We start from the raw sequence: 144,179 nt of genomic DNA on the forward strand, positions 1-144,179 counted from the left end.
ATTTAGGAACTTCTTACATGCAGTTAAATGTACATTTTCAATCTTATAAAATTTATTAATGCCCCACACTTCGGCACCATACAAAAGAATTGGCTGAATTTGGGTATCAAATATTTTGAAAAATACAGAATAGTCAACATTATCCAGTTTATGTAGTACTTCTGGTGTGTGGTGTGTACTTCTAGCAGTGCCCGTGTGCCCCGAGATGATAAATCTAATGTACATGTATTGAATTTACAAGAAGATGAAAAAAGGAATACCTAGATATCGATAGAGTCAACTGTTAAAACACGTTCACCTTTATAAAACCATTTCTCATTTCTGGCTAACGGTCCACCTCTCCTAAAAACAACAATCTGGGTTTTCTCTAGATTGACAGTCAACCCCCACGTGTCAGCATATGATTCTAGAATTTTTAATTGTCTTTGTAACCTCGATATAGCGTCAGAAACTAGAACAGCATCATCGGCAAACGGTAATAACAGGATTTCTAGCATATCTGGAAATAACTGCACACCACATTTTCCGTGTTGTGTGATTTCTAATGACAATTCATTGATGAAAAACGAGAAGAGGAGAGGACTTAGAATACATCCCTGCCTTAATCCTATTGGGCAATCAAAATAATCTGATAAAATATTATTACTTTTTACACAGACTTTAGCCGAATTATAAATAGTTTTCAGTGCTCTAAGCATCTTTCCATTTAAACCAGTTGCATAAAGACATTGCCATAGTTTTTTACGGTCGATAGAGTCAAAGGCCTTTCGGAAATCGACAAAGGCGACATATACCTTGTTTTTTTTCTTCAGTATGGTTTTCTGAATGATAGCATATAATGTGAAAATGTGATCTGCTGCTGAATATCCGTTTCTAAAACCAGCCTGAGTTTCTGTCAATTTGTCTCTTAGGGTAGCCCAATTTGTCAATCTTGCATTAAGTATGCATGTGTAAATTTTACTCAAAGTGCAGAGTATAGATATCAGTCAGGATTGTCTCTATTACCCTTTTTATGTAGTGGGATGATAATTGCCTTGACCACTGGTCAGGAAATAAAGCATCATTGAACAACTTGTTAAATAATTTGCCCAAGAACGGGATAATAACGGCTTCTGAACATTTTAACATTTCAATTATGATATGATTACTGCCTGGGGATTTACCATTCTTTAAGTGCTGGATTGCATCATGAATTTCTTTATTAGTTATGGGTGCTTCAAGAATGTCTAAATCAAGATCTTCAAGTAGATTGTCATCTTGGACGGATGTATCATTATTAGCGGCAAGTAGATCTATGCTTTGGAATACATTCTTAAAATGATTCAATCAGCTATCAAGTTCAATATTACAGTTTCTGTTATCACGTCTGGAAATATTCTTTACTCTTTATATTTGTTTCTCATCTTGAAGTAGGCACGTTTATTTTCACATGATTTGTGACGTCTAAATCATCTCAAATGCTGTCGTGCTTCTCGCTTAGCTTTTTTACATTTCAGAGTATAAAATCCTGTATTATCGCCAACTGACCCACTTTTAAGGGATTCTTTCATACATTGAGATGCGGAATGAACTGCTTTCACAAACATATCTAAACTGTTGTTAAGGTTACCGTCAACTTCATCCACCATATCTTGAAGTGAGGGACATGAGTTACTAAGGGAAATTAAAAATTCCGATGCCTTGTTATCATTCCACTTGAAAGTAAAACTGCCTTCGGCATGTGGCATAGGCTTAAAAGATATATCATTCGCAAGTTTACGAGCAGAAGCTGTTACTGAGTCGACACAGAGAATCACGGGCATATGTTTAGATTCAACTCTAGAATCGACTATAACATCATGTTGGATATAGAATAAATCAGCAGTACCAATAAAGTAGTCAACTTCAACCTTGTTGGGATATATAAGTAAATTCTCCTGTATTGTCACTTAGCGTTCTGCCGTTAAAGATATACAAATTATGAGAAAAGCAAAAGTCAATCAGTTTACGACCAAAGGTGTTTACAGAACTGTCGCATGAATGTCTTTAATTTACAGGCACTGAGGGTTCCTCCGGGAATGCAGCTTCGTCTAGACCGTGGAGGTCGAGTGTGTCTGGTGGGTTGTTATGGACACCTACACGAGCGTTCAAATCTCCGCAACTGATGACGTCACATCCATGGTCTGAATGGTCTGTCAGCCACTGGTCAATATCATCGACAGCGGTTGTGCCGTCGGCTGCAACATAAAACGTTGAGCCGATAGGAGGTGCATATGTTGCAAATACAAGGACACCTTTATTGTTGCCAACTGTACTTTTATCTAGTTTGATACAGACAACATTGTCAATATCTAGAGAAATGTGTTGGCATTTACTAGCTAGAGTGCTTTTCAACAAAACGACCACTCCGCCAGATAATCTTCCAGCCTTTGCTATTCTATGAGCTTTGGATATGTACAAGTCGTAAGCAGAGAACTGGGTTATTGCTGTTAAATTATCGAGAAATGTTTCCACTAGGCAGATAAACTCAAAGTTATGTATATAAGCAATAAAATCGGGGTTGTCGACCTTTGACAGAAAACCCTCTATATTCCGTGTTAGGAATTTAAAACTGTAGCTGGAACGTAGTACACCTGATATATGCTGTAGATCTTCAATCTGGGCCGGAGTTCTGTCACTTACTTCTTGATGTGCCTGGTCGAACTGATGTTGTTAGCCATGATATAGATGTAAGTGATGCTCTGCCTGTAAAACAACACCCATATCGGATGAATCCAGTGAAGCGTGAAATTCTGCGGAAAGAGGTGCAATACATGCTGGACATTGACATCACTGAACCCAGTGACAGTCCGTGGAGTTCACCATGTGTTCTTGTGCCGTAGAGTGGATGTGGTTGGCGCTGCTGTGCTGACATGAAAGCTGTCAATGCACTCTCACGAACTGATTGGTATTCTATTCCGAGAATGGACGATTGCATTGATCGCATTGGTCAAGCTAGGTATATAAGTAAATGTAATAGGACGGGTCTGGCCATCAATGGACTTTGCGTTGTGTGTTTTTATAAAAAGGTGTTTCATGGAAACTTTGATGGCCAAGCTCGTACTACCACCCCAGGTTCTTTCCACTTTTTGTTGCGGGGTGAATGACAACTGAACTCAATATAGTTTTAACAAAGATTATTTATTATAATAACATAGTGTAAATAATTGCACCTATAAGAACCTTAAAGCTTTATGAAAACATAACACAGAGGCAAGTCAGAAGCATTTCCCACAACTAATACCAACCTGACTAAGTTCTGCAAAAATTACAATGTCTCACAGATAACATTCACGAGTCAGGTCTGGTGCCCGCTCGATTCAAAAGTAATATGCATCAACAACCCGCAACGTCTACATGCCACTTACTTAGAAGTAACCAACTAACTGCTATAACTCAGTGTGAGACAACAACTCACGACTGCTACAAACTGTAGCACGACTGATGCGAACTCAGCTAGGTTCTGCAGTAAACATCTAACAGCTACAAGTCAACGTGGGACAACAACTCACGACTTCTACAAACTGTGTCACAACTGATGCTAACTCAACTAGATTCTGCAGTAAACTTACAATGCACCATGTTAAAAAAGAATAAAGGTGCTTAAAATCCTCCCGCAAAAACCCAACTAAATCAGACTCTACATACGACTTTTACTTTCCTACTTGCTCTAACCTCTACTATTTTACAACTAAAACGGAGTACATGGAGTCACTAAGCTGTCATAAATGAATCCATTCACTCTGTTGGCACTACATTATCTCTAACAATTACAACTTTATTGTTAATCAAACATATTAAGAGGGGGTGGGAAAAGGGTTTCGTTCTGATGCAGAACGTACGGAGTGGGGAGCTCTCACCTCCAACCAGTTACTGGTCGTCACGGACTCATTAGTGACAGGCGCTCCAGCGCTTATATACCCGGTCCGAGCGACTACCCGGATGAAGAAAGTTTGGCTATCAGTGATTGGCTTGGATAACTAAAACATGTGGCATTTAGCCACAACAGACGGACTGACTGACTGAACTAGGAAAACATTCGAAGCACTCAACAACGCTACCAGAATACACGCGAGCTGCAACTCTCATCAGTGCCTGTAAGCATTGACGAGTTACAGAAGCCATAAAACCCTTTTTATCGCATACGTTTTACTGAAGGACTTCTGGCAGATTCCACCCACAGACCGTGCAAGGAAAATATCGGCATTCGCTACTCCAGATGGACTGTATCAATACAAAGTGATGCCGTTTGGTCTGTTTTAGGGCATGTTGCAGGGCACGGCCAGGTACAACCAGTTCATGCTAAAGTTGAAGCAATTGTACATTTTCCAGTGCCTCAATCTAAGAGAGAAGTCATGAGATTCTTGGGTATGGCTGGCTATTACAGAAAGTTTTGTCAAAACGTCTCAGATGTTGTATCACCACTTACCAACCTTTTTGGGGAAAAGGTAAAATTTCAGTGGGATGGCAGTTGTCAGACTGCATTTGAAAAAGTCAAAGCCATACCCATGAATTCTCCAGCATTACAGGCACCAGGTTTTGAGAAAGTATTTAAGTTGCGAGTTGATGCCAGTGGTGTAGGTGCAGGTGCTGTCCTGATTCAAGAGGATGATTCAGGAACTGAACATCCAGTTTGTTATTTTTCAAAGAAATTTGGCTGACTTTGTGTGCTGGCGAGTAGGTGTCTGACTCTGAGGGTGCTGGTTCGAATTTGTACTTTACTGAGAAAGTGAAATCCCAAATATGACATATGTTGCATTTGACCACTTTCTAAATGGCATCGTGTAATCAAATTTGACGAGCACCAAAGAAATTATTCTACCACTGAGAAAGAGACATTTTGAAGTGCACCTTGGTACCACCACTTTGCCAATTGAAGTGTTTTACTAATCACAATTCCTTGACTTTTCTTCACAAAATGAAGAACAAGAACCAAAGACTTATGAGGTGGAGTTTGACCTTGCAAGGGTTCAATCTTGCGATCCAACACATTAAAGGCAAAGACAATGTTTGTGCTGATGCACTTTCCAGGGTATAAATGTATGATGACTTGATGATGCTGTATGTATGTATCTGCATTATGTCGCAGTAATTCTGCAAGAAGTTTTTCATATTACTCATATTATTATATGTCATGTTATTATATTATTATTGCTATGATTGTAACAGAAAGTTTCTACGAAACTTTTTTTCCTCAAGAGGGAGAGTGTTAGGAGAGTGTGTTTTCCGTGATTTGAGTAGTTATTAATTATTATTGCGGTACTTGTTATTGGGTTACAGTATTAAAGGTTTTACTGTTCGTTATTATGGGTCACATTTCCTACTGAAAATTATTTAAGTGGTACGCCTCTAAGGCAGTATTTTAGAGTTACCTCTCTTTTGTAAAACAAATAAGCACGAAGCGACGACATTGTTCTATATCTCTCCACGTTGGTGGCGATGGTTATGTGCTCGAAATGACTGAAGGTATATGTATGGGATGGTTGCCGTGTTGGGACAGACACAGTCACATTACGTTACACCATCATCAATCGCTGCCAACACTTCATCTCCATAGCCACCGTCAGACTGCTTACTGTGTTGCATTCTGTATGACTGTTTCTCTCTCCCGCTAAGACTTTGGTGTGTTTACTACATATCTTGTGACACATTGCCTTAGATTTTGTCTCATTTGTATTGTATTTGAAATCGATATTGTATAATTGAATTGTGACTTTGTTTAACATGCTCTCTTTACTAAATAATACAAACTTTGATTGTTTTAGACTTGTCTTTGCTCTGTTTTGCTGGTTCACAGGGGGTTTGTCTGGGAAAATTCTTAACCGTAACAGTGTGTGTGTGTGTGTGTGTGTGTGTGTGTGTGTGTGTGTGTGTGTGTGTGTGTGTGTGTGTGTGTGTGTGTGTGTGTGTGTGTGTGTGTGTGTGTGTGTGTGTGTGTGTGTGTCCACAAGATCTTCGCCGTTCCACGACTCTTCAGGTGGTTAATGAAAACTAAGTGTCGTCATAGGCGCCGCACAGCTGTAATAGATAGGTCGACATCATGAGTATGACGTTACAGTTAGTGACAACAGCAACCCTACTGTTACCCATGACTACGTTTTACGTCTCCCGCTAATATGCCGATCAAATGCCAGTAATAAACAATCAAGAGGTAAATTCAGTATTTTTACTTTTTCAGCAGGCTATTCATCGCCTTTTGACGCGTTTTCACTCATGCTAGTAACCGTTTTTGCTTCTGTGTAGTTTTATACCTAGATATACATTTCTCCCCAAATGTAATTATCATTTTTCGATTTAACCTGGGCCTGAACCAAATACTATGAGTTTTGTGTTTTATACATTTACGTTGAGTTGTCAATTAGTGCAATATTCATAAAAGGAATCAAGAGACTTTGGCAGGGCATTAGGAGTAAGTCTGGGCATCACGTGTCATGGTATCTCGCGTGTTTGTCTTTTGTCGGGTAAGTCTGACCATGTTGATTGGCCTTTATGAATCTGAAAGACTGAGTGACAACTAAAACGTGAGTGAGTGAGTTAAGATTTACTGTCACATCGGCAATATTTCAGTCACAACGTAGACGGACAGAACAATCGGGGTTTCTATTCATTCCAACGATTTCCTTTGAAAAACAACCGCTTAAATGTGATTAGAAAGGTGATGCGTTTTCAAGGTCACTATTAGCAGCAGAATTGACATGAAATAATTGTGACCTTATGACAAAAAAAGCAAACAAAAAAAGGTGGACGAAAGTCTCCTGGGACCAAAAAACCCCTTAGGACAAAACCCATAAGGACCAAACACTCAAATGAGGATCCTTGGACAAAACCCTCAAACATGTTTTAACCACTGAGTGATTGACTGAAGTGACGTGTTTTAATTGATATTATCCTCTATATATCAACCAAATCTATGAAACGACCATAATGGTACACTGTGGGCTTTAATGAGGACATATTCACACAAGAGTATATAATATCGTAGCATAACGTAAGGTTCACCGGGAAATGTTTATAGGGAAGTATCATCTAGTGAAACTACATAATGTGACACATAATATCAGAAACTGTACCTGTCAGTTTTTACTCGCCACAGTGGTGACTATGTTTCTGTTTTCCTCTGTGGCCGTTACACTATGTGGTTTTGGTATGTATCTGTCTTCGAAAACTGACATATATTTTGAATCTGTGGTAGAGTTAATTTACGTATTATTTTTCCGCATTTGCTTTTGCATCCATTGTTATCGACTTCTGATTCTATTTACCGTTTCGTATACAGCTCTTGCCTCCATGATAACTGGATACCAATACACTGTTACTCGTGTTGGTGAAGATGTTAACATGACCGTGAACCCAGACAGTGCCAGTTTTATATATTATGTATGGGTGAATGGTTCGGTATCTGTGAGACTGTTACTGGTCCAGCCCAAGTCACACCGTGTAGAGGTACTCAACAGTAGTCACACCGACTACAGGACCAGGATCAGATACACCGGGGAGGGCTCACCATCACAGACCGGACAGCTGAGGTTTACCATCTACAATGTTACTGTACAGGACGCCGGTACTTACTACTGTCAGGGAACGAATGGAGAGAATGTTACTGGATGTAGACAGGTCGTCGTTGTAGCACGTAAGTATTTAACTATAAATTCCGAATATTAACATGTCACTAGCCTATATGTTATGGGCAATAACGATGAATTCTTCAAATGTAAAAACAGTTCGTAAAATCGGGGGGAAGGGGGGGTTGGCACTCGCATTATTGTATCAATGGATTTACTCATTTGTTCACAGAAAAGCCATCCACACCTAACATCACCGGACCTGCCTCACCTGTATCAGGTGAGAATGTCACTCTCACATGCTCCTCTTCCTCCCGGAGTCTGCCCCCGGACCACCCCCGTCTGACCATGACCTACATCTGGAGGAGGGACAGCACCCTGCTAGAATCTAGTGATGAGTCTCTTACAAGTGGAGATGACCTGACAATACCCCACGTCAGCAGAGAGAACCATGGAGACAACTACAGCTGCCAGGCTGTGGAGGAGGGGCTGGAGTCTGACTGGAGTCTCGGCCATGTACTGGATGTCCCATGTGAGTAAGAACTACCTTGTTTACGGTACAGGAACCTCGCATATCTTTGCAACTACGGCTCTGAGTATAACACCGTCATAGAGCCCTCATGTCCTGAATCATTATTATAACAGTACTTTGGTGGTTCGGATCGGAATTAACGACAACATAGCCAAAATCTGTGATGAAAGTTTTCAGCTTCAAAGGTTTAACGAAACACTTCAAATACTTCAAACACGAATACTTCAAAATTATGTCACATCACTGTTGTTAATCTGGATGTGAGCTCAGATCAGCACAATACATAATATAGATTGAATGAATCTGTTGCTACGACAACGAATGCAGGCCAAAACAAGAATATTTAAAATATTAGGGAAATAAGGAACACAAGAGACTCACTACCAACCACGCATGGCAAAATTCAAGACATTTAGAGTATATTTAGAGTATCTTCTACTATTCTGTATTCTATATTGTACGCAAATGTTTACACAAGACAGAGCTTTCTCTCATTAACTTTTCATTTACCTTCTGAAGTACCATAATCATCTGTTAAAAACCTCCCCAGACACGACCACAATACGACCTGAAACAAGCCGTGAAGCGTCACTGAATATGTGACGCCAGTGTCACCTATCGGAACAATTGCGTCGTGACATTTGTATGTAACTTGGCGGCGCTCAACTGGCACTGACACGATACATTTCAACGTTCAGATTATTACTCATGGTTCAACTATAGCTTTAAAATCGTAACTATGTGTCGTCACAGTACATCACCGTGTTTATTCCAAATGACTGTCATGGCATAAAATGGGTTGACTGTGATGATCAAGGTCGCGACTGATTAATGATTATTGATTGTGCAAACTGTGCATAACATCAGTATTGCACTATTTGGTGTTCCTTAATTAGTGTAACTGACGCCAAATGACGAGGGAAGTATCTTAGATGTGTTTTCCCCTCACCATCGCACATCAATTATTCCAGATGGACCTGTCCAGATACTGTTTGAAGGCACAAGGGACAAGCTGGAGGTAGAAGAGGGGAAACCTCTAACAGTTCTGCTGACTGTAACCCTGCCTGCACTGTAACCTGGTGGGACACATCCACACAGATGGTGATTACAGGACACAGGGAGGCTGTGTTGTCTATGCCAGCTGTAGATGTGTCTGTGTCTGGACAGTACACGTGTCACGTCAACAACAGCCATGGGAGTGCATCACGGAACCTGACACCGGAGGTCCTCTGTAAGGCCTGCACAGATTCCGCAAACATACATTCGTTACAGATTATTGTAACATTTAAAATTATATTTGCATAGGACCCGCATTGACTGTTTAAGTGTTTACTCACTTCAAATTTCTCAAAACACACAGAGATTTTGCACAGGTATCTACCAAAATGTGGATCAGGAGGTCAATCTTGACTATTAATCTGATGATATGACATCAAGTCAGTGTGATTCGTCACTCTCAGATTCCCCAAAAGCAAAAAAATCAGATCTGAACCGAGGAGAACAAAACCATTATATATTTACTCTATTACATACATCATTTATATAATTCAACAAACAAACCAGTTCCAATAAATCCTGACATTTGCGACTCTTGCTTCCATTTGAACACATTTCAATGTGATCTTATGGAATATGTTGTATGTATATTGAATCAAAGGAAAGCTGTTATGGTGAATGTTGCAGCACGTGAGTTAACTGAATCTGGTGTAGTCCCCATCGTACCTGTGACTGCCGCCTGTTCTGTCCTCATTGTGGTCATCGCTTTCGTCATCGTCGCCGTCGTTTTCCGAAGAAACAGGACCAAGAAAGGTATTGTCTTTGTGGTGATACGAGAAATTATTAATTATGCTGCTGTCGTATATCCTGTCATGCATCTCTTCAGTTTTATTACTTCAATTACAGTAGGCGCATTTGAATCCTTTCTGAATGATAATTTGCATTAGAAGTGATTACACTAGGGTATGTTTTATCTATTTCAGGAGGTAAAGTGTACAGGTGAGGACTCTCAACAGCAGATATCTGTTGCCAGTATATCATTTCAAGAACAATGAGAAGACCACAGCGTTTACATACGAGTTAAGGTGCAGGTTTAGTCCTACGAGTTCGGTGTACTCATACAGGTTAAGATATAGGGTCACTCACATATGTTACGGTACAGTTACTCCTACAAGTTAAGGTATAGAGTTTCTCCTACAAGTTAAGGTATAGAGTTTCTCCTACAAGTTAAGGTATAGAGTTTCTCCTACAAGTTAAGATACAGTTTTACTCCTACAAGTTAAGGTACACTTTTACTCCTACAAGCTAAGGTGGAGAGTTACTCCCACAAGTTAATGTACACAGTTACTGATACAAATTATTAATGGATATTTATATAGCACACATATCCATGCAACTAGTGCTTGCTCAAGGCCCTGGTATTTGTTACCCTCGACCATTGGATGTCCGTCTCAGCATCACATCGTATTATCAATCTCAACTCCCTGGGGAGTATACAACTCTTGCTGCCTCTAGGCGCACTGAGTTTATTGTACAAGCTAAGGTGCAGAGTTACTCCTACAAGTTAAGATACAGTTTTACTCCTACAAGTTAAGGTACAGTTTAACTCCTACAAGTTAAGGTTCAGAGCTACTCCTACAAGTTGAGGTACAGTTATACTCCTACAAGTTAAGGTGAAGTTTTACTCTTACAAGTTGAGGTACACTTTTACTCCTACCAGTTAAGGTACAGTTTTACTCCTACAAGATAAGGTACAGAGTTACTCCAACAAAATACGTTTCAGTGTTTGTCTCATAAGTTAAGGTACTGAAAAGAAAGAAAAGGATACAGGATTAGCATTGTCGTTTGTACTTTCGAGGTGAGCATTATGACTTCAAGATAATCACAGAAGTGGTTGGTGCCAGGTAGGCTCAAGTAGGTAATATCTAATATCAGCATTTGCAGCTAACTAATTAAAGGTTTATTTTTTCGAAGTTTAACTTTGCAGTCTGATGTATGCCGTGGCATGATATGAATTGCTTACTCCTTCACCTCATGCATGTCTTTTAGGGCTGGAGACCGCAGTATGGCTGACAACGAAGCACAATTTCAACAAGATCCAAGTGGTAAGTGTTTGAAATCTTGCAAAAGCGTGTCGGCACATTCGATCAGCAGACTTATTCGTATACCGTGCGGACTGTATGAATGCACTGCACATCATTCACTGTTCGGAGGGGCGTGGGATAGTCCAGAGATTTTTCGTCAGGCCGAGGAAAGTGAGTTTAGTTATACGTCGTTTGTAGCGATTCCAACAATATCTGGACTACACCAGAAATGGATTTCACAAATTGTACTCAAGTGAGGGATCAAATCCGCATTTTCGCCGAAAGGGGCGAACGCAGTTACCACAAACTAGTAGCTACCCCACTGTCCCGTTATGCCGAAGACACGGGTTCGGTGTGCTGAGCGCAACATGTCGCAACAAACAAACGAATAACTGAAAGTAGTGATTATTATCTGGATAAGATATGTCTAGTAATAGTGACACAGTCAGTGGTCACATAAAACGTGATATATGTAATTTAAGTATTTTATCGGGAGAACGCCATTGTACATCAGGTCGCACAAGAAGTAGCAGGGGAAGGCGGGATTTTTATTAAACTTAATGGGTTATGCACATAGATTTCATGTGGAACTTTTCTTCGTCATTACTCAAGGTCAGTTTATTGAACATGTGTGCAGCAACACCCCACAGGTAATAGAACTCCCGACCCCCACTCCCACCCAAGTGCCACACGACACTCCAACCTCTACTTCCACCCAACCGCCACACGCCGTCCGAAACCCCACCCGCAACCCCCACCCCTATCCAACCGCCACGCGCCAACGCAACCCCAACCCAATCATCACACACCCCTCCCCTTCCCAACCCCTACCCCTACCTAACCGCTACACGCCACGTACTTGTATTTGTATCAAATTCCTTGTACTTGATGTCTGTTTCTAATCAACTTGACCATTTGGAAATCATTCATGGAATATTGTTATCTTCCGGCTTGCCCGGAAGACAGGACCTGTAATCAAGGAAGATGAATGATGTTCCAATATTAGAAACAAGATAAACCCCATGATATATAAAGTGACCTTGAACTACATGTTGGGAAAAACACGCGTTCGCAAACAAGCAAGGTGTTCAGACGAAGCAGCTGAAAATCCGCTATAGTTAATCAGCCACACATGACCAGAGTAATACCAATGCCCTTGTGCTGCATTTCATGTGTCAAGGAGAGGTAGGGTGGCCCATGGCCAGTGGCTAAGCGTTCTCTCGTCAAGTCAGGGTTCCATTCCCTTCTTCGGTATGCGAAGTCCATTTCTGGTGTCCCCCACCGTGACATTGCTGAAAGAATGCTAAAAGCGGCGTAAATCCAAATTTGTTTATTCATTCATCTACGTCACACACATTATTGGTAGCATGCCGTTTACTGCAGAGTAAAGAGTCACTGGAATAACTGTAGGTCGGCCAAATGTTCCACAGGCCGAGAAAAGCACCATGCGCTGTCGCATATTTTCTGACAAGCCACTCCTTGTGATAAATATTAAGCAAAATTTCATATACATGCACACACAAATGCTTCACTGACGTACAATGTAATACTGATTACACAGTTGTTGATTGCAGGGTGCAATGGATGACAAGCAGTGTTTAGGATTGGGTGACAAGCAGTGTTTAGGATTGGGTGATTGAATGATAAGCTGTTACGTAATAGATACGTATTTCAAGTAGATCTTTAAGAATCTACAAACACAAGTAATCTACCCCGTGAAAATCTAGATTTGACATGCTCTTCACAAAATATTAACGGTTAGACTGTCTGCTTCATTTATGCCTGGCATCATGTCCCAGTTGCTGAAGTCAATGCTCATGATGTTAAACACGAGGTTGTCTGGTCGAGGCTCGATGTTACAACCCGCTGTCATAGCTGGAATATTGCTGAGTGCGGTACAAACGCCTATAGAACCATTGATATTATTTCTCCTGGTAATACTTAGTTTAATAGTTTCTGACTATATACTTCTACCTACAGACCTGTATGCCAAGGTGAACAAAAGGAGAAGGCGCAGGAGAGAAGGTATAGCCCACCTTTCTATCCTTGTGGTCAGTGAGTATCACCTTAGGTGAGGATCGGTGGGGTAGCCTAGGGGATAAAGCGTTCGCTCGTTACGCTGAAGATCCGGATTCGATTCTCCATACGGGTTTAATGAAGACCATTTCCGGTGTCCCCGCCGTGATGTTGATGGAATATTGCTGAAAGCGGCGTAAAGCTAAGGTGATCTATACATGACGTCATGTACACCCCATGACGTCATCTGAGCCCCTAACTATTTACCTCAGCGGTGTGTCCGTTTGTCTTTTCTGTTACAATGTGTGGATGGTGGTGCCGTCTAGAGCACTGATATTCACCGTGTTTAATGGCTTTCCTTTGTCATGAAAGAAACTATGGTCATGGGTGCGAATCCCCAAATATGGTTCTTTCTTTGTCAGCATCAGACCATAGGTGTTTAACACAAGCTGTAGTCGTGTCACTGACGGATGTACAAAAAAGCACTTCAACGAAGGTTTCCACGAAACTCGCACACACACTCGCTGTTTTAGACACCTACTCATCAGGTGTCTTTGTTGTAAGAGATTACTGTAAGTTTGACGTCCTACAGAAATTTCACAGCCATCCTATAGAAGCCTTTTGGGTCCAATTTTCATTAATTTCCAAATGTACATGTTGAATTATTAAGTTACAAACTTGAAAATTCAAGTAAATAAGTTGAAAAAAGCGAAACCCCTAATGGCCCACCAAGGCTTCAGTACCAATCTCACACAATTGTTCTATAGTTCATTTACTTTGTTCTCTTTTCCGCAGTCTCTGATGTTTATGCCACGGTACAGAAGGCTCAATGCAAACACTTCATGAACAGGGCTTATGCCGGCGCAGGGCCATCGGTAAGTGGGTACTGGAACTGTTTTCCTACAATACAAAACTGACAGGAAGATAATTTATTACCATTCAGTCAGTGTGTCGTAAAGACATGGATAAGAAAAGGGCAACGTAAGGTGATGAGTGAGTGAGTGAGTTTGGTTTTACGCCGCTTTCAGCAATATTCCTGCAACATCACCACGGGGGAACTCCAGAAATAGACTTCGTACATTGTACTAATGTGGGTAATCGAACCGGGGCCTTCGGCGTGAGGAGCGAACGTTTTAACCACTAGGCCACCCCACCGCCCCGTGAGATAATGAATGCAATTGCGACGATCGATGCTCATTATGTACACCATTGATTTTTTCGTTCATTCATTGACGTCAACTGACCCGTGAAGGTCGCGGGGTAGAATAGGCCTTCAGCAACCCATGCTTGCCATAAAAGGTGACTGTGCTTGGCGTAAGAGGCGACTAACGGGATCTCGTGGCCAGGCTTGCTGACTTGGTTGACACATGTCATCGGTTCCCAACTGCGCAGATCCATGCCCATGTTGTTGATCACTGGATTGTCTGGTTCAGACAGGAATATTGCTGAGTACGGCGTAAAACTAAACTCACTCACTCACCCATTGACGTCAACTGCTGAGTGTTGCGTAAAGCACAGCTAACATATCATAAAACATATGTCAACAAAAATATATGTCATCACTTAGTTCACCAGTGGCTGTAGGTTAAACAGAAGAACAAAAAAAAAAAAAAAAAAAAAAAAAAAAAAACAACTCGCAGCTACCAGGTCGAGGCCACAGACAATGTTCTAAAACAATGTTTTCCTTTCATTAAGAACAGGCTTACGTATCACTAGCAGAAGGACAGTATTTTCTCACTACTTCTATCAATAATTTCAATGACAATGTTATAACATTATGTTCATATTCATATTACGCAATGCAAAAACTTACAAAACTTACCAATTCCTTCAGTTCCTCATGAGGCATATATGGGCATTAACATTACAAGTCTTTTCAAAGAGCCTGAACAATATATTTAGTATATGGGATGTGTGAAGCACAGGCAAAGTGTAGCGCAAAATGGGTTGCGCAGCAGAACGAAACTGACCAGTCTTCGTATATGCGAGCGAAGCGAGCAAAGGTTGGCAACAAACGTCCCTCGCTTCGGTCCGAAAAATATTTTTCATGTCAAAATAAAATATCGCCACCATCAAATGTAGACACACATTTACTCACAGGGTTGTGCTCTCAGATTTCCAACCTCATACTTAACAATTACTCACGTGAAATATATTTTAATCAACGTTTTAAGCGCCGCTGGTGCTCTCACAGAGCGTTCTTCGCCTCCATTACCCCTGCCAGCTTCCGGTTCAGCGGAATGAAGGAACAGGTTAGGTAACTCTGAAAGCACTTGTCGAGTCGCATGTCCTCCGCAAAGTTCGCAGATGACAGTCGTCGTGCAGATTAATCATGAATGAGGAGCAAAGGAACTGCATTGCTGTTGCTGAGGCAGGCCACAATCTCCTTATAACAGGACAATGCGGGACAGGAAAGACATTTACTTTGAGGTATGGATGTTTTGTTTTTAAATTTCAAGTCATCAAGTGGATTTGTCGTGAGGTGTCACGGTTTTCGTTTACAGTGAAAACGATCTTTTGCTTTGTAACAGAACTATTTTGTATTGATAAGAATTGATCAAGAAATGAAAAGAATAGCTTTTCGTCAAATCGGTGCTTAGATCACATGGAACAGTTTTTCGTAACAAGAAAAGGAATAAGTTTAATTTTACTTCATATTACGTACCAGCTGACGGCATCTGTCCCAGCGTATGGCCACATTTTACTGTGTTTGTATTTCCCGCAAAAATAACTACTTGCGCAATTACCTCCCTTGCATTCATCCACTCGCTACGTCAGGAGTGAGCCTTTTTAGAATAACTGTTACTAAAATTCTAACAATAACCACAGCATATGAGATAAATAATCTGGAACAATTTAATGAGAAATTTGGGCAATATGATGTGTCCTCTTAATTTCTGCTTATTCTTGTTCCTTCATTCCGCTGAACCGGAAGCTGACAGGGGTAATGGAGGCGAAGAACGCTCTGTGAGAGCACCAGTGGCGCTTAAAACGTTGATTAAAATATATTTCACGTGAGTAATTGTTACGTATGAGGTTGGAAATCTGAGAGCACAACCCTGTGAGTAAATGTGTGTCTATATTTGATGGTGGCGATATTTTATTTTGACATGAAAAATATTTTTCGGACTGAAGCGAGGGACGTTTGTTGCCAACCTTTACTCGCTTCGCTCGCATATACGAAGACTGGTCAGTTTCGTTCTGCTGCGCAAACTATTTTGCGCTACACTTTGCCTGTGTATGAAGATATCGTGTGTTCGGTACATTATCATGTTGTGATCATACATATGTTTGCTGTCTCCAGTCGGAAAATGCAGTTCTAATCGACTATGCAGGACCAGTCGCTGCCGAATACAACTGTGGCGAAATGGTAGGTTTATTGTACATATCCTGTCACGTTCCGGGAAGAGACGTCCGTGATTGGCTGACACGATGCCGAAACGACTCTAAGTTGCAACGACCTCAAAGAGAACGCATTTTCTGCAGTAGTGAACTGCTTGGTTCAGTAAATGTACCAGGTGCAGATTTGGGTTCAGTCACGGAATAAATTCCCTTTATAGAAAATTTAGACATTTGTAAGTGCAGTTGTGTTAAAATTTCAGAATGATGACGGTCTGACCTACGCCGACCTTGCCCTTGAATTGCCTACTCTGATCGACGGCAAACCCATCATACACAGAAGGGAGGAGCCGGTGGTATATGAACAGATTGACTTCGCCCTCACCCCCGGGCCACAGCTTCCGGACAAGATATGGGAGTTGGAAGAGCAGGAGGAGAAGGAGGACAGACGACAGTGCCTCTGGGACTGAAGATGAATAAACCTTGAGAATCTACAGCTGCAGGACAAGACCATGGATCTGGAAGAGATGGATTAAGGAGGCAGTGCTTCTCGGAGTGAAGAATAAAGAACTTTGAGAATCTCCAGCCGGACAAGACCTTTCGAAATTGAAGAGCTGGACGAGGGAGGCTGTGCTTCTGGGAGTGAAGATGGAAGACACTTGCGAATCTTCAGCTGCCAGACAAGACCTGGGAGGCTGAATAGGGAGTAGAGGAGAATCTCAAGGTTACATTGCGAAACATAACTAGCATTTGATGGAATCATTTAGATAAGCAAATATACTTTCAAAGCTGAATAAGAGCATTGGTATAACGAGAGAGAGAGAGAGAGAGAGAGAGAGAGAGAATGTGTGTGTGTGTGTGGATGCGTGCGTGCGTCCGTGCGTCCGTGTGTGTGGAACTATTGGCTTCTGTATAATGATCCTCGGTAGTAAAGAAACTGAATCCAGTGGTCCCTTTGTGAATTGGGTACATTACAAGTATTCACAACTGAGGAACATTACATGTATATATTCCCAAACTGGCGTATTTTTAAGGGGATACCCCGTCGAGAGTGTATCTGCCTGTTTTCAGTTAAACTGGTATTTTTATCGACAAGGTTGTGCACTGGCCGTAGGGAGAGAAATAATAGCTTATAATTCGCCTCCAAAGGCGACCAGTTTACTTGAGCATTATCATGACATTATTGTCTTCCCCCATACGTTGTAGGGAATCTACCTGTTTTATTTTGTCGAATTCCACTAAGTTGTGAAAGTATTTTGTCAAACGGTTGTTTCTTTTTTGGAATTCATATAACGTTTAGCATGTTATTGTTCATATACTATAAGCATCTAGTCTTTATAGAGACTTGGCAGGTTGTGATTTTGAGTTCATACAACGTTTGACATCTTGCTGTTCATATAGGTTATGCATCTTGTTTTTCATTCAAGGCTAACCATCTTGCTGATCATATAGGTTATGCATCTTGTTTTTCATACAAGGCTAACCATCTTGCTGTTCATATAGGTTATGCATCTTGTTTTTCATACAAGGCTAACCATCTTGCTGTTCATACATGGCCGGCATCTTGGTATTTGAATAGGCATGACGTATTGCCTCTTTGGTCGGCATTCTAGAAGTTGAGATAAGGCATTGGGGACGGTATACGTGTCACTGATGTTATGTTGAGGTATTGGGGACGGTAAACGTGCCACTGATGTTATGGTAAGGTATGGGGGACGGTATACGTGTCACTGATGTTCATGTTGACATTGCCATGTCGTCATCTCAGTATGTATAAACAATTCAAAACTGCATGGAAGTTAGCTGTGTTCCTTTTGGGTATTGAAATATATGTAAAGGAGGGTGTTATCTGCAACTTTTTCGAAATGTCGCATTGAAGAATAACTGGTGTATTCATTCTTGGCACCGTGTCCAGAAGTAGTGAACTAACCAGCGTAAAGTCTAACACTACAGTCACACAGGCTTTGCTGTTATTAATTTATTATATTAATGTGAATTTGTTTCTCTCCCATGGAGAACTGGGCCTCCTTCCACGAAACTCTTAGTGATCGTAAGTCACTAAGGTTAAAGAAAGGGAGTTAAGGTTCACCTTAGTAAAAGTTGCTTTGTGAAAGAAGCCCCTATGGTATGCTGTAGTTGGTTTCTATACGTATTCTACTAGTCGTTAAACATGGAATGTGCCAATCCTCAAATTATGTTTATTCTGTATTTGCTATTTTGCAATACCTGTTTATGGTAAATAAAATGTTTGAGCAAATATAGTCTTCCATTTTTTGTCACACTCGGCAAAACCACCGAAAGGGTCTGTGACGCCCAGGCATTCCGGCAACAAGTTTCCCGACTACTCACTGGTAAAATAATACAAAGGGATGCATATGTGCATACTGTTAGGTTCCAGCTGTCCATGTGTGAGTGAGTTTAGTTTTACGCCGCTTTCAGCCATGTCCCAGCAATATCCCGACGGGGACCACCAAATGGGCTTCACACATTGCACCCATGTGCGGAATCGGCGTGACGGTCTTAAGAGTGACATTATAACATCTATTCTATCACCGTATGTTTTTCGTCGGAGGGGACTATAACTGGATCGTAAAGAAGGAATGTTACTTCATGCCTATCGTTGCCTCAAACAGTTGTTTGATCAAGATATCACTTTGTAGATTAACCTGATTTTACTCTATAAGACAGTCTTGTATTCACTGTTCATCATGGCGTGTTTTACTCGGATGTAGCCTGGGTGGGTTCGGTTTAACTTGAAGAAATGTGAATTATAATGTAAAGCAGCTGTAGTTTCGTGAGAACACCTCCCGCCAAGGCCTTGCTCAAAAGCACGATCTTAACAGTGAAACGATCTCATACTCGAGGTTGTCAACACACTCGTAGTCATAAGACTGCTTTGCAGGAACCAGATAATGGATTTCAGGAAGCACATGCATGTATTTTGTATGAGTGTGGTAACTAATTCATAGTCACAAACGAATCGCAGGGTTATCCTTTCCCAGACCCGTCTAGTCCGTAAGTCAATATTCTGCGTAAATTGGATGATAGCCACGGCAGCAGACCTTATTGTCATGACAACGCATCCTGTCTCACAAGAGAATCGTTTACACCATATAACCATATAACTACACATATGGCGGGTCATGATGACCTTACTGATACAAAGCTAATACCCTCATGCCGTCATTGATCTGCATGCTATTGACACGTAATGAGAACTCTACAAATCTAGTTGATCGTACCGTAATTATGCCTTTATTATACCAATAAGCCTTTTAGGGTCGTGCGTTTTTATTCTTGAAATTACAGGATACTAAGTTGAAATTGCAAGATACATATTACATATATGTTGAAATACATATGTTAAGATATTAAGTTGAAATCTCGGGATTGTTATCTAGATATTTTAATTTAATATCTTGAAATTTCAGTTTAGTATCTTGAAATTGTCAAGAAAAAACTTCGAATAACCCCATACGGCTTCCGTGTAAAAGGCCTCTACACAGCTTTGAATTTGCGGATTTTCTTCATTCGAACTTTCAGTAATATATAAAAACCTGAGTGTTCCTCTACAGTTGCCTAAATATTCAGACCTCGAGTGTTATGTGGGTCGAATTTCCTTCCTTGTATCAGACCGGACAAAGCTGCCTCATAGCGAATAACTCATCCGTGGGTGTCCCTTGTGACCTTACACATCATGCGAAACTACCCCAAACAACCCACGTCTGCTCAAAAACAAACATTTCCTTATTCCTTATTTATCAAGGCTGCTATCAATTTCTACGTTAGTTTTGGAGAAAGACCATTGTTCCGAAGTTACACATTTTCTCTGAAAGGAGGTTTGATTGACGGCTGCTTAACTGCGCACTCAATATTCCAGTTATATGGCAGCGGTCTGTAAATAATCGTATCTGATTCAGACTATCCAGTGATGAACAGCATGAGCATCGATCTAGCCAGCAGGGATACCGTGACTTATGTCAGCCTGACCATCCGATTCCGTTAGTCAACTCTTATGACAAGCATGGGTTATTGATGACTAATTCTAACTCGGATCTTCACGGGTATTTCTTAGTGAGGACTTTTTAAAGCTAACCCATGTATTCTGACTGAACTCATAAATGAGTGAATGGGTGAGTGAGTGAGTGAGTGAGATTTCAGCTTTACGACGCATTTATGGATATTCCGTCAAGCACCAGAAATGGGCTTCACACCTTGTACCCATGTGGAGAAACGAACCCGGGTCCTCGGAGAGACGCTTTAATAACTGGGTTACCCCATCACCCAGATCAACTGATGAAAGGACTGACAAGTGTTCACGTGACAAATCTGCAGTTTTGCACACTGATTGTGACATGTGCAGCTGACACATCTCTGACTCATAAAGGTTCAAATCACATGAGATCTATTCACGTCTAACTGACTAATGAGCCGGAAACATGACTGACACGGGACACATCCGTGCAAACCAGCGCATGAATGTACAAACGTACATTTCAGAAATAGCAAGTTAGGTTTTACACCGCTTTTATATTCCAGCATTATCACGTGGGGAACACAAAAAGCGGACTCCACACATTGTACAATCGAAACCAAGTCCTCAGTACCGTGACGAGCGAACGCTTTGACCACAAGGCTACCCCACTGCCCCAGCGCAGATATACAACACATGAACAGACGTATGAAACATTCGTTATAATCACGCCCTTGTTACATCTATGCATCACCCAGATCAACTCATACATTTACGAGCGTTCTAATAACTGGGTACATGAATTCGTATGCAAAGGCAAGAATAAAAAAAATGCACACTGTTCAGCATAATATGCTTTTGAATACGTCAGCTGCACAGCAGTGTCAACCATAGCAATGGTTTCCACAAAACGATTGTGTGCAGCAGCATAAATGATCAATATTGCATAGAACTCATGTGCTCACAATTCTCAGCTGTCGGGCAGGGTTAAGTTAATGCGACAACTGTAATATGTTAATTTCGCCCAAATTGTAAGTTTAGGATTGAAAGAAAACTAATCCATCTGGGTGGTTATAATTCATATCCTCGTCGTTGATCTCGTTAGCACATCCACCTGAACGTATGCATGGGTGAGAGAGAAAATTCACTTTATTACCACTTGTATCTATTGTTGTCGTGTTTCAGTATATTGGTATACTGTCTTTCAGTGCTTATATGTACAACGTTTCAGGCTCTTCATGCACTAAGTCGCCGTCAGTAGGCCTGGCTACCTTTGTCCAAGCTAACCTAAGCGCTAAAACTACCTGAGTCTATGTTAAGAGATGGGAGTTACGTCCACCTTAACGCTAAAACTACCTGAAGTCTGTGTTAAGGTATGGCTCACCTTAGCACTAAGTTCGCTTTGCAGAACGGCACCAAGGACTGAGAGTACTACTACACCAACCATCAAATACAATACAGCACATGTGGGTATGCTTGAATCAGTGTATATACAGTGAGACTCGAAGCCTGGTATAGTGATGCATCTGTTTGCTGCTGGTCTGGCTGTGCTCAGTATCGTCCTGGGATAGTTTCCAAAGGGTGACAACACGTCCGCTGTTGTAGTGATGTACACTATTTAATCACAGTGGTTGTGGCATTGATTGTAGTGTCGACTCAAGGTGAAGATGTAGATGTGAATGTTCGTGTGGTTGTGGCTGGGGATGTAGGGTCTATTCTTGGCTGCAGTTAGCAGTATGAATGTAATTGTTGGTTAAAACTGTGATCTTAGTGGCGGTTGAAGAAATGTGGGAATGTTGCAGTGTTTGAAACTGAATGCTATTAGTGACTGTAACCTTGGATGTACAAACAGTTTAAATGGACCGACTTGCACAAAGCAATCTTAGCACCACAACGATTGTAACTCAAATACGCCAACATATAGGCTTAGCGCTAAGCTTGCTTTGTGCTAGTGGACCCAGATCACTATCAGCCAACAGTCATGACGGGTCTAGCTCTTTCAGTCTACACTCATGCCCTTCCTACCTCTCCCAATCTACATCATCCCTGTCCTAGCTCTCTGTCTACACTCAACACCTTCCTACCTCTCCCAATCTACATCATCCCTGTCCTAGCTCTCTGTCTACACTCAACACCTTCCTACCTCTCCCAATCTACATCATCCCTTTCCTAGCTCTCTGTCTACACTCAACACCTTCCTACCTCTCCCAATCTACATCATCCCTTTCCTAGCTCTCTGTCTACACTCAACACCTTCCTACCTCTCCCAATCTACATCGTCCCTGTCCTAGCTCTCTGTCTACACTCAACACCTTCCTACCTCTCCCAATCTACATCATCCCTGTCCTAGCTCTCTGTCTACACTCAACACCTTCCTACCTCTCCCAATCTACATCGTCCCTGTCCTAGCTCTCTGTCTACACTCAACACCTTCCTACCTCTCCCAATCTACATCATCCCTGTCCTAGCTCTCTGTCTACACTCAACACCTTCCTACCTCTCCCAATCTACAGCATCACCTTCATAGCTCTCACAGTTTACATCACCACCTTCCTAGCTTTTCCAGGCCATATCATCACCTCTCCGAATCTATATCATCACCTTCCTACCTCTCCGAATCTATATCATCATCTTCCTACCTCTCCGAATCTATATCATCATCTTCCTACTTCTCCAGTCTACATCCTCACCATTTTAACTCTCACAGTCTACATCATCACCTTCCAAGCTCTCCCAGTCTAGATCATCACCTTCCTAGGTGAGATTTATGCAGTAACCCGTTTCAGTTCTTCATTTGAAGCATCTTTCTCATGTGAAAAGCTAATAAACACAGATGACCTGGCCTGACAGCTGTATTGTTTCCTTGTGATAAAGTGCAGTGGTTTCACATGACTTGTTCTTCTTGTTAGTCGGCGGGTGCATGACTGAGTGATTGGGTGTGTGTGTGAGTGAGTGAGTGAGTGAGTTAGTTGGGGTTCTACCAGTTTTAATAGAATTGCAGTTATACCATAGCATTTGGGCATAGTCAAGAATATTTTTTCTCAGATGTGAGATGTAAATATCTTTGGTGAAACCTACCAGCACCGGGTTAGGTCTAACAAACATGACTGTTGGAAAGCAGAGTTCAAACCTACAACTATCGACACAGCCCTTCATAGCAAATGGTAGCCTCTTAGATGACTGCACCCTCTGTGTTCTACACCCATCCTACAAATCTGAAACTTTAAATAATGACAAGTAAATGCTGGTATGATCAAGGGACACAACTCAACACAATATCATCATATCGAGGAAGGTGGAAGAAATGCACTTAATTACATTCAGTTTCTCCCAAACCAACTAATCATACAAAACATTCTAACCTTCTAGCGAGTAATACGGGTGTCATTTCGAGAGAAGACCTTTACACAGACACCACGGATAACCACTGGTTGTTGAACCACGTGATGGAGTATGTATATGTCACCATCTGCTTCTGGAATGCCAATTTATAATTACTAGTTCAACCTGTCCGAGTCATTAACTGCAGCATCAAGATATGACCACACGTCGTCTGTTCTCAGTAACATAGTTGCCTATGTCACACATGCGTTTAATTAGACAAACAACTGTGAGTTGTGTTTTAGTTGGAATTCAAGACACATAAATATGTTAGTTTAAACCACATAGCCTTGGCATTGTCCCGTTGGATCATGGTGGATATGAGTCTGTAGGAATCTGTTGTGGTGGTGTGTGAGGATCATGGTGGATATGAGTCTGTAGGAATGTGTTGTGGTGGTGTGTGAGGATCATGGTGGATATGAGTCTGTAGGAATGTGTTGTAGTGGTGTGTGAGGAGCATGGTGGATATGAGTGTGTAGGAATGTGTTGTAGAGGTGTGTGAGGAGCATGGTGGATATGAGTCTGTAGGAATGTGTTGTGGTGGTGTGTGAGGAGCATGGTGGATATGAGTCTGTAGGAATGCGTTGTGGTGGTGTGTCAGGAGCATGGTGGAGATGAGTCTGTAGGAATGCGTTGTGGTGGTGTGTGAGGAGCATGGTGGATATGAGTCTGTAGGAATGTGTTGTGGTCGTGTGTGAGGAGCATGCTGGATGTGAGTCTGTAGGAATGTGTTATGGTGGTGTGTGAGGAGCATGGCGGATATGAGTCTGTAGGAATGTGTTGTGGTCGTGTGTGAGGTGCATGGTGGATATGAGTCTGTAGGAATGCGTTGTGGTGGTGTGTCAGGAGCATGGTGGAGATGAGTCTGTAGGAATGCGTTGTGGTGGTGTGTGAGGAGCATGGTGGATATGAGTCTGTAGGAATGTGTTGTGGTCGTGTGTGAGGAGCATGCTGGATGTGAGTCTGTAGGAATGTGTTATGGTGGTGTGTGAGGAGCATGGCGGATATGAGTCTGTAGGAATGTGTTGTGGTCGTGTGTGAGGTGCATGGTGGATATGAGTCTGTAGGAATGTGTTGTGGTGGTGTGTGAGGATCATGGTGGATATGAGTCTGTAGGAATGTGTTGTGGTCGTGTGTGAGGTGCATGGTGGATATGAGTCTGTAGGAATGGGTTGTGGTGGTGTGTGAGGAACATGGTGGATATGAGTCTGTAGGAATGTGTTGTAGTGGTGTGTGAGGAGCATGGTGGATATGAGTGTGTATGAATGTGTTGCAGTGGTGTGTGAGGAGCATGGTGGATATGAGTATGTAGGATTGTGTTGTGGTGGTGTGTGAGGACCATGGTGGATATGAGTGTGTAGGAATGTGTTGTAGTGGTGTGTGAGGAGCATGGTGGATATGAGTCTGTAGGAATGGGTTGTGGTCGTGTGTGAGGTGCATGGTGGATATGAGTCTGTAGGAATGTGTTGTGGTCGTGTGTGAGGAGCATGGTGGATATGAGTCTGTAGGAATGCGTTGTGGCGGTGTGTGAGGAGCATGGTGGATATGAGTCTGTAGGAATGCGTTGTGGTGGTGTGTGAAGAGTAAGGTGGATGCGAGTCTGTAGGAATGTGTTGTGGTCGTGTGTGAGGAGCATGGTGGATATGAGTCTGTAGGAATGCGTTGTGGTGGTGTGTGAAGAGTAAGGTGGATGTGAGTCTGTAGGAATGTGTTGTAGTGGTGAGTGAGGAGCATGGCGGATATGAGTCTGTAGGAATGTGTTGTGGTCGTGTGTGAGGTGCATGGTGGATATGAGTCTGTAGGAATGTGTTGTGGTCGTGTGCGAGGAGCATGGTGGATGTGAGTCTGTAGGATTGTGTTGTGGTGGTGTGTGAGGAGCATGGTGGATATGAGTCTGTAGGATTGTGTTGTGGTGGTGTGTCAGGATCATGGTGGATATGAGTCTGTAGGAATGGGTTGTGGTCGTGTGTGAGGTGCATGGTGGACATGAGTCTGTAGGAATGTGTTGTGGTCGTGTGTGAGGTGCATGGTGGATATGAGTCTGTAGGATTGTGTTATGGTGGTGTATGAGGACCATGGTGGATATGAGTCTGTAGGATTGTGTTCTAGTGGTGTGTGAGGAGCATGGTGGATATGCGTCTGTGGGATTGTGTTGTGATCGTGTGTGAGGACCATCGTGGATATGAGTCTGTAGGATTGTGTTGTGGTGGTGTGTGAGGAGCATGGTGGATATGCGTCTGTGGGATTGTGTTGTGGTCGTGTGTGAGGAGCATGGTGGATATGAGTCTGTAGGAATGTGTTGTGGTGGTGTGTGATGAGCATGGTGGATATGAGTCTGTAGGAATGTGCTGTGGTCGTGTGTGAGGAGCATGGTGGATATGAGTGTGTAGGATTGTGTTGTGGTGGTGTGTGAGGAGCATGGTGGATATGAGTCTGTAGGAATGTGTTATGGTGGTGTGTGAGGACCATGGTGAATATGAGTGTGTAGGAATGTGATGTGGCCGTTTGTGAGGAGCATGGTGGATATGAGTCTGTAGGAATGTGTTGTACTGGTGTGTGAGGACCATGGTGGATATGAGTCTGCAGGAATGTGTTGTACTGGTGTGTGAGGAGCATGGTGGATATGAGTCTGTAGGAATGGGTTCTGGTGGTGTGTCAGGAGCATGGTAGATATGAGTCTGTAGGAATGTGTTGTGGTCGTGTGTGCGGAGCATACTGGATGTGAGTCTGTAGGAATGTGTTATGGTGGTGTGTGAGGAGCATGGCGGATGTGAGTCTGTAGGAATGTGTTGTGGTCGTGTGTGAGGTGCAGGGTGGATGTGAGTCTGTAGGAATGTGTTGTGGTGGTGTGTGAGGAGCATGGTGGATATGAGTCTGTAGGAATGGGTTGTGGTCGTGTGTGAGGTGCATGGTGGATATGAGTCTGTAGGAATGTGTTGTGGTGGTGTGTGAGGAACATGGTGGATATGAGTGTGTAGGAATGGGTTGTGGTCGTGTGTGAGGTGCATGGTGGATATGAGTCTGTAGGAATGTGTTGTGGTCGTGTGTGAGGAGCAAGGTGGATATGAGTCTGTAGGAATGTGTTATGGTGGTGTGTGAGGACCATGGTGGATATGAGTGTGTAGGAATGTGATGTGGCCGTTTGTGAGGAGCATGGTGGATATGAGTCTGTAGGAATGTGTTGTACTGGTGTGTGAGGACCATGGTGGATATGAGTCTGTAGGAATGTGTTGTACTGGTGTGTGAGGAGCATGGTGGATATGAGTCTGTAGGAATGTGTTGTGGTGGTGTGTCAGGAGCATGGTAGATATGAGTGTGTAGGAATGCGTTGTGGTGGTGTGTCAGGAGCATGGTGGAGATGAGTCTGTAGGAATGCGTTGTGGTGGTGTGTGAGGAGCATGGTGGATATGAGTCTGTAGGAATGTGTTGTGGTCGTGTGTGAGGAGCATGCTGGATGTGAGTCTGTAGGAATGTGTTATGGTGGTGTGTGAGGAGCATGGCAGATGTGAGTCTGTAGGAATGTGTTGTGGTCGTGTGTGAGGTGCATGGTGGATGTGAGTCTGTAGGAATGTGTTATGGTGGTGTGTGAGGACCATGGTGGATATGAGTGTGTAGGAATGTGATGTGGCCGTTTGTGAGGAGCATGGTGGATATGAGTCTGTGGGAATGTGTTGTACTGGTCTGTGAGGACCATGGTGGATATGAGTCTGTAGGAATGTGTTGTACTGGTGTGTGAGGAGCATGGTGGATATGAGTCTGCAGGAATGGGTTGTGGTGGTGTGTCAGGAGCATGGTAGATATGAGTCTGTAGGAATGCGTTGTGGTGGTGTGTCAGGAGCATGGTGGAGATGAGTCTGTAGGAATGCGTTGTGGTGGTGTGTGAGGAGCATGGTGGATATGAGTCTGTAGGAATGTGTTGTGGTCGTGTGTGAGGAGCATGCTGGATGTGAGTCTGTAGGAATGTGTTATGGTGGTGTGTGAGGAGCATGGCGGATGTGAGTCTGTAGGAATGTGTTGTGGTCGTGTGTGAGGTGCATGGTGGATGTGAGTCTGTAGGAATGTGTTGTGGTGGTGTGTGAGGAGCATGGTGGATATGAGTCTGTAGGAATGGGTTGTGGTCGTGTGTGAGGTGCATGGTGGATATGAGTCTGTAGGAATGTGTTGTGGTGGTGTGTGAGGAACATGGTGGATATGAGTCTGTAGGAATGGGTTGTGGTCGTGTGTGAGGTGCATGGTGGATATGAGTCTGTAGGAATGAGTTGTGGTCGTGTGTGAGGAGCATGGTGGATATGAGTCTGCAGGAATGTGTTATGGTGGTGTGTGAGGACCATGGTGGATATGAGTGTGTAGGAATGTGATGTGGCCGTTTGTGAGGAGCATGCTGGATATGAGTCTGTAGGAATGTGTTGTACTGGTGTGTGAGGACCATGGTGGATTTGAGTCTGTAGGAATGTGTTGTACTGGTGTGTGAGGAGCATGGTGGATATGAGTCTGTAGGAATGGGTTGTGGTGGTGTGTCAGGAGCATGGTGGATATGAGTCTGTAGGAATGCGTTGTGGTGGTGTGTCAGGAGCATGGTGGATATGAGTCTGTAGGAATGCGTTGTGGTGGTGTGTGAGGAGCATGGTGGATATGAGTCTGTAGGAATGTGTTGTGGTCGTGTGTGAGGAGCATGCTGGATGTGAGTCTGTAGGAATGTGTTATGGTGGTGTGTGAGGAGCATGGCGGATGTGAGTCTGTAGGAATGTGTTGTGGTCGTGTGTGAGGTGCATGGTGGATGTGAGTCTGTAGGAATGTGTTGTGGTGGTGTGTGAGGAGCATGATGGATATGAGTCTGTAGGAATGGGTTGTGGTCGTGTGTGAGGTGCATGGTGGATATGAGTCTGTAGGAATGTGTTGTGGTCGTGTATGAGGTGCATGGTGGATATGAGTCTGTAGGAATGTGTTGTGGTGGTGTGTGAGGAACATGGTGGATATGAGTCTGTAGGAATGTGTTGTAGTGGTGTGTGAGGAGCATGGTGGATATGAGTGTGTAGGACTGTGTTGTAGTGGTGTGTGAGGAGCATGGTGGATATGAGTATGTAGGATTGTGTTGTGGTGGTGTGTGAGGACCATGGTGGATATGAGTGTGTATGAATGTGTTGTAGTGGTGTGTGATGAGCATGGTGGATATGAGTCTGTAGGAATGGGTTGTGGTCGTGTGTGAGGTGCATGGTGGATATGAGTCTGTAGGAATGTGTTGTGGTCGTGTGTGAGGAGCATGGTGGATATGAGTCTGTAGGAATGCGTTGTGGTGGTGTGTGAGGAGCATGGTGGATATGAGTCTGTAGGAATGCGTTGTGGTGGTGTGTGAGGAGTAAGGTGGATGTGAGTCTGTAGGAATGTGTTGTGGTCGTGTGTGAAGAGCATGGTGGATGTGAGTCTGTAGGAATGCGTTGTGGTGGTGTGTGAAGAGTAAGGTGGATGTGAGTCTGTAAGAATGTGTTGTGGTGGTGAGTGAGGAGCATGGCGGATATGAGTCTGTAGGAATGTGTTGTGGTCGTGTGTGAGGTGTATGGTATATATGAGTCTGTAGGAATGTGTTGTGGTCGTGTGCGAGGAGCATGGTGGATATGAGTCTGTAGGATTGTGTTGTGGTGGTGTGTGAGGAGCATGGTGGACATGAGTCTGTAGGATTGTGTTGTGGTGGTGTGTCAGGAGCATGGTGGATATGAGTCTGTAGGATTGTGTTGTGGTGGTGTGTGAGGATCATGGTGGATGTGAGTCTGTAGGAATGGCTTGTGGTCGTGTGTGAGGTGCATGATGGACATGAGTCTGTAGGAATGTGTTGTGGTCGTGTGTGAGGTGCATGGTGGATATGAGTCTGTAGGATTGTGTTGTGGTGGTGTATGATTACCATGGTGGATATGAGTCTGTAGGATTGTGTTCTACTGGTGTGTGAGGAGCATGGTGGATATGCGTCTGTGGGATTGTGTTGTGATCGTGTGTGAGGACCATCGTGGATATGAGTCTGTAGGATTGTGTTGTGGTGGTGTGTGAGGAGCATGGTGGATATGCGTCTGTGGGATTGTGTTGTGGTCGTGTGTGAGGAGCATGGTGGATATGAGTCTGTAGGAATGTGTTGTGGTGGTGTGTGATGAGCATGGTGGATATGAGTCTGTAGGAATGTGTTGTGGTCGTATGTGAGGAGCATGGTGGATACGAGTCTGTAGGAATGTGTTGTACTGGTGTGTGAGGACCATGGTGGATTTGAGTCTGTAGGAATGTGTTGTACTGGTGTGTGAGGAGCATGGTGGATATGAGTCTGTAGGAATGGGTTGTGGTGGTGTGTCAGGAGCATGGTGGATATGAGTCTGTAGGAATGCGTTGTGGTGGTGTGTCAGGAGCATGGTGGATATGAGTCTGTAGGAATGCGTTGTGGTGGTGTGTGAGGAGCATGGTGGATATGAGTCTGTAGGAATGTGTTGTGGTCGTGTGTGAGGAGCATGCTGGATGTGAGTCTGTAGGAATGTGTTATGGTGGTGTGTGAGGAGCATGGCGGATGTGAGTCTGTAGGAATGTGTTGTGGTCGTGTGTGAGGTGCATGGTGGATGTGAGTCTGTAGGAATGTGTTGTGGTGGTGTGTGAGGAGCATGATGGATATGAGTCTGTAGGAATGGGTTGTGGTCGTGTGTGAGGTGCATGGTGGATATGAGTCTGTAGGAATGTGTTGTGGTCGTGTATGAGGTGCATGGTGGATATGATTCTGTAGGAATGTGTTGTGGTGGTGTGTGAGGAACATGGTGGATATGAGTCTGTAGGAATGTGTTGTAGTGGTGTGTGAGGAGCATGGTGGATATGAGTGTGTAGGACTGTGTTGTAGTGGTGTGTGAGGAGCATGGTGGATATGAGTATGTAGGATTGTGTTGTGGTGGTGTGTGAGGACCATGGTGGATATGAGTGTGTATGAATGTGTTGTAGTGGTGTGTGATGAGCATGGTGGATATGAGTCTGTAGGAATGGGTTGTGGTCGTGTGTGAGGTGCATGGTGGATATGAGTCTGTAGGAATGTGTTGTGGTCGTGTGTGAGGAGCATGGTGGATATGAGTCTGTAGGAATGCGTTGTGGTGGTGTGTGAGGAGCATGGTGGATATGAGTCTGTAGGAATGCGTTGTGGTGGTGTGTGAGGAGTAAGGTGGATGTGAGTCTGTAGGAATGTGTTGTGGTCGTGTGTGAAGAGCATGGTGGATGTGAGTCTGTAGGAATGCGTTGTGGTGGTGTGTGAAGAGTAAGGTGGATGTGAGTCTGTAAGAATGTGTTGTGGTGGTGAGTGAGGAGCATGGCGGATATGAGTCTGTAGGAATGTGTTGTGGTCGTGTGTGAGGTGTATGGTATATATGAGTCTGTAGGAATGTGTTGTGGTCGTGTGCGAGGAGCATGGTGGATATGAGTCTGTAGGATTGTGTTGTGGTGGTGTGTGAGGAGCATGGTGGACATGAGTCTGTAGGATTGTGTTGTGGTGGTGTGTCAGGAGCATGGTGGATATGAGTCTGTAGGATTGTGTTGTGGTGGTGTGTGAGGATCATGGTGGATGTGAGTCTGTAGGAATGGCTTGTGGTCGTGTGTGAGGTGCATGGTGGACATGAGTCTGTAGGAATGTGTTGTGGTCGTGTGTGAGGTGCATGGTGGATATGAGTCTGTAGGATTGTGTTGTGGTGGTGTATGATTACCATGGTGGATATGAGTCTGTAGGATTGTGTTCTACTGGTGTGTGAGGAGCATGGTGGATATGCGTCTGTGGGATTGTGTTGTGATCGTGTGTGAGGACCATCGTGAATATGAGTCTGTAGGATTGTGTTGTGGTGGTGTGTGAGGAGCATGGTGGATATGCGTCTGTGGGATTGTGTTGTGGTCGTGTGTGAGGAGCATGGTGGATATGAGTCTGTAGGAATGTGTTGTGGTGGTGTGTGATGAGCATGGTGGATATGAGTCTGTAGGAATGTGTTGTGGTCGTATGTGAGGAGCATGGTGGATACGAGTCTGTAGGAATGTGTTGTACTGGTGTGTGAGGACCATGGTGGATATGAGTCTGTAGGAATGTGTTGTACTGGTGTGTGAGGAGCATGGTGGATATGAGTCTGTAGGAATGGGTTGTGGTGGTGTGTCAGGAGCATGGTGGAAATGAGTCTGTAGGAATGCGTTGTGGTGGTGTGTGAGGTGCATGGTGGATGTGAGTCTGTAGGAATGTGTTGTGGTGGTGTGTGAGGAGCATGGTGGATATGAGTCTGTAGGAATGGGTTGTGGTCGTGTGTGAGGACCATGGCGGACATGAGTCTGTAGGAATATGTTGTAGTGGTGTGTGAGGAGCATGGTGGACATGAGTCTGTAGGAATGTGTTGTGGTGGTGTGTGAGGAGCATGGTGGATATGCGTCTGTTTGAATGTGTTGTGGTGGTGTGTCAGGAGCATGATGGATATGAGTCTGTAGGAATGTGTTGTGGTGGTGTGTGAGGACCATGATGGATATGAGTCTGTAGGAATGTGTTGTGGTCGTGTGCGAGGAGCATGGTGGATATGAGTCTGTACGAATGTGTTGTGGTGGTGTGTGAGGACCATGGTGGATATGAGTCTGTAGGAATGTGTTGTACTGGTGTGTGAGGAGCATGGTGGATATGAGTCTGTAGGAATGGGTTGTGGTGGTGTGTCAGGAGCATGGTGGAAATGAGTCTGTAGGAATGCGTTGTGGTGGTGTGTGAGGTGCATGGTGGATGTGAGTCTGTAGGAATGTGTTGTGGTGGTGTGTGAGGAGCATGGTGGATATGAGTCTGTAGGAATGGGTTGTGGTCGTGTGTGAGGACCATGGCGGACATGAGTCTGTAGGAATATGTTGTAGTGGTGTGTGAGGAGCATGGTGGACATGAGTCTGTAGGAATGTGTTGTGGTGGTGTGTGAGGAGCATGGTGGATATGCGTCTGTTTGAATGTGTTGTGGTGGTGTGTCAGGAGCATGATGGATATGAGTCTGTAGGAATGTGTTGTGGTGGTGTGTGAGGACCATGATGGATATGAGTCTGTAGGAATGTGTTGTGGTCGTGTGCGAGGAGCATGGTGGATATGAGTCTGTACGAATGTGTTGTGGTGGTGTGTGAGGACCATGGTGGACATGAATCTGTAGGACTGTGTTGTGGTGGTGTGTGAGGAGCATGGTGGACATGGGTCTGTAGGAATGCGTTGTGGTGGTGTGTGAGGAGCATGGTGGATGTGAGTCTGTAGCAATCTGTTGTGGTCGTGTGTAAGGAGCATGGTGGATGTGAGTCTGTAGGATTGTGTTGTGGTGGTGTGTGAGGTGCATGGTGGATGTGAGCCTGTAGGAATGTGTTGTGGTCGTGTGCGAGGATCATGGTGTATGTGAGTCTGTAGGATTGTGTTGTGGTGGTGTGTGAGGACCATGGTGGATGTGAGTCTGTAGGATTGTGTTGTGGTGGTGTGTGAGGAGCATGGTGGATATGAGTCTGTAGGAATGTGTTATGGTGGTGTGTGAGGATCATGGTGGATATGAGTGTGTAGGAATGTGATGTGGCCGTTTGTGAGGAGCACGGTGGATATGAGTCTGTAGGAATGTGTTGTACTGGTTTGTGAGGACCATGGTGGATATGAGTCTGTAGGAATGTGTTGTACTGGTGTGTGAGGAGCATGGTGGATATGAGTCTGTAGGAATGCGTTGTGGTGGTGTGTCAGGAGCATGGTGGATATGAGTCTGTAGGAATGCGTTGTGGTCGTGTGTGAGGAGCATGGTGAATGTGAGTCTGTAGGAATGTGTTATGGTGGTGTGTGAGGAGCATGGCGGATATGAGTCTGTAGAAATGTGTTGTGGTCGTGTGTGAGGTACATGGTGGATATGAGTCTGTAGGAATGTGTTGTGGTGGTGTGTGAGGAGCATGGTGGATATGAGTCTGTAGGAATGGAATGTGGTCGTGTGTGAGGTCCATGGTGGATATGAGTCTGTAGGAATGTGTTGTGGTGGTGTGTGAGGTGCATGGTGGATATGAGTCTGTAGGAATGGGTTGTGGTGGTGTGTGAGGTGCATGGTGGATATGAGTCTGTAGGAATGTGTTGTGGTCGTGTGTGAGGAGCATGGTGGATATGAGTCTGTAGGAATGTGTTATGGTGGTGTGTGAGGACCATGGTGGATATGAGTGTGTAGGAATGTGATGTGGCCGTTTGTGAGGAGCATGCTGGATACGAGTCTGTAGGAATGTGTTGTACTGGTGTGTGAGGACCATGGTGGATATGAGTCTGTAGGAATGTGTTGTACTGGTGTGTGAGGAGCATGGTGGATATGAGTCTGTAGGAATGGGTTGTGGTGGTGTGTCAGGAGCATGGTGGATATGAGTCTGTAGGAATGCGTTGTGGTGGTGTGTCAGGAGCATGGTGGAGATGAGTCTGTAGGAATGCGTTGTGGTGGTGTGTGAGGAGCATGGTGGATATGAGTCTGTAGGAATGTGTAGTGGTCGTGTGTGAGGAGCATGCTGGATGTGAGTCTGTAGGAATGTGTTATGGTGGTGTGTGAGGAGCATGGCGGATGTGAGTCTGTAGGAATGTGTTGTGGTGGTGTGTGAGGAGCATGATGGATATGAGTCTGTAGGAATGGGTTGTGGTCGTGTGTGAGGTGCATGGTGGATATGAGTCTGTAGGAATGTGTTGTGGTCGTGTGTGAGGTGCATGGTGGATATGAGTCTGTAGGAATGTGTTGTGGTGGTGTGTGAGGAACATGGTGGATATGAGTCTGTAGGAATGTGTTGTAGTGGTGTGTGAGGAGCATGGTGGATATGAGTGTGTAGGAATGTGTTGTAGTGGTGTGTGAGGAGCATGGTGGATATGAGTATGTAGGATTGTGTTGTGGTGGTGTGTGACGACCATGGTGGATATGAGTGTGTAGGAATGTGTTCTAGTGGTGTGTGAGGAGCATGGTGGATATGAGTCTGTAGGAATGGGTTGTGGTCGTGTGTGAGGTGCATGGTGGATATGAGTCTGTAGGAATGTGTTGTGGTCGTGTGTGAGGTGCATGGTGGATATGAGTCTGTAGGAATGTGTTGTGGTGGTGTGTGAGGAACATGGTGGATATGAGTCTGTAGGAATGTGTTGTAGTGGTGTGTGAGGAGCATGGTGGATATGAGTGTGTAGGAATGTGTTGTAGTGGTGTGTGAGGAGCATGGTGGATATGAGTATGTAGGATTGTGTTGTGGTGGTGTGTGACGACCATGGTGGATATGAGTGTGTAGGAATGTGTTCTAGTGGTGTGTGAGGAGCATGGTGGATATGAGTCTGTAGGAATGGGTTGTGGTCGTGTGTGAGGTGCATGGTGGATATGAGTCTGTAGGAATGTGTTGTGGTCGTGTGTGAGGAGCATGGTGGATATGAGTCTGTAGGAATGCGTTGTGGTGGTGTGTGAGGAGCATGGTGGATATGAGTCTGTAGGAATGCGTTGTGGTGGTGTGTGAGGAGTAAGGTGGATGTGAGTCTGTAGGAATGTGTTGTGGTCGTGTGTGAGGAGCATGGTGGATGTGAGTCTGTAGGAATGCGTTGTGGTGGTGTGTGAAGAGTAAGGTGGATGTGAATCTGAAAGAATGTGTTGTGGTGGTGAGTGAGGAGCATGGCGGATATGAGTCTGTAGGAATGTGTTGTGGTCGTGTGTGAGGTGTATGGTATATATGAGTCTGTAGGAATGTGTTGTGGTCGTGTGCGAGGAGCATGGTGGATATGAGTCTGTATAATTGTGTTGTGGTGGTGTGTGAGGAGCATGGTGGATATGAGTCTGTAGGATTGTGTTGTGGTGGTGTGTCAGGAGCATGGTGGATATGAGTCTGTAGGATTGTGTTGTGGTCGTGTGTGAGGAGCATGGTGGATGTGAGTCTGTAGGAATGGGTTGTGGTCGTGTGTGAGGTGCATGGTGGACATGAGTCTGTAGGAATGTGTTGTGGTCGTGTGTGAGGTGCATGGTGGATATGAGTCTGTAGGATTGTGTTGTGGTGGTGTATGAGGACCATGGTGGATATGAGTCTGTAGGATTGTGTTCTACTGGTGTGTCAGGAGCATGGTGGATATGAGTCTGTAGGATTGTGTTGTGGTGGTGTGTGATGAGCATGGTGGATATGAGTCTGTAGGAATGTGTTGTGGTCGTATGTGAGGAGCATGGTGGATATGAGTCTGTAGGATTGTGTTGTGGTCGTGTGTGAGGAGCATGGTGGATATGAGTCTGTAGGAATGTGTTATGGTGGTGTGTGAGGACCATGGTGGATATGAGTCTGTAGGAATGCGTTGTGGTGGTGTGTGAGGAGTAAGGTGGATGTGAGTCTGTAGGAATGTGTTGTGGTCGTGTGTGAGGAGCATGGTGGATGTGAGTCTGTAGGAATGCGTTGTGGTGGTGTGTGAAGAGTAAGGTGGATGTGAGTCTGAAAGAATGTGTTGTGGTGGTGAGTGAGGAGCATGGCGGATATGAGTCTGTAGGAATGTGTTGTGGTCGTGTGTGAGGTGTATGGTATATATGAGTCTGTAGGAATGTGTTGTGGTCGTGTGCGAGGAGCATGGTGGATATGAGTCTGTATAATTGTGTTGTGGTGGTGTGTGAGGAGCATGGTGGATATGAGTCTGTAGGATTGTGTTGTGGTGGTGTGTCAGGAGCATGGTGGATATGAGTCTGTAGGATTGTGTTGTGGTCGTGTGTGAGGAGCATGGTGGATGTGAGTCTGTAGGAATGGGTTGTGGTCGTGTGTGAGGTGCATGGTGGACATGAGTCTGTAGGAATGTGTTGTGGTCGTGTGTGAGGTGCATGGTGGATATGAGTCTGTAGGATTGTGTTGTGGTGGTGTATGAGGACCATGGTGGATATGAGTCTGTAGGATTGTGTTCTACTGGTGTGTCAGGAGCATGGTGGATATGAGTCTGTAGGATTGTGTTGTGGTGGTGTGTGATGAGCATGGTGGATATGAGTCTGTAGGAATGTGTTGTGGTCGTATGTGAGGAGCATGGTGGATATGAGTCTGTAGGATTGTGTTGTGGTCGTGTGTGAGGAGCATGGTGGATATGAGTCTGTAGGAATGTGTTATGGTGGTGTGTGAGGACCATGGTGGATATGAGTGTGTAGGAATGTGATGTGGCCGTTTGTGAGGAGCATGCTGGATACGAGTCTGTAGGAATGTGTTGTACTGGTGTGTGAGGACCATGGTGGATATGAGTCTGTAGGAATGTGTTGTACTGGTGTGTGAGGAGCATGGTGGATATGAGTCTGTAGGAATGGGTTGTGGTGGTGTGTCAGGAGCATGGTGGATATGAGTCTGTAGGAATGCGTTGTGGTGGTGTGTCAGGAGCATGGTGGAGATGAGTCTGTAGGAATGCGTTGTGGTGGTGTGTGAGGAGCATGGTGGATATGAGTCTGTAGGAATGTGTAGTGGTCGTGTGTGAGGAGCATGCTGGATGTGAGTCTGTAGGAATGTGTTATGGTGGTGTGTGAGGAGCATGGCGGATGTGAGTCTGTAGGAATGTGTTGTGGTGGTGTGTGAGGAGCATGATGGATATGAGTCTGTAGGAATGGGTTGTGGTCGTGTGTGAGGTGCATGGTGGATATGAGTCTGTAGGAATGTGTTGTGGTCGTGTGTGAGGTGCATGGTGGATATGAGTCTGTAGGAATGTGTTGTGGTGGTGTGTGAGGAACATGGTGGATATGAGTCTGTAGGAATGTGTTGTAGTGGTGTGTGAGGAGCATGGTGGATATGAGTGTGTAGGAATGTGTTGTAGTGGTGTGTGAGGAGCATGGTGAATATGAGTATGTAGGATTGTGTTGTGGTGGTGTGTGACGACCATGGTGGATATGAGTGTGTAGGAATGTGTTCTAGTGGTGTGTGAGGAGCATGGTGGATATGAGTCTGTAGGAATGGGTTGTGGTCGTGTGTGAGGTGCATGGTGGATATGAGTCTGTAGGAATGTGTTGTGGTCGTGTGTGAGGTGCATGGTGGATATGAGTCTGTAGGAATGTGTTGTGGTGGTGTGTGAGGAACATGGTGGATATGAGTCTGTAGGAATGTGTTGTAGTGGTGTGTGAGGAGCATGGTGGATATGAGTGTGTAGGAATGTGTTGTAGTGGTGTGTGAGGAGCATGGTGGATATGAGTATGTAGGATTGTGTTGTGGTGGTGTGTGACGACCATGGTGGATATGAGTGTGTAGGAATGTGTTCTAGTGGTGTGTGAGGAGCATGGTGGATATGAGTCTGTAGGAATGGGTTGTGGTCGTGTGTGAGGTGCATGGTGGATATGAGTCTGTAGGAATGTGTTGTGGTCGTGTGTGAGGAGCATGGTGGATATGAGTCTGTAGGAATGCGTTGTGGTGGTGTGTGAGGAGCATGGTGGATATGAGTCTGTAGGAATGCGTTGTGGTGGTGTGTGAGGAGTAAGGTGGATGTGAGTCTGTAGGAATGTGTTGTGGTCGTGTGTGAGGAGCATGGTGGATGTGAGTCTGTAGGAATACGTTGTGGTGGTGTGTGAAGAGTAAGGTGGATGTGAGTCTGAAAGAATGTGTTGTGGTGGTGAGTGAGGAGCATGGCGGATATGAGTCTGTAGGAATGTGTTGTGGTCGTGTGTGAGGTGTATGGTATATATGAGTCTGTAGGAATGTGTTGTGGTCGTGTGCGAGGAGCATGGTGGATATGAGTCTGTATAATTGTGTTGTGGTGGTGTGTGAGGAGCATGGTGGATATGAGTCTGTAGGATTGTGTTGTGGTGGTGTGTCAGGAGCATGGTGGATATGAGTCTGTAGGATTGTGTTGTGGTCGTGTGTGAGGAGCATGGTGGATGTGAGTCTGTAGGAATGGGTTGTGGTCGTGTGTGAGGTGCATGGTGGACATGAGTCTGTAGGAATGTGTTGTGGTCGTGTGTGAGGTGCATGGTGGATATGAGTCTGTAGGATTGTGTTGTGGTGGTGTATGAGGACCATGGTGGATATGAGTCTGTAGGATTGTGTTCTACTGGTGTGTCAGGAGCATGGTGGATATGAGTCTGTAGGATTGTGTTGTGGTGGTGTGTGAGGACCATGGCGGACATGAGTCTGTAGGAATATGTTGTAGTGGTGTGTGAGGAGCATGGTGGACATGAGTCTGTAGGAATGTGTTGTGGTGGTGTGTGAGGAGCATGGTGGATATGCGTCTGTTTGAATGTGTTGTGGTGGTGTGTCAGGAGCATGATGGATATGAGTCTGTAGGAATGTGTTGTGGTGGTGTGTGAGGACCATGATGGATATGAGTCTGTAGGAATGTGTTGTGGTCGTGTGCGAGGAGCATGGTGGATATGAGTCTGTAGGAATGTGTTGTGGTGGTGTGTGAGGACCATGGTGGACATGAATCTGTAGGACTGTGTTGTGGTGGTGTGTGAGGAGCATGGTGGACATGGGTCTGTAGGAATGCGTTGTGGTGGTGTGTGAGGAGCATGGTGGATGTGAGTCTGTAGCAATCTGTTGTGGTCGTGTGTAAGGAGCATGGTGGATGTGAGTCTGTAGGATTGTGTTGTGGTGGTGTGTGAGGTGCATGGTGGATGTGAGTCTGTAGGAATGTGTTGTGGTCGTGTGCGAGGATCATGGTGTATGTGAGTCTGTAGGATTGTGTTGTGGTGGTGTGTGAGAACCATGGTGGATGTGAGTCTGTAGGATTGTGTTGTGGTGGTGTGTGAGGAGCATGGTGGATATGAGTCTGTAGGAATGTTTTATGGTGGTGTGTGAGGACCATGGTGGATATGAGTCTGTAGGATTGTGTTGTGGATGTGTGTGAGGAGCATGGTGGATATGAGTCTGTAGGAATGTGTTGTGATCGTGAGTGAGGACCATGGTGGATATGAGTCTGTAGGACTGTGTTGTGGTGGTGTGTCAGGAGCATGGTGGACATGGGTCTGTAGGAATGCGTTGTGGTGGTGTGTGAGGAGCATGGTGGATGTGAGTCTGTAGCAATCTGTTGTGGTCGTGTGTGAGGTGCATGGTGGACATGAGTCTGTAGGAATGTGTTGTGGTGGTGTGTGAGGAGCATGGTGGATATGAGTCTGTAGGAATGTGTTGTAGTGGGGTGTGAGGAGCATGGTGGATATGAGTCTGTACGAATGTGTTGTGGTGGTGTGTGAGGACCATGGTGGATGTGAGTCTGTAGGACTGTGTTGTGGTGGTGTGTGAGGAGCATGGTGGACATGGGTCTGTAGGATTGTGTTGTGGTGGTGTGCGAGGATCATGGTGTATGTGAGTCTGTAGGATTGTGTTGTGGTGGTGTGTGAGGACCATGGTCGATGTGAGTCTGTAGGATTGTGTTGTGGTGGTGTGTGAGGAGCATGGTGGATATGAGTATGTAGGAATGTGTTATGGTGGTGTGTGAGGACCATGGTGGATATGAGTCTGTAGGATTGTGTTGTGGTGGTGTGTGAGGTGCATGGTGGATATGAGTCTATAGCAATGTGTTGTGGTCGTGTGTGAGGATCATGGTGAATATGAGTCTGTAGAAATGTGTTGTGGTCGTGTGTGATGATCATGGTGGATATGAGTATGTAGGAATGTGTTGTGGTCGTGTGTCAGGAGCATGGTGGACATGACTCTGTAGGAATGTGTTGTGGTTGTGTGTGATGACCATGGTGGATATGAGTCTGTAGGAATGTGTTGTGGTCGTGTGTGAGGTGCATGGTGGATATGAGTCTGTAGGATTGTGTTGTGGTGGTGTGTGAGGATCATGGTGGATATGAGTCTGTAGGAATGTGTTGTGGTGGTGTGTGAGGAGCATGGTGGATGTGAGTCTGTAGGAATGTGTTGTGGTGGTGTGTGAGGACCATGGTGGATATGAGTCTGTAGGAATGTGTTATGGTGGTGTGTGAGGACCATGGTGGATGTGAGTCTGTAGGAATGTGTTGTGGTCGTTTGCGAGGAGCATGGTGGATGTGAGTCTGTAGGAATGTGTTGTGGTGGTGTGTGAGGATCATAGTGGATATGAGTCTGTAGGAATGTGTTGTGGTCGTGTGTGAGGATCATAGTGGATATGAGTCTGTAGGAATGTGTTGTGGTGGTGTGTGAGGAGCATGGTGGATGTGAGTCTTTAGGAATGTGTTGTGGTGGTGTGTGAGGACCATGGTGGATATGAGTCTGTAGGAATGTGTTGTGGTCGTGTGCGAGGAGCATGGTGGATGTGAGTCTGTAGGAATGTGTTGTGGTGGTGTGTGAGGATCATGGTGGATATGAGTCTGTAGGAATGTGTTGTGGTGGTGTGTGAGGAGCATGGTGGATGTGAGTCTTTAGGAATGTGTTGTGGTGGTGTGTGAGGACCATGGTGGATATGAGTCTGTAGGAATGTGTTATGGTGGTGTGTGAGGACCATGGTGGATATGAGTCTGTAGGAATGTGTTGTGGTCGTTTGCGAGGAGCATGGTGGATGTGAGTCTGTAGGAATGTGTTGTGGTCGTGTGTGAGGATCATAGTGGATGTGAGTCTGTAGGAATGTGTTGTGGTCGCGTGTGAGAATCATGGTGGACATGAGTCTGTAGAAAAGGGTGGTGGTGGTGTGTGAGGAGCATGGTGGATGTGAGTCTGTAGGAATGTGTTGTGGTGGTGTGTGAGGAGCATGGTGGATATGAGTCTGTAGGAATGTGTTGTGGTGGTGTGTGAGGAGCATGGTGGATATGAGTCTGTACGAATGTGTTGTGGTGGTGTGTGAGGACCATGGTGGACATGAATCTGTAGGACTGTGTTGTGGTGGTGTGTGAGGAGCATGGTGGATATGAGTCTGTAGGAATGTGTTGTGGTCGTGTGTGAGGAGCATGGTGGATATGAGTCTGGAGGAATGTGTTGTGGTGGTGTGTGAGGAGCATGGTGGATGTGAGTCTGTAGGAATGTGTTGTGGAGGCGTGTGAGGACCATGGTGGATATGAGTCTGTAGGAATGGGTTTTGGTCGTGTGTGAGGTGCATGGTGGATATGAGTCTATAGCAATGTGTTGTGGTCGTGTGTGAGGATCATGGTGAATATGAGTCTGTAGAAATGTGTTGTGGTCGTGTGTGAGGATCATGGTGGATATGAGTATGTAGGAATGTGTTGTGGTCGTGTGCGAGGAGCATGGTGGATGTGACTCTGTAGGAATGTGTTGTGGTTGTGTGTGAGGACCATGGTGGATATGAGTCTGTAGGAATGTGTTGTGGTCGTGTGTGAGGTGCATGGTGGATATGAGTCTGTAGGAATGTGTTGTGGTCGTGTGCGAGGAGCATGGTGGATGTGAGTCTGTAGGAATGTGTTGTGGTGGTGTGTGAGGATCATGGTGGATGTGAGTCTGTAGGAATGTGTTGTGGTGGTGTGTGAGGAGCATGGTGGATGTGAGTCTGTAGGAATGTGTTGTGGTGGTGTGTGAGGACCATGGTGGATATGAGTCTGTAGGAATGTGTTCTGGTGGTGTGTGAGGACCATGGTGGATGTGAGTCTGTAGGAATGTGTTGTGGTCGTTTGCGAGGAGCATGGTGGATGTGAGTCTGTAGGAATGTGTTGTGGTGGTGTGTGAGGATCATAGTGGATGTGAGTCTGTACGAATGTGTTGTGGTCGTGTGTGAGAATCATGGTGGACATGAGTCTGTAGGAATGTGTTGTGGTGGTGTGTGAGGAGCATGGTGGATGTGAGTCTGTAGGAATGTGTTGTGGTGGTGTGTGATTAGCATGGTGGATATGAGTCTGTAGGAATGTGTTGTAGTGGTGTGTGAGGAGCATGGTGGATATGAGTCTGTACGAATGTGTTGTGGTGGTGTGTGAGGACCATGGTGGATGTGAGTCTGTAGGACTGTGTTGTGGTGGTGTGTGAGGAGCATGGCGGACATGGGTCTGTAGGATTGTGTTGTGGTGGTGTGCGAGGATCATGGTGTATGTGAGTCTGTAGGATTGTGTTGTGGTGGTGTGTGAGGACCATGGTCGATGTGAGTCTGTAGGATTGTGTTGTGGTGGTGTGTGAGGAGCATGGTGGATATGAGTATGTAGGAATGTGTTATGGTGGTGTGTGAGGACCATGGTGGATATGAGTCTGTAGGATTGTGTTGTGGTGGTGTGTGAGGTGCATGGTGGATATGAGTCTATAGCAATGTGTTGTGGTCGTGTGTGAGGATCATGGTGAATATGAGTCTGTAGAAATGTGTTGTGGTCGTGTGTGATGATCATGGTGGATATGAGTATGTAGGAATGTGTTGTGGTCGTGTGTCAGGAGCATGGTGGACATGACTCTGTAGGAATGTGTTGTGGTTGTGTGTGATGACCATGGTGGATGTGAGTCTGTAGGAATGTGTTGTGGTCGTGTGTGAGGTGCATGGTGGATATGAGTCTGTAGGATTGTGTTGTGGTGGTGTGTGAGGATCATGGTGGATATGAGTCTGTAGGAATGTGTTGTGGTGGTGTGTGAGGAGCATGGTGGATATGAGTCTGTAGGAATGTGTTGTGGTGGTGTGTGAGGACCATGGTGGATATGAGTCTGTAGGAATGTGTTATTGTGGTGTGTGAGGACCATGGTGAATGTCAGTCTGTAGGAATGTGTTGTGGTCGTGTGTGAGGAGCATGGTGGATGTGAATCTGTAGGAATGTGTTGTGGTGGTGTGTGAGGACCATGGTGGATATGAGTCTGTCGGAATGTGTTATGGTGGTGTGTGAGGACCATGGTGGATGTGAGTCTGTAGGAATGTGTTGTGGTCGTGTGTGAGGTGCATGGTGGATATGAGTCTGTAGGAATGTGTTGTGGTCGTGTGCGAGGAGCATGGTGGATGTGAGTCTGTAGGAATGTGTTGTGGTAGTGTGTGAGGATCATGGTGGATATGAGTCTGTAGGAATGTGTTGTGGTCGTGTGTGAGGAGCATGGTGGATGTGAGTCTGTAGGAATGTGTTGTGGTGGTGTGTGAGGACCATGGTGGATATGAGTCTGTCGGAATGTGTTATGGTGGTGTGTGAGGACCATGGTGGATGTGAGTCTGTAGGAATGTGTTGTGGTCGTTTGCGAGGAGCATGGTGGATGTGACTCTGTAGGAATGTGTTGTGGTTGTGTGTGAGGAGCATGGTGGATATGAGTCTGTAGGAATGTGTTGTGGTCGTGTGTGAGGAGCATGGTGGATATGAATCTGTAGGAATGTGTTGTGGTCGTGTGCGAGGAGGATGGTGGATGTGAGTCTGTAGGAATGTGTTGTGGTGGTGTGTGAGGATCATGGTGGATGTGAGTCTGTAGGAATGTGTTGTGGTGGTGTGTGAGGACCATGGTGGATATGAGTCTGTAGGAATGTGTTATGGTGGTGTGTGAGGAGCATGGTGGATGTGAGTCTGTAGGAATGTGTTGTGGTGGTGTGTGAGGAGCATGGTGGATATGAGTCTGTAGGAATGTGTTATGGTGGTGTGTGAGGACCATGGTGGGTGTGAGTCTGTACGAATGTGTTGTGGTCGTTTGCGAGGAGCATGGTGGATGTGAGTCTGTAGGAATGTGTTGTGGTGGTGTGTGAGGATCATAGTGGATATAAGTCTGTTGGAATGTGTTGTGGTCGTGTGTGAGGTGCATGGTGGATGTGAGTCTGTAGGAATGTGTTGTGGTCGTTTGCGAGGAGCATGGTGGATGTGACTCTGTAGGAATGTGTTGTGGTTGTGTGTGAGGAGCATGGTGGATATGAGTCTGTTGGAATGTGTTGTGGTCGTGTGTGAGGTGCATGGTGGATATGAGTCTGTAGGAATGTGTTGTGGAGGCGTGTGAGGACCATGGTGGATATGAGTCTGTAGGAATGGGTTTTGGTCGTGTGTGAGGTGCATGGTGGATATGAGTCTATAGCAATGTGTTGTGGTCGTGTGTGAGGATCATGGTGAATATGAATCTGTAGAAATGTGTTGTGGTCGTGTGTGAGGATCATGGTGGATATGAGTATGTAGGAATGTGTTGTGGTCGTGTGCGAGGAGCATGGTGGATATGACTCTGTAGGAATGTGTTGTGGTTGTGTGGGAGGACCATGGTGGATATGAGTCTGTAGGAATGTGTTGTGGTCGTGTGTGGGGTGCATGGTGGATATGAGTCTGTAGGAATGTGTTGTGGTCGTGTGCGAGGAGCATGGTGGATGTGAGTCTGTAGGAATGTGTTGTGGTGGTGTGTGAGGATCATGGTGGATATGAGTCTGTAGGAATGTGTTGTGGTCGTGTGTGAGGAGCATGGTGGATGTGAGTCTGTAGGAATGTGTTGTGGTGGTGTGTGAGGACCATGGTGGATATGAGTCTGTAGGAATGTGTTATGGTGGTGTGTGAGGACCATGGTGGATGTGAGTCTGTAGGAATGTGTTGTGGTCGTTTGCGAGGAGCATGGTGGATGTGACTCTGTAGGAATGTGTTGTGGTTGTGTGTGAGGAGCATGGTGGATATGAGTCTGTAGGAATGTGTTGTGGTCGTGTGCGAGGAGCATGGTGGATATGAGTCTGTAGGAATGTGTTGTGGTCGTGTGCTAGGAGGATGGTGGATGTGAGTCTGTAGGAATGTGTTGTGGTCGTGTGTGAGGAGCATGGTGGATATGATTCAGTAGGAATGTGTTGTGGTCGTGTGCGAGGAGGATGGTGGATGTGAGTCTGTAGGAATGTGTTGTGGTGGTGTGTGATGATCATGGTGGATGTGAGTCTGTAGGAATGTGTTGTGGTGGTGTGTGAGGACCATGGTGGATATGAGTCTGTAGGAATGTGTTATGGTGGTGTGTGAGGAGCATGGTGGATGTGAGTCTGTAGGAATGTGTTGTGGTGGTGTGTGAGGAGCATGGTGGATATGAGTCTGTAGGAATGTGTTATGGTGGTGTGTGTGGACCATGGTGGGTGTGAGTCTGTACGAATGTGTTGTGGTCGTGTGCGAGGAGCATGGTGGATGTGAGTCTGTAGGAATGTGTTGTGGTGGTGTGTGAGGACCATGGTGGATATGAGTCTGTAGGAATGTGTTGTGGTGGTGTGTGAGGAGCATGGTGGATGTGAGTCTGTAGGAATGTGTTGTGGAGGCGTGTGAGGACCATGGTGGATATGAGTCTGTAGGAATGGGTTTTGGTCGTGTGTGAGGTGCATGGTGGATATGAGTCTATAGCATTGTGTTGTGGTCGTGTGTGAGGATCATGGTGAATATGAATCTGTAGAAATGTGTTGTTGTCGTGTGCGAGGAGCATGGTGGATATGACTCTGTAGGAATGTGTTGTGGTTGTGTGTGAGGACCATGGTGGATATGAGTCTGTAGGAATGTGTTGAGTAGTATAGGTAATAGGGGTTCTGGACCACTTTCATAAAACCCCTCTACAAAGCCTTATTTACTAAATAAGGCTTTGGTTGGACCATTAGCTCTTGCTACTATTACCCCTACTATAAAAAAGTTGGCGGTAATTACTGTGCCTTGGCAGGCGGTAACACTGTGCCGTACGGTACGATCAATAATTCTTCTCTTACAAATCCCCTACCCGGCCCATCCCTCAAGTAGTATAAGTTAGGTTCGTCGGCTTTCATATCCACTTTATCTATGTTGTAAGTTTTGACTGACCATATAGGATCGGTGGCTCGCTTACGGCTATCGCCCTCGTGTTCCCCCGGCTGGTATAGATACCTCACTAGGGCCCTATCTGGTATCTGTTTCTCCTTCCCACGCAATGGAGCGGCCGACTCTGCAACTATTGATTTTAGTTTGATAGCGTCTGCCGGTTTCTTACCGGTGAGACGGGTGGCTTCATGGTTGATTGCCGACACCACCTTGGGTAACCTCGTGACCCATTCAGTCGATCGTTTTCCAGGGGTTGTCATCTCCCTAGCATACTGATAGCCGAACAAGCGCTCAGCCAAAGTCCTATTAAATCTCTCAACTATGGCTTGGCTGCGATGGGCTCCGGCCGTGCCACGCCTGGCCTTTGTATCGTGTTTGGCTAGCAGTTGAGACACGGCACCCATGAACTCCCGTCCGGGGTCAACCTGCAGCTCTGTTGGCCACGTCAGCGGGCTGCGTTTGTATATGCGTTCAAATCCTCTGGCTACCTGGGCCAAATCTTTCGTGGTCAAGGGTTCGGCTTCCTTGTAACGACTGGCTACATCCACTACGGTTAAGGCATACTTGTACCTCTTGTCGTGGGGTAGGAACAGTAGGTCTGCCTGGTGAATGCTATTAGGTATGTTAATACCGAACCTCCTTCTAGGCACGTAGCGTGGTGCCGGCAAATAGATCTGCCACAGGGCTTGTTTTTCAAGCCACGCTTTGGCTTCCTCCGGGGGTACTCGCGCTAGTTTAGCTAGCTTATCTACTGCGCTAGCTCCTTTCCAGTACCCACGCGGGCTGTAGTAAATAGCCTCAAATTTTTTCATGTCCATACGCGTATGTGTTTATTCCATCAATAGCTATCCAACGTTTCGTGTCCATAGGTGATAGGGACGTCTTGTTTATAGTCAGTCCGTATATCTTATGCCCATCACTTCTAAGTGTGTTCATTTTATGTCTAAAGGTACGGGTCTTGAACAGGGCTTCCTTGAATCTGGCGTGTTTGATGTGTTGTTTCACCACATTCTTCTTAACCCCCTTAGCTTTCCGGATCTCACTATTGTCGGCTTTCAGTATGGAGTACATCTTAGGTCTCAAACCTATGTACTCGGCTATGGGCGTGCCAGCACACTCGTCCTTCATCTTACCTAGGACCTTTTTATTTACCGTACTGTGTAGGGTATGGGTCTTAGGGTAGTCGCTGGTGTCGTATAAATCGAGGTGTTTTTTCATGTCCTCGTACACGTCCTCGGTTCGAATCTCCATCAGCAGGGAATCCGTGTCAGTGTACAGCACTTCACACCTGTCGCCGTACTGTTTCTTGAGCTCGTTGTAGTAAAAGTCGTACATCAGGTGTTTGGATAAATCGAGGATGCTCATCCCCACGTAAACAGGCCGGTTGAATTTTATGTGACTTTTCTTCATGTGTAGGGCAACCAGGTTGTCTGTGAATATCTTACTACGGTTGAATGCCGGACTGGTTATCAATTTCCTGAGTTTGTCTTCCTCACTCGACCGAACCAGCTTCACGGTCACGCGTTTCCTCAGGTTCTCCATAGTCTTACCAAACACCGAGTTGTTCATGAGTTTGTAGAGATTTTTCTCAAAATCACTGGTGGCTTTTTTTCGTAGGTCTGTGTTCATTCTGATGTAGGGCTCCATCCATGGACTCTGGTCGAACATGAGCACCCTGTGTATTTTGGTCAGCCTCATACCCAACGACAGGTACAGCTGTAGGTTGCGATAGTGAACGATGTACTTGGTCTTATTCATTAAGTTAGGCACGAGTTTTTCAACGTCTGTCACACGCCCACCTGACAAGTTATGTTGGTACTCAGACATCCAGTCTGTATTAACCCTCATACGTTCGGGTGCAAGGGGATAGCTGTTGTGCGATGTGTGTAATTCCTTAGGATACTCTAAGTCAACTTCGAGGATATACCCTTTGTTCGAATCTGGTGCAACCTCCATAACATCAACGTGGGGTACCCATTCGAATCCCCCTGTAGGTAGATACTGGCTCATGGCCCAGCCGTACAGGTTGTTTGCGTCGAGGTATAGAATGTGATTGGTTGGTTTGTTAGGATCGTAACCTTTCACGTATTGATTATTTGCTTTAGCGTATCGTTTGGATGCCATGGAAATACCACCTCGCAAGCCTTTCTCAATAAATAGGTGCATGTCGTAATCTGTGAGCAATTCCAAATTAACTCCGGTCTTTTTAAGCAAGGCGTCCCACGACAGACCTGGGCTGGTGTAATACCATGCGGGGTCGAGTTTATACTGCTTTAAACAGGTCCGCCTGAACGTTTCAAACACGTCGGCTAACAGCAGTACATCTGTCCTCAAGTACAGGTCGTGATAATCACCCAGGTTCTTACAACCCAGTTTATTCCATACGTTAGTCGCGTGCGAGTAATCATCTCGTGAGACGGACGCCTCATTCAGCTTGCTATAAAAGCAGTCAATAGGGGGTAGTCTGGTCTCGGTGAACTTGGCCCAACTATCCATGTACTCATAGGGGTACACACCCTTCCTCATAAGCAGGGGTCTAGTCTCGGCGTCTGTGTATCGATCGGTGATAGGGAAGGTATTGTTGGCCTTGACCAGACTGTCGAGTGACGACAGGAGGAACTGAAACGAGTCAATGAACCTAAGTCCGTTTAAGCTGAAGGAGATGTATCTCTCCATGTTGTTGGGGATGCACGTTATATTACCATCGATTTTCGCGATGGCCTGCATGATCAAGTGTGAGTCGTACCCTCTCAAGTTGTGAAAGACAACGGGGATGTTTATTGTCTTAGGGTTGATTTTAAGCTTGAGGTTGCACGCGTTGTGAGCGGCGCCTCTATACTTACCAGTTATGTGACAGTGATCTCTTACCGAATCACCGTTAAGTGGTGATTCACACACGTGGCAGTTAGTGCTACTAGCGTGAGCTAGCCTGTCGGCTCGGGTCATACGCATGGGAGCGATTCTATACAATGCATTCCTAATAATTTTTTCTTCCTCCTGCAAACACTTTAGAAACCTTTCAGCCGCGTCAGGCCCCCTATACACTACCGGAGCTTTCGTTTCCCCGTCACAACGGACGACAATGTATCCAAACGAACAGGCTTTATGCTCTTGTGTCTTGTGGGTGAAGCTACCCCCACTGGGGGAATCCCCACCCACAACTAAGGCTTCGAAGTCGGCGTATATAATATAAGGTACAGACATTTGGTTCTTGTGGTTACTGAATTTTAGGATATTTTCACCTTCCTTAGGCATTTCGACTCGTATGGCCGTCTGCCCCACACCTTGACAATCATCCCGGTGGGATTCTAATAAATCAGCTCGACTGAAACCGTGTAGACATCGTTCACAGAAGTGGGTCTTTCCTTTGTATGCTGATTGGTCATACAACAGCTTGCTAAAGTGTTTTATCCATGTGTAGTGATACTTTTCACCTCGCTGTATCACGAATATATTGATAACTTGGCGATCCTTCACCAGGCTTACCCTGTGTACTATTGTTTTGTTACCTTCGTGCCCAAAGACATTTATAGCCAGATTATTCTGTTTTTCTACTTTAGTGATCTGGGATATGGGGGTGGGTTCATCTATACCATCCCAATTAAGCCCATCATCTTGGGGATAGCTAGAAAGCCTATCTGAATGAGTGCCAGCTGGAAATAAGGCTGACCTGATAGCTAACCTAAGGCAATCGTTTCCTCTATTCTTAACGTTTACTATGGCATGTTTGTTTCTATAGTAGGGAGGCAAGGCTAGGTATGACCCGCCTCTGAACGGCACGTAGTTAGCTATGTCTAGATAGACATTATCGATTTTATCTACAGCCCACCCGGACCCCAAGTGTGTGTAGCGTTCTAGGTATTCTCGTATCTGCTGAAAACTTGTATCGATTGATGCATCAATGGTCTCTGCATGTGTGACGACCTCTTGTTGACCTCGGAAGTAAGGCTGAACATACTCAGTGGTACTCCCAACCTGCTTATCGAGCGACATTTTCACTGTGATCTGAAACTTGATACTTCCTAGATTATTTAGTTCCTGGTTGACCTTATCAGCTATCAGAGGCTTGATATCTGTAATGTCTATGTTTCTATCAACGCGCATACGCCAACCTCTCAAATAGTTACCTACAGCGCGCTCAGTGCGCACGAACTGTAGGTCAATAGCTCTATTCTGTCGTAATAATTCTACAAGCTGTGGTTTTCTCATACGGGAATACCCGCCTAAACCCAAATCGTGTGCCTCGGCTTTCAGTTGTTTTACAGTGGGAGGTTTTGCTACGGGGGCATGTGATAACAATGCGGTTAACCCGGCTCTCCCCAGGTTTGAATAACCCGTGTATCCAAGCTGTTTTGCTTGAGCTTTTAATTGTTTTACCGTAGGAGGGGCTTCTAAACCTAGTAATCTCAACAATGCTGACTTCCGCATTCTAGAATACCCGATAACACCTCTCTGTTTTGCGACCCGCTTGAGCTCGCGCACAGTAGACATCGTGTTTACACCTAAGAAAACTAATGTCTAATTGGTTCACAGTAAGGGGAGGTAACTCTTAAGTGGCTATCTTGAGCAGTCGCCTACGTTCTTTTATATAGCCTTTTTTATTCTCGTATATGAGTTGATGTCTGACTACGTTCGCTCCGTGAGCTTTACATAAACAGTAGTGCCCTTTAACCCCGATACCACACACAGAACACGTGTAGTTAGGACTTCCCATATGGAAACAACAGAACCCCTGATTCCTGCATTTCCTACCACAGGCCTCGGTCTTCCCCATAAGTATGTATTCGCATCGGTATGGAGCGGGTCTCATGTTTACTTATATAGGTATTTTAGTTTAATTGCTTAGCAACCAACGCAGTAGCTGCTATACCCAACACTATGAAGCCCAGTTCACGATTCATTTGTCCCTTGGATGGTGTGTAGTACTGAGCGAGTGTGGGTTTATTGAGCGGTTCCAATTGTTTACCAGTTAGTAGATAGTATTCTTTCATTGCTTCATCAACATCGTTGAATGTTTGAACGGCATGGTTTTCACGCGTGAGTTGTTCGTTAATAAAATCGATCCTCTGGAGGCGTTTTTTAGCGTACTCGGCCTGTGCTCTTTGTAATTTCTCAGTAGCGAGATCGTGTCGCTTCCTTTCTTCCTGTATTTCAGCCGCGTGATCATCTCGTAGTTTCGAGAAGAGGAAATTACTCCCGGAAAATGCCAGGGCATTCACTAACGCCCCACCGACCATCATAGCTATCGTGGCCATCCCTATATTTATTTCATTATATTATCAGGTATTATTCCTTGTTTTACTAGGATGTCTTTTGTGGCCATCGCCATACCAAGGTTCATTATGAGCATACCCATATCCTGCAGGTTGAAATCTAGCTTGATAGTTGGTTGTTTAAGCACCATTTTAGTCAACCGAGCGTACCCTACTGCTAGACTGGCTACCACTGTGGCGTGGTATGCGTCGTTGACGAACGTTTTCCCCTCAGACATTATGTATATATAAAAATATTTTAAATTATAACATGATATGCGGATCAATAGTGGGGGTGGGGGGCTCACTGTTGGGTGGTGGCTCACTGTGGGAGGGTACCCCCACGTATAACCATGTTATAACCACGGCAGCAGTTACGCCTACAGCCAACAACAGTCGGGTTGGGTTGGCCACTTTATGTTGGTTACACCACCGTTTTTTACCGGCAGCTACTCTCTTAGGATTCTTCTGTCTGGTTACTGTTGGGGGTACCCCCACTGGGGTCTCCACTGTGGGGGGTACCACCACTGGGGTCTCCTCCTGTGCAGCATCCATCTATACTATTATTATTATTCTTTCTCTCAAATTGACAATTTTTTGCCGTGATAATCGCCGCCGTCACTGGAGCCAACAACATACCATATTTGTGGTACAGCCCGCAGCTGATAGAGCTCACGGCGTGTTCGATAAAAGGGTCTTTCTCGAGGTCCTCCCACAGGTAAAGTCGGCGCTCTGGTGGAATGGGAAGGAAATGTGACACAATACCGGTGTATATCTGGGTCATAGCCGATCCTATTGTCTTTGTCATTTCTGCTCCGAGCCGGGACTCGTATCTAGCGTACAGCTTATCGATTTCTTCGGCTGACATTTTGTTAATTTTATCCGGAGTGTAGTCTCCAAAGTAATGTTTGGCTTTGCCGCCAACAGCCAACGCCACCAGTTTCTCTCGCTTGGGGGAATCCCCAGTGGGGCCTGCCGGCGGCGTTTGGGAGACCCCCAACTGTTCGAGCAATTCCTCACACTCCATCTTATAATATAACAAGTAAGATTTAGTTTTAACTATATAATACCCGATGCAGACAAAACACAGAGAAATGAAGGTTAAGTTGCACACGACAAATACTTCAAATATCATAGCTATATGCTTAGCTTTTGCTTAGCTTTGCTTAGCTTTGCTTAGCTTTAGCTTAGCTTTGCTTAGCTTTAGTATACTATATATGCTACTGGTTGGTCGGTTTTTAGAACGAGCTTAGCGTGTTTAGTTTCAGCGAGCTGTTTCTTCACCCGTTCCCGTTCTAATTTACTCATCACATCGTTCTCTCTCAAACACTCCTCAAACGAATCCCTGTCCTTGCAGTGAAATAAGGCCACCCATCGCGTCTGCTCCCTGAGGTCTTTCAACACCGAGTTGAACTTCTGCGTTAGCACCCAGACGCTGTGATTTGCATGCCGGCCGGAGAAGGCCAGGTACGATAGCATGTCTCTCTTTTTTGTTATCTCGCGATTAGCGCTGCAGTCGTCCAGTATAAACAGCGTCGGTTCCCCTTTAAATTTCTCGTGAAGAGCTTTCAACCAGTCCTGCAGGCGTGTTCCAGGGTCGATTTTGTGTACGTCCGGGTCCGTCATCACCCAAGGTCGCGCGTACGTTTTATTCATGCTCAGAGTAGGGCACATGATAACGATGTTATCGAACACATCCTTGTAGTAACCCTCCAACATATCCAACACGAAAACGGTCTTACCACAGCCAGTCTGCCCGCATATGATAGCGCAGTGTGGGTCAGTGGGTAACCCCAGGGGGTCTCCCCCATCAGTAGATGGCTTGCACGAATCTCCCATTGTCTATATTAAGTTGCGCGTCCATAATAACGTACAGATATAATTTCAACTTACCAGCGGTTTGAGCCTTCTTAGTAATCTGGATGGTTATCCCTTCGCTGCCGTTATCTATACGGCGCCCGCTACCGTGCAGTTTATCATCATCCGTGGATCGCATGTCCAACCATAAGGCGTACTTGGTGGTCAGGTATTCACCGATCTGCACGGAGCCTAGGTCCAGGTCCTTTGTTATGTAGTCCCCCACTGGTAGCTTTTTTATCTCATCCCACTGCTGGTGTGGTCTCATACCATGACTGAACAGCTGGTTGGGCACGCCCTCGATGGTCACTTCCACCTTTTCAATCTCGGGGTTGAAAAACTTCTCGCTGTCCCTCCGGAATGGATCGTAATCCTCCACGGGGACGACCAGGATACCTTTCATCGATCGCGCCGGCACGTTCAGGTTGATATTCCACACAGTGTCGCTCTTGTCTCGCACGACTGATCTATGCCTCAGTACGCGATCGTACAGGATAGCCATCTTCCCAGAGTACTGGCTTCGAACCTGCCTGGCCAGCTCCGGGCTAGTGACCATGTCGAACTCCAGAGAGATGTTGTCTATGGCATAACTGGCCTCATCACCGTTCGGCGTACGCACTACTTTGCTATAATCGTTAAACGTGAGCTCGTATTCGAGCCTATCACCCAGTGCGGCCTGGTAAAACGGCGCGTGTCCCGTGAGCAACTCGAAGTCGAGCGGCACGCAGAATCGATTCCCGTATGCTAGAGCGATAGCCTTTTCACCGTCTGATAGCTTGTCTTGCTGGTCTGTCGTGAAGACGTATCCTATGCGCGCCCGGGTTGATTTGCTGATACCCTGGTACACATCATTGACTCGTTCTCTCTCGCTTTTCCAGAGATCCTTGTAGCAGTGAAACACGTCGCTGTCGTCGATGCTCAGCACCTCGTTACCGCTGATCTTGACGGTCGTTTTCTTGATGATAGCTCGACCCACGTTCCGCACTAGCTCGCGTTTGTCGTTGTCGGAGGTCAACGTGATATTAAACGCCAGTCGAACAGTGCCTGGTACAATGAGGTCATTCTCACCAAGGTTTGGAAATCTAACCAGCAGAGTTTGGTTCTGGTCTATCTTGCTGGGATTGTTGGTGATAGTCACCGACTGGCGCACGGCTCTGGCACCTAATGGCTCTCTCAATTTTCTGAAAGGATCTAATTTTCTACCGTACATTGTTATATAAAAGAAATATATTTTTAATACTAATGGATGAAGACATACCTATGGATGATATGTGGGACGATAGTGCCCAGGCATTCAATGATGACCAGGAGACCTCATTCTCGCAAGGTGACGAGCTCCTTAAAGGCGCCGTCGACGATTATTACAACGCAGTTGAAAATAAATCCAAACTCAAGCCGTTGGGAAGGAACTATTCCGATTTTACCCTCAGCAATGGCACGCTGCGTTTGAAGTCTCGCCCGGAGATCGATCTCATGAATAAACGCACTAGAGAACCGCTTGCTGTATCAACATTAGCTGGTAAACATGGAAGTCAGTTGGTCCAAGATGAACTAGGTTTCATAGATTACGGTGGCGCGCGACCTAAGCAGTATCCTCCGAAGTTAGTTCAAGGTCTGGAAGGCATCAGGGACGCCACATCAGATCAAAACATGACTTATGATATTAAAAAGATGTTGGCCGACTACGAGAACGAACCCTTCCCGGGGCTCGAATTTACCGTTCGGGAACTGAGGGGGTTGGACCTGTTGATGCAAACCATTCGTGGTCAGCTCTGGAAAAGCACAGCCAAAATGAGTGAGATAGACGACCACATCGCATATGAAAAGAAAAAACTCGGTGAAACTGAGGACGAGTCTATGAAAGCCACCATTGAGGAACGAATACGTAATTTGGAAGATGAAAGGCAGACCTGGTTGGAGACAGCGTCCGGCTACAAAGAAAAGCTTAGATCCCAGGTCAGACGTATACGGGAAACCATCAATCAAGTCCTCCACCGAGACACCACGTTAGCAGACAGGATTCGGATATTGTTCCGGGAGCAAGGGATCACCATCGCCAGCATTCTGACTGCATTGGGTTTCATTATATCAACCCTGGTGGTGTCACTAACAGGGGGTACCCCTGTGGGGCCTGCCGGTGGGGGAGTTACCCCCACACCCCCTGGCGGCGGTGTTAAAGACTGGATTAAAAAACTCGGGGAAGGCCTAGCTAAACTGGCTGGTAAAGCCGCCGAAGCCCTTCCCGGCATCCTGGGTAGCATCGTCTCGTGGTTGTTGAGCGCTCTGTCTAAAACTGCCATGTGGCTCAGTCAAAACCTGTGGGCAGCCATCGTCGCCGTGGCGGGTCTGGTGTACGTAGCGGCTAAGAAATCTTTAACCAAATAAGTCCCAAAGTTACCCCGCCAACCACTAGGGCTGTTTTATTATCAATATGCTGCTGATAGGGGGGTACCCCCACATGTATATGGGGGTGTGTGGGGGGCACATGAACTTTAGGCTCCGGGGGTGGCGCCACTATACCCTTTTCACGTGGTGGGATGTGTGGGATATAGGGGGTGTTAATATCGGGGTTGATACCCAACTTTTGATCCTTCGTGGCTATGACTATTTCGTTGTTATAACCCACCACTTTTTTTATTCTCAGTTGCATATCACTCGGGGCCATGTATAACCCCACGCCGAACACGTAATTGACTTTCGATCTGGCGTATTCTAACACGTTTTGGTAACGGTCGATGGCCCTCGGGAGATCAACTGGAGAATTGATAGCATCCTCAACGTTGGCAACGAATTGTGTCTGAGCGTCGTAAGCAGTTCCCTTACCGAGGATGTTGGAACGCGTCATAGACTGCGCACCCAACAGCGCCCACACGTACGTTCGAATCGAGTCGTTCAAGCGTATTGTACCAGCACGAGTGAATTCTTTCGATGTTTTTGAGATCATTTTAGTCCAGGCTGTGGCTGCATCAGGATTGGTTTGCTTTATACAGCTGACATGGATCTTTTCATTCGTTGTGGGGCCTGTAAATGTATGACGGTTTGGGTTGTATGAACCATCTTTAGAACCGGCATAATATGTTCCGGACCTGTAGAAGTACACGAGAACTATACCGAGACCATGGTTCACACCAGGAAGGCGAAAGTCTTTATTCGTTGGAATCTCAAACTCCCCACAAATACGTTCATAAGCGCGTCTATCATAGGGGTTATTCGTCATACTCCACGCTTTATCTTGGGGAAGAGGAGCACTTATTTCCTTCAATATTCGTCTCGTTTGATAATAAATATGAAACAAAATAACCGCCTTACTCAGTTCGTCTATACCGTAGTCTGGTGTCACACCCGACCCTGTCGTCGCACACCACACAGCAAAGTTGAGTTGGTTCTGCCAAAACTGCATTGGGTTTTGATTCCAGTTTACCACCGCCTGCGCGTTATTAACGGACACGACATACTTTTCAAAGATATCAATAAAGGTTGTTTTAAACCCCGTACCATCTGCATTCACCACGATTTTCAAGTGTGCTAAATCCATATTATAATTTATAATTCATATATTATAATATGTACATAACACTTCCAGGAATAACGAGCGGTGAGGCCGTTCAGCTGACGCACGCGATCGATAACACGTCAGGTCAACTCGAAGTCGCACTCTGCGATATCACCTACCTACCGCAATGGACTAACATTAATATCAGCAACAATAAGCTGTTCGTCAGTGGAACTCGCAGCCAGATAACTGACGGCTACTACAGCGTGTGCTCTCTAAACGACGAGGTCTTCAAACCCCTGGGAGCCGAACTCAAGATGAACGACTCAAACGGTACAGTGGTGTTAATCAACAATGGAATAAACCCTTTGAGGCTCGGCCGACCATTAGCAAGGATGCTCGGTATGTCTCCTGACGAGATAAAACCAACAACAACCGTCACAGGCACGAAGTTACCCGACCTAGTACCGTACCGAGAGTTATACATTCATCTCGGTCAGGTGAGCACAACGTATAACATTCAAGGAGGCCACCCTTCCACTATACTGAGAGCAGTGCCGGTGAAAACTGAGAAATTCAACGACGGTAGAACCGAGTCATTTTCACCACGGCAGTATAAGAGATTAACCCAGGGCAACATACCTGAGCTGACAATATCGGTGTTAGATATAAATCATAATCCTGTAAATATAGGATACCTCAGCTTAACACTTCATGTAACATGACCAGCGCACAAGGACCCGGAGTGAAAAAATGCGTCAATATCGGGATCTCCGACCTCGGAGACACGCGTGGTTTCGACGCTCCCGGAGTAGATGGTAAAACGTACGCCTTGCAACTGAAAAACAACATTTACAAACGCGTTGAAGTCTCCTCCGGTGGAGCCCTAAGTGATATGATAGATACCACAGGAGCAACAGCCAACACTAAGTACGCCCTCGTCAACACCGGTGATGACAACTGGAGAATATACCCATCATTCGGAGGTAAACTGTTCGACTTAGACGATGTTGAGAGAACTACCATCGAAAAGAACCAGCCATATAAGCTCGGCTTCACCGAAGATGACAAGTGGGTGTTGTTACCCGATTACGCCAACTGGTTGCTCAATATTAAGCTCTTCTCCCCCTACGTGTTCACTGATAACAAAGACCACTACCTAAACAAAGTCGTGAACGATGGATTCCTGCTCGTGGCTTACGTCCCAACTCAGAGACGTAGCGTAGTCGTCAGCCCAATCAACAATTCACCACTCCACGTGCTATCGGGTAAAACGGGTATACAAAACGTGGCATTACAGTTGGTGTCTGAATTCGAAGGCGTGGACAAAGTACTAGATGGTATACCGTCAAACACAACACTGTTCATCAAAGTCTACCTAGGGGAATCATCGGGGGATAACGTCGAGATCGTGAAGGGGGTCAAACTAGGGTGGGAGAAACGACACAAGGATCAAGTTTGCAACGTTTACGTTCGGGTGGGTGTCGACTCCAAGACCAGTCTGCAGGGGGTCAACGTGATCGTGGAAAACAAGATATCACTAACCAAGATCTTCCTACCTAACAACATACACTTTATTGGTATGAATTTAATCCCTGAATTATTAACAGAAAACCAGTTGGAAATTATATAATAATATTATAATAATGACCAGTCATCATCCCAACACTACGCTTAACGACCTGGGAGATACAGAGGGATTCGATCAGCCTGGTGAGGAAGATGAATTATACATCCTGCACTTCAAAAACAACGTGTACAGACGGGTGCCGTTACCAGATTTAAAAGAGCCCAAATGGCTGATCAACTTAACATTCACCTCACCTTATATAACATTAAATAATGGGGTTGTCTCTAAGATTAAGAACAACGGTATCTGGGCAGGGGATTTCATTCCGGAGAGGGAATTAGTACACAGACAATCTGCTGGTTACGACAAAAAGGGGTTATTTGCTTATCCAAACAATAAATTAATATTTAGCAATAATATTGATAGAATATCCTCCCCTTTCACCCTCATCATAGAAGTCTTCTTTACGGCTTTATCCGATGGAGACCCAATAATACACCAAATTTTACCCGAGGTGTATATAAGCTGGATTAGAGAACACCAAGATAAATATTGCCGTATTGTTATACAACAGGATACCACGGGTCCTATAAACCACTTAACAAGCCTCAGTAGGGTTTTTATTGCAACAGGAAATTCTATTAGCCTCTCACCTATTACCCTGACTAATAGTCTAGAACTTGTAGACTTCAAATACATTGATAGAATATTAACTGAACCCCAATTAAAATATCTTTCAAAATATACATTATAGGATGGGCCTGTACCCAGTTGTAGAGGAAGTAGCGAAGACATTGGAAACCGTAGATGGGTTCCGCTTGAGGCAGTTATGTGATGTGAAACGCCAATTAGAACAAGACCGTGACACGCGGAAAGCACTATGTAAAAAGTACAATAGAGCTTTCAATATCGTGGACGGGGCTGACACTACCCTTATGACAACCAGCATGGGACTAGGGGCGGCAGGAGTTGTGTTGTTAACCACCATCGTGGCTGCACCTATAGTTCTAGGTTTTGAAATAACAGCTGGTATAGCGGGGGTGTTAGGGTTGACGCTTAAGTTGGTATCACGCAGACTACATCGTAAGGCATTGAAACACGATGAGATCAGGGTTCTGGCCGAAGCAAAGCTGAACACAGTTAGTGAGCGTATTTCCACGGCACTCTCTGACAGTAAGATCTCAGAAGAGGAGTTTCGTTCAATCCTATCTGAACTCAAAAAATATAACGAAATGAAACAAGATATTCGATCCAAGTCTCGTAAGTCTACTATCAGCGAGGACGAGAAAAAAAAATACATAGAACAGGGAATACAAAAAGCCCAGCAAGCCTTTATTATGAACACCAAAGAGATCGTAGGCGGTTCACGTTAAACTGTTTCATCGAGGTAAACGTGACATAGGTCAGTCAAAACTTACAACAAATTATTGATCGTACCGTACGGCACAGTGTTACCGCCTGCCAAGGCACAGTAATTACCGCCAACTTTTTTATAGTAGGGGTAATAGTAGCAAGAGCTAATGGTCCAACCAAAGCCTTATTTAGTAAATAAGGCTTTGTAGAGGGGTTTTATGAAAGTGGTCCAGAACCCCTATTACCTATACTACTTGTTGTGGTCGTGTGTGAGGTGCATGGTGGATATGAGTCTGTAGGAATGTGTTGTGGTCGGGTGCGAGGAGCATGGTGGATGTGAGTCTGTAGGAATGTGTTGTGGTAGTGTGTGAGGATCATGGTGGATATGAGTCTGTAGGAATGTGTTGTGGTGGTGTGTGAGGACCATGGTGGATATGAGTCTGTAGGAATGTGTTATGGTGGTGTGTGAGGACCATGGTGGATGTGAGTCTGTAGGAATGTGTTGTGGTCGTTTGCGAGGAGCATGGTGGATGTGACTCTGTAGGAATGTGTTGTGGTTGTGTGTGAGGAGCATGGTGGATATGAGTCTGTAGGAATGTGTTGTGGTCGTGTGTGAGGAGCATGGTGGATGTGAGTCTGTAGGAATGTGTTGTGGTCGTGTGCGAGGAGGATGGTGGATGTGAGTCTGTAGGAATGTGTTGTGGTGGTGTGTGAGGATCATGGTGGATGTGAGTCTGTAGGAATGTGTTGTGGTGGTGTGTGAGGACCATGGTGGATATGAGTCTGTAGGAATGTGTTGTGGTTGTGTGGGAGGACCATGGTGGATGTGAGTCTGTAGGAATGTGTTGTGGTCGTTTGCGAGGAGCATGGTGGATGTGAGTCTGTAGGAATGTGTTGTGGTGGTGTGTGAGGATCATAGTGGATATGAGTCTGTAGGAATGTGTTGTGGTCGTGTGTGAGGATCATGGTGGATGTGAGTCTGTAGGAATGTGTTGTGGTGGTGTGTGAGGAGCATGGTGGATGTGAGTCTGTAGGAATGTGTTGTGGTGGTGTGTGAGGTGCATGGTGGATATGAGTCTGTAGGAATGTGTTGTAGTGGTGTGTGAGGAGCATGGTGGATATGAGTCTGTAGGAATGTGTTGTGGTGGTGTGTGAGGACAATGGTGGACATGAATCTGTAGGACTGTGTTGTGGTGGTGTGTGAGGAGCATGGTGGACATGGGTCTGTAGGAATGTGTTATGGTGGTGTGTGAGGACCATGGTGGATGTGAGCCTGTAGGAATGTGTTGTGGTCGTTTGCAAGGAGCATGGTGGATGTGACTCTGTAGGAATGTGTTGTGGTTGTGTGTGAGGAGCATGGTGGATATGAGTCTGTTGGAATGTGTTGTGGTCGTGTGTGAGGTGCATGGTGGATATGAGTCTGTAGGAATGTGTTGTGGAGGCGTGTGAGGAGCATGGTGGATATGAGTCTGTACGAATGTGTTGTGGTGGTGTGTGAGGACCATGGTGGACATGAATCTGTAGGACTGTGTTGTGGTGGTGTGTGAGGAGCATGGTGGATATGAGTCTGTAGCAATCTGTTGTGGTCGTGTGTGAGGAGCATGGTGGATGTGAGTCTGTAGGATTGTGTTGTGGTGGTGTGTGAGGTGCATGGTGGACATGAGTCTGTAGGAATGTGTTGTGGTCGTGTGCGAGGATCATTGTGTATGTGAGTCTGTAGGAATGTGTTATGGTGGTGTGTGAGGACCGTGGTGGATGTGAGTCTGTAGGAATGTGTTGTGGTCGTTTGCGAAGAGCATGGTGGATGTGAGTCTGTAGGAATGTGTTGTGGTGGTGTGTGAGGATCATAGTGGATATGAGTCTGTAGGAATGTGTTGTGGTCGTGTGTGAGGATCATGGTGGATATGAGTCTGTAGGAATGTGTTGTGGTGGTGTGTGAGGAGCATGGTGGATGTGAGTCTGTAGGAATGTGTTGTGGTGGTGTGTGAGGAGCATGGTGGATATGAGTCTGTAGGAATGTGTTGTAGTGGTGTGTGAGGAGCATGGTGGATATGAGTCTGTACGAATGTGTTGTGGTGGTGTGTGAGGACAATGGTGGACATGAATCTGTAAGACTGTGTTGTGGTGGTGTGTGAGGAGCATGGTGGACATGGGTCTGTAGGAATGTGTTATGGTGGTGTGTGAGGACCATGGTGGATGTGAGCCTGTAGGAATGTGTTGTGGTCGTTTGCGAGGAGCATGGTGGATGTGACTCTGTAGGAATGTGTTGTGGTTGTGTGTGAGGAGCATGGTGGATATGAGTCTGTTGGAATGTGTTGTGGTCGTGTGTGAGGTGCATGGTGGATATGAGTCTGTAGGAATGTGTTGTGGTGGTGTGCGAGGAGCATGGTGGATGTGAGTCTGTAGTAATGTGTTGTGGTGGTGTGTGAGAATCATGGTGGATATGAGTCTGTAGGAATGTGTTGTGGTGGTGTGTGAGGAGCATGGTGGATGTGAGTCTGTAGGATTGTGTTGTGGTGATGTGTGAGGTGCATGGTGGACATGAGTCTGTAGGAATGTGTTGTGGTCGTGTGCGAGGATCATTGTGTATGTGAGTCTGTAGGAATGTGTTATGGTTGTGTGTGAGGACCATGGTGGATGTGAGTCTGTAGGAATGTGTTGTGGTCGTTTGCGAGGAGCATGGTGGATGTGAGTCTGTAGGAATGTGTTGTGGTGGTCTGTGAGGATCATAGTGGATATGAGTCTGTAGGAATGTGTTGTGGTCGTGTGTGAGGATCATGGTGGACATGAGTCTGTAGGAATGTGTTGTGGTGGTGTGTGAGGAGCATGGTGGATGTGAGTCTGTAGGAATGTGTTGTGGTGGTGTGTGAGGAGCATGGTGGATATGAGTCTGTAGGAATGTGTTGTAGTGGTGTGTGAGGAGCATGGTGGATATGAGTCTGTACGAATGTGTTGTGGTGGTGTGTGAGGACAATGGTGGACATGAATCTGTAAGACTGTGTTGTGGTGGTGTGTGAGGAGCATGGTGGACATGGGTCTGTAGGAATGTGTTATGGTGGTGTGTGAGGACCATGGTGGATGTGAGCCTGTAGGAATGTGTTGTGGTCGTTTCCGAGGAGCATGGTGGATGTGACTCTGTAGGAATGTGTTGTGGTTGTGTGTGAGGAGCATGGTGGATATGAGTCTGTTGGAATGTGTTGTGGTCGTGTGTGAGGTGCATGGTGGATATGAGTCTGTAGGAATGTGTTGTGGTCGTGTGCGAGGAGCATGGTGGATGTGAGTCTGTAGTAATGTGTTGTGGTGGTGTGTGAGAATCATGGTGGATATGAGTCTGTAGGAATGTGTTGTGGTGGTGTGTGAGGAGCATGGTGGATGTGAGTCTGTAGGAATGTGTTGTGGTGGTGTGTGAGGACCATGGTGGATATGAGTCTGTAGGAATGTGTTATGGTGGTGTGTGAGGACCATGGTGGATGTGAGTCTGTAGGAATGTGTTGTGGTCGTTTGCGAGGAGCATGGTGGATGTGAGTCTGTAGGAATGTGTTGTGGTGGTGTGTGAGGATCATAGTGGATATGAGTCTGTAGGAATGTGTTGTGGTCGTGTGTGAGGAGCATGGTGGATATGAGTCTGTAGGAATGTGTTGTGGTGGTGTGTGAGGAGCATGGTGGATGTGAGTCTGTAGGAATGTGTTTTGGTGGTGTGTGAGGAGCATGGTGGATATGAGTCTGTAGGAATGTGTTGTAGTGGTGTGTGAGGAGCATGGTGGATATGAGTCTGTACGAATGTGTTGTGGTGGTGTGTGAGGACCATGGTGGACATGAATCTGTAGGACTGTGTTGTGGTGGTGTGTGAGGAGCATGGTGGATGTGAGTCTGTAGCAATCTGTTGTGGTCGTGTGTGAGGAGCATGGTGGATGTGAGTCTGTAGGATTGTGTTGTGGTGGTGTGTGAGGTGCATGGTGGATATGAGTCTGTAGGAATGTGTTCTGGTCGTGTGCGAGGATCATTGCGTATGTGAGTCTGTAGGATTGTGGTGTGGTGGTGTGTGAGGATCATGGTGGACATGAGTCTGTAGGAATGTGTTGTGGTGGTGTGTGAGGAGCATGGTGGATGTGAGTCTGTAGGAATGTGTTGTGGTGGTGTGTGAGGAGCATGGTGGATATGAGTCTGTAGGAATGTGTTGTAGTGGTGTGTGAGGAGCATGGTGGATATGAGTCTGTACGAATGTGTTGTGGTGGTGTGTGAGGACAATGGTGGACATGAATCTGCAAGACTGTGTTGTGGTGGTGTGTGAGGAGCATGGTGGACATGGGTCTGTAGGAATGTGTTATGGTGGTGTGTGAGGACCATGGTGGATGTGAGCCTGTAGGAATGTGTTGTGGTCGTTTGCGAGGAGCATGGTGGATGTGACTCTGTAGGAATGTGTTGTGGTTGTATGTGAGGACCATGGTGGATATGAGTCTGTTGGAATGTGTTGTGGTCGTGTGTGAGGTGCATGGTGGATATGAGTCTGTAGGAATGTGTTGTGGTCGTGTGCGAGGAGCATGGTGGATGTGAGTCTGTAGTAATGTGTTGTGGTGGTGTGTGAGAATCATGGTGGATATGAGTCTGTAGGAATGTGTTGTGGTGGTGTGTGACGAGCATGGTGGATGTGAGTCTGTAGGAATGTGTTGTGGTGGTGTGTGAGGACCATGGTGGATATGAGTCTGTAGGAATGTGTTATGGTGGTGTGTGAGGACCATGGTGGATGTGAGTCTGTAGGAATGTGTTGTGGTCGTTTGCGAGGAGCATGGTGGATGTGAGTCTGTAGGAATGTGTTGTGGTGGTGTGTGAGGATCATAGTGGATATGAGTCTGTAGGAATGTGTTGTGGTCGTGTGTGAGGAGCATGGTGGATATGAGTCTGTAGGAATGTGTTGTGGTGGTGTGTGAGGAGCATGGTGGATGTGAGTCTGTAGGAATGTGTTGTGGTGGTGTGTGAGGAGCATGGTGGATATGAGTCTGTAGGAATGTGTTGTAGTGGTGTGTGAGGAGCATGGTGGATATGAGTCTGTACGAATGTGTTGTGGTGGTGTGTGAGGACCATGGTGGACGTGAATCTGTAGGACTGTGTTGTGGTGGTGTGTGAGGAGCATGGTGGATGTGAGTCTGTAGCAATCTGTTGTGGTCGTGTGTGAGGAGCATGGTGGATGTGAGTCTGTAGGATTGTGTTGTGGTGGTGTGTGAGGTGCATGGTGGATATGAGTCTGTAGGAATGTGTTGTGGTCGTGTGCGAGGATCATTGTGTATGTGAGTCTGTAGGATTGTGTTGTGGTGGTGTGTGAGGATCATGGTGGACATGAGTCTGTAGGATTGTGTTGTGGTGATGTGTGGGGACCATGGTGGATGTGAGTCTGTAGGAATGTGTTGTGGTCGTTTGCGAGGAGCATGGTGGATGTGACTCTGTAGGAATGTGTTGTGGTTGTGTGTGAGGAGCATGGTGGATATGAGTCTGTTGGAATGTGTTGTGGTCGTGTGTGAGGTGCATGGTGGATATGAGTCTGTAGGAATGTGTTGTGGTCGTGTGCGAGGAGCATGGTGGATGTGAGTCTGTAGTAATGTGTTGTGGTGGTGTGTGAGAATCATGGTGGATGTGAGTCTGTAGGAATGTGTTGTGGTGGTGTGTGAGGAGCATGGTGGATGTGAGTCTGTAGGAATGTGTTGTGGTGGTGTGTGAGGACCATGGTGGATATGAGTCTGTAGGAATGTGTTATGGTGGTGTGTGAGGACCATGGTGGATGTGAGTCTGTAGGAATGTGTTGTGGTCGTTTGCGAGGAGCATGGTGGATGTGAGTCTGTAGGAATGTGTTGTGGTGGTGTGTGAGGATCATAGTGGATATGAGTCTGTAGGAATGTGTTGTGGTCGTGTGTGAGGAGCATGGTGGATATGAGTCTGTAGGAATGTGTTGTGGTGGTGTGTGAGGAGCATGGTGGATGTGAGTCTGTAGGAATGTGTTGTGGTGGTGTGTGAGGAGCATGGTGGATATGAGTCTGTAGGAATGTGTTGTAGTGGTGTGTGAGGAGCATGGTGGATATGAGTCTGTACGAATGTGTTGTGGTGGTGTGTGAGGAGCATGGTGGACATGAATCTGTAGGACTGTGTTGTGGTGGTGTGTGAGGAGCATGGTGGATGTGAGTCTGTAGCAATCTGTTGTGGTCGTGTGTGAGGAGCATGGTGGATGTGAGTCTGTAGGATTGTGTTGTGGTGGTGTGTGAGGAGCATGGTGGATATGAGTCTGTAGGAATGTGTTGTGGTCGTGTGTGAGGATCATTGTGTATGTGAGTCTGTAGGATTGTGTTGTGGTGGTGTGTGAGGATCATGGTGGACATGAGTCTGTAGGATTGTGTTGTGGTGGTGTGTGAGGACCATGGTGGATGTGAGTCTGTAGGATTGTGTTGTGGTGGTGTGTGAGGAGCATGGTGGATATGAGTATGTAGGAATGTGTTATGGTGGTGTGTGAGGACCATGGTGGATGTGAGTCTGTAGGATTGTGTTGTGGTGGTGTATGAGGAGCATGGTGGATATGAGTCTGTAGGAATGTGTTGTGGTCGTGTGTGAGGTGCATGGTGGATATGAGTCTGTAGGAATGTGTTGTTGTCGTGTGCGAGGAGCATGGTGGATGTGAGTCTGTAGGAATGTGTTGTGGTGGTGTGTGAGGATCATGGTGGATGTGAGTCTGTAGGAATGTGTTATGGTGGTGTGTGAGGAGCATGGTGGATGTGAGTCTGTAGGAATGTGTTGTGGTGGTGTGTGAGGACCATGTTGGATATGAGTCTGTAGGAATGTGTAATGGTGGTGTGTGAGGACCATGGTGGATGTGAGTCTGTAGGAATGTGTTGTGGTCGTTTGTGAGGAGCATGGTGGATGTGAGTCTGTAGGAATGTGTTGTGGTGGTGTGTGAGGATCATAGTGGACATGAGTCTGTAGGAATGTGTTGTGGTCGTGTTCGAGGAGCATGGTGGATGTGAGTCTGTAGGAATGTGTTGTGGTGGTGTGTGAGGAGCATGGTGGATGTGAGTCTGTAGTAATGTGTTGTGGTGGTGTGTGAGGACCATGGTGGACATGAGTCTGTAGGAATGTGTTGTGGTGGTGTGTGAGGACCATGGTGGATATGAGTCTGTAGGATTGTGTTGTAGTGGTGTGTGAGGAACATGGTGGATGTGAGTCTGTAGGAATGTGTTGTGGTGGTGTGTGAGGAGCATGGTGGATGTGAGTCTGTAGGAATGTGTTGTGGAGGAGTGTGAGGACCATGGTGGATATGAGTCTGTAGGAATGGGTTTGGGTCGTGTGTGAGGTGCATGGTGGACATGAGTCTGTAGCAATGTGTTGTGGTCGTGTGTGAGGATCATGGTGGATATGAGTATGTAGGAATGTGTTGTGGTTGTGTGCGATCAGCATGGTGGATATGACTCTGTAGGAATGTGTTGCGGATGTGTGTGAGGACCATGGTGGATATGAGTCTGTAGGAATGTGTTGTGGTCGTGTGTGAGGTGCATGGTGGATATGAGTATGTAGGAATGTGTTGTGGTCGTGTGCGAGGAGCATGGTGGACATGACTCTGTAGGAATGTGTTGTGGTCGTGTGCGAGGAGCATGGTGGATGTGAGTCTGTAGGAATGTGTTGTGGTGGTGTGTGAGGATCATGGTGGATATGAGTCTGTAGGAATGTGTTGTGGTGGTGTGTGAGGAGCATGGTGGATGTGAGTCTGTAGGAATGTGTTGTGGTGGTGTGTGAGGAACATGGTGGATATGAGTCTGTAGGAATGTGTTATGGTGGTGTGTGAGGACCATGGTGGATGTGAGTCTATAGGAATGTGTTGTTGTCGTTTGCGAGGAGCATGGTGGATGTGACTCTGTAGGAATGTGTTGTGGTTGTGTGTGAGGAGCATGGTGGATATGAGTCTGTAGGAATGTGTTGTGGTCGTTTGTGAGGTGCATGGTGGATATGAGTCTGTAGGAATGTGTTGTGGTCGTGTGCGAGGAGCATGGTGGATATGAGTCTGTAGGAATGTGTTGTGGTCGTGTGTGAGGATCATGGTGGATGTGAGTCTGTAGGAATGTGTTGTGGTGGTGTGTGAGGACCATGGTGGATATGAGTCTGTAGGAATGTGTTATGGTGGTGTGTGAGGACCATGGTGGATGTGAGTCTGTAGGAATGTGTTGTGGTCGTTTGCGAGGAGCATGGTGGATGTGAGTCTGTAGGAATGTGTTGTGGTGGTGTGTGAGGATCATAGTGGATATGAGTCTGTAGGAATGTGTTGTGGTCGTGTGTGAGGATCATGGTGGATATGAGTCTGTAGGAATGTGTTGTGGTGGTGTCTGAGGACCATGGTGGATGTGAGTCTGTAGGAATGGGTTTTGGTCGTGTGTGAGGTGCATGGTGGATATGAGTCTGTAGCAATGTGTTGTGGTCGTGTGTGAGGATCATGGTGAATATGAATCTGTAGGATTGTGTTGTGGTCGTGTGTGAGGATCATGGTGGATATGAGTATGTAGGAATGTGTTGTGGTTGTGTGCGATCAGCATGGTGGATATGACTCTGTAGGAATGTGTTGTGGATATGTGTGAGGACCATGGTGGATATGAGTCTGTAGGAATGTGTTGTGGTCGTGTGTGAGGTGCATGGTGGATATGAGTATGTAGGAATGTGTTGTGGTCGTGTGCGAGGAGCATGGTGGATATGACTCTGTAGGAATGTGTTGTGGTCGTGTGCGAGGAGCATGGTGGATGTGAGTCTGTAGGAATGTGTTGTGGTGGTGTGTGAGGATCATGGTGGATATGAGTCTGTAGGAATGTGTTGTGGTGGTGTGTGAGGAGCATGGTGGATGTGAGTCTGTAGGAATGTGTTGTGGTGGTGTGTGAGGAACATGGTGGATATGAGTCTGTAGGAATGTGTTATGGTGGTGTGTGAGGACCATGGTGGATGTGAGTCTATAGCAATGTGTTGTTGTCGTTTGCGAGGAGCATGGTGGATGTGACTCTGTAGGAATGTGTTGTGGTTGTGTGTGAGGAGCATGGTGGATATGAGTCTGTAGGAATGTGTTGTGGTCGTTTGTGAGGTGCATGGTGGATATGAGTCTGTAGGAATGTGTTGTGGTCGTGTGCGAGGAGCATGGTGGATGTGAGTCTGTAGGAATGTGTTGTGGTCGTGTGTGAGGATCATGGTGGATGTGAGTCTGTAGGAATGTGTTGTGGTGGTGTGTGAGGACCATGGTGGATATGAGTCTGTAGGAATGTGTTATGGTGGTGTGTGAGGACCATGGTGGATGTGAGTCTGTAGGAATGTGTTGTGGTCGTTTGCGAGGAGCATGGTGGATGTGAGTATGTAGGAATGTGTTATGGTGGTGTGTGAGGACCATGGTGGATATGAGTCTGTAGGATTGTGTTGTGGTGGTGTGTGAGGAGCATGGTGGATGTGAGTCTGTAGGAATGTGTTGTGGTCGTGTGTGAGGACCATGGTGGATGTGAGTCTGTAGGATTGTGTTGTGGTGGTGTGTGAGGAGCATGGTGGATATGAGTCTGTAGGAATGTGTTGTGGTGGTGTGTGAGGACCATGGTGGATGTGAGTCTGTAGGATTGTGTTGTGGTGGTGTGTGAGGAGCATGTTGGATATGAGTCTGTAGGAATGTGTTGTGGTGTGTGAGGAGCATGGTGGAAATGAGTCTGTAGGAATGTGTTGTAGTGGTGTGTGATGACCATGGAGGATGTGAGTCTGTAGGATTGTGTTGTGGTGGTGTGTGAGGTGCATCGTGGATATGAGTCTGTAGGAATGTGTTGTGGTGGTGTGTGAGGACCATGGTGGATATGAGTCTGTAGGATTGTGTTGTGGTGGTGTGTGAGGAGCATGGTGGATATGAGTCTGTAGGAATGTGTTGTGGTGGTGTGTGAGGTGCATGGTGGATATGAGTCTGTAGGAATGTGTTGTGGTCGTGTGCGAGGATCATGGTGTATGTGAATCTGTAGGATTGTGTTGTGGTGGTGTGTGAGGATCATGGTGGACATGAGTCTGTAGGATTGTGTTGTGGTGGTGTGTGAGGAGCAGGGTGGATATGAGTCTGTAGGAATGGGGTGTGGTCGTGTGTGAGGTGCATGGTGGATGTGAGTCTGTAGGAATGTGTTGTGATCGTTTGCGAGGAGCATGATGGATGTGAGTCTGTAGGAATGTGTTGTGGTGGTGTGTGAGGAGCATGGTGGATATGAGTCTGTAGGAATGTGTTGTAGTGGTGTGTGAGGAGCATGGTGGATATGAGTCTGTACGAATGTGTTGTGTTGGTGTGTGAGGACCATGGTGGACATGAATCTGTAGGACTGTGTTGTGGTGGTGTGTGAGGAGCATGGTGGACATGGGTCTGTAGGAATGCGTTGTGGTGGTGTGTGAGGAGCATGGTGGATGTGAGTCTGTAGCAATCTGTTGTGGTCGTGTGTGAGGAGCATGGTGGATGTGAGTCTGTAGGATTGTGTTGTGGTCGTTTGTGAGGAGCATGGTGGATGTGAGTCTGTAGGATTGTGTTGTGGTGGTGTGTGAGGTGCATGGTGGATATGAGTCTGTAGGAATGTGTTGTGGTCGTGTGCGAGGATCATGGTGTATGTGAGTCTGTAGGATTGTGTTGTGGTGGTGTGTGAGGATCATGGTGGACATGAGTCTGTAGGATTGTGTTGTGGTGGTGTGTGAGGACCATGGTGGATGTGAGTCTGTAGGATTGTGTTGTTGTGGTGTGTGAGGAGCATGGTGGATATGAGTATTTAGGAATGTGTTATGGTGGTGTGTGAAGACCATGGTGGATATGAGTCTGTAGGATTGTGTTGTGGTGGTGTGTGAGGACCATGGTGGACATGAGTCTGTAGGACTGTGTTGTGGTGGTGTGTGAGGAGCATGGTGGACATTGGTCTGTAGGAATGCGTTGTGGTGGTGTGTGAGGAGCATGGTGGATGTGAGTCTGTAGCAATCTGTTGTGGTCGTGTGTGAGGAGCATGGTGGATGTGAGTCTGTAGGATTGTGTTGTGGTGGTGTGTGAGGACCATGGTGGATGTGAGTCTGTAGGATTGTGTTGTGGTGGTGTGTGAGGAGCATGGTGGATATGAGTATGTAGGAGTGTGTTGTGGTGGTGTGTGAGGAGCATGGTGGAAATGAGTCTGTAGGATTGTGTTGTGGTGGTGTGTGAAGAGCATGGTGGATATGAGTCTGTAGGAATGTGTTGTGGTCGTGTGTGAGGACCATGGTGGATGTGAGTCTGTAGGATTGTGTTGTGGTGGTGTGTGAGGAGCATGGTGGATATGAGTCTGTAGGAATGTGTTGTGGTGGTGTGTGAGGACCATGGTGGATATGAGTCTGTAGGATTGTGTTGTGGTGGTGTGTGAGGTGCATGGTGGACATTAATCTGTAGGATTGTGTTGTGGTGGTGTGTGAGGAGCATGGTGGATATGAGTCTGTAGGAATGTGTTGTGGTGTGTGAGGATCATGGTGGATATGAGTCTGTAGGAATGTGTTGTAGTGGTGTGTGATGACCATGGAGGATGTGAGTCTGTAGGATTGTGTTGTGGTGGTGTGTGAGGTGCATGGTGGATATGAGTCTGTAGGAATGTGTTGTGGTGGTGTGTGAGGACCATGGTGGATATGAGTCTGTAGGATTGTGTTGTGGTGGTGTGTGAGGAGCATGGTGGATGTGAGTCTGTAGGAATGTGTTGTGGTCGTCTGTGAGGTGCATGGTGGATATGAGTCTATAGGAATGTGTTGTGGTCGTGTGTGAGGACCATGGTGGATATGAGTCTGTAGGATTGTGTTGTGGTGGTGTGTGAGGAGCATGGTGGATATGAGTCTGTACGAATGTGTTGTGGTCGTGTGTGAGGAGCATGGTGGATATGAGTCTGTAGGAATGTGTTGTAGTGCTGTGTGAGGACCATGGTGGATGTGAGTCTGTAGGATTGTGTTGTGGTGGTGTGTGAGGTGCATGGTGGATATGAGTTTGTAGGAATGTGTTGTGGTCGTGTGCGATGACCATGGTGGATATGAGTCTGTAGGAATATGTTGTGGTCGTGTGTGAGGTGCATGGTGGATATGAGTCTGTAGGAATGTGTTGTGGTGGTGTGTGAGAAGCATGGTGGATGTGAGTCTGTAGGAATGTGTTGTGTTGGTGTGTGAGGACCATGGTGGATATGAGTCTGTAGGAATGTGTTATGGTGGTGTGTGAGGACCATGGTGGATGTGAGTCTGTAGGAATGTGTTGTGGTCGTGTGTGAGGAGCATGGTGGATATGAGTCTGTAGGAATGTGTTGTAGTGGTGTGTGAGGAGCATGGTGGATGTGAGTCTGTAGGATTGTGTTGTGGTGGTGTGTGAGGCGTATGGTGGACATGAGTTTGTAGGAATGTGTTGTGGTCGTGTGCGAGGAGCATGGTGGATATGAGTCTGTAGGAATGTGTTGTGGTTGTGTGTGAGGTGCATGGTGGACATGAGTCTGTAGGAATGTGTTGTGGTGGTGTGTGAGGACCATGGTGGATATGAATCTGTAGGATTGTGTTGTGGTGGTGTGTGAGGAGCAGGGTGGATATGAGTCTGTAGGAATGGGGTGTGGTCGTGTGTGAGGTGCATGGTGGATGTGAGTCTGTAGGAATGTGTTGTGGTCGTTTGCGAGGAGCATGATGGATGTGAGTCTGTAGGAATGTGTTGTGGTGGTGTGTGAGGAGCATGGTGGATATGAATCTGTAGGAATGTGTTGCAGTGGTGTGTGAGGAGCATGGTGGATATGAGTCTGTACGAATGTGTTGTGGTGGTGTGTGAGGACCATGCTGGACATGGATCTGTAGGACTGTGTTGTGGTGGTGTGTGAGGAGCATGGTGGACATGGCTCTGTAGGAATGCGTTGTGGTGGTGTGTGAGGAGCATGGTGGATGTGAGTCTGTAGCAATCTGTTGTGGTCATGTGTGAGGAGCATGGTGGATGTGAGTCTGTAGGATTGTGTTGTGGTGGTGTGTGAGGTGCATGGTGGATATGAGTCTGTAGGAATGTGTTGTGGTCGTGTGCGAGGATCATGGTGTATGTGAATCTGTAGGATTGTGTTGTGGTGGTGTGTGAGGATCATGGTGGACATGAGTCTGTAGGATTGTGTTGTGGTGGTGTGTGAGGAGCAGGGTGGATATGAGTCTGTAGGAATGGGGTGTGGTCGTGTGTGAGGTGCATGGTGGATGTGAGTCTGTAGGAATGTGTTGTGATCGTTTGCGAGGAGGATGATGGATGTGAGTCTGTAGGAATGTGTTGTGGTGGTGTGTGAGGAGCATGGTGGATATGAGTCTGTAGGAATGTGTTGTAGTGGTGTGTGAGGAGCATGGTGGATATGAGTCTGTAGGAATGTGTTGTAGTGGTGTGTGAGGACCATGGTGGATGTGAGTCTGTAGGATTGTGTTGTGGTGGTGTGTGAGGTGTATGGTGGACATGAGTTTGTAGGAATGTGTTGTGGTCGTGTGCGAGGAGCATGGTGGATATGAGTCTCTAGGAATGTGTTGTGGTTGTGTGTGAGGTGCATGGTGGACATGAGTCTGTAGGAATGTGTTGTGGTGGTGTGTGAGGACCATGGTGGATATGAATCTGTAGGATTGTGTTGTGGTGGTGTGTGAGGAGCAGGGTGGATATGAGTCTGTAGGAATGGGGTGTGGTCGTGTGTGAGGTGCATGGTGGATGTGAGTCTGTAGGAATGTGTTGTGGTCGTTTGCGAGGAGCATGATGGATGTGAGTCTGTAGGAATGTGTTGTGGTGGTGTGTGAGGAGCATGGTGGATATGAATCTGTAGGAATGTGTTGCAGTGGTGTGTGAGGAGCATGGTGGATATGAGTCTGTACGAATGTGTTGTGGTGGTGTGTGAGGACCATGCTGGACATGGATCTGTAGGACTGTGTTGTGGTGGTGTGTGAGGAGCATGGTGGACATGGCTCTGTAGGAATGCGTTGTGGTGGTGTGTGAGGAGCATGGTGGATGTGAGTCTGTAGCAATCTGTTGTGGTCGTGTGTGAGGAACATGGTGGATGTGAGTCTGTAGGATTGTGTTGTGGTGGTGTGTGAGGTGCATGGTGGATATGAGTCTGTAGGAATGTGTTGTGGTCGTGTGCGAGGATCATGGTGTATGTGAATCTGTAGGATTGTGTTGTGGTGGTGTGTGAGGATCATGGTGGACATGAGTCTGTAGGATTGTGTTGTGGTGGTGTGTGAGGAGCATGGTGGATATGAGTCTGTAGGAATGTGTTGTGGTCGTGTGTGAGGACCATGGTGGATGTGAGTCTGTAGGATTGTGTTGTGGTGGTGTGTGAGGAGCATGGTGGATATGAGTCTGTAGGAATGTGTTGTGGTGGTGTGTGAGGACCATGGTGGATATGAGTCTGTAGGATTGTGTTGTGGTGGTGTGTGAGGTGCATGGTGGACATTAATCTGTAGGACTGTGTTGTGGTGGTGTGTGAGGAGCATGGTGGATATGAGTCTGTATGAATGTGTTGTGGTGTGTGAGGATCATGGTGGATATGAGTCTGTAGGAATGTGTTGTAGTGGTGTGTGATGACCATGGAGGATGTGAGTCTGTAGGATTGTGTTGTGGTGGTGTGTGAGGTGCATGGTGGATATGAGTCTGTAGGAATGTGTTATGGTGGTGTGTGAGGACCATGGTGGATATGAGTCTGTAGGATTGTGTTGTGGTGGTGTGTGAGGAGCATGGTGGATGTGAGTCTGTAGGAATGTGTTGTGGTCGTCTGTGAGGTGCATGGTGGATATGAGTCTATAGGAATGTGTTGTGGTCGTGTGTGAGGACCATGGTGGATATGAGTCTGTAGGATTGTGTTGTGGTGGTGTGTGAGGAGCATGGTGGATATGAGTCTGTACGAATGTGTTGTGGTCGTGTGTGAGGAGCATGGTGGATATGAGTCTGTAGGAATGGGTTGTAGTGCTGTGTGAGGACCATGGTGGATGTGAGTCTGTAGGATTGTGTTGTGGTGGTGTGTGAGGTGCATGGTGGATATGAGTTTGTAGGAATGTGTTGTGGTCGTGTGCGATGACCATGGTGGATATGAGTCTGTAGGAATATGTTGTGGTCGTGTGTGAGGTGCATGGTGGATATGAGTCTGTAGGAATGTGTTGTGGTCGTGTGCGAGGAGCATTGTGGATGTGAGTCTGTAGGAATGTGTTGTGGTCGTGTGTGAGGTGCATGGTGGATATGAGTCTGTAGGAATGTGTTGTGGTGGTGTGTGAGAAGCATGGTGGATGTGAGTCTGTAGGAATGTGTTGTGTTGGTGTGTGAGGACCATGGTGGATATGAGTCTGTAGGAATGTGTTATGGTGGTGTGTGAGGACCATGGTGGATGTGAGTCTGTAGGAATGTGTTGTGGTCGTTTGCGAGGAGCATGGTGGATGTGAGTCTGTAGGAATGTGTTGTGGTGGTGTGTGAGGATCATGGTGGATATGAGTCTGTAGGAATGTGTTGTGGTCGTGTGTGAGGATCATGGTGGATATGAGTCTGTAGGAATGTATTGTGGTGGTGTGTGAGGAGCATGGTGGATGTGAGTCTGTAGGAATGTGTTGTGGTGGTGTGTGAGGAGCATGGTGGATTTGAGTCTGTAGGAATGTGTTGTAGTGGTGTGTGAGGAGCATGGTGGATGTGAGTCTGTAGGAATGTGTTGTGGTCGTTTGCGAGGAGCATGGTGGATGTGAGTCTGTAGGAATGTGTTGTGGTGGTGTGTGAGGATCATAGTGGATATGAGTCTGTAGGAATGTGTTGTCGTCGTGTGTGAGGATCATGGTGGAAATGAGTCTGTAGGAATGTGTTGTGGTGGTGTGTGAGGAGCATGGTGGATGTGAGTATGTAGGAATGTGTTGTGGTGGTGTGTGAGGAGCATGGTGGATTTGAGTCTGTAGGAATGTGTTGTAGTGGTGTGTGAGGAGCATGGTGGATATGAGTCTGTACGAATGTGTTGTGGTGGTGTGTGAGGATCATGGTGGACATGAATCTGTAGGACAGTGTTGTGGTGGTGTGTGAGGAGCATGTTGGACATGGGTCTGTAGGAATGTGTTGTGGTGGTGTGTGTGGAGCATGGTGGATGTGAGTCTGTAGCAATCTGTTGTGGTCGTGTGTGAGGAGCATGGTGGATGTGAGTCTGTAGTATTCTGTTGTGGTGGTGTGTGAGGTGCATGGTGGATATGAGTCTGTAGGAATGTCTTGTGGTCGTGTGCGAGGATCATGGTGGATGTGAGTCTGTAGGATTGTGTTGTGGTGGTGTGTGAGGAGCATGGTGGATATGAGTCTGTAGGAATGTGTTGTGGTGGTGTGTGAGGAGCATGGTGGATGTGAGTCTGTAGCAATCTGTTGTGGTCGTGTGTGATGATCATGGTGGACATGAGTCTATAGGATTGTGTTGTGGTGGTGTGTGAGGTGCATGGTGGATATGAGTCTGTAGGAATGTGTTGTGGTGGTGTGTGAGGAGCATGGTGGATGTGAGTCTGTAGCAATCTGTTGTGGTCGTGTGTGAGGATCATGGTGGACATGAGTCTGTAGGATTTTGTTGTGGTGGTCGTGTGTTAGGTGCATGGAGGATGTGAGTCTGTAGGAATGTGTTGTGGTGGTGTGTGAGGAGCATGGTGGATATGAGTATGTAGGAATGTGTTATGGTGGTGTGTGAGGACCATGGTGGATATGAGTTTGTAGGATTGTGTTGTGGTGGTGTGTGAGGAGCATGGTGGATATGAGTCTGTAGGAATGTGTTTTGGTCGTGTGCGAGGAGCATGGTGGATGTGAGTCTGTAGGAATGTGTTGTGGTGGTGTGTGAGGATCATGGTGGATATGAGTCTGTAGGAATGTGTTGTGGTGGTGTGTGAGGAGCATGGTGGATATGAGTCTGTTGGAATGGGTTTTGGTCGTGTGTGAGGTGCATGGTGGATGTTAGTCTGTAGGAATGTGTTGTGGTGGTGTGCGAGGAGTATGGTGGATATGAGTCTGTAGGAATGTGTTGTGGTGGTGTGTGAGGACCATGATGGATATGAGTCTGTAGGATTGTGGTGTGGTGGTGTGTGAGGAGCATGGTGGATATGAGTCTGTAGGAATCTGTTATGGTGGTGTGTGAGGTGCATGGTGGATATGAGTCTGTAGGAATGTGTTGTGGTCGTGTGTGAGGTGCATGGTGGATATGAGTCTGTAGGAATGTGTTGTGGTCGTGTGCGAGGAGCATGGTGGATATGAGTCTGTAGGAATGTGTTGTGGTCGTGTGTGAGGTGCATGGTGGATGTGAGTCTGTAGGAATGTGTTGTGGTGGTGTGTGAGGAGCATGGTGGATATGAGTCTGTAGGAATGTGTTGTGGTCGTGTTTGAGGACCATGGTGGATATGAGTCTGTAGGATTGTGGTGTGGTGGTGTGTGAGGATCATGGTGGATGTGAGTCTGTGGGAATGTGTTTCGGTGGTGTGTGAGGACCATGGTGGATATGAGTCTGTAGGATTGTGTTGTAGTGGTGTGTGAGGAGCATGGTAGATATGAGTCTGTAGGAATGTGTTATGGTGGTGTGTGAGGATCATGGTGGATATGAGTCTGTAGGAATGTGTTGTGGTCGTGTGTGAGGACCATGGTGGATATGAGTCTGTGGGAATGTGTTGTGGTTGTGTGTGAGGATCATGGTGGATATGAGTCTGTAGGATTGTGTTGTGGTGGTGTGTGAGGAGCATGGCGGATGTGTGTCAGTAGGACTGTGTTGTGGTGGTGTGTATGGAGCATGGTGGATTAAGTCAGTAGGACCCTGTTGTTATGGTGTGTGTGTGTGTTGGGGGAGGGGAAGGCATGGTGGATGTGAGTCTGTAGGATTGTGTTGTGGTGGTGTGTGAGGAGCATGGTGGATATGAGTCTGTGGGAATGTGTTATGGTGGTGTGTGAGGACCATGGTGGATATGAGTCTGTAGGAATGGGTTTTGGTCGTGTGTGAGGTGCATGGTGGATATGAGTCTGTAGGAATGTGTTGTGGTCGTGTGTGAGGTGCATGGTGGATTTGAGTCTGTAGGAATGTGTTTTGGTCGTGTGCGAGGAGCATGGTGGATGTGAGTCTGTAGGAATGTGTTGTGGTGGTGTGTGAGGATCATGGTGGATATGAGTCTGTAGGAATGTGTTGTGGTGGTGTGTGCGGAGCATGGTGGATATGAGTCTGTTGGAATGGGTTTTGGTCGTGTGTGAGGTGCATGGTGGATGTTAGTCTGTAGGAATGTGTTGTGGTGGTGTGCGAGGAGTATGGTGGATATGAGTCTGTAGGAATGTGTTGTGGTGGTGTGTGAGGACCATGATGGATATGAGTCTGTAGGATTGTGGTGTGGTGGTGTGTGAGGAGCATGGTGGATATGAGTCTGTAGGAATCTGTTATGGTGGTGTGTGAGGTGCATGGTGGATATGAGTCTGTAGGAATGTGTTGTGGTTGTGTGTGAGGTGCATGGTGGATATGAGTCTGTAGGAATGTGTTGTGGTCGTGTGCGAGGAGCATGGTGGATATGAGTCTGTAGGAATGTGTTGTGGTCGTGTGTGAGGTGCATGGTGGATGTGAGTCTGTAGGAATGTGTTGTGGTGGTGTGTGAGGAGCATGGTGGATATGAGTCTGTAGGAATGTGTTGTGGTCGTGTTTGAGGACCATGGTGGATATGAGTCTGTAGGATTGTGGTGTGGTGGTGTGTGAGGATCATGGTGGATGTGAGTCTGTGGGAATGTGTTTCGGTGGTGTGTGAGGACCATGGTGGATATGAGTCTGTAGGATTGTGTTGTAGTGGTGTGTGAGGAGCATGGTAGATATGAGTCTGTAGGAATGTGTTATGGTGGTGTGTGAGGATCATGGTGGATATGAGTCTGTAGGAATGTGTTGTGGTCGTGTGTGAGGACCATGGTGGATATGAGTCTGTGGGAATGTGTTGTGGTTGTGTGTGAGGATCATGGTGGATATGAGTCTGTAGGATTGTGTTGTGGTGGTGTGTGAGGAGCATGGCGGATGTGTGTCAGTAGGACTGTGTTGTGGTGGTGTGTATGGAGCATGGTGGATTAAGTCAGTAGGACCCTGTTGTTATGGTGTGTGTGTGTGTTGGGGGAGGGGAAGGCATGGTGGATGTGAGTCTGTAGGATTGTGTTGTGGTGGTGTGTGAGGAGCATGGTGGATATGAGTCTGTGGGAATGTGTTATGGTGGTGTGTGAGGACCATGGTGGATATGAGTCTGTAGGAATGGGTTTTGGTCGTGTGTGAGGTGCATGGTGGATATGAGTCTGTAGGAATGTGTTGTGGTCGTGTGTGAGGTGCATGGTGGATTTGAGTCTGTAGGAATGTGTTTTGGTCGTGTGCGAGGAGCATGGTGGATGTGAGTCTGTAGGAATGTGTTGTGGTGGTGTGTGAGGATCATGGTGGATATGAGTCTGTAGGAATGTGTTGTGGTGGTGTGTGCGGAGCATGGTGGATATGAGTCTGTTGGAATGGGTTTTGGTCGTGTGTGAGGTGCATGGTGGATGTTAGTCTGTAGGAATGTGTTGTGGTGGTGTGCGAGGAGTATGGTGGATATGAGTCTGTAGGAATGTGTTGTGGTGGTGTGTGAGGACCATGATGGATATGAGTCTGTAGGATTGTGGTGTGGTGGTGTGTGAGGAGCATGGTGGATATGAGTCTGTAGGAATCTGTTATGGTGGTGTGTGAGGACCATGGTGGATATGAGTCTGTAGGATTGTGTTGTAGTGGTGTGTGAGGAGCATGGTGGATATGAGTCTGTGGGAATGTGTTGTGGTGGTGTGTGAGGAGCATGGTGGATATGAGTCTGTAGGATTGTGTTGTGGTGGTGTGTGAGAAGCATGGCGGATGTGTGTCAGTAGGACTGTGTTGTGGTGGTGTGTATGGAGCATGGTGGATTAAGGATTACACGATGCCATTTAGAAAGTGGTCAAATGCATGGTGGATTAAGTCAGTAGGACTCTGTTGTGGTGGTGTGTGTGTGTTTTCGGGGGGGGGGGCATGGTGGATGTGAGTCTGTAGGATTGTGTTGTGGTGGTGTGTGAGGAGCATGGTGGATATGAGTCTGTGGGAATGTGTTGTGGTAGTGTGTGAGGAGCATGGTGGATGTGAGTCTGTATAATTGTGTTGTGGTGGTGTGTGAGGAGCATGGCGGATGTGTGTCAGTAGGACTCTGTTGTGGATGTGTGTATGGAGCATGGTGGATTAAGTCAGTAGGACTCTGTTGTTATGGTGTGTGTGTGGGGGGGGGCATGGTGGATGTGAGTCTGTAGGACTGTGTTGTAGTGATGTAAGGGGAGCATGGTGGGTGTGAGTCTGTAGGACTGGTATGTTGTGGTGGTGCATTTGAAACGTGATGGATGTTTGTATGTAGGTTCTGTGTTATTGTGGTGTATGTGGAGAGTGATGGAAAGAAGTGTAGGACTGTGTTGTGGTGATGTGTGTGAGGCATGGTGAATGTGAGTCTTTAGGACCGTGTTGCAGTGGTGTATTTGGAGTGTGATGAATTTGAGTAGGACTGTGTTGTGGTGATGAGTGTGGAGTGTGATGGATGCAAGTGCAGGACTGTGTTGTGGTAATGTGTGTGGGGCATGGTGAATGTGAGTCATTAGGATCGTGTTGTACTGGTGTATGTAGAGTGTGATGGATGTGAGTAGGACTGTGTTGTGGTGGTGAGTGTGTGTGGGGGGGGGGGAAGGTGGGCATGGTGGATGTGAGTCTTTAGGACTGTGTTGAATGAATGAATGAATGTCTTTATTTTCTCCAATATACATTCGAAGATTAAGCATTTATGATATCAGTCAGTTACATATATGCATATGATATTAACAAAGCACGGATATTAACAACGGATGGATATGAGTGACAGTTTAGAAAGTATGTATCAAAGAGTCTTTCAAGGAACTGATGTAGTGTGAAAAGTGGAATTTGATGGTTTGTCATGCTGCTTCTTCAAGGCCAGGGATCTGAAGTTTGGCACCACAAAAGAGCACAAGGGCATCTTCGTCATCCAGCATTTCAGTTAATACATATAGATCTAGATCTATATCCAGTATGTCAAGTAGTGTCATATACAAATGAGTTTATATGTATAATGAATCTTGCAGTCCATACGGGGTGGTACTTAACAGTGACGTGTCATCGGCTAACAGGCTTGATGGCACGTCAATACCATATGCACACATACCATTGTTACTGAGTCTTAATTCAGGTAATAAAATCATTAATAAGACGAGAAAAAAACATGCAGACAGGATTCTACCTTGCCCTACACCTTGTTTTACTCCAAATGATATCTGAGCTGTTTCCGTTGTACATTACAAAAGCTATGGTAGCTATGATACAGCAGCTTCCACGTTTTCCCCGTTATACCCAACTTGTACAGTTTTAGGAATAGACCGTTATGTCAAATGCGATCAAAAGGTTTTCTCAATATCGAGGAACGCTGAAAAGACTTGTGAGCCACGCTCAACATAATATGCTCAACATAATATCGGTATATAGTACAGCGTCAGCATGAGTAGAATCATTAGGTTGTGAAATTATATCTGCGAGTTTGTTATCTACAGATGCTTTAAATTCAGCATCAAACGTTTCAGCGTGGTGTTGTAAGGCAAGGTTAGCATAGTAAGCACCTCACAGGTTACAAATGGCCTCTGGTGTATCCGCATGGGTATTGTTAAACACTTATTGGTTAACCGTTGACCGCGGACTGGAGCATGGTGGAGCTGATTCTGTATGACTGTGTTGTGGTGGTGTATATGAAGCATGGTGGATGCGAGCATCTAGGACTGTGTTTTGGTGGTCTATGTGGGGCATGGTGGAGTTGAGTCTGTAGGACTGTGTTGTGGTGGTGTATGTAGGGCATGGTGGAATTGAGTCTCTAGGACTGTGTTGTGCTCGTGCACGTGGAGCATGGCGGAGTTGAGTCTGTAGGACTGTGTTGTGGTGGTGTATGTAGGGCATGGTGGAGTTGAGTCTCTAGGACTGTGTTGTGCTCGTGCACGTGGAGCATGGTGGAGTTGAGTCTGTAGGACTGTGTTGCAGTATGTATGTGGAGCATGGTGGATGTGAGTCTGTAGGTTCTGTGTTGTGGTGGTGTGTGTGGAGCATGGTGGATGTGAGCCTCTAGAACTGTGTTGAGGTGGTGTGAATGGAGCATGGTGGATGTGAGTCTGTAGGTTCTGTGTCGTGGTGTATGTGGAGTGTGATGGATGTGAATGTAGGACTATGTTGTGTAGGTGTGTGTTGAGCATGGTGAATATGAGTCTGTAGGTTCTGTGTTGGGGTGGTGTGTGTGGACCATGGTGGATGTGAGTCTGTAGGACTGTGTTGTGGTGGTGTCACTGTAGGAATGTGTAAGTAGTGACTGTGTACCAAGTGGAATATGAGGGGACATGCTTCTGGAGTCAGGATTCTCCTGATAAACACCACCCACCACCCCACCACCCACCTCTACACACGCATCTCTAGGTGGAAATAATTTGTAAACGTTATTGACAAAGACAAGCCAAGTAGTCATGTAGCTCATATTTCATGCTACTCTGTTTGTCAAGCTGCTAAATAAACATCTGCTCTCTTAGGGAACATGGCAACAAACTACAACAGGCCTAAGTAATCCAGATTGTGACAATGCCATATTCACATGAATTCACAGCAGTGTTTTAAATAATGCCACACTCATAAGTCATGGATTTGTCAGTTCATGTCTGCAGCTAGAAGGTTCGCTCCTTGTATCACTTCCTTTGTGACGTTATGGTGCGGAATTATTGACTCTCGGTTAAAGAGGGTTCTCTTGACACGCAACAATATCCCAACAAGTTCAGGTCCCACAGTACTTTGTAATTGAAAGAGACTTCACTCCATTGTTATGGTCTCACCATCGGTAAAATGGAAGTATCGGGTTTCACCCTGTTGTCAAGCTGCCACCATAATGAGAAGAAGTAAAGTAAACAGTGTCCTGGTGAGATAAAGGTCTTCCACACTCAGAAGGCAAATAACAGGTGACATTATGAGAAAGATGCCTCACCATACTGAAAGGCAAATAACAGGTGTCATCATGAGGTAGAGGTCTCCCCATACTCAGAAAGCAAATAACAAGTGTCATTATGAGGAAGAGGTCTCACCACTTTGAGAAGGCAAATAACAGGTTTTACTGCATAGACAACGTCTAAATAATCTGAGAAGGGAAATAATAGGTTTTACTACATAGACAAGATCTCACCAAATTAACGAGTGAAATAACAGGTTTTACCACATAGACAGGATCACAATATATTGAGAAAGGAAATAACAGCTGATGCTGCAAAAGCAATGTCGCATTATAGTGAGAAGGGAAATAACAGACTGTACTATGCAGACAAGATCTTACCCATTGAGAAGGGAAATATCAGATTTTATTATCTAGACAAGGTCTCACTACACCGAGAAAGGAAAAATAGGTTTTCCTGTCTAGATAGGCTCTCACCAAACAGAAGGAAATAACAGATTTTACTGTCAAGGCAAGTTCTCACCACTCCAAGAAGCAAAGTAACAGGTTTTACTGTCAAGACAAGGTCTTACCACACTGAGAATGGAAATCAAAGCGTTTCCCATCACACTAAGATGGGAAATAAGGGGTTCTATTTCATAGACGAGATCTAACCATCGGGAAGTAATGGGATTCATGAATAAATAAAAATTCAGGGACACAAGAAATGTGCTTCACACATTACACCATTGTGGGGAACTGAATGTGAGTCTCTGTCGCAACCAACTCATGCTTTAACTATTAGGCTACCCCACCGCTCCTATATTTGTTGAAGCCATTGTTCAGTTGACATCTCAAGTGCAGAATGGCTATTCACATGCGATTTGCCAAGGGTTTTGCTGAATGTATTCCACCATTATATCAAATGAATAAAATTGAGTTTGTAAAGAGAGCACACCATGAAAAGCCACTCTGAAATCGCATTGGCCTTCATACATAGTGCTCTGAAAGCTGAGGAAATACTAGTGCCAGTTTGATGAATTTACGTGACAGTATCATCAAAATACGTTTTACATTTTCATACCACCAACTGAGAAATACTTTCTGATATAAAATCAAGTTAAGCTTCAACCTGTCGTTTTGTACTAACACAGTGCAGTATAACAAACTTCTAGAAATGACTTTCATAATATAGCCTGGATAATGGGTGCATGCACATGGTTTTCTGTTCAAGTTATTGCAAAAAGCTATATGTAGTGGATGAAACCAACTTTAAGCTTCATGACCCCAAAATATCCTGTCTCTTAAAGAAATAACGGCAGGTGATAACTGATGAAAGGAACGTCTTGAGCAACTTTCAATACGTTACCTTGATCTTTCAGCATTCAATGAAACATTTCCCATCAACAACCCATGCTCTCAGGTGTCAAGACCAGGTAGAAATTTGTGAACTGCCTTTCATTTCCTAACAAGGAAACATTGTATTACTTCAAACAGTTTTGTATGGTTTGGAGGCATTTAGTCCTACCATATTATACCGGGGATGTCAAAAGACATTGGTGGAATAGAGCATTATAACCTCTGTAGCATTCAATAGCAGGTAAGATATTCATTAGCAGGTACTTGCAGATCATATTTTGTGTATCAGCTGACATTAATTAAAATTTAGATTTTGTAAAATTGTGCGGTTATATCAATGTTTCATAAATAAATCCCACAGGTAGCCTAATGCCTTTTATGCTACTACGGTTAAGAGGGTTCAAGTTAGTCAGTTGGCAAAAACAGTATGTCTCACAAACAATACCTCGTTATGAATGACCATTGAGAACATGAAGAAACATCGCTTCGATAAAATGATCAATAATATAAGTATATGACAAATCATATCGTATGACACAACATAGCTGGGTTGTGAAGACTATATACCTTGTGAAAAAGTGAATAATTTGATTTTGTGTTAAACCCAGACCCCTTTTGTTGGCCCAGTCTTATTATTATCGACAAAAAAATCCATAAAATCTTTCCTGCTCAAAAATATAATCCTAATGTTACGATATATGGGTGCAAGACTTCAACTATGCAAGGGCACTTTGTTCAAACTAAAACATCGGTATCTATTCTCAGAGACCTCAAACGATATTTGCATTAGAAATCAATGCTTCACGCACCATGGTGAATGTAAACTTGAAAAACAATGTCTTTGAAAAATGCTTTGACTGGTGATTTTACCCATCCACCCCCATGCCTTTAGGTTTTCTGAGGACAAAAACCTGTAAAACAGAAATTGTAATTGGTTTGGCCCAACGTACAGAAATTGTGCATTTGTGAAACCATTCCTTAAAGACATTTAACTTTACCTTACCCCGATAACAATTCATATACACCTATAGGGAGAAGCACTTTGTTCTTTTATCTGTTTTGCAAGGATTATTGCACCTGCCTGGTTAAAGCAGGTAATACTGCACAGGTAAGTGATCACTGTCACACTGCTACGCTGCACCACTACTGCCATATGCAAAAAAATATACAGCCTACAAACCTGATGTTGTATACAGGTGATATCAGCTGAAATTCTGAAAATTGTTTCTGATATATAAGAATTGATAATCTAAAAAACTGGTCAGATGACAATGGGGTAAACGAAATGCACTTTTCAATAGGTTAACAAAATGAATTTCCAGCTCTTTACTTGTTAAACATGCCAGTGTGATATGAAGGACTTCATTCTGATTAAACAGCAGACCAGAACACGCAGGTAACGCTAGGTAACAGTTGGGTAAAACATAGTGTAGGCAGGTACAGTCAGGTTAAAGGAAGTAAGGTTATCAGTTATCAGTTTATTCAGTATTCCAAGCTATCGGACCTACAGTACAGTTGTGTTCTTATATTTTCACATTGCAGAACCACATGGATATCTATCTATCTATCTATCTATCTATCTATCTATCTATCTACCTACCTACCTACCTACCTACCTACCTACCTACCTACCTACCTACATACATACATACATACATACATACATACATACATACATACATACATACATACATACATACATACATACATACATACATACATACATACATACATACATATATATATATATCCCTGACTGACTAATTTCAAAAATCCTTTTTAGAGATATTAGAAATATGTTGATAGTTCTTGAGTTGAACAGGTTTTTCATTTGTTGTTCATCTTTGTGCACAGTTGAGATCATAGGGAGATGCCTGTTCCTCAGAAACTGCTAATGTTTACAAATGAAAACTCGTCCTAGACATGGCCTTCATTGCAAAAATGAAATAAACGAACATTTTTATCATGTACATTTTTCTTTCTAAGGTTATTAACATTAAAATTGTGTAGTGATATTCGTAATTTACAAGAAGCGCCTCTTAAACTCCTATTCTGTTGTTTGGATACATACATTTAGGAGCAAATAATGATTTTGTATTTACATTTTGACACAGAAATCTTGTGGATGATATTTGACAGTGCCAGTTTTGTAACAATATGTCATTTATTCATTAATTAAGGATTAAAGTAAATTAAATTTCCAACATCTTGAAATATCCAAGCAAGGGTAAAAACAGACATCTAAAGGATGTTTCTTATATCAGACACCCAACAGTCTTCCCCACTTACATCATCCAATCTTGCAGTTGTTAACTGTTGTCAGGCAGCAGTGTTAGATTGGGAGATGAATGATGGTTGGCGATCAGTGTGCATGCCAAGAGCAGGTAGCAAAATATGTCACAGCACTGCGTTCCAAGTAGGGTGGGGACGGGTAACACTGATACCTGGGACGTGTAGGCAACTAGATGGACCCTGTCTCAGTACCCGGACCCGTTATGATCATGTGACTATTAGGTTAAACAATGTAATATGTTATTCTTTCATGATTGAAAGCTTGTTCTTTCTCTGAAGATTAAGACGTCATTTACAGTCACCTGTTTTGAACATAATTCTTAATTAAGATACTGAAAATTTGAAATTATAGCCTCCGAGGTGAAGAATATATTGCCACTTCCTACACATTTGATGTCATGAATTATTCATCGGGTGTCCAGGTAGGGTTGGGTAATATGGGTTGGGGTACCTGGGTACAAAATTTGGACCCATATATGCTCTAGTTCCAAGAATATATTACACAATCAATCTCTAATATTTAGCAGTGTTTCAGAAATATCAGGGCAACACCAGAAATGGGCTTCACTCAATGTACCTATGTGGGGAATTTAACCCCACTACAATTTGGTGCTATGTGTGAAGCCTCTTTCTAGTATCCCCTCTGGTACCAGATCTTAGCTACTACTACTGTCATATTTCAAATTTGAAAACAGTTTATCACATTGTTACATCATCCTATCTACAGAAACTGGCCAGATGTTTCATTCTCACCTGTCATCATCACACCCCACGTCACCCCAACCACACTAATGACCATAATCTTTTCAACATTATGAATTTGTTTTACAATACATCAGTTCATGTGTGAACAGTACCTGTACACAGTATGGCATATTTAGCAAAGTTTAATTTTACAAGGGTTGTCCTGAAGTAAGAAGCTATATTTACACTTGTGAGTATTTTCATGGGAAGTATATATACTATATCATTTCTCTTTTCATATGTGATAGGTTGTGATGGGGATACTCTCGCTATTTGTTTGCATGCACCATTTATTTTGTTTATTTACTACAGTTCATGACAGTGATACTTCTATTTTTTTTGCTTACATCTGTAATATTTGTAGTTCTTATTTTTTTACTACAGATTATGATGATCATGCTTCTTTGTTTACTATAGCTGATAGTAAATCATAATTTCTCTGTATAGTTAGTACAGTTCACGATGGTGACATTACTATAGTTTCCTTGTTTCCTATAACGGTACATTTACTACTTCTTGGTTCACTATTGTCCTACAGCTCACTGCTGCAATTACAAAACACATGCTTGTATGGGGGCTAAATCTAAAAGAGCCTAAATTTACAGAAAGGTGATAACTGGTTTCAAATAAAAGAAATTTATTCAACTATGTTGACATAACTTTTGTTTAACTGAACAATGTGTCTGGGAGACTGATTCTTCTTACCTTCAGCTAGTATCTAGAAAACTTCTCAAAAGATGAATACAAAATGGGAGATATCCTACTATATGATTGGTTCTTGTTTTTTTACCTACAACCTATCACTGAAATGAATATCTAATTTGTCTTTTCATTGTTCTTGAATAATAATGATAATAATATCACCTGTTGGGGATCTATAATAAAGACTGAAAATGTATATTTGTATATATGTATGTGATGTGAAATACACGCACATGTTCACACATGCCTGCTGTATCAGTGAAATAATCTAACACTAAATCACCTAATACTCTGATGCAGGTAAAACATGTTCCAGCAACAACTACAACAGACTAAATTTGCATCACTTCATGATGTAATTAATGAGTAATTCCAGCCTGAAGCTATTGCTGTGACTCAGACTGTGGGAGCAGGTAAATCTAGCATGTCTAATGAGACCATGCGTGGGGTAATTTATTAAGCAAGTTAAGTCTAGTGCTTATCATCCAGAGTCACAGAGGGCGTATGGGGAGGTTTCATCAAACTTTGAAAAATATGATCAAGACTTATTGTTTTGAGACCGAGAAAGATTGGGATGAGGGTGTGCATTTGTTGTTTGCTGTCAGAGAGTCAGTTCAGGAAAGTTTAGGGTTTAGCCCCTTTGAACTTGTATTTGGTCACAGAGTGTTTGGACCACTAAAACACTTAAAAGAACAATGGCTCAATGACAGACCTGAGATCAATCTCTTAGACTATGTGTCTACATTTAATGACAGACTATCAAAAGCAAGTGAGTTGGCCAGAAAAACCTTGCAAGTTTCATAAGAAAAAATGAAGCTAAACTATGACAGAAAGTCAAAAGAGAGAAATTTTACTTGTGGTGAGAGAGTGTTAGTTTTGCTTCCCATTCCTGGTCAGCCACTGAGAGCAAGATATCAAGGTCCATATGTTGTTGACAAAAAGTTTAGCAACACAGACTATGTCGTCCTGACGCCTGGTCGTCGTAAACAAAAGAGATTGTGTCATGTCAACATGATTAAGAAATATCATGACAGGTTAGAAAACAAACATGTCAATAGTATTGCCACACTCTTCCCAGTTACTGATTGTACTAAAGACAACTGCAAAAATGTTGACAACATTGGTCATTGTGTTAGTAATGTGAAGTTTGATTATCTTAGTGATAATGTTTCACCAAAGTTGAAAAATTCTGATGTGTTAACTCACCTTGATGAGACACTATCACATTTATCCCCTGAGCAGAGAGTTCAAATGTCAGATTTGCTTTATGAGTTCAAGTCAAGTCTTTTATTTCGTATACAGTTATAGAGATACATACATATATATGTTGAATGATACACACAAGTACACTGTAAACACGCTTATGACAACGTAAGAGGCACCATGGGATACAAATGTGCTCTCCATTAACCAACCGCTGACGTAGCTCAAAGCTCAAACATAAATATTTACAAAGACTATTCAATAACTCAGATGATGTGGAAGACAGTAATTGCTTGAATTTATAGGTAGACGGATTGTGATTATACATTTGTGGTAAATAATAGGTTCTTAGATTATTGTAGCATTCACATATAAGGATAAAGTGAAATTCATCTTCTATTCCTTTTTTACATATAGAACAAATGCGTTGATTAGAATCAACTCCCAACCACCGTCCCTCGTTAGCCTTTAGTTTTAGAATGCCCGCTCTGATCCTAGTAAGAATATTTCTGTATTTTTATTTGTTAGCATAGTCAGATATTTTTCCGGCTCTAATAGGCTTTTGTATTGTCTGTATAGCTTATACCTTGAACTTTCTTCCATGGTACTATTCCATGTCTGTATATACATGTCAACTGCATGACTCTTTTGAACATTTGAAAAAACTGGGATTCGTTACCAACACCTTGAAATAACCAAACATACCCAAAGCCATATGAAAACAATAAATTACGCACATATGAAACATAGTTAACATAACCACAGTTATCGTAATACATTAACATATCACAAGCTTTTTTTTTGATTCTTTGTTGATGCATATTTACCAGTTTAAGCCAGTATTTTATAAAACGACACTGTGCATTTATATACAGTGGGTAACGTCCACATTCACCATAAACAATCATATTTGGTGTCTGGGGACCAACATTTAGGAACTTCTTACATGCAGTTAAATGTACATTTTTAATCTTATAAAATTTATTAATGCCCCACACTTCGGCACCATACAAAAGTATTGGCTGAATTTGGGTATCAAATATTTTAAAAAATACAGAATAGTCAACATTATCCAGTTTATGTAAGTGGTGTAGTACTTCTAGCAGTGCCCGTTTGCCCCGAGATGATAAATCTAATGTACATGTATTGAATTTACAAGAAGATGAAAAAAGAATGCCTAGATATCGATAGAGTCAACTGTTAAAACACGTTCACCTTTATAAAACCATTTGTCATTTCTTGCTAAGGGTCCACCTCTCCTAAAAACAACAATCTGGGTTTTCTCTAGATTGACAGTCAACTCCCACGTGTCAGCATATGATTCTAGAATTGTTAATTCCCTTTGTAACCTCGATATAGCGTCAGAAACTAGAACAGCATCATCGGCAAACGGTAATAACAGGATTTCTAGCATATCTGGAAATAACTGCACACCAAATTTTCCGTGTTGTGTGATTTCTAATGACAATTCATTGATAAAAAACGAGAAGAGGAGTGGACTTAGAATACATCCCTGCCTTAATCCTACTGGGCAATCAAAATAATCTGATAAAATATTATTACTTTTTGCACAGGCTTTAACCGAATTATAAATAGTTTTCAGTGCTCTAAGCATCTTTCCATTTAAACCAGTTGCATCAAGACATTGCCATAGTTTTTTACGGTCGATAGAGTCAAAGGCCTTTCAGTTATCGACAAAGGCGACATATACCTTCTTTTTCTTCTTCAGTATGGTTTTCTGAATGATAGCACATAATGTGAAAATGTGATCTGCTGCTGAATATCCGTTTCTGTCAATTTGTCTCTTAGGGTAGCCCAATTTGTCAATCTTGCATTAAGTATGCATGTGTACATTTTACTCAAAGTGCAGAGTGTAGATATCCCTTTATAGTTGTCAGGATTGTCTCTATTACCCTTTTTATGTAGAGGGATGATAATTGCCTTGACCACTGGTCAGGAAATAAAGCATCACTGAACAACTTGTTAAATAATTTGCCCAAGAACGGGATAATAACGGCTTCTGAACATTTTAACATTTCAATTATGATATGATCATTACCTGGGGATTTACCATTCTTTAAGTGCTGGATTGCATCATGAATTTCTTTATTAGTTATGGGTGCTTCAAGAATGTCTAAATCAAGATCTTCAAGTAGATTGTCATCTTGGACGGATGCATCATTATTAGCGGCAAGTAGATCTATGCTTTGGAATACATTCTTAAAATGATTCAATCAGCTATCAAGTTCAATATTACAGTTTCTGTTATCACGTCTGGAAATATTCTTTACTCTTTATATTTGTTTCTCATCTTGAAGTAGGCACGTTTATTTTCACATGATTTGTGACGTCTAAATCATCTCAAATGCTGTTGTGCTTCTCGCTTAGCGTTTTTACATTTCAGAGTATAAAATCCTGTATTATCGCCAACTGACCCACTTTTAAGGGATTTATTCATACATTGAGATGCGGAATGAACTGCTTTCACAAACATATCTAAACTGTTGTTAAGGTTACCGTCAACTTCATCCACCATATCTTGAAGTGAGGGACATGAGTTACTAAGGGTATGTGGCATAGGCTTAAAAGATATATCATTCGCAAGTTTACGAGTAGAAGCTGTTACCGAGTCGACACAGAGAATCACGGGCATATGTTTAGATTCAACTCTAGAATCGACTATAACATCATGTTGGATATAGAATAAATCAGCAGTACCAATAAAGTAGTCAACTACGCTACAACCTTGTTGGGATATATAAGTAAATTCTCCTGTATTGTCACTTGGCGTTCTGCCGTTAAAGATATATAAATTATGAGAAAAGCAAAAGTCAATCAGTTTACGACTCAAAGGTGTTTACAGAACTGTCGCATGAATGTCTTTCATTTACAGGCACTGAGGGTTCCTCCGGGAATGCAGCTTCGTCAAGACCGTGAAGGTCAAGTGTGTCTGGTGGGTTGTTATGGACACCTACACGAGCGTTCAAATCTCCGTAAATGATGTCACATCCGTGGTCTGAATGGTCTGTCAGCCACGGGTCAATATCATCGATAGTGGTTGTACCGTCGGCTGCAACATAAAACGTTGAGCCGATAGGAGGTACATATGTTGCAAATACAAGGACATCTTTATTGTTGCCAACTGTATTTTTATCTAGTTTGATACAGACAACATTGTCAATATCTAGAGAAATGTGTTGGCATTTACTAGCTAGAGTGCTTTTCAACAAAACGACCACTCCGCCAGATAATCTTCCAGCCTTTGCTATTCTATGAGCTTTGGATATGTACAAGTCGTAAGCAGAGAACTGGGTTATTGCTGTTAAATTATCGAGAAATGTTTCCACTAGGCAGATAAACTCAAAGTTATGTATATAAGCAATAAAATCGGGGTTGTCGACCTTTGACAGAAAACCCTCTATATTCCGTGTTAGGAATTTAAAACTGTAGCTGGAACGTAGTACACCTGATATATGCTGTAGATCTTCAATCTGGGACGGAGTTCTGTCACTTACTTCTTGATGTGCCTGGTCGAACTGATGTTGTTAGCCATGATATAGATGTAGGTGATGCTCTGCCTGTAAAACAACACCCACATCGGATGAATCCAGTGAAGCGTGAAATTCTGCGGAAAGAGGTGCAATACATGCTGGACATTGACATCACTGAACCCAGTGACAGTCCGTGGAGTTCACCATGTGTTCTTGTGCCGAAGAGTGGAGGTGGTTGGCGCTGCTGTGCTGACATGAAAGCTGTCAATGCACTCTCACGAACTGATTCGTATTCTATTCCGAGAATGGACGATTGCATTGATCGCATTGGTCAAGCTAGGTACATAAGTAAATGTAATAGGACGAGTCTGGCCATCAATGGACTTTGCGTTGTGTGTTTTTATAAAAAGGTGTTCCGTGGAAACTTTAATGGCCAAGCTCGTACTACCACCCCAGGTTCTTTCCACTTTTTGTTGCGGGGTGAATGACAACTGAACTCAATATAGTTTTAAAAAAGATTATTTATTACAATAACATAGTGTAAATAATTGCACCTATAAGAACCTTAAAGCTTTATGAAAACATAACACAGGGGCAAGTCAGAAGCATTTCCCACAACTAATACCAACCTGACTAAGTTCTGCAATAAATACAATGTCTCACAGAAAACATTCACGAGTCTGGTCTGGTGCCCGCTCGATTCAACAGTAACATGCATCAACAACCCGCAACGTCTACATGCCACTTACTTAGAAGTAACCAACTAACTGCTATAACTCAATGTGAGACAACAACTCACGACTGCTACAAACTGTAACACGACTGATGCGAACTCAGCTAGGTTCTGCAGTAAACATCTAACTGCTACAAGTCAACGTGGGACAACAACTCACGACTTCTACAAACTGTGTCACAACTGATGCTAACTCAACTAGATTCTGCAGTAAACTTGCAATGAAAAAAGTGCTTAAAATCCTCCCGCAAAAACTCAACTAAATCAGACTCTACATACGACTTTTACTTTCCTACTTGCTCTAACCTCTACTATTTTATAACTAAAACGGAGTACATGGAGTCACTAAGCTGTCATAAATGAATCCATTCACTCTGTTGGCACTACATTATCTCTAACAATTACAACTTTATTGTTAATCAAACATATTAAGAGGGGGTGGGAAAAGGGTTTCGTTCTGATGCAGAACGTACGGAGTGGGGAGCTCTCACCTCCAACCAGTTACTGGTCGTCACGGACTCATTAGTGACAGGCGCTCCAGCGCTTATATACCCGGTCCGAGCGACTACCCGGATGAAGAAAGTTTGGCTATCAGTGATTGGCCTGGATAACTAAAACATGTGGCATTTAGCCACAACAGACGAACTGACGGACTGACCGACGGACTGACTGACTGAACTAGGAAAACATTCGAAGCACTCAACAACGCTACCGGAATACACGCGAGCTGCAACTCTCATCAGTGCCCGTAAGCATTGACGAGTTACAGACTCTTTTTTATCGCATACGTTTTACTGAAGGACTTCTGGCAGATTCCACTCACAGACCGTGCAAGGAAAATATCGGCATTCGCTACTCCAGATGGACTGTATCAATACAAAGTGATGCCGTTTGGTCTGAAGAACGCTCCACCAACGTTCCAGAGACTTGTCAACAATGTCACATCAGGCCTTGCCCGTGTCGAGCCTTACATGTATGATGTCATCGATTATTACGACATGGAGTGGGATGACCATCTGAAAAGGACTCATGCTTTCTTCAAAATACTGTCTCAGGCAAAGTTGTCAGACTGCATTTGAAAAAGTCAAAGCCATACTCATGAATTCTCCAGTATTACAGGCACCAGATTTTGAGAAAGTATTTAAGTTGCGAGTTGATGCCAGTGGTGTAGGTGCAGGTGCTGTCCTGATTCAAGAGGATGATTCAGGAACTGAACATCCAGTTTGTTATTTTTCAAAGAAATTTGACGAGTAACATATGTCATATTTGGGATTTCACTTTCTCAGTAAAGTACAAATTCTAGTACTTTTTTGGTTGAGTCCCATCCGGGATTCGAACCCGCACACAAAGTCAGCCGCCTAACCCGCTCAGCCACCGCCCCTTCCACTGAGCGGGTTAGGCGGCTGACTTTGTGTGCTGGCGAGTAGGTGCCTGACTCTGAGGGTGCGGGTTCGAATTTGTACTTTACTGAGAAAGTGAAATCCCAAATATGACATATGTTGCATTTGACCACTTTCTAAATGGCATCGTGTAATCAAATTTGACGAGCACCAAAGAAATTATTCTACCATTGAGAAAAAGACATTTTGAAGTGCACCTTGGTACCACCACTTTGCCAATTGAAGTGTTTTACTAATCACAATTCCTTGACTTTTCTTCACAAAATGAAGAACAAGAACCAAAGACTTATGAGGTGGAGTTTGACCTTGCAAGGGTTCAATCTTGCGATCCAACACATTAAAGGCAAAGACAATGTTTGTGCTGATGCACTTTCCAGGGTATAAATGTATGATGACTTGATGATGCTGTATGTATGTACATTATGTCACAGTAATTCTGCAAGAAGTTTTTCATATTACTCATATTATTATATGTCATGTTATTATATTATTATTGCTATGATTGTAACAGAAAGTTTCTACGAAACTTTTTTTCCTCAAGAGGGAGTGTGTTGGGAGAGTGTGTTTTCCGTGATTTGAGTTGTTATTAATTATTATTGCGGTACTTGTTATTGGGTTACAATATTAAAGGTTTTACTGTTCGTTATTATGGGTCACATTTCCTACTGAAAATTATTTAAGTGGTACGCCTCTAAGGCAGTATTTTAGAGTTACCTCTCTTTTGTAAAACAAATAAACACGAAGCGACGACATTGTTCTATATCTCTCCACGTTGGTGGCGATGGTTATGTGCTCGAAATGACTGAAGGTATATGTATGGGATGGTTGCCGTGTTGGGACGGACACAGTCACATTACGTTACACCATCATCAATCGCTGCCAACACTTCATCTCCATAGCCACCGTCAGACTGCTTACTGTGTTGCATTCTGTATGACTGTTTCTCTCTCCCGCTAAGACTTTCGTGTGTTTACTACATATCTTGTGACACATTGCCTTAGATTTTGTCTCATTTGTATTGTATTTGAAATCGATATTGTATAATTGAATTGTGACTTTGTTTAACCTGCTCTCTTTACTAAATAATACAAACTTTGATTGTTTTAGACTTGTCTTTACTCTGTTTTGCTGGTTCACAGGGGGTTTGTCTGGGAAAATTCTTAACCGTAACAGTGTGTGTGTGTGTGTGTGTGTGTGTGTGTGTGTGTGTGTGTGTGTGTGTGTGTGTGTGTGTGTGTGTGTGTGTGTGTGTGTGTGTGTGTGTGTGTGTGTGTGTGTCCACAAGATCTTCGCCGTTCCACGACTCTTCAGGTGGTTAATGAAAACTAAGTGTCGTCATAGGCGCCGCACAGCTGTAATAGATAGGTCGACATCATGAGTAGGACGTTACAGTTAGTGACAACAGCAACCCTACTGTTACCCATGACTACGTTTTACGTCTCCCGCTAATATGCCGATCAAATGCCGCTAATAAACAATCAAGAGGTAAATTCAGTATTTTTACTTTTTCAGCAGGCTATTCATAGCCTTTTGACGCGTTATCACTCATGCTAGTAACCGTTTTTGCTTCTGTGTAGGTTTATACCTAGATATACATTTCTCCCCAAATGTAAATATCATTTTTCGATTTAGCTTTGGCCTGAACCAAATACTATGAGTTTTGTGTTTTATACATTTACGTTGAGTTGTCAATTAGTGCAATATTCATAAAAGGAATCAAGAGACTTTGGCAGGGCATTAGGAGTAAGTCTGGGCATCACGTGTCATGGTATCTCGCGTGTTTGTCTTTTGTCGGGTAAGTCTGACCATGTTGATTGGCCTTTATGAATCTGAAAGACTGAGTGACAACTAAAACGTGAGTGAGTGAGTTAAGATTTACTGTCACATCGGCAATATTTCAGTCACAACGTAGACGGACAGAACAATCGGGGTTTCTATTCATTCCAACGATTTCCTTTGAAAAACAACCGCTTAAATGTGATTAGAAAGGTGATGCGTTTTCAAGGTCACTATTATCAGCAGAATTGACATGAAATAATTGTGACCGTATGACAAAAAACAAAAAACAAAAACAAAGTGGACGAAAGTCTCCTGGGACCAAAAAATCCCTTAGGACAAAACCCATAAGGACCAAACACCCAAATGAGGATCCTTGGACAAAACCCTCAAACATGTTTTAACCACTGAGTGATTGACTGAAGTGACGTGTTTTAATTGATATTATCCTCTATATATCAACCAAATCTATGAAACGACCATAATGATACACTGTGGGCTTTAAGGGAGGACATATTCACACAAGAGTATATAATATCGTAGCATAACGTAAGGTTCACCGGGAAATGTTTATAGGGAAGTATCATCTAGTGAAACTACATAATGTGACACATAATATCAGAAACCGTACCTGTCAGTTTTTACTCGCCACAGTGGTGACTATGTTTCTGTTTTCCTCTGTGGCCGTTACACTATGTGGTTTTGGTATGTATCTGTCTTCGAAAACTGACATATATTTTGAATCTGTGGTAGAGTTAATTTACGTATTATTTTTCCGCATTTGCTTTTGCATCCATTGTTATCGACTTCTGATTCTATTTACCGTTTCGTATACAGCTCTTGCCTCCATGACAACTGGATACCCACACACTGTTACTCGTGTTGGTGAAGATGTTACCATGACCATGAACCCTGAGAATGTCAGCTTCATCTATTGTGTATGGGTGAATGGTTCGGTATCTGAGAGACTATTAGTGGTCCAGCCCAAGTCACACCGTGGAATGGTATTCAACTACAGTCACACAGACTACAGGACCAGGATCAGATACACCGGGGAGGACTCACCATCACAGACCGGACAGCTGAGGTTTACCATCTACAATGTTACTGTACAGGACGCTGGTACTTACTACTGTCAGGGAACCAATGGAGAGAAAATTACTGGATGTAGACAGGTCGTCGTTGTAGCACGTAAGCACGTAACTATAAATTCCGAATATTAACATGTCACTAGCCTATATGTTATGGGCAATAACGATGAATTCTTCAAATGTAAAAACAGTTCGTAAAATCGGGGGGGGGGGGGGGGGGGGGGAAGAGGGGAGGGGGGTTGGCACTCGCATTATTGTATCAATGGATTTACTCATTCGTTCACAGAAAAGCCATCCACACCTAACATCACCGGACCTGCCTCACCTGTATCAGGTGAGAATGTCACCCTCACATGCTTCTCCTCCTCCCGGAGTCTACCCCCGGACCACCCCCAACTGAACATGACCTACATCTGGAGGAGGGACGGGGTGCTGCTAGAATCTGGTGATGAGTCTCCTACAGGTGGAAATGAGATGACAATACCCCACGTCAGCAGAGAGAACCACGGAGACATCTACAGCTGCCAGGCTGTGGAGGAGGGGCTGGAGTCTGACTGGAGTCTCGGACATGTACTGGATGTCCTACGTGAGTAAGACCTACCTTGTTTACGGTACAGGAACCTCGCATATCTTTGCAACTACGGCTCTGAGTATAGCACCGTCATAGAGCCCTCATGTCCTGAATCATTATTATAACAGTACTTTGGTGGTTCGGATCGGAATTAACGACAACATAGCCAAAATCTGTGATGAAAGTTTTCAGCTTCAAAGGTTTAACGAAACACTTCAAATACTTCAAACACGAATACTTCAAAATTATGTCACATCACTGTTGTTAATCTGGATGTGAGCTCAGATCAGCACAATACATAATATAGATTGAATGAATCTGTTGCTACGACAACGAATACAGTTTTTGTTCCTCGGTCTCGCAATTCGAGCCTCAGATTTCAGAAAATATAAATGCTCGGTGACACACAAAGGCCAAAACAAGAATATTTAAAATATTAGGAAAATAAGGAACACAAGAGACTCACTACCAACCACGCATGGCAAAATTCAAGACATTTAGAGTATATTTAGAGTATCTTCTACTATTCTGTATTCTATATTGTACGCAAATGTTTACACAAGACAAGCTTTCTCTCATTAACTTTTCATTTACCTTCTGAAGTACCTAAATCATCTGTTAAAAACCTCCCCAGACACGACCACAATACGACCTGAAACAAGCCGTGAAGCGTCACTGAATATGTAACGCCAGTGTCATCTATCGGAACAATTGCGTCGTGACATTTGTATGTAACTTGGCGGCGCTCAACTGGCACTGACACGATACATTTCAACGTTCAGATTATTACTCATGGTTCAACTATAGCTTTAAAATCGTAACTATGTGTCGTCACAGTACATCACCGTGTGTATTCCAAATGGCTGTCATGGCATAAAATGGGTTGACTGTGATGATCAAGGTCGCGATTGATTAATGATTATTGATCGTGCAAACTGTGCATAACATCAGTATTGCACTATTTGGTGTTCCTTAATTAGTGTAACTGACGCCAAATGACGAGGGAAGTATCTTAGATGTGTTTTCCCCTCACCATCGCACATCATATATTCCAGATGGACCTCACCAGATACTGTTTGAAGGCACAAGGGACAAGCTGGAGGTAGAAGAGGGGAAACCTCTAACAGTGATATGTTCCGCTGACTGTAACCCTGCCTGCACTGTAACCTGGTGGGACACATCCACACAGATGGCGATCACAGGACACAGGAAGGCTATGCTGTCTATATATGTAGATGTGTCTCTGTCTGGACAGTACACGTGTCACGTCAACAACAGCCATGGGAGTTCATCAAGGAACCTGACACTGGAGGTCCTCCGTAAGGCCTCCACAGATTCCGGAAACATATATTAGTAACATAATATGTGACATTTAAAATTATATTTGAATGAGACATGTAATGACTGTTTAAGTTTTTACTCCCTTCAAATTTCTCAAAACACACAGAGATTTTGAACAGGTATCTACCAAAATGTGGATTAGGAGGTCAATCTTGACTATTAATCTGATGATATGACATCAAGTCAGTGTGATTCGTCACTCTCAGATTCCCCAAAAGCAAAAAAATCAGATCTGAACCGAAGAGAACAAAAACATTATATATTTACTCTATTACATACATCATTTATATAATTCGACAAACAAACCAGTTCCAGTAAATCCTGACATTTGCGACTCTTGCTTCCATTTGAACACATTTCAATGTGATCTTACGCCATATGTTGTATGTATATTGAATCAAAGGAAAGCTTCTATTTGGTATGGTGAATGTTGCAGCACGTGAGTTAATTGAATCTGGTGTAGACCCCATCGTACCTGTGACTGCCGCCTGTTCTGTCCTCATTGTCGTCATCGCTTTCGTCATCGTCGCCGTCGTTTTCCGAAGAAACAGGACCAAGAAAGGTACTGTCTTTGTGGTGATACGAGAAAATATTAATTATGCTGCTATCGTATATCCTGTCATGCATCTCTTCAGTTTTATTACTTCAATTACAGCAGACGCATTTGAATCCTTTCTGAATGATAATTTGCATTAGAAGTGATTACACTAGGGTATGTTTTATCTATTTCAGGAGGTAAAGTGTACAGGTGAGGACTCTCAATAGCAGATATCTGTTGTCAGTATATCATTTCAAGAACAATGAGAAGACCACAGCGTTTACATACGAGTTAAGGTACAGGTTTAGCCCTACGAGTTCGGTGTACTCATACAGGTTAAGATATAGGGTCACTCACATATGTTACGGTACAGTTACTCCTACAAGTTAAGGTATAGAGTTTCTCCTATACGTTAAGGTATAGAGTTTCTCCTACAGGTTAAGATACAGTTTTACTCCTACAAGTTAAGGTACACTTTTACTCCTACAAGCTAAGCTGGAGAGTTACTGCTACAAGTTAATGTACACAGTTACTGATACAAGTTATTATTGGATATTTATATAGCGCACATATCCATGCAACTAGTGCTTGCTCAAGCCCCTGGTATCAATCTCACCTCCCTGGGGAGTATACAACTCTTGCTGCCTCTAGGCGCACTGAGTTTATTGTACAAGCTAAGGTGCAGAGTTACTCCTACAAGTTACGATACAGTTTTACTCCTACAAGTTAAGGTACAGTTATACTCCTACAAGTTAAGGTGAAGTTTTACTCTTACAAGTTGAGGTACACTTTTACTCCTACCAGTTAAGGTACAGTTTTACTCCTACAAGATAAGGTACAGAGTTACTCCAACAAAATACGTTTCAGTGTTTCTCTCATAAGTTAAGGTACTGAAAAGAAAGAAAAGGATACAGGATTAGCATTGTCGTTTGTACTTTCGAGGTGAGCATTATGACTTCAAGATAATCACAGAAGTGGTTGGTGCCAGGTAGGCTCAGGTAGGTAATATCTAATATCAGCATTTGCAGCTAACTAATTAAAGGTTGATTTTTTCGAAGTTTAACTTTGCAGTCTGATGTGTGCCGTGTCATGATATGAATTGCTTACTCCTTCACCTCATGCATGTCTTTTAGGGCTGGAGACCGCAGTATGGCTGACAACGAAGCACAATTTCAACAAGATCCAAGTGGTAAGTGTTTGAAATCTTGCAAAAGCGTGTCGGCGCATTCGATCAGCAGACTTATTCGTATACCGTGCGGACTGTATGAATGCACTGCACATCATTCATTGTTCGGAGGGGCGTGGGATAGTCCAGAGATTTTTCGTCAGGCCGAGGAAAGTGAGTTTAGTTATACGTCGTTTGTAGCGATTCCAACAATATCTGGACTACACCAGAAATGGATTTCACAAATTGTACTCAAGTGAGGGATCAAATCCGCATTTTCGCCGAAAGGGGCGAACGCAGTTACCACAAGCTAGTAGCTACCCCACTGTCCCGTTATGCCGAAGACACGGGTTCGGTGTGCTGAGCGCAACATGTCGCAACAAACAAACGAATAACTGAAAGTAGTGATTATGACATCTGGATAAGATATGTCTGGTAATAGTGACACAGTCAGTGGTCACATAAAACGTGATATATGTAATTTAAGTATTTTATCGGGAGATGGCGCGAACGCCATTGTACATCAGGTCGCACAAGAAGTAGCAGGGGAAGGCGGGATTTTTATTAAACTTAATGGGTTATGCACATAGATTTCATGTGGAACTTTTCTTCGTCATTAATCAAGGTCAGTTTATTGAACATGTGTGCAGCAACACCCCACAGGTAATAGAACTCCCGCCCCCACTCCCACCCAAGTGCCACACGACACTCCAACCTCTACTTCCACCCAACCGCCACACGCCGTCCGAAACCCCACCCCCAACCCCCACCTCTATCCAACCGCCACGCGCCAAGGCAACCCCAACCCAATCATCACACACCCCTCCCCTTCCCAACCCCTACCCCTACCTAACCGCCACACGCCACGTACTTGTATTTGTATCAAATTCCTTGTACTTGATGTCTGTTTCTAATCAACTTGACCATTTGGAAATCATTCATGGAATATTGTTATCTTCCGGCTTGCCCGGAAGACAGGACCTGTAATCAAGGAAGATGAATGATGTTCCAATATTAGAAACAAGATAAACCCCATGATATATAAAGTGACCTTGAACTACATGTTGGGAAAAACACGCGTTCGCAAACAAGCAAGGTGTTCAGACGAAGCAGCTGAAAATCCGCTATAGTTAATCAGCCATACATGACCAGAGTAATACCAATGCCCTTGTGCTGCATTTCATGTGTCAAGGAGAGGTAGGGTGGCCCATGGCCAGTGGCTAAGCGTTCTCTCGTCAAGTCAGGGTTCCATTCCCTTCTTCGGTACAACATGCGAAGTCCATTTCTGGTGCCCCCCTCCGTGACATTGTTGAAAGAATGCTAAAAGCGGCGTAAATCCAAATTTGTTTATTCATTCATCTACGTCACACACATTATTGGTAGCATGCCGTTTACTGCAGAGTAAAGAGTCACTGGAATAACTGTAGGTCGGCCAAATGTTCCACGGGCCGAGAAAAGCACCATGCGCTGTCGCATATTTTCTGACAAGCCACTCCTTGTGATAAATATTAAGCAAAATTTCATATACATGCACACACAAATGCTTCACTGACGTACAATGTAATACTGATTACACAGTTGTTGATTGCAGGGTGCAATGGATGACAAGCAGTGTTTAGGATTGGGTGACAAGCAGTGTTTAGGATTGGGTGATTGAATGATAAGCTGTTACGTAATAGATACGTATTTCAAGTAGATCTTTAAGAATCTACAAATACAAGTAATCTACCCCGTGAAAATCTAGATTTGACATGCTCTTCACAAAATATTAACGGTTAGACTGTCTGCTTCATTTATGCCTGGCATCATGTCCCAGTGGCTGAAGTCAATGCTCATGATGTTAAACACGAGGTTGTCTGGTCGAGGCTCGATGTTACAACCCGCTGTCATAGCTGGAATATTGCTGAGTGCGGTACAAACGCCTATAGAACCATTGATATTATTTCTCCTGGTAATACTTAGTTTAATAGTTTCTGACTATATACTTCTACCTACAGACCTGTATGCCAAGGTGAACAAAAGGAGAAGGCGCAGGAGAGAAGGTATAGCCCACCTTTCTATCCTTGTGGTCAGTGAGTATCACCTTAGGTGAGGATCGGTGGGGTAGCCTAGTGGATAAAGCGTTCGCTCGTTACGCTGAAGATCCGGATTCGATTCTCCATACGGGTTCAATGAAGACCATTTCCGGTGTCCCCGCCGTGATGTTGATGGAATATTGCTGAAAGCGGCGTAAAGCTAATCTCGCTTGAGGTGATCTATACATGACGTCATCTACACCCCATGACGTCATCTGAGCCCCTAACTATTTACCTCAGCGGTGTGTCCGTCTGTCTTTTCTGTGACAATGTGTGGATGGAGGTGCCGTCTAGAGCACTGACATTCACCGTGTTTAATGGCTTTCCTTTGTCATGAAAGAAACTATGGTCATGGGTGCGAATCCCCAAATATGGTTCTTTCTTTGTCAGCATCAGACCATAGGTGTTGAACACAAGCTGTAGTCGTGTCACTGACGGATGTACAAAAAAACACTTCAACGAAGGTTTCCACGAAACTCGCACACACACTCGCTGTTTTAGACACCTACTCATCAGGTGTCTTTGTTATAAGAGATTACTGTAAGTTTGACGTCCTACAGAAATTTCACAGCCATCCTATAGAAGCCTTTTGGGGCCAATTTTCATTAATTTCCAAATGTACATGTTGAATTATTAAGTTACAAACTTGAAACTTCAAGGGAATAAGTTGAAAAAAGCGAAACCCCTAATGGCCCACCAAGGCTTCAGTACCAATCTCACACAACTCTTCTATAGTTCATTTACTTTGTTCTCTTTTCCGCAGTGTCTGATGTTTATGCCACGGTACAGAAGGCTCAATGCAGACACTTCATGAACAGGGCTTATGCCGGCGCAGGGCCATCGGTAAGTGGGTACTGGAACTGTTTTCCTACAATACAAAACTGACGGGAAGATAATTTATTACCATTCAGTCAGTGTGTCGTAAAGACATGGATAAGAAAAGGGCAACGTAAGGTGATGAGTGAGTGAGTGAGTTTGGTTTTACGCCGCTTTCAGCAATATTCCTGCAACATCACCACGGGGGAACTCCAGAAATAGACTTCGTACATTGTACTAATGTGGGTAATCGAACCGGGGCCTTCGGCGTGAGGAGCGAACGTTTTAACCACTAGGCCACCCCACCGCCCCGTGAGACAATGAATGCATTTGCGAAGATCGATGCTCATTATGTACACCATTGATTTTCTCGTTCATTCATTGACGTCAACTGACCCGTGAAGGTTGCGGGGTAGAATAGGCCTTCAGCAACCCATGCTTGCCATAAAAGGTGACTGTGCTTGGCGTAAGAGGCGACTAACGGGATCTCGTGGCCAGGCTCGCTGACTTGGTTGACACATGTCATCGGTTCCCAACTGCGCAGATCCATGCCCATGTTGTTGATCACTGGATTGTCTGGTCCAGACAGGAATATTGCTGAGTACGGCGTAAAACTAAACTCACTCACTCACAACTCGCAGCTACCAGGTCGAGGCCACAGACAATGTTCTAAAACAATGTTTTCCTTTCATTAAGAACAGCCTTACGTATCACTAGCAGAAGGACAGTATTTTCTCACTACTTCTATCAATAATTTCAGTGACAATGTTATAACATTATGTTCATATTCATATTACGCAATGCAAAAACTTACAAAACTTACCAATTCCTTCAGTTCCTCATGAGGCATAGATGGGCATTAACATTACAAGTCTTTTCAAAGAGCCTGAACAATATATTTAGTACATGGGATGTGTGAAGCACAGGCAAAGTGTAGCGCAAAATGGGTTGCGCAGCAGAACGAAACTGACCAGTCTTCGTATATGCGAGCGAAGCGAGCAAAGGTTGGCAACAAACGTCCCTCGCTTCGGTCCGAAAAATATTTTTCATGTCAAAATAAAATATCGCCACCATCAAATGTAGACACACATTTACTCACAGGGTTGTGCTCTCAGATTTCCAACCTCATACTTAACAATTACTCACGTGAAATATATTTTAATCAGCGTTTTAAGCGCCGCTGGTGCTCTCACAGAGCGTTCTTCGCCTCCATTACCCCTGCCAGCTTCCGGTTCAGCGGAATGAAGGAACAGGTTAGGTAACTCTGAAAGCACTTGTCGAGTCGCATGTCCTCCGCAAAGTTCGCAGATGACAGTCGTCGTGCAGATTAATCATGAATGAGGAGCAAAGGAACTGCATTGCTGTTGCTGAGGCAGGCCACAATCTCTTTATAACAGGACAATGCGGGACAGGAAAGACATTTACTTTGAGGTATGGATGTTTTGTTTTTAAATTTCAAGTCATCAAGTGGATTTGTCGTGAGGTGTCACAGTTTTCGTTTACAGTGAAAACGATCTTTTGCTTTGTAACAGAACTATTTTGTATTGATAAGAATTGATCAAGAAATGAAAAGAATAGCTTTTCGTCAAATCGGTGCTTAGATCACATGGAACAGTTTTTCTTAACAAGAAAAGGAATAAGTTTAATTTTACTTCATATTACGTACCAGCTGACGGCATCTGTCCCAGCGTATGGCCACATTTTACTGTGTTTGTATTTCCCGCAAAAATAACTACTTGCGCAATTACCTCCCATGCATTCATCCACTAGCTACGTCAGGAGTGAGCCTTTTTAGAATAACTGTTACTAAAATTCTAACAATAACCACAGCATATCAGATAAATAATCTGGAACAGTTTAATGAGAAATTTGGGCAATATGATGTGTCCACTTAATTTCTGCTTATTCTTGTTCCTTCATTCCGCTGAACCGGAAGCTGACAGGGGTAATGGAGGCGAAGAACGCTCTGTGAGAGCACCAGTGGCGCTTAAAACGCTGATTAAAATATATTTCACGTGAGTAATTGTTACGTATGAGGTTGGAAATCTGAGAGCACAACCCAGTGAGTAAATGTGTGTCTATATTTGATGGTGGCGATATTTTATTTTGACATGAAAAATATTCTTCGGACCGAAGCGAGGGACGTTTGTTGCCAACCTTTGCTCGCTTCGCTCGCATATACGAAGACTGGTCAGTTTCGTTCTGCTGCGCAACCCATTTTGCGCTACACTTTGCCTGTGTATGAAGATATCGTGTGTTCGGTACATTATCATGTTGTGATCATACATATGTTTGCTGTCTCCAGTCGGAAAATGCAGTTCTAATCGACTATGCAGGACCAGTCGCTGCCGAATACAACTGTGGCGAAATTGTAAGTTTATTGTACATATCCTGTCACGTTCCGGGAAGAGACGTCCGTGATTGGCTGACACAATGCCGAAACGACTCTAAGTTGCAACGACCTCAAAGAGAACGCATTTTCTGCAGTAGTGAACTGCTTGGTTCAGTAAATGTACCAGGTGCAGATTTGGGTTCAGTCACGGAATAAATTCCCCTTATAGAAAAGTTAGACATTTGTAAGTGCAGTTGTGTTAAAATTTCAGAATGATGACGGTCTGACCTACGCCGACCTTGCCCTTGAATTGCCTACTCTGATCGACGGCAAACCCATCATACACAGCAGGGAGGAGCCGGTGGTATATGAACAGATTGACTTCGCCCTCACCCCCGGGCCACAGCTTCCGGACAAGATATTGGAGTTGGAAGAGCAGGAGGAGAAGGAGGACAGACGACAGTGCCTCTGGGACTGAAGATGAATGAACCTTGAGAATCTACAGCTGCAGGACAAGACCATGGATCTGGAAGAGATGGATTAAGGAGGCAGTGCTTCTCGGAGTGAAGAATAAAGAACTTTGAGAATCTCCAGCCGGACAAGACCTTTCGAAATTGAAGAGCTGGACGAGGGAGGCTGTGCTTCTGGGAGTGAAGATGGAAGACACTTGCGAATCTTCAGCTGCCAGACAAGACCTGGGAGGCTGAATAGGGAGTAGAGGAGAATCTCAAGGTTACATTGCGAAACATAACTAGCATTTGATGGAATCATTTAGATAAGCCAATATACTTTCAAAGCTGAATAAGAGCATTGGTATAACGAGAGAGAGAGAGAGAGAGAGAGTGTGTGTGTGTGTGTGTGTGGATGCGTGCGTGCGTCCGTGCGTCCGTGTGTGTGGAACTATTGGCTTCTGTATAATGATCCTCGGTAGTAAAGAAACTGAATCCAGTGGTCCCTTTGTGAATTGGGTACATTACAAGTATTCACAACTGAGGAACATTACATGTATATATTCCCAAACTGGCGTATTTTTAAGGGGATACCCCGTCGAGAGTGTATCTGCCTGTTTTCAGTTAAACTGGTATTTGTATCGACAAGGTTGTGCACTGGCCGTAGGGAGAGAAATAATAGCTTATAATTCGCCTCCAAAGGCGACCAGTTTACTTGAGCATTATCATGACATTATTTTCTTCCCTGATACGTAGTAGGGAATCTGCCTGTTTTATTTTGTCGAATTACACTAAGTTGTGAAAGTATTTTGTCAAACGGTTGTTTCTTTTCTGGAATTCATATAACGTTTAGCATGTTATTGTTCATATACTATAAGCATCTAGTCTTTATAGAGACTTGGCAGGTTGTGTTTTTGAGTTCATACAACATTTGGCATCTTGCTGTTCATATAGGTTATGCATCTTGTTTTTCATAAAGGGCTAACCATCTTGCTGATCATATAGGTTATGCATCTTGTTTTTCATACAAGGCTAACCATCTTGCTGTTCATATAGGTCATGCATCTTGTTTTTCATACAAGGCTAACCATCTTGCTGTTCATACATGGCCGGCATCTTGGTATTTGAATAGGCATGACGTATTGCCTCTTTGGTCGGCATTCTAGAAGTTGAGAACATGAAGAATGAGGATATGTATTATGGAGGTACAACTTCATTATGCTTTGCTAGGCAACGAGATTAGAATCTATGTCGAACGTCGCCTATACTGAATAAAGAGGTCGTAAGTCTATTTCAAGGTCTAGAAGTTACGGTGACCTTAGCGTTACGACAGTCTTGAGTCTTTGTTAAGGTATGGAAGTTACGATCGCCTTACTGCTTAGTTTGTGCTACTTCTATGTTAAGCTCTGAGATCATCTGAAGTCTATGATAAGGTATTGGGGACGGTATACGTGTCACTGATGTTATGTTGAGGTATTGGGGACGGTAAACGTGCCACTGATGTTATGGTAAGGTATGGGGGACGGTATACGTGTCACTGATGTTCATGTTGACATTGACATGTCGTCATCTCAGTATGTATAAACAATTCAAAACTGCATGGAAGTTAGCTGTGTTCCTTTTGGGTATTGAAATATATGTAAAGGAGGGTGTTATCTGCAACTTTTTCGAAATGTCGCATTGAAGAATAACTGGTGTATTCATTCTTGGCACCGTGTCCAGAAGCAGTGAACTAACCAGCGTAAAGTCTAACACTACAGTCACACAGGCTTTGCCGTTATTAATTTATTATATTAATCGGAATTTTTTCTCTCCCATGGAGAACTGGGCCTCCTTCCACGAAACTCTTAGTGATCGTAAGTCACTAAGGTTAAAGAAAGGGAGTTAAGGTTTACCTTAGTAAAGGTTGCTATGTGAAAGAAGCCCCCATGGCATGCTGTAGTTGGTTTCCATACATATTCTACTAGTCGTTAAACATGGGATGTGCCAATCCTCAAATTATTTTTATTCTGCATTTGCTATTTTGCAATACCTGTTTATGGTAAATAAATGTTTGAGCAAATATAGTCTTCCATTTTTTGTCACACTCGACAAAACCACCGAAAGGGTCTGTGACGCCCAGGCATTCCGGCAACAAGTTTCCCAACTACTCATTGGTACAATAATACAAAGGGATGCATATGTGCATACTGTTAGGTTCCAGCTGTCCATGTGTGAGTGAGTTTAGTTTTACGCCGCTTTCAGCCATGTCCCAGCAATATCCCGACGGGGACCACCAAATGGGCTTCACACATTGCACCCATGTGCGGAATCGGCGTGACGGTCTTAAGAGTGACATTATAACATCTATTCTATCACCGTATGTTTGTCGTCGGAGGGGACTATAACTGGATCGTAAAGAAGGAATGTTACTTCATGCCTATCATTGCCTCAAACAGTTGTTTGATCGAGATATCACTTTGTAGATTAACCTGATTTTACTCTATAAGACAGTCTTGTATTCACTGTTCATCATGGCGTGTTTTACTCGGATGTAGCCTGGGTGGGTTCGGTTTAACTTGAAGAATTGTGAATTATAATGTAAAGCAGCTGTAGTTTCGTGAGAACACCTCCCGCCAAGGCCTTGCTCAAAAGCACGATCTTAACAGTGAAACGATCTCATACTCGAGGTTGTCAACACACTCGTAGTCATAAGACTGCTTTGCAGGAACCAGATAATGGATTTCAGGAAGCACATGCATGTATTTTGTATGAGTGTGGTAACTAATTCATAGTCACAAACGAATCGCAGGGTTATCCTTTCCCAGACCCGTCTAGTCCGTAAGTCAATATTCTGCGTAAATTGGATGATAGCCACGGCAGCAGACCTTATTGTCATGACAACGCATCCTGTCTCACAAGAGAATCGTTTACACCATATAACCATATAACTACACATATGGCGGGTCATGATGACCTTACTGATACAAAGGTAATGCCCTCATGCCGTCATTGATCTGCATGCTATTGACACGTAATGAGAACTCTACAAATCTAGTTGATCGTACCGTAATTATGCCTTTATTATATCAATAAGCCTTTTAGGGTCGTGCGTTTTTATTCTTGAAATTACAGGATACTAAGTTGAAATTGCAAGATACATATTACATATATGTTGAAATACATATGTTAAGATATTAAGTTGAAATCTCGGGATTGTTATCTAGATATTTTAACTTAATATCTTGAAATTTCAGTTTAGTATCTTGAAATTGTCAAGAAAAAACTTCGAATAACCCTATACGGCTTCCGTGTAAAAGGCCTCTACACAGCTCTGAATTTGCGGATTTTCTTCATTCGAACTTTCAGTAATATATAAAAACCTGAGTGTTCCTCTACAGTTGCCTAAATATTCAGACCTCGAGTGTTATGTGGGTCGAATTTCCTTCCTTGTATCAGACCGGACAAAGCTGCCTCATAGCGAATAACTCATCCGTGGGTGTCCCTTGTGACCTTACACATCATGCGAAACTACCCCAAACAACCCACGTCTGCTCAAAAACAAACATTTCCTTATTCGTTATTTATCAAGGCTGCTATCAATTTCTACGTTAGTTTTGGAGAAAGACCATTGTTCCGAAGTTACACATTTTCTCTGAAATGAGGTTTGATTGACGGCTGCTTAACTGCGCACTCAATATTCCAGTTATATGGCAGCGGTCTGTAAATAATCGTATCTGATTCAGACTATCCAGTGATGAACAGCATGAGCATCGATCTAGCCAGCAGGGATACCGTGACTTATGTCAGCCTGACCATCCGATTCCGTTAGTCAACTCTTATGACAAGCATGGGTTATTGATGACTAATTCTAACTCGGATCTTCACGGGTATTTCTTAGTGAGGACTTTTTAAAGCTAACCCATGTATTCTGACTGAACTCATAAATGAGTGAATGGGTGAGTGAGTGAGTGAGTGAGTGAGATTTCAGCTTTACGACGCATTTATGGATATTCCGTCAAGCACCAGAAATGGGCTTCACACCTTGTACCCATGTGGAGAAACGAACCCGGGTCCTCGGAGAGACGCTTTAATAACTGGGTTACCCCATCACCCAGATCAACTGATGAAAGGACTGACAAGTGTTCACGTGACAAATCTGCAGTTTTGCACACTGATTGTGACATGTGCAGCTGACACATCTCTGACTCATAAAGGTTCCAATCACATGAGATCTATTCACGTCTAACTGACTAATGAGCCGGAAACATGACTGACACGGGACACATCCGTGCAAACCAGCGCATGAATGTACAAACGTACATTTCAGAAATAGCAAGTTAGGTTTTACACCGCTTTTATATTCCAGCATTATCACGTGGGGAACACAAAAAGCGGACTCCACACATTGTACAATCGAACCCAGGTCCTCAGTACCGTGACGAGCGAACGCTTTGACCACAAGGCTACCCCACTGCCCCAGTGCAGATATACAACACATGAACAGACGTATGAAACATTCGTTATAATCACGCCCTTGTTACATCTATGCATCACCCAGATCAACTCATACATTTACGAGCGTTCTAATAACTGGGTACATGAATTCGTATGCAAAGGCAAGAATAAAAAAAATGCACACTGTTCAGCATAATATGCTTTTGAATACGTCAGCTGCACAGCAGTGTCAACCATAGCAATGGTTTCCACAAAACGATTGTGTGCAGCAGTATAACTGATCAGTATTGCATAGAACTCATGTGCTCACAATTCTCAGCTGTCGGGCAGGGTTAAGTTAATGCGACAACTGTAATATGTTAATTTTAATTGTAAGTTTAGGATTGAAAGAAAACTAATCCATCTGGGTGGTTATAATTCATATCCTCGTCGTTGATCTCGTTAGCACATCCACCTGAACGTATGCATGGGTGAGAGAGAAAATTCACTTTATTACCACTTGTATCTATTGTTGTCGTGTTTCAGTATATTGGTATACTGTCTTTCAGTGCATATATGTACAACGTTTCAGGCTCTTCATGCACTAAGTCGCCGTCAGTAGGCCTGGCTACCTTTGTCCAAGCTAACCTAAGCGCTAAAACTACCTGAGTCTATGTTAAGAGATGGGAGTTACGTCCACCTTAACGCTAAAACTACCTGAAGTCTGTGTTAAGGTATGGCTCACCTTAGCACTAAGTTCGCTTTGCAGAACGGCACCAAGGACTGAGAGTACTACTACACCAACCATCAAATACAATACAGCACATGTGGGTATGCTTGAATCAGTGTATATACAGTGAGACTCGAAGCCTGGTATAGTGATGCATCTGTTTGCTGCTGGTCTGGCTGTGCTCAGTATCGTCCTGGGATAGTTTCCAAAGGGTGACAACACGTCCGCTGTTGTAGTGATGTACACTATTTAATCACAGTGGTTGTGGCATTGATTGTAGTGTCGACTCAAGGTAAAGATAAAGATGTGAATGTTCGTGTGGTTGTGGCTGGGGATGTAGGGTCTATTCTTGGCTGCAGTTAGCAGTATGAATGTAATTGTTGGTTAAAACTGTGATCTTAGTGGCGGTTGAAGAAATGTGGGAATGTTGCAGTGTTTGAAACTGAATGCTATTAGTGACTGTAACCTTGGATGTACAAACAGTTTAAATGGACCGACTTGCACAAAGCAATCTTAGCACCACAACGATTGTAACTCAAATACGCCAACATATAGGCTTAGCGCTAAGCTTGCTTTGTGCTAGTGGACCCTGTCCGAGTCATGACGGGTCTAGCTCTTTCAGTCTACACTCATCCCCTTCCTACCTCTCCCAATCTACATCATCCCTGTCCTAGCTCTCTGTCTACACTCAACACCTTCCTACCTCTCCCAATCTACATCATCCCTGTCCTAGCTCTCTGTCTACATTCGACACCTTCCTACCTCTCCCAATCTACATCATCCCTGTCCTAGCTCTCTGTCTACACTCAACACCTTCCTACCTCTCCCAATCTACATCATCCCTTTCCTAGCTCTCTGTCTACACTCAACACCTTCCTACCTCTCCCAATCTACATCATCCCTTTCCTAGCTCTCTGTCTACACTCAACACCTTCCTACCTCTCCCAATCTACATCGTCCCTGTCCTAGCTCTCTGTCTACACTCAACACCTTCCTACCTCTCCCAATCTACATCATCCCTGTCCTAGCTCTCTGTCTACACTCAACACCTTCCTACCTCTCCCAATCTACAGCATCACCTTCATAGCTCTCACAGTTTACATCACCACCTTCCTAGCTTTCCCAGGCCATATCATCACCTCTCCGAATCTATATCATCACCTTCCTACCTCTCCGAATCTATATCATCATCTTCCTACTTCTCCAGTCTACATCCTCACCATTTTAACTCTCACAGTCTACATCATCACCTTCCAAGCTCTCCCAGTCTAGATCATCACCTTCCTAGGTGAGATTTATGCAGTAACCCGTTTCAGACCTTCATTTGAAGCATCTTTCTCATGTGAATAGCTAATAAACACAGATGACCTGGCCTGACAGCTGTATTGTTTCCTTGTGATAAAGTGCAGTGGTTTCACATGACTTGTTCTTCTTGTTAGTCGGCGGGTGCATGACTGAGTGATTGGGTGGGTGTGTGAGTGAGTGAGTTAGTTAGTTGGGGTTCTACCAGTTTTAATAGAATTGCAGTTATACCATAGCATTTGGGCATAGTCAAGAATATTTTTTCTCAGATGTGAGATGTAAATATCTTTGGTGAAACCTACCAGCACCACGTTAGGTCTAACAAACATGACTGTTGGAAAGCAGAGTTCAAACCTACAACTATCGACACAGCCCTTCATAGCAAATGGTAGCCTCTTAGATGACTGCACCCTCTGTGTTCTACACCCATCCTACAAATCTGAAACTTTAAATAATGACAAGTAAATGCTGGTATGATCAAGGGACACAACTCAACACAATATCATCATATCAAGGAAGGTGGAAGAAATGCACTTAATTACATTCAGTTTCTCCCAAACCAACTAATCATACAAAACATTCTAACCTTTTAGCAAGTAACACGGGTGTCATTTCGAGAGAAGACCTTTACACAGACACCACGGATAACCACTGGTTGTTGAACCACGTGATGCAGTATGAATATGTCACCATCTGCTTCTCGAATGCCAATTTATAATTACTACTTCAACCTGTCCGAGTCATTAACTGCAGCATCAAGATATGACCACACGTCGTCTGTTCTCAGTAACATAGTTGCCTATGTCACACATGCGTTTAATTAGACAAACAACCTAGAGTTGTGTTTTAGTTGGAATTCAAGACACATAAATATGTTAGTTTAAACCACATAGCCTTGGCATTGTCCCGTTGGATCATGGTGGATATGAGTCTGTAGGAATGTGTTGTGGTGGTGTGTGAGGATCATGGTGGATATGAGTCTGTAGGAATGTGTTGTGGTCGTGTGTGAGGATCATGGTGGATATGAGTCTGTAGGAATGTGTTGTGGTGGTGTGTGAGGAGCATGGTGGATATGAGTCTGTAGGAATGTGTTGTAGTGGTATGTGAGGAGCATGGTGGATATGAGTCTGTAGGAATGTGTTGTGGTGGTGTGTGAGGACCATAGTGGACATGAATCTGTAGGACTGTGTTGTGGTGGTGTGTGAGGAGCATGGTGGACATGGGTCTGTAGGAATGCGTTGTGGTGGTGTGTGAGGAGCATGGTGGATGTGAGTCTGTAGGAATCTGTTGTGGTCGTGTGTGAGGAGCATGGTGGATGTGAGTCTGTAGGATTGTGTTGTGGTGGTGTGTGAGGACCATGGTGGACATGAATCTGAAGTACTGTGTTGTGGTGGTGTGTGAGGAGCATGGTGGACATGGGTCTGCAGGAATGCGTTGTGGTGGCGTGTGAGGAGCATGGTGGATGTGAGTCTGTAGGATTGTGTTGTGGTGGTGTGTCAGGTGCATGGTGGATATGAGTCTGTAGGAATGTGTTGTGGTCGTGTGCGAGGATCATGGTGGATGTGAGTCTGTAGGATTGTGTTGTGGTGGTGTGTGAGGATCATGGTGGACATGAGTCTGTAGGATTGTGTTGTGGTGGTGTGTGAGGACCATGGTGGATGTGAGTCTGTAGGATTGTGTTGTGGTGGTGTGTGAGGAGCATGGTGGATATGAGTATGTAGGAATGTGTTATGGTGGTGTGTGAGGACCATGGTGGATATGAGTTTGTAGGATTGTGTTGTGGTGGTGTGTGAGGAGCATGGAGGATATGAGTCTGTAGGATTGTGTTGTGGTCGTGTGTCAGGTGCATGGTGGATATGAGTCTATAGGAATGTGTTGTGGTCGTGTGTGAGGGGCATGGTGGACATGAGTCTGTAGGAATGTGTTGTGGTGGTGTGTGAGGACCATGGTGGATATGAATCTGTAGGATTGTGTTGTGGTGGTGTGTGAGGAGCAGGGTGGACATGAGTCTGTAGGAATGGGTTGTGGTCGTGTGTGAGGTGCATGGTGGATGTGAGTCTGTAGGAATGTGTTGTGGTCGTGTGTGAGGTGCATGGTGGATATGAGTCTATAGGAATGTGTTGTGGTCGTGTGTGAGGACCATGGTGGATATGAGTCTGTAGGATTGTGTTGTGGTGGTGTGTGAGGACCATGGTGGATGTGAGTCTGTAGGATTGTGTTGTGGTGGTGTGTGAGGAGCATGGTGGATATGAGTCTGTAGGATTGTGTTGTGGTGGTGTGTGAGGACCATGGTGGATGTGAGTCTGTAGGATTGTGTTGTGGTGGTGTGTGAGGAGCATGGTGGATATAAGTATGTAGGAATGTGTTGTGGTGGTGTGTGAGGACCATGGTGGATATGAGTCTGTAGGATTGTGTTGTGGTGGTGTGTGAGGAGCATGGTGGATATGAGTCTGTAGGAATGTGTTGTGGTCGTGTGTGAGGTGCATGGTGGATATGAGTCTATAGGAATGTGTTGTGGTGGTGTGTGAGGACCATGGTGGATATGAGTCTGTAGGATTGTGTTGTGGTGGTGTGTGAGGACCATGGTGGATGTGAGTCTGTAGGAGTGTGTTGTGGTGGTGTGTGAGGAGCATGGTGGACATAAGTATGTAGGAATGTGTTATGGTGGTGTGTGAGGACCATGGTGGATATGAGTCTGTAGGATTGTGTTGTGGTGGTGTGTGAGGATCATTGTGGATATGAGTCTGTAGGAATGTGTTGTGGTCGTGTGTGAGGACCATGGTGGATGTGAGTCTGTAGGATTGTGTTGTGGTGGTGTGTGAGGAGCATGGTGGACATAAGTATGTAGGAATGTGTTATGGTGGTGTGTGAGGACCATGGTGGATATGAGTCTTTAGGATTGTGTTGTGGTGGTGTGTGAGGAGCATGGTGGTTATGAGTCTGTAGGAATGTGTTGTGGTCGTGTGTGAGGAGCATGGTGGATATGAGTCTGTAGGAATGTGTTGTGGTGGTGTGTGAGGATCATGGTGGATATGAGTCTGTAGGAATGTGTTGTAGTGGTGTGTGAGGACCATGGAGGATGTGAGTCTGTAGGATTGTGTTGTGGTGGTGTGTGAGGTGCATGGTGGATATGAGTCTGTAGGAATGTGTTGTGGTGGTGTGTGAGGACCATGGTGGATATGAGTCTGTAGGAATGTGTTGTGGTCGTGTGTGAGGTGCATGGTGGATATGAGTCTAGAGGAATGTGTTGTGGTCGTGTGTGAGGACCATGGTGGATATGAGTCTTTAGGATTGTGTTGTGGTGGTGTGTGAGGAGCATGGTGGATATGAGTCTGTAGGAATGTGTTGTGGTCGTGTGTGAGGTGCATGGTGGATATGAGTCTATAGGAATGTGTTGTAGTGGTGTGTGAGGACCATGGTGGATGTGAGTCTGTAGGATTGTGTTGTGGTGGTGTGTGAGGTGCATGGTGGATATGAGTTTGTAGGAATGTGTTGTTGTCGTGTGCGAGGAGCATGGTGGATATGAGTCTGTAGGAATGTGTTGTGGTTGTGTGTGAGGTGCATGGTGGATATGAGTCTGTAGGAATGTGTTGTGGTCGTGTGTGAGGTGCATGGTGGATATGAGTCTGTAGGAATGTGTTGTGGTCGTGTGTGAGGTGCATGGTGGATATGAGTCTATAGGAATGTGTTGTGGTCGTGTGTGAGGACCATGGTGGATATGAGTCTTTACGATTGTGTTGTGGTGTTGTGTGAGGAGCATGGTGGATATGAGTCTGTTCGAATGTGTTGTGGTCGTGTGTGAGGTGCATGGTGGATATGAGTGTGTAGGAATGTGTTGTAGTGGTGTGTGAGGACCATGGTGGATGTGAGTCTGTAGGATTGTGTTGTGGCGGTGTGTGAGGTGCATGGTGGATATGAGTTTGTAGGAATGTGTTGTTGTCGTGTGCGAGGAGCATGGTGGATATGAGTCTGTAGGAATGTGTTGTGGTTGTGTGTGAGGTGCATGGTGGATATGAGTCTGTAGGAATGTGTTGTGGTGGTGTGTGAGGACCATGGTGGATATGAGTCTATAGGAATGTGTTATGGTGGTGTGTTAGGACCATGGTGGATGTGAGTCTGTAGGAATGTGTTGTGGTCGTTTGCGAGGAGCATGGTGGATGTGAGTCTGTAGGAATGTGTTGTGGTGGTGTGTGAGGATCATAGTGGATATGAGTCTGTAGGAATGTGTTGTGGTCGTGTGTGAGGATCATGGTGGATATGAGTCTGTAGGAATGTGTTGTGGTGGTGTGTGAGGAGCATGGTGGATGTGAGTCTGTAGGAATGTGTTGTGGTGGTGTGTGAGGAGCATGGTGGATATGAGTCTTTAGGATTGTGTTGTGGTGGTGTGTGAGGAGCATGGTGGATATGAGTCTGTACGAATGTGTTGTGGTCGTGTGTGAGGAGCATGGTGGATATGAGTCTGTAGGAATGTGTTGTAGTGGTGTGTGAGGAGCATGGTGGATGTGAGTCTGTAGGATTGTGTTGTGGTGGTGTGTGAGGTGCATGGTGGATATGAGTCTGTAGGAATGTGTTGTGGTCGTGTGCGAGGAGCATGGTGGATATGAGTCTGTAGGAATGTGTTGTGGTTGTGTGTGATGTGCATGGTGGATATGAGTCTGTATGATTGGGTTGTGGTGGTGTGTGAGGATCATGGTGGATATGAGTCTGTAGGAATGTTTTGTGGTGGTGTGTGAGGAGCATGGTGGATATGAGTCTGTAGGAATGTGTTCTGGTGGTGTGTGAGGACCATGGTGGATTTGAGTCTGTAGGAATGTGTTGTGGTCGTGTGTGAGGTGCATGGTGGATATGAGTCTGTAGGAATGTGTTGTGGTCGTGTGTGAGGTGCATGGTGGATATGAGTCTATAGGAATGTGTTGTGGTCGTGTGTGAGGACCATGGTGGATGTGAGTCTGTAGGATTGTGTTGTGGTGGTGTGTGAGGAGCATGGTGGATATGAGTATGTAGGAATGTGTTATGGTGGTGTGTGAGGACCATGGTGGATATGAGTTTGTAGGATTGTGTTGTGGTGGTGTGTGAGGAGCATGGAGGATATGAGTCTGTAGGATTGTGTTGTGGTCGTGTGTCAGGTGCATGGTGGATATGAGTCTATAGGAATGTGTTGTGGTCGTGTGTGAGGACCATGGTGGATATGAGTCTTTACGATTGTGTTGTGGTGTTGTGTGAGGAGCATGGTGGATATGAGTCTGTTCGAATGTGTTGTGGTCGTGTGTGAGGTGCATGGTGGATATGAGTGTGTAGGAATGTGTTGTAGTGGTGTGTGAGGACCATGGTGGATGTGAGTCTGTAGGATTGTGTTGTGGCGGTGTGTGAGGTGCATGGTGGATATGAGTTTGTAGGAATGTGTTGTTGTCGTGTGCGAGGAGCATGGTGGATATGAGTCTGTAGGAATGTGTTGTGGTTGTGTGTGAGGTGCATGGTGGATATGAGTCTGTAGGAATGTGTTGTGGTGGTGTGTGAGGACCATGGTGGATATGAGTCTATAGGAATGTGTTATGGTGGTGTGTTAGGACCATGGTGGATGTGAGTCTGTAGGAATGTGTTGTGGTCGTTTGCGAGGAGCATGGTGGATGTGAGTCTGTAGGAATGTGTTGTGGTGGTGTGTGAGGATCATAGTGGATATGAGTCTGTAGGAATGTGTTGTGGTCGTGTGTGAGGATCATGGTGGATATGAGTCTGTAGGAATGTGTTGTGGTGGTGTGTGAGGAGCATGGTGGATGTGAGTCTGTAGGAATGTGTTGTGGTGGTGTGTGAGGAGCATGGTGGATATGAGTCTTTAGGATTGTGTTGTGGTGGTGTGTGAGGAGCATGGTGGATATGAGTCTGTACGAATGTGTTGTGGTCGTGTGTGAGGAGCATGGTGGATATGAGTCTGTAGGAATGTGTTGTAGTGGTGTGTGAGGAGCATGGTGGATGTGAGTCTGTAGGATTGTGTTGTGGTGGTGTGTGAGGTGCATGGTGGATATGAGTCTGTAGGAATGTGTTGTGGTCGTGTGCGAGGAGCATGGTGGATATGAGTCTGTAGGAATGTGTTGTGGTTGTGTGTGATGTGCATGGTGGATATGAGTCTGTATGATTGGGTTGTGGTGGTGTGTGAGGATCATGGTGGATATGAGTCTGTAGGAATGTTTTGTGGTGGTGTGTGAGGAGCATGGTGGATATGAGTCTGTAGGAATGTGTTCTGGTGGTGTGTGAGGACCATGGTGGATTTGAGTCTGTAGGAATGTGTTGTGGTCGTGTGTGAGGTGCATGGTGGATATGAGTCTGTAGGAATGTGTTGTGGTCGTGTGTGAGGTGCATGGTGGATATGAGTCTATAGGAATGTGTTGTGGTCGTGTGTGAGGACCATGGTGGATGTGAGTCTGTAGGATTGTGTTGTGGTGGTGTGTGAGGAGCATGGTGGATATGAGTATGTAGGAATGTGTTATGGTGGTGTGTGAGGACCATGGTGGATATGAGTTTGTAGGATTGTGTTGTGGTGGTGTGTGAGGAGCATGGAGGATATGAGTCTGTAGGATTGTGTTGTGGTCGTGTGTCAGGTGCATGGTGGATATGAGTCTATAGGAATGTGTTGTGGTCGTGTGTGAGGGGCATGGTGGACATGAGTCTGTAGGAATGTGTTGTGGTGGTGTGTGAGGACCATGGTGGATATGAATCTGTAGGATTGTGTTGTGGTGGTGTGTGAGGAGCAGGGTGGACATGAGTCTGTAGGAATGGGTTGTGGTCGTGTGTGAGGTGCATGGTGGATGTGAGTCTGTAGGAATGTGTTGTGGTCGTGTGTGAGGTGCATGGTGGATATGAGTCTATAGGAATGTGTTGTGGTCGTGTGTGAGGACCATGGTGGATATGAGTCTGTAGGATTGTGTTGTGGTGGTGTGTGAGGACCATGGTGGATGTGAGTCTGTAGGATTGTGTTGTGGTGGTGTGTGAGGAGCATGGTGGATATGAGTCTGTAGGATTGTGTTGTGGTGGTGTGTGAGGACCATGGTGGATGTGAGTCTGTAGGATTGTGTTGTGGTGGTGTGTGAGGAGCATGGTGGATATAAGTATGTAGGAATGTGTTGTGGTGGTGTGTGAGGACCATGGTGGATATGAGTCTGTAGGATTGTGTTGTGGTGGTGTGTGAGGAGCATGGTGGATATGAGTCTGTAGGAATGTGTTGTGGTCGTGTGTGAGGTGCATGGTGGATATGAGTCTATAGGAATGTGTTGTGGTGGTGTGTGAGGACCATGGTGGATATGAGTCTGTAGGATTGTGTTGTGGTGGTGTGTGAGGACCATGGTGGATGTGAGTCTGTAGGAGTGTGTTGTGGTGGTGTGTGAGGAGCATGGTGGACATAAGTATGTAGGAATGTGTTATGGTGGTGTGTGAGGACCATGGTGGATATGAGTCTGTAGGATTGTGTTGTGGTGGTGTGTGAGGATCATGGTGGATATGAGTCTGTAGGAATGTGTTGTGGTCGTGTGTGAGGACCATGGTGGATGTGAGTCTGTAGGATTGTGTTGTGGTGGTGTGTGAGGAGCATGGTGGACATAAGTATGTAGGAATGTGTTATGGTGGTGTGTGAGGACCATGGTGGATATGAGTCTTTAGGATTGTGTTGTGGTGGTGTGTGAGGAGCATGGTGGTTATGAGTCTGTAGGAATGTGTTGTGGTCGTGTGTGAGGAGCATGGTGGATATGAGTCTGTAGGAATGTGTTGTGGTGGTGTGTGAGGATCATGGTGGATATGAGTCTGTAGGAATGTGTTGTAGTGGTGTGTGAGGACCATGGAGGATGTGAGTCTGTAGGATTGTGTTGTGGTGGTGTGTGAGGTGCATGGTGGATATGAGTCTGTAGGAATGTGTTGTGGTGGTGTGTGAGGACCATGGTGGATATGAGTCTGTAGGAATGTGTTGTGGTCGTGTGTGAGGTGCATGGTGGATATGAGTCTAGAGGAATGTGTTGTGGTCGTGTGTGAGGACCATGGTGGATATGAGTCTTTAGGATTGTGTTGTGGTGGTGTGTGAGGAGCATGGTGGATATGAGTCTGTAGGAATGTGTTGTGGTCGTGTGTGAGGTGCATGGTGGATATGAGTCTATAGGAATGTGTTGTAGTGGTGTGTGAGGACCATGGTGGATGTGAGTCTGTAGGATTGTGTTGTGGTGGTGTGTGAGGTGCATGGTGGATATGAGTTTGTAGGAATGTGTTGTTGTCGTGTGCGAGGAGCATGGTGGATATGAGTCTGTAGGAATGTGTTGTGGTTGTGTGTCAGGTGCATGGTGGATATGAGTCTGTAGGAATGTGTTGTGGTCGTGTGTGAGGTGCATGGTGGATATGAGTCTGTAGGAATGTGTTGTGGTCGTGTGTGAGGTGCATGGTGGATATGAGTCTATAGGAATGTGTTGTGGTCGTGTGTGAGGACCATGGTGGATATGAGTCTTTACGATTGTGTTGTGGTGTTGTGTGAGGAGCATGGTGGATATGAGTCTGTTCGAATGTGTTGTGGTCGTGTGTGAGGTGCATGGTGGATATGAGTGTGTAGGAATGTGTTGTAGTGGTGTGTGAGGACCATGGTGGATGTGAGTCTGTAGGATTGTGTTGTGGCGGTGTGTGAGGTGCATGGTGGATATGAGTTTGTAGGAATGTGTTGTTGTCGTGTGCGAGGAGCATGGTGGATATGAGTCTGTAGGAATGTGTTGTGGTTGTGTGTGAGGTGCATGGTGGATATGAGTCTGTAGGAATGTGTTGTGGTGGTGTGTGAGGACCATGGTGGATATGAGTCTATAGGAATGTGTTATGGTGGTGTGTGAGGACCATGGTGGATGTGAGTCTGTAGGAATGTGTTGTGGTCGTTTGCGAGGAGCATGGTGGATGTGAGTCTGTAGGAATGTGTTGTGGTGGTGTGTGAGGATCATAGTGGATATGAGTCTGTAGGAATGTGTTGTGGTCGTGTGTGAGGATCATGGTGGATATGAGTCTGTAGGAATGTGTTGTGGTGGTGTGTGAGGAGCATGGTGGATGTGAGTCTGTAGGAATGTGTTGTGGTGGTGTGTGAGGAGCATGGTGGATATGAGTCTTTAGGATTGTGTTGTGGTGGTGTGTGAGGAGCATGGTGGATATGAGTCTGTACGAATGTGTTGTGGTCGTGTGTGAGGAGCATGGTGGATATGAGTCTGTAGGAATGTGTTGTAGTGGTGTGTGAGGAGCATGGTGGATGTGAGTCTGTAGGATTGTGTTGTGGTGGTGTGTGAGGTGCATGGTGGATATGAGTCTGTAGGAATGTGTTGTGGTCGTGTGCGAGGAGCATGGTGGATATGAGTCTGTAGGAATGTGTTGTGGTTGTGTGTGATGTGCATGGTGGATATGAGTCTGTATGATTGGGTTGTGGTGGTGTGTGAGGATCATGGTGGATATGAGTCTGTAGGAATGTTTTGTGGTGGTGTGTGAGGAGCATGGTGGATATGAGTCTGTAGGAATGTGTTCTGGTGGTGTGTGAGGACCATGGTGGATTTGAGTCTGTAGGAATGTGTTGTGGTCGTGTGTGAGGTGCATGGTGGATATGAGTCTGTAGGAATGTGTTGTGGTCGTGTGTGAGGTGCATGGTGGATATGAGTCTATAGGAATGTGTTGTGGTCGTGTGTGAGGACCATGGTGGATATGAGTCTTTAGGATTGTGTTGTGGTGGTGTGTGAGGAGCATGGTGGATATGAGTCTGTAGGAATGTGTTGTGGTGGTGTGTGAGGAGCATGGTGGATGTGAGTCTGTAGGAATGTGTTGTAGTGGTGTGTGAGGAGCATGGTGGATTTGAGTCTGTAGGATTGTGTTGTAGTGGTGTGTGAGGAGCATGGTGGATATGAGTCTGTAGGAATGTGTTGTGGTGGTGTGTGAGGACCATGGTGGACATGAATCTGTAGGACTGTGTTGTGGTGGTGTGTGAGGAGCATGGTGGACATGGGTCTGTAGGAATGCGTTGTGGTGGTGTGTGAGGAGCATGGTGGATGTGAGTCTGTAGCAATCTGTTGTGGTCTTGTGTGAGGAGCATGGTGGATGTGATTCTGTAGGATTGTGTTGTGGTGGTGTGTGAGGTGCATGGTGGATATTAGTCTGTAGGAATGTGTTGTGGTCGTGTGCGAGGATCATGGTGTATGTGAGTCTGTAGGATTGTGTTGTGGTGGTGTGTGAGGATCATGGTGGACATGAGTCTGTAGGATTGTGTTGTGGTGGTGTGTGAGGACCATGGTGGATGTGAGTCTGTAGGATTGTGTTGTGGTGGTGTGTGAGGAGCTTGGTGGATATGAGTATGTAGGAATGTGTTGTGGTGGTGTGTGAGGACCATGGTGGATATGAGTCTGTAGGATTGTGTTGTGGTGGTGTGTGAGGAGCATGGTGGATATGAGTCTGTAGGAATGTGTTGTGGTCGTGTGTGAGGACCATGGTGAATGTGAGTCTGTAGGATTGTGTTGTGGTGGTGTGTGAGGAGCATGGTGGATATAAGTAAGTAGGAATGTGTTATGGTGGTGTGTGAGGACCATGGTGGATATGAGTCTTTAGGATTGTGTTGTGGTGGTGTGTGAGGAGCATGGTGGATATGAGTCTGTAGGAATGTGTTGTGGTCGTGTGTGAGGAGCATGGTGGATATGAGTCTGTAGGAATGTGTTGTGGTGTGTGAGGATCATGGTGGATATGAGTCTGTAGGAATGTGTTGTAGTGGTGTGTGATGACCATGGAGGATGTGAGTCTGTAGGATTGTGTTGTGGTGGTGTGTGAGGTGGATGGTGGATATGAGTCTGTAGGAATGTGTTGTGGTGGTGTGTGAGGAGCATGGTGGATATGAGTCTGTAGGATTGTGTTGTGGTGGTGTGTGAGGAGCATGGTGGATATGAGTCTGTAGGAATGTGTTGTGGTCGTGTGTGAGGTGCATGGTGGATATGAGTCTATAGGAATGTGTTGTGGTCGTGTGTGAGGACCATGGTGGATATGAGTCTGTAGGAATGTGTTGTGGTGGTGTGTGAGGAGCATGGTGGATATGAGTCTGTACGAATGTGTTGTGGTTGTGTGTGATGTGCATGGTGGATATGAGTCTGTATGATTGGGTTGTGGTGGTGTGTGAGGATCATGGTGGATATGAGTCTGTAGGAATGTTTTGTGGTGGTGTGTGAGGAGCATGGTGGATATGAGTCTGTAGGAATGTGTTCTGGTGGTGTGTGAGGACCATGGTGGATTTGAGTCTGTAGGAATGTGTTGTGGTCGTGTGTGAGGTGCATGGTGGATATGAGTCTGTAGGAATGTGTTGTGGTCGTGTGTGAGGTGCATGGTGGATATGAGTCTATAGGAATGTGTTGTGGTCGTGTGTGAGGACCATGGTGGATATGAGTCTTTAGGATTGTGTTGTGGTGGTGTGTGAGGAGCATGGTGGATATGAGTCTGTAGAAATGTGTTGTGGTCGTGTGTGAGGAACATGGTGGATATGAGTCTGTAGGAATGTGTTGTGGTGGTGTGTGAGGAGCATGGTGGATGTGAGTCTGTAGGAATGTGTTGTAGTGGTGTGTGAGGAGCATGGTGGATTTGAGTCTGTAGGATTGTGTTGTAGTGGTGTGTGAGGAGCATGGTGGATATGAGTCTGTAGGAATGTGTTGTGGTGGTGTGTGAGGACCATGGTGGACATGAATCTGTAGGACTGTGTTGTGGTGGTGTGTGAGGAGCATGGTGGACATGGGTCTGTAGGAATGCGTTGTGGTGGTGTGTGAGGAGCATGGTGGATGTGAGTCTGTAGCAATCTGTTGTGGTCTTGTGTGAGGAGCATGGTGGATGTGAGTCTGTAGGATTGTGTTGTGGTGGTGTGTGAGGTGCATGGTGGATATGAGTCTGTAGGAATGTGTTGTGGTCGTGTGCGAGGATCATGGTGTATGTGAGTCTGTAGGATTGTGTTGTGGTGGTGTGTGAGGATCATGGTGGACATGAGTCTGTAGGATTGTGTTGTGGTGGTGTGTGAGGACCATGGTGGATGTGAGTCTGTAGGATTGTGTTGTGGTGGTGTGTGAGGAGCTTGGTGGATATGAGTATGTAGGAATGTGTTGTGGTGGTGTGTGAGGACCATGGTGGATATGAGTCTGTAGGATTGTGTTGTGGTGGTGTGTGAGGAGCATGGTGGATATGAGTCTGTAGGAATGTGTTGTGGTCGTGTGTGAGGACCATGGTGAATGTGAGTCTGTAGGATTGTGTTGTGGTGGTGTGTGAGGAGCATGGTGGATATAAGTAAGTAGGAATGTGTTATGGTGGTGTGTGAGGACCATGGTGGATATGAGTCTTTAGGATTGTGTTGTGGTGGTGTGTGAGGAGCATGGTGGATATGAGTCTGTAGGAATGTGTTGTGGTCGTGTGTGAGGAGCATGGTGGATATGAGTCTGTAGGAATGTGTTGTGGTGTGTGAGGATCATGGTGGATATGAGTCTGTAGGAATGTGTTGTAATGGTGTGTGATGACCATGGAGGATGTGAGTCTGTAGGATTGTGTTGTGGTGGTGTGTGAGGTGGATGGTGGATATGAGTCTGTAGGAATGTGTTGTGGTGGTGTGTGAGGAGCATGGTGGATATGAGTCTGTAGGATTGTGTTGTGGTGGTGTGTGAGGAGCATGGTGGATATGAGTCTGTAGGAATGTGTTGTGGTCGTGTGTGAGGTGCATGGTGGATATGAGTCTATAGGAATGTGTTGTGGTCGTGTGCGAGGACCATGGTGGATATGAGTATGTAGGATTGTGTTGTGGTGGTGTGTGAGGAGCATGGTGGATATGAGTCTGTACGAATGTGTTGTGGTCGTGTGTGAGGAGCATGGTGGATATGAGTCTGTAGGAATGTGTTGTAGTGGTGTGTGAGGACCATGGTGGATGTGAGTCTGTAGGATTGTGTTGTGGTGGTGTGTGAGGTGCATGGTGGACATGAGTTTGTAGGAATGTGTTGTGGTCGTGTGCGAGGAGCATGGTGGATATGAGTCTGTAGGAATGTGTTGTGGTTGTGTGTGAGGTGCATGGTGGATATGAGTCTGTAGGATTGGGTTCTGGTGGTGTGTGAGGATCATGGTGGATATGAGTCTGCAGGAATGTCTTGTGGTGGTGTGTGAGGAAAATGGCGGATATGAGTCTGTAGGAATGTGTTCTGGTGGTGTGTGAGGACCATGGTGGATTTGAGTCTGTAGGAATGTGTTGTGGTCGTGTGTGAGGTGCATGGTGGATATGAGTCTGTAGGAATGTGTTGTGGTCGTGTGTGAGGTGCATGGTGGATATGAGTCTATAGGAATGTGTTGTGGTCGTGTGTGAGGACCATGGTGGATATGAGTCTTTAGGATTGTGTTGTGGTGGTGTGTGAGGAGCATGGTGGACATGAGTTTGTAGGAATGTGTTGTGGTCGTGTGTGAGGAGCATGGTGGATATGAGTCTGTAGGAATGTGTTGTGGTGGTGTGTGAGGAGCATGGTGGATGTGAGTCTGTAGGAATGTGTTGTGGAGGCGTGTGAGGACCATGGTGGATATGAGTCTGTAGGAATGGGTTTTGGTCGTGTGTGAGGTGCATGGTGGATATGAGTCTATAGCAATGTGTTGTGGTGGTGTGTGAGGATCATGGTGAACATGAGTCTGTAGAAATGTGTTGTGGTCGTGTGTGAGGATCATGGTGGATATGAGTATGTAGGAATGTGTTGTGGTCGTGTGTGAGGATCATGGTGGATATGAGTATGTAGGAATGTGTTGTGGTCGTGTGTGAGGATCATGGTGGACATGAGTCGGTAGGAATGTGTTGTGGTTGTGTGTGAGGACCATGGTGGATGTGAGTCTGTAGGATTGTCTTGTGGTGGTGTGTGAGGACCATGGTGGATGTGAGTCTGTAGGAATGTGTTGTGGTCGTGTGTGAGGTGCATGGTGGATATGAGTCTGTAGGAATGTGTTGTGGTCGTGTGTGAGGAGCATGGTGGATATGAGTCTGTAGGAATGTGTTGTGGTGTGTGAGGATCATGGTGGATGTGAGTCTGTAGGAATGTGTTGTAGTGGTGTGTGATGACCATGGAGGATGTGAGTCTGTAGGATTGTGTTGTGGTGGTGTGTGAGGTGGATGGTGGATATGAGTCTGTAGGAATGTGTTGTGGTGGTGTGTGAGGAGCATGGTGGATATGAGTCTGTAGGATTGTGTTGTGGTGGTGTGTGAGGAGCATGGTGGATATGAGTCTGTAGGAATGTGTTGTGGTCGTGTGTGAGGTGCATGGTGGATATGAGTCTATAGGAATGTGTTGTGGTCGTGTGTGAGGACCATGGTGGATATGAGTCTGTAGGAATGTGTTGTGGTGGTGTGTGAGGAGCATGGTGGATATGAGTCTGTACGAATGTGTTGTGGTTGTGTGTGATGTGCATGGTGGATATGAGTCTGTATGATTGGGTTGTGGTGGTGTGTGAGGATCATGGTGGATATGAGTCTGTAGGAATGTTTTGTGGTGGTGTGTGAGGAGCATGGTGGATATGAGTCTGTAGGAATGTGTTCTGGTGGTGTGTGAGGACCATGGTGGATTTGAGTCTGTAGGAATGTGTTGTGGTCGTGTGTGAGGTGCATGGTGGATATGAGTCTGTAGGAATGTGTTGTGGTCGTGTGTGAGGTGCATGGTGGATATGAGTCTATAGGAATGTGTTGTGGTCGTGTGTGAGGACCATGGTGGATATGAGTCTTTAGGATTGTGTTGTGGTGGTGTGTGAGGAGCATGGTGGATATGAGTCTGTAGAAATGTGTTGTGGTCGTGTGTGAGGAACATGGTGGATATGAGTCTGTAGGAATGTGTTGTGGTGGTGTGTGAGGAGCATGGTGGATGTGAGTCTGTAGGAATGTGTTGTAGTGGTGTGTGAGGAGCATGGTGGATTTGAGTCTGTAGGATTGTGTTGTAGTGGTGTGTGAGGAGCATGGTGGATATGAGTCTGTAGGAATGTGTTGTGGTGGTGTGTGAGGACCATGGTGGACATGAATCTGTAGTACTGTGTTGTGGTGGTGTGTGAGGAGCATGGTGGACATGGGTCTGTAGGAATGCGTTGTGGTGGTGTGTGAGGAGCATGGTGGATGTGAGTCTGTAGCAATCTGTTGTGGTCTTGTGTGAGGAGCATGGTGGATGTGAGTCTGTAGGATTGTGTTGTGGTGGTGTGTGAGGTGCATGGTGGATATGAGTCTGTAGGAATGTGTTGTGGTCGTGTGCGAGGATCATGGTGTATGTGAGTCTGTAGGATTGTGTTGTGGTGGTGTGTGAGGATCATGGTGGACATGAGTCTGTAGGATTGTGTTGTGGTGGTGTGTGAGGAGCATAGTGAATGTGAGTCTGTAGGATTGTGTTGTGGTGGTGTGTGAGGAGCTTGGTGGACATGAGTATGTAGGAATGTGTTGTGGTGGTGTGTGAGGACCATGGTGGATATGAGTCTGTAGGATTGTGTTGTGGTGGTGTGTGAGGAGCATGGTGGATATGAGTCTGTAGGAATGTGTTGTGGTCGTGTGTGAGGACCATGGTGAATGTGAGTCTGTAGGATTGTGTTGTGGTGGTGTGTGAGGAGCATGGTGGATATAAGTAAGTAGGAATGTGTTATGGTGGTGTGTGAGGACCATGGTGGATATGAGTCTTTAGGATTGTGTTGTGGTGGTGTGTGAGGAGCATGGTGGATATGAGTCTGTAGGAATGTGTTGTGGTCGTGTGTGAGGAGCATGGTGGATATGAGTCTGTAGGAATGTGTTGTGGTGTGTGAGGATCATGGTGGATATGAGTCTGTAGGAATGTGTTGTAATGGTGTGTGATGACCATGGAGGATGTGAGTCTGTAGGATTGTGTTGTGGTGGTGTGTGAGGTGGATGGTGGATATGAGTCTGTAGGAATGTGTTCTGGTGGTGTGTGAGGACCATGGTGGATTTGAGTCTGTAGGAATGTGTTGTGGTCGTGTGTGAGGTGCATGGTGGATATGAGTCTGTAGGAATGTGTTGTGGTCGTGTGTGAGGTGCATGGTGGATATGAGTCTATAGGAATGTGTTGTGGTCGTGTGTGAGGACCATGGTGGATATGAGTCTTTAGGATTGTGTTGTGGTGGTGTGTGAGGAGCATGGTGGATATGAGTCTGTAGAAATGTGTTGTGGTCGTGTGTGAGGAACATGGTGGATATGAGTCTGTAGGAATGTGTTGTGGTGGTGTGTGAGGAGCATGGTGGATGTGAGTCTGTAGGAATGTGTTGTAGTGGTGTGTGAGGAGCATGGTGGATTTGAGTCTGTAGGATTGTGTTGTAGTGGTGTGTGAGGAGCATGGTGGATATGAGTCTGTAGGAATGTGTTGTGGTGGTGTGTGAGGACCATGGTGGACATGAATCTGTAGTACTGTGTTGTGGTGGTGTGTGAGGAGCATGGTGGACATGGGTCTGTAGGAATGCGTTGTGGTGGTGTGTGAGGAGCATGGTGGATGTGAGTCTGTAGCAATCTGTTGTGGTCTTGTGTGAGGAGCATGGTGGATGTGAGTCTGTAGGATTGTGTTGTGGTGGTGTGTGAGGTGCATGGTGGATATGAGTCTGTAGGAATGTGTTGTGGTCGTGTGCGAGGATCATGGTGTATGTGAGTCTGTAGGATTGTGTTGTGGTGGTGTGTGAGGATCATGGTGGACATGAGTCTGTAGGATTGTGTTGTGGTGGTGTGTGAGGAGCATAGTGGATGTGAGTCTGTAGGATTGTGTTGTGGTGGTGTGTGAGGAGCTTGGTGGATATGAGTATGTAGGAATGTGTTGTGGTGGTGTGTGAGGACCATGGTGGATATGAGTCTGTAGGATTGTGTTGTGGTGGTGTGTGAGGAGCATGGTGGATATGAGTCTGTAGGAATGTGTTGTGGTCGTGTGTGAGGACCATGGTGAATGTGAGTCTGTAGGATTGTGTTGTGGTGGTGTGTGAGGAGCATGGTGGATATAAGTAAGTAGGAATGTGTTATGGTGGTGTGTGAGGACCATGGTGGATATGAGTCTTTAGGATTGTGTTGTGGTGGTGTGTGAGGAGCATGGTGGATATGAGTCTGTAGGAATGTGTTGTGGTCGTGTGTGAGGAGCATGGTGGATATGAGTCTGTAGGAATGTGTTGTGGTGTGTGAGGATCATGGTGGATATGAGTCTGTAGGAATGTGTTGTAATGGTGTGTGATGACCATGGAGGATGTGAGTCTGTAGGATTGTGTTGTGGTGGTGTGTGAGGTGGATGGTGGATATGAGTCTGTAGGAATGTGTTGTGGTGGTGTGTGAGGAGCATGGTGGATATGAGTCTGTAGGATTGTGTTGTGGTGGTGTGTGAGGAGCATGGTGGATATGAGTCTGTAGGAATGTGTTGTGGTCGTGTGTGAGGTGCATGGTGGATATGAGTCTATAGGAATGTGTTGTGGTCGTGTGCGAGGACCATGGTGGATATGAGTCTGTAGGATTGTGTTGTGGTGGTGTGTGAGGAGCATGGTGGATATGAGTCTGTACGAATGTGTTGTGGTCGTGTGTGAGGAGCATGGTGGATATGAGTCTGTAGGAATGTGTTGTAGTGGTGTGTGAGGACCATGGTGGATGTGAGTCTGTAGGATTGTGTTGTGGTGGTGTGTGAGGTGCATGGTGGATATGAGTTTGTAGGAATGTGTTGTGGTCGTGTGCGAGGAGCATGGTGGATATGAGTCTGTAGGAATGTGTTGTGGTTGTGTGTGAGGTGCATGGTGGATATGAGTCTGTAGGATTGGGTTCTGGTGGTGTGTGAGGATCATGGTGGATATGAGTCTGCAGGAATGTCTTGTGGTGGTGTGTGAGGAAAATGGCGGATATGAGTCTGTAGGAATGTGTTCTGGTGGTGTGTGAGGACCATGGTGGATTTGAGTCTGTAGGAATGTGTTGTGGTCGTGTGTGAGGTGCATGGTGGATATGAGTCTGTAGGAATGTGTTGTGGTCGTGTGTGAGGTGCATGGTGGATATGAGTCTATAGGAATGTGTTGTGGTCGTGTGTGAGGACCATGGTGGATATGAGTCTTTAGGATTGTGTTGTGGTGGTGTGTGAGGAGCATGGTGGACATGAGTTTGTAGGAATGTGTTGTGGTCGTGTGTGAGGAGCATGGTGGATGTGAGTCTGTAGGAATGTGTTGTGGTCGTGTGCGAGGAGCATGGTGGATATGACTCTGTAGGAATGTGTTGTGGTTGTGTGTGAGGACCATGGTGGATATGAGTCTGTAGGAATGTGTTGTGGTCGTGTGTGAGGTGCATGGTGGATATGAGTCTGTAGGAATGTGTTGTGGTCGTGTGCGAGGAGCATGGTGGATGTGAGTCTGTAGGAATGTGTTGTGGTGGTGTGTGAGGATCATGGTGGATATGAGTCTGTAGGAATGTGTTGTGGTCGTGTGTGATTAGCATGGTGGATGTGAGTCTGTAGGAATGTGTTGTGGTGGTGTGTGAGGACCATGGTGGATATGAGTCTGTAGGAATGTCTTATGGTGGTGTGTGAGGACCATGGTGGATGTGAGTCTGTAGGAATGTGTTGTGGTCGTTTGCGAGGAGCATGGTGGATGTCACTCTGTAGGAATGTGTTGTGGTTGTGTGTGAGGAGCATGGTGGATATGAGTCTGTAGGAATGTGTTGTGGTCGTGTGTGAGGTGCATGGTGGATATGAGTCTGTAGGAATGTGTTGTGGTCGTGTGCGAGGAGCATGGTGGATGTGAGTCTATAGGAATGTGTTGTGGTGGTGTGTGAGGAACATGGTGGATGTTAGTCTGTAGGAATGTGTTGTGGTGGTGTGTGAGGACCATGGTGGATATGAGTCTGTAGGAATGTGTTATGGTGGTGTGTGAGGACCATGGTGGATGTGAGTCTGTAGGAATGTGTTGTGGTCGTTTGCGAGGAGCATGGTGGATGTGAGTCTGTAGGAATGTGTTGTGGTGGTGTGTGAGGATCATGGTGGATATGAGTCTGTAGGAATGTGTTGTGGTCGTGTGTGAGGATCATGGTGGATATGAGTCTGTAGGAATGTGTTGTGGTGGTGTGTGAGGAGCATGGTGGATGTGAGTCTGTAGGAATGTGTTGTGGTGGTGTGTGAGGAGCATGGTGGATATGAGTCTATACCAATGTGTTGTGGTCGTGTGTGAGGATCATGGTGGATTTGAGTCTGTAGGAATGGGTTTTGGTCGTGTGTGAGGACCATGGTGGACATGAGTCTTTAGGATTGTGTTGTGGTGGTGTGTGAGGAGCATGGTGGATATGAGTCTGTAGGAATGTGTTGTGGTCGTGTGTGAGGAGGATAGTGTGTATTAGTCTGTAGGAATGTGTTGTGGTGGTGTGTGAGGAGCATGGTGGATATGAGTCTGTAGGAATGTGTTGTGGTGGTGTGTGAGGAGCATGGTGGATGTGAGTCTGTAGGAATGTGTTGTGGTCGTTTGCGAGGAGCATGGTGGATGTGAATCTGTAGAAATGTGTTGTGGTCGTGTGTGAGGATCATGGTGGATGTGAGTCTGTAGGAATGTGTTGTGGTCGTGTGCGAGGAGCATGGTGGATATGACTCTGTAGGAATGTGTTGTGGTTGTGTGTGAGGACCATGGTGGATATGAGTCTGTAGGAATGTGTTGTGGTCGTGTGTGAGGATCATGGTGGATATGAGTATGTAGGAATGTGTTGTGGTCGTGTGTGAGGAGCATGGTGGACATGACTCTGTAGGAATGTCTTGTGGTTGTGTGTGAGGACCATGGTGGATGTGAGTCTGTAGGATTGTGTTGTGGTGGTGTGTGAGGACCATGGTGGATGTGAGTCTGTAGGAATGTGTTGTGGTCGTGTGTGAGGTGCATGGTGGATATGAGTCTGTAGGAATGTGTTGTGGTCGTGTGCGAGGAGCATGGTGGATGTGAGTCTGTAGGAATGTGTTGTGGTGGTGTGTGAGGATCATGGTGGATATGAGTCTGTAGGAATGTGTTATGGGTGTGTGTGAGGAGCATGGTGGATGTGAGTCTGTAGGAATGTGTTGTGGTGGTGTGTGAGGACCATGGTGGATATGAGTCTGTAGGAATGTGTTATGGTGGTGTGTGAGGACCATGGTGGATGTGAGTCTGTAGGAATGTGTTGTGCTCGTTTGCGAGGAGCATGGTGGATGTGAGTCTGTAGGAATGTGTTGTGGTGGTGTGTGAGGATCATAGTGGATATGAGTGTGTAGGAATGTGTTGTGGTCGTGTGTGAGGATCATGGTGGATATGAGTCTGTAGGAATGTGTTGTGGTGGTGTTTGAGGAACATGGTGGATGTGAGTCTGTAGGAATGTGTTGTGGTGGTGTGTGAGGAGCATGGTGGACATGAGTCTGTAGGAATGTGTTGTGGTGGTGTGTGAGGACCATGGTGGATATGAGTCTGTAGGATTGTGTTGTAGTGGTGTGTGAGGAACATGGTGGATGTGAGTCTGTAGGAATGTGTTGTGGTGGTGTGTGAGGAGCATGGTGGATGTGAGTCTGTAGGAATTTGTTTTGGTCGTGTGTGAGGTGCATGGTGGATATGAGTCTATAGCAATGTGTTGTGGTCGTGTGTGAGGATCATGGTGAATATGAATCTGTAGAAATGTGTTGTGGTCGTGTGTGAGGATCATGGTGGATGTGAGTCTGTAGGAATGTGTTGTGGTCGTGTGCGAGGAGCATGGTGGATATGACTCTGTAGGAATGTGTTGTGGTTGTGTGTGAGGACCATGGTGGATATGAGTCTGTAGGAATGTGTTGTGGTCGTGTGTGAGGTGCATGGTGGATATGAGTCTGTAGGAATGTGTTGTGGTCGTGTGCGAGGAGCATGGTGGATGTGAGTCTGTAGGAATGTGTTGTGGTGGTGTGTGAGGATCATGGTGGATATGAGTCTGTAGGAATGTGTTGTGGTCGTGTGTGAGGAGCATGGTGGATGTGAGTCTGTAGGAATGTGTTGTGGTGGTGTGTGAGGACCATGGTGGATTTGAGTCTGTAGGAATGGGTTTTGGTCGTGTGTGAGGACCATGGTGGACATGAGTCTTTAGGATTGTGTTGTGGTGGTGTGTGAGGAGCATGGTGGATATGAGTCTGTAGGAATGTGTTGTGGTCGTGTGTGAGGAGGATAGTGTGCATTAGTCTGTAGGAATGTGTTGTGGTGGTGTGTGAGGAGCATGGTGGATATGAGTCTGTAGGAATGTGTTGTGGTGGTGTGTGAGGAGCATGGTGGATGTGAGTCTGTAGGAATGTGTTGTGGTGGTGTGTGAGGAGCATGGTGGATGTGAGTCTGTAGGAATGTGTTGTGGTGGTTTGTGAATAGCATGGTGGATGTGAGTCTGTAGGATTGTGTTGTGGTGGTGTGTGAGGACCATGGTGGATATGAGTCTGTAGGAATGGGTTTTGGTCGTGTGTGAGGTGCATAGTGGAAATGAGTCTGTTGGAATGTGTTGTGGTGGTGTGTGAGGACCATGGTCGATTTGAGTCTGTAGGATTGTGTTGTGGTGGTGTGTGAGGTGCATGGTGGATATGAGTCTGTAGGAATGTGTTGTGGTCGTGTGCGAGGAGCATGGTGGATATGAGTCTGTAGGAATGTGTTGTGGTTGTGTGTGAGGTGCATGGTGGATATTAGTCTGTAGGATTGTGTTGTGGTGGTGTGTGAGGATCATGGTGGATATGAGTCTGTAGGAATGTGTTGTGGTGGTGTGTGTGGAGCATGGTGGATGGGAGTCTGTAGGAATGTGTTGTGGTGGTGTGTGAGGAGCATGGTGGATGTGAGTCTGTAGGAATGTGTTGTGGTGGTGTGTAAGGACCATGGTGGATATGAGTCTGTAGGAATGGGTTGTGGTCGTTTGCGAGGAGTATGATGGATGTGAGTCTTTAGGATTGTGTTGTGGTGGTGTGTGAGGAGCATGGTGGATATGAGTCTGTATGATTGTGTTGTGGTGGTGTGTGAGGAGCATGGTGGATATGAGTCTGTAGGATTGTGTTGTTGTTGTGTGTGATGAGCATGGTGGATATGAGTCTGTAGGAATGTGTTGTGGTCGTGTGTGAGGAGCATGGTGGATGTGAGTCTGTAGGAATGTGTTGTGGTCGTGTGTGAGGAGCATGGTGGATATGAGTCTGTAGGAATGTGTTCTAGTGGTGTGTGAGGACCATGGTGGATGTGAGTCTGTGGGATTGTGTTGTGGTGGTGTGTGAGGAGCATGGTGGATATGAGTCTGTGGGAATGTGTTATGGTTGTGTGCGAGGAGCATGGTGGATGTGAGTCTGTAGGAATGTGTTGTGGTTGTGTGTGAGGTGCATGGTGGATATGAGTCTGTAGGATTGTGTTGTGGTGGTGTGTGAGGAACATGGTGGATGTGAGTCTGTAGGAATGTGTTGTGGTGGTGTGTGAGGAGCATGGTGGATGTGAGTCTGTAGGAATGTGTTGTGGTCGTTTGCGAGGACCATGGTGAATGTGTGTCTGTAGGAATGGGTTTTGGTCGTGTGTGAGGATCATGGTGGATATGAGTCTGTAGGAATGTGTTGTGGTCGTGTGCGAGGATCATGGTGGATATGAGTCTGTAGGAATGTGTTGTGGTCGTGTGTGAGGAGCATGGTGGATATGAGTCTGTAGGAATGTGTTGTGGTCGTGTGCGAGGACCATGGTGGATATGAGTCTGTAGGAATGTGTTGTGGTGGTGTGTGAGGAGCATGGTGGATATGAGTCTGTAAGGAATGTGTTGTGGTGGTGTGTGAGGAGCATGGTGGATATGAATCTGTAGGATTGTGTTGTGTTGGTGAGTGAGGAACATGGCGGATGTGTGTCAGTAGGACTGTGTTGTGGTGGTGTGTATGGAGCATGGTGGATTAAGTCAGTAGGACTCTGTTGTTATGGTGTGTGTGTGTGTTGGGGGGGGGGGGGGCATGGTGGATGTGAGTCTGTAGGATTGTGTTGTGGTGGTGTGTGAGGAGCATGGTGGATATGAGTCTGTGGGAATGTGTTAAGGTTGTGTGTGAGGTGCATGGTGGATATGAGTCTGTAGGAATGTGTTGTGGTTGTGTGTGAGGTGCATGGTGGATGTGAGTCTGTAGCATTGTGTTGTGGTGGTGTGTGAGGAACATGGTGGATATGAGTCTGTAGGAATGTGTTGTGGTGGTGTGTGAGGAGCATGGTGGATGTGAGTCTGTAGGAATGTGTTGTGGTGGTGTGTCAGGAGCATGGTGGATGTGAGCTGGAGGAATGTGTTGTGGTGGCGTGTGAGGACCATGGTGGATATGAGTCTGTAGGAATGGGTTTTGGTCGTGTGTGATTTGCATGGTGGATATGAGTCTATACCAATGTGTTGTGGTCGTGTGTGAGGATCATGGTGGATTTGAGTCTGTAGGAATGGTTTTTGGTCGTGTGTGAGGACCATGGTGGACATGAGTCTTTAGGATTGTGTTGTGGTGGTGTGTGAGGAGCATGGTGGATATGAGTCTGTAGGAATGTGTTGTGGTCGTGTGTGAGGAGGATGGTGTGTATTAGTCTGTAGGAATGTGTTGTGGTGGTGTGTGAGGAGCATGGTGGATATGAGTCTGTAGGAATGTGTTGTGGTGGTGTGTGAGGAGCATGGTGGATGTGAGTCTGTAGGAATGTGTTGTGGTGGTGTGTGAGGAGCATGGTGGATGTGAGTCTGTAGGAATGTGTTGTGGTGGTTTGTGAATAGCATGGTGGATGTGAGTCTGTAGGATTGTGTTGTGGTGGTGTGTGAGGACCATGGTGGATATGAGTCTGTAGGAATGGGTTTTGGTCGTGTGTGAGGTGCATAGTGGAAATGAGTCTGTTGGAATGTGTTGTGGTGGTGTGTGAGGACCATGGTCGATTTGAGTCTGTAGGATTGTGTTGTGGTGGTGTGTGAGGTGCATGGTGGATATGAGTCTGTAGGAATGTGTTGTGGTCGTGTGCGAGGAGCATGGTGGATATGAGTCTGTAGGAATGTGTTGTGGTTGTGTGTGAGGTGCATGGTGGATATTAGTCTGTAGGATTGTGTTGTGGTGGTGTGTGAGGATCATGGTGGATATGAGTCTGTAGGAATGTGTTGTGGTGGTGTGTGTGGAGCATGGTGGATGGGAGTCTGTAGGAATGTGTTGTGGTGGTGTGTGAGGAGCATGGTGGATGTGAGTCTGTAGGAATGTGTTGTGGTGGTGTGTAAGGACCATGGTGGATATGAGTCTGTAGGAATGGGTTGTGGTCGTGTGTGAGGTGCATGGTGGATATGAGTCTGTAGGAATGTGTTGTGGTGGTGCGTGAGGAGCATGGTGGATGTGAGTCTGTACTAATGTGCTATGGTGGTGTGTGAGGATCATGGTGGATATGAGTCTGTGGGAATGTGTTGTGGTCGTGTGTGAGGACCATGGTGGATTTGAGTCTGTGGGAATATGTTGTGGTGGTGTGTGAGGAGCATGGTGGATATGAGTCTGTGGGAATGTGTTGTAGTGGTGTGTGAGGAGCATGGTGGATGTGAGTCTGTAGGATTGTGTTGTGGTGGTGTGTGAGGAGCATGGCGGATGTGTGTCAGTAGGACTGTGTTGTGGTTGTGTGTATGGAGCATGGTGGATTAAGTCAATAGGACTCTGTTGTTATGGTGTGTGTGTGTGTTGGGGGGGGGGCATGGTGGATGTGAGTCTGTAGGATTGTGTTGTGGTGGTGTGTGAGGAGCATGGTGGATATGAGTCTGTGGGAATGTGTTATGGTGGTGTGTGAGGACCAAGGTGGATCTGAGTCTGTAGGAATGTGTTGTGGTGGTGTGTGAGGAACATGGTGGATGTGAGTCTGTAGGAATGTGTTGTGGTGGTGTGTGAGGAGCATGGTGGATGTGAGTCTGTAGGAATGGGTTGTGGTGGCGTGTGAGGACCATGGTGGATGTGAGTCTGTAGGAATGGGTTTTGGTCGTGTGTGAGGATCATGGTGGATATGAGTCTGTAGGAATGTGTTGTGGTCGTGTGCGAGGATCATGGTGGATATGAGTCTGTAGGAATGTGTTATGGTGGTGTGTGAGGAGCATGGTGGATATGAGTCTGTAGGAATGTGTTGTGGTCGTGTGTGAGGTGCATGGTGGATATGAGTCTATAGGAATGTGTTGTGGTCGTGTGTGAGTATCATGGTGGATATGAGTCTGTAGGAATGTGTTGTGGTCGTGTGTGAGGAACATGGTGGAAATGAGTCTGTAGGAATGTGTTGTGGTCGTGTGCGAGGACCATGGTGGATATGAGTCTGTAGGAATGTGTTGTGGTGGTGTGTGAGGAGCATGGTGGATATGAGTCTGTAAGGAATGTGTTGTGGTTGTGTGTGAGGAGCATGGTGGATATGAATCTGTAGGATTGTGTTGTGTTGGTGAGTGATTAACATGGCGGATGTGTGTCAGTAGGACTGTGTTGTGGTGGTGTGTATGGAGCATGGTGGATTAAGTCAGTAGGACTCTGTTGTTATGGTGTGTGTGTGTGTTGGGGGGGGCATGGTGGATGTGAGTCTGTAGGATTGTGTTGTGGTGGTGTGTGAGGAGCATGGTGGATATGAGTCTGTGGGAATGTGTTATGGTTGTGTGTGAGGTGCATGGTGGATATGAGTCTGTAGGAATGTGTTGTGGTTGTGTGTGAGGTGCATGGTGGATGTGAGTCTGTAGCATTGTGTTGTGGTGGTGTGTGAGGAACATGGTGGATATGAGTCTGTAGGAATGTGTTGTGGTGGTGTGTGAGGAGCATGGTGGATGTGAGTCTGTAGGAATGTGTTGTGGTGGTGTGTCAGGAGCATGGTGGATGTGAGCTGGAGGAATGTGTTGTGGTGGCGTGTGAGGACCATGGTGGATATGAGTCTGTTGGAATGGGTTTTGGTCGTGTGTGAGGTGCATGGTGAATATGAGTCTATACCAATGTGTTGTGGTCGTGTGTGAGGATCATGGTGGATTTGAGTCTGTAGGAATGGGTTTTGGTCGTGTGTGAGGACCATGGTGGACATGAGTCTTTAGGATTGTGTTGTGGTGGTGTGTGAGGAGCATGGTGGATATGAGTCTGTAGGAATGTGTTGTGGTCGTGTGTGAGGAGGATGGTGTGTATTAGTCTGTAGGAATGTGTTGTGGTGGTGTGGGAGGAGCATGGTGGATATGAGTCTGTAGGAATGTGTTGTGGTGGTGTGTGAGGAGCATGGTGGATGTGAGTCTGTAGGAATGTGTTGTGGTGGTGTGTGAGGAGCATGGTGGATGTGAGTCTGTAGGAATGTGTTGTGGTGGTTTGTGAATAGCATGGTGGATGTGAGTCTGTAGGATTGTGTTGTGGTGGTGTGTGAGGACCATGGTGGATATGAGTCTGTAGGAATGGGTTTTGGTCGTGTGTGAGGTGCATAGTGGAAATGAGTCTGTTGGAATGTGTTGTGGTGGTGTGTGAGGACCATGGTCGATTTGAGTCTGTAGGATTGTGTTGTGGTGGTGTGTGAGGTGCATGGTGGATATGAGTCTGTAGGAATGTGTTGTGGTCGTGTGCGAGGAGCATGGTGGATATGAGTCTGTAGGAATGTGTTGTGGTTGTGTGTGAGGTGCATGGTGGATATTAGTCTGTAGGATTGTGTTGTGGTGGTGTGTGAGGATCATGGTGGATATGAGTCTGTAGGAATGTGTTGTGGTGGTGTGTGTGGAGCATGGTGGATGGGAGTCTGTAGGAATGTGTTGTGGTGGTGTGTGAGGAGCATGGTGGATGTGAGTCTGTAGGAATGTGTTGTGGTGGTGTGTAAGGACCATGGTGGATATGAGTCTGTAGGAATGTGTTGTGGTGGTGCGTGAGGAGCATGGTGGATGTGAGTCTGTAGGAATGTGCTATGGTGGTGTGTGAGGATCATGGTGGATATGAGTCTGTGGGAATGTGTTGTGGTCGTGTGTGAGGACCATGGTGGATTTGAGTCTGTGGGAATGTGTTGTGGTGGTGTGTGAGGAGCATGGTGGATATGAGTCTGTGGGAATGTGTTGTAGTGGTGTGTGAGGAGCATGGTGGATGTGAGTCTGTAGGATTGTGTTGTGGTGGTGTGTGAGGAGCACGGCGGATGTGTGTCAGTAGGACTGTGTTGTGGTTGTGTGTATGGAGCATGGTGGATTAAGTCAATAGGACTCTGTTGTTATGGTGTGTGTGTGTGTTGGGGGGGGCCATGGTGGATGTGAGTCTGTAGGATTGTGTTGTGGTGGTGTGTGAGGAGCATGGTGGATATGAGTCTGTGGGAATGTGTTATGGTGGTGTGTGAGGACCAAGGTGGATCTGAGTCTGTAGGAATGGGTTTTGGTCGTGTGTGAGGTGCATGGTAGATTTGAGTCTGTAGGAATGTGTTGTGGTCGTGTGTGAGGTGCATGGTGGATATGAGTCTGTAGGAATGTGTTGTGGTCGTGTTCGAGGAGCATGGTGGATATGAGTCTGTAGGAATGGGTTGTGGTGGTGTGTGAGGATCATGGTGGATATGAGTCTGTAGGAATGTGTTGTGGTGGTGTGTGAGGACCATGGTCGATGTGAGTCTGTAGGATTGTGTTGTGTTGGTGAGTGAGGAACATGGCGGATGTGTGTCAGTAGGACTGTGTTGTGGTGGTGTGTATGGAGCATGGTGGATTAAGTCAATAGGACTCTGTTGTTATGGTGTGTGTGTGTGTTGGGGGGGGGCATGGTGGATGTGAGTCTGTAGGATTGTGTTGTGGTGGTGTGTGAGGAGCATGGTGGATATGAGTCTGTGGGAATGTGTTATGGTTGTGTGTGAGGTGCATGGTGGATATGAGTCTGTAGGAATGTGTTGTGGTTTTGTGTGAGGTGCATGGTGGATGTGAGTCTGTAGCATTGTGTTGTGGTGGTGTGTGAGGAACATGGTGGATATGAGTCTGTAGGAATGTGTTGTGGTGGTGTGTGAGGAGCATGGTGGATGTGAGTCTGTAGGAATGTGTTGTGGTGGTGTGTCAGGAGCATGGTGGATGTGAGCTGGAGGAATGTGTTGTGGTGGCGTGTGAGGACCATGGTGGATATGAGTCTGTAGGAATGGGTTTTGGTCGTGTGTGAGGTGCATGGTGGATATGAGTCTATACCAATGTGTTGTGGTCGTGTGTGAGGATCATGGTGTATTTGAGTCTGTAGGAATGGGTTTTGGTCGTGTGTGAGGACCATGGTGGACATGAGTCTTTAGGATTGTGTTGTGGTGGTGTGTGAGGAGCATGGTGGATATGAGTCTGTAGGAATGTGTTGTGGTCGTGTGTGAGGAGGATGGTGTGTATTAGTCTGTAGGAATGTGTTGTGGTGGTGTGGGAGGAGCATGGTGGATATGAGTCTGTAGGAATGTGTTGTGCTGGTGTGTGAGGAGCATGGTGGATGTGAGTCTGTAGGAGTGTGTTGTGGTGGTGTGTGAGGAGCATGGTGGATGTGAGTCTGTAGGAATGTGTTGTGGTGGTTTGTGAATAGCATGGTGGATGTGAGTCTGTAGGATTGTGTTGTGGTGGTGTGTGAGGACCATGGTGGATATGAGTCTGTAGGAATGGGTTTTGGTCGTGTGTGAGGTGCATAGTGGAAATGAGTCTGTTGGAATGTGTTGTGGTGGTGTGTGAGGACCATGGTCGATTTGAGTCTGTAGGATTGTGGTGTGGTGGTGTGTGAGGTGCATGGTGGATATGAGTCTGTAGGAATGTGTTGTGGTCGTGTGCGAGGAGCATGGTGGATATGAGTCTGTAGGAATGTGTTGTGGTTGTGTGTGAGGTGCATGGTAAATATTAGTCTGTAGGATTGTGTTGTGGTGGTGTGTGAGGATCATGGTGGATATGAGTCTGTAGGAATGTGTTGTGGTGGTGTGTGTGGAGCATGGTGGATGGGAGTCTGTAGGAATGTGTTGTGGTGGTGTGTGAGGAGCATGGTGGATGTGAGTCTGTAGGAATGTGTTGTGGTGGTGTGTAAGGACCATGGTGGATATGAGTCTGTAGGAATGGGTTGTGGTCGTGTGTGAGGTGCATGGTGGATATGAGTCTGTAGGAATGTGTTGTGGTGGTGCGTGAGGAGCATGGTGGATGTGAGTCTGTAGGAATGTGCTATGGTGGTGTGTGAGGATCATGGTGGATATGAGTCTGTGGGAATGTGTTGTGGTCGTGTGTGAGGACCATGGTGGATTTGAGTCTGTGGGAATGTGTTGTGGTGGTGTGTGAGGAGCATGGTGGATATGAGTCTGTGGGAATGTGTTGTAGTGGTGTGTGAGGAGCATGGTGGATGTGAGTCTGTAGGATTGTGTTGTGGTGGTGTGTGAGGAGCATGGCGGATGTGTGTCAGTAGGACTGTGTTGTGGTTGTGTGTATGGAGCATGGTGGATTAAGTCAATAGAACTCTGTTGTTATGGTGTGTGTGTGTGTTGGGGGGGGGCATGGTGGATGTGAGTCTGTAGGATTGTGTTGTGGTGGTGTGTGAGGAGCATGGTGGATATGAGTCTGTGGGAATGTGTTATGGTGGTGTGTGAGGACCAAGGTGGATCTGAGTCTGTAGGAATGGGTTTTGGTCGTGTGTGAGGTGCATGGTAGATTTGAGTCTGTAGGAATGTGTTGTGGTCGTGTGTGAGGTGCATGGTGGATATGAGTCTGTAGGAATGTGTTGTGGTCGTGTTCGAGGAGCATGGTGGATATGAGTCTGTAGGAATGGGTTGTGGTGGTGTGTGAGGATCATGGTGGATATGAGTCTGTAGGAATGTGTTGTGGTGGTGTGTGAGGACCATGGTCGATGTGAGTCTGTAGGATTGTGTTGTGGTGGTGTGTGAGGTGCATGGTGGATTTGAGTCTGTAGGAATGTGTTGTGGTGGTGTGCGAGGAGCATGGTGGATATGAGTCTGTAGGAATGTGTTGTGGTTGTGTGTGAGGTGCATGGTGGATATTAGTCTGTAGGATTGTGTTGTGGTTGTGTGTGAGGATCATGGTGGATATGAGTCTGTAGGAATTTGTTGTGGTGGTGTGTGAGGAGCATGGTGGATGTGAGCCTGTAGGAATGTGTTGTGGTGGTGTGTGAGGAGCATGGTGGATGTGAGTCTATAGGAATGTGTTGTGGTGGTGTGTGAGGAGCATGGTGGATATGAGTCTGTGGGAATGTGTTATGGTGGTGTGTGAGGACCAAGGTGGATATGAGTCTGTAGGAATGGGTTTTGGTCGTGTGTGAGGTGCATGGTGGATTTGAGTCTGTAGGAATGCATTGTGGTCGTGTGTGAGGTGCATGGTGGATATGAGTCTGTAGGAATGTGTTTTGGTCGTGTTCGAGGAGCATGGTGGATATGAGTCTGTAGGAATGTGTTGTGGTGGTGTGTGAGGAGCATGGTGGATGTGAGTCTGTAGGAATGTGTTGTGGTGGTGTGTGAGGACCATGGTCGATGTGAGTCTGTAGGATTGTGTTGTGGTGGTGTGTGAGGTGCATGGTGGATTTGAGTCTGTAGGAATGTGTTGTGGTCGTGTGCGAGGAGCATGGTGGATATGAGTCTGTAGGAATGTGTTGTGGTTGTGTGTGAGGTGCATGGTGGATATGAGTCTGTAGGATTGTGTTGTGGTTGTGTGTGAGGATCATGGTGGATATGAGTCTGTAGGAATGTGTTGTGGTGGTGTGTGAGGAGCATGGTGGATGTGAGTCTGTGGGAATGTGTTATGGTTGTGTGTGAGGTGCATGGTGGATATGAGTCTGTAGGAATGTGTTGTGGTTGTGTGTGAGGTGCA

General features: G+C 45.4%; 2 pseudogenes; both read right to left on the reverse strand.

Annotated features, from left to right (window-relative positions):
- LOC137266869 (uncharacterized) overlaps positions 1–225 on the reverse strand; it is a 10,920-nt pseudogene extending 10,695 nt beyond the window's left edge.
- A 16,854-nt stretch (positions 226–17,079) lies between these two features.
- LOC137267201 (uncharacterized) lies at positions 17,080–91,774 on the reverse strand (annotated as a pseudogene).
- Between the last annotated feature and the right edge of the window lie 52,405 nt (positions 91,775–144,179).

This window comes from Haliotis asinina, chromosome 1 (genome assembly GCF_037392515.1).
Source record: "Haliotis asinina isolate JCU_RB_2024 chromosome 1, JCU_Hal_asi_v2, whole genome shotgun sequence".
In the NCBI taxonomy this organism is placed as follows: Eukaryota; Metazoa; Mollusca; class Gastropoda; order Lepetellida; family Haliotidae; genus Haliotis; species Haliotis asinina.